Genomic DNA, 141915 nt, shown 5'->3' with positions numbered 1-141915 from the left:
GTGGACAGCCCAAAGCCGTGTCCGGAGACGAGGAGGATGAGGAAGAAGGGTCTCCCTGGAGCTCCTGGGCCTCCATCGCCATCGGGGCACAGCTGGGACCATGGCACTGCAAAGGCGGAGGGTATTCCTCGCTGCTCTTTGCCTTTGGGTGCCCCCATCCCTCTTCCAGGACTGCCTGGGCTCTTTTCACTGCATCCATTTAGGAATCAGACCAGCAAAACCACCAAAGCAACTGATTGCAGCGGGACTGGGGCACGTGCTAATCACGGCCCTTAGTGCAGAAACGCTTCCCAGCCCCTCTTTGCATGCAGCGCTCTCCTGGTGGTTCCTGAGCACCGGGGTGGGCTCGGGGCAAGGGGAAAGCTGGTTTCTGTGATGTTGCCAAGAGAAACCACTGATTTTCCCTAGCCCTAACCCTCCTCTGGGTCCAGGAGAGAGGTTATAGACAGAAGCGTGCTGTTCTTTAACTGAGCAAAGCCGATTCAGGTTACCGGCTGAAGGGACAAGCTGAAAGCAGAGCAGCGGAGCTGGCTGAGAGCAGCTGGAAGACAGCAGGTTGTGTTTTCCCCACATCTGCAATGAACCCTGCCCCTTCCTCCATCCATGGCCAACTCAAGGATCATTGTACAAGCAGAGCCAGGTTTCAGGTTCAAGCTAGCTTCTCTATGAAATCTCTCCAGTGAAGCTGCAGCAATTGGTGCCGGCTGGGGATTTAGCTCATGGCTTTGGGAAAAGCAAGTGGGGTGAAAGTGGTGGCAGGGATGGCATGGGGAGTGATCTCGGTTTTGGGACCCTAGGTGCCTCGGCGATGACAAATGCAGAGATACCTCACAAGTGCACAATGCAATGGGATTTCCTGCTATGGGAATGGTGTCTTTGAACTCGTGGCCCACCGAGCTGGCACCCTTCAGGCACAACAGCAAACCACAGCAGCCCCCACTGTGTACGCCTGGCTTGGACCCTAGTCCATGTAACCAGGTCCCTATTTGCACCTGGGCTGATGGCACGGCGGAGCCTGCAATAAGGCTCTGCTTCCCCAGTCACAGCCACTCTGCTACCGTCCCTCTCCAGGTCACCCTAGGCCCTAAATCCCTACTGGCAGCATCAGCGCTCGCTCAGCCTTGCCCATCCAAGGTGCAACCTGATGCACACCCAAGCGCAGCCAGTAGCTTCGCTCGTCACGTGGAAACCCTGTTGCACTTGACGCTGACTCATACCCTAAAGTGCGTGGCGTGCACATGCAAGACCTGCAATTATAAATACCAGTGCATCCTGAATGGGGATTTGTAATTACAGAGCTGTCAAAGGCAAGTGGACTGGCTGAATTTTTTGAACCTAGTAATTTGGGCTGAAGATGCTGGGGTGCCAAGTACTCTTTAGTTGCTGAACTGCTGGCTTTGAGAGGGCAAATCTCCCAGGATGCTATTTGTCATTCCTTTAGCACCTCCCTGTGATTGAGCCAGATGCAATGGACGTTTGTTTGGGGGTGGCCTGTGCTGCATAAACTGAAGCCATTTCTGAACGGGGGTACAACCTACGTGGAAGATACTTCCAAACACCAAATGACATGCACTTGCTTTCGTGGTAAGAAGGTTGGCACACTTACTTCCAGTACTGCTCACTGGGAAGCTGCACTTTATTGTAGATAACGCTGCCGTTGAGACATGTCAGATTGTGGTTGGTGAGGAAGGAGGAGTTGACGTGAACGGTGGTGTTGCCGAAGGTAGCATTGCACGAATTCACTGGAGAAAGGGAGAGATTGTTAATACAGAAGAGTGGGGAAAGGCTCTCAGCTTTTATGTTCACCTTGGGCATTTGTACACGCCACGTTTTCTGCCCTTTCTTGTTTTGTGGAGTTATGGCTTTAGTTTCTATTCCAGCTGCCATACTAGAAAGAGCCCCAGACTGCCACTCTGAGACCTCGGTTTGATTCAGTAATCAATAAAGTTTAAAAACTGCCTGTTTTATCTTAGAATGGCGCTCCCTTTGTCAAGAAGCCTAATGAAACCAGAGAGCAGTATTGTTGGTATTTACACACCAATTTAGAAACCTTTTCTTCTAGAGAAGAAGGACAGATGGGCAGAGAGGAGGGTTCACGCCAAGTTCCCAACACATCACTGGTTCACCATTCAAATTCAGGAAAGGTTTCCAGGTGGCCTTTTGGGCAACCCTCTGCTTACTGCTGTTTCTTCCCCAGGCTTTGGCTTTGCTGGGAAACTGCAGAGCATCGCCCACAATGACAAACCGGTACGTCGGCATCGGAGCAGTGTACCTGTGCGATTCCTGCCGCACCTCGCGTCCGCCCATTCAAAGCACTCCGACCAGGGGAGCACTTTTTGAAAAGAGGCAAATAAATAGTAGAGGGCATAGGCAATGATAACGTTGTAGTAGATGGTCACAAAGGTTGAGATGAGGACCATCGTGATTCCCACACCTAGGAAAGAGAGAGGGGAAGTTTTGTCACAAGAACCAAGTGCGGTGTAAAATAACATGGATCGTCAATGCCCCTAAAACATGACTTCACTTTCCACCCTGCCTGCTCACAATCCTACAACTGCCCTACGGCTGGCACAGCGTCGACGGGTTTGCGCTCCGTGCCCTGCAATTGCCCTCTAGCGCAGTGTGTCCGTCTGGGGACGTCCAGTGAGCACCGTTTGCCTCAATGCACTCATCCCAGGATTGAGCGGTGCCCACATGTGCAGGGAGATGTTGGGGGCATTAGAAAGCGACTGGGCGAGTTTGAGGGTATTCTGGATCCACGGGCCCCTACACACCTAACATTTGGTGCATCCACGTGCCTTTGGGTTAATCCCTCCTGCTCTTCCTATCATGACAAATGTGGACTTTGCTTGCATTTTTTCATGAGCGTGAAGCAGAAGCGGACAAGGAAGTTGGGTGTCCAGTAAATCATCTGTATAAAAATCCCTTTGCTCTCTTCTAGCAGCAGAATGAAGCTCTGCTGTGTTGAAAATACATTTTCTTGTTCCAGCCTTAATCCATCTGAAGCCTCCCAAGTACACGCAGGGTCAGTTATGCCTTCGGGTACGTCCCCCTGCACTGACGCAGGATGGATATAAACAAGGGCAGAATTTAGCCCACCTATCCCAATCCCCCCTGCATGGAAACCCTGCATCTGGGAAGCATAAAAGTGTGGCTCTTTCCCCTATTGCAGGGGGCACAAACCCCACAAAACAGAAACCTATCCCCTCTTACTGCTGCAACAGAAACCATCTGACCCAACGGCTCCGGTACGCAAAGCTCCTGCACAGGGTCACGCATCAACCGCAGGGTTGGCGCATCCTTTGCAGGTGATCGAGTTAATGCTGAGCATGCCAAGAAACAGCAGCTAGGTTTTAGAGGAGCTCTAGAAAATGGCTGCTCGGCACTATAGCATGTGGCACCACGTGTGTAACTAGGGTTTCGTTACGTGTAACACACACCGAGCCCCCACGAAAGAGCGCGAGACGCATTGTTTATGACACTAGCCCTTGCAAGGAAATCATTAATCCACTTTGGACCGTTAAGAGCAACCAAAGAAAATCTATATGTTAAAATAAAACACCGACCTTGGAACATGGGTAATATTCTCCACACGGACACCGGCCCCAAGCTGGCAAACTGCCCGAGGGAGCACTCCAGGAAAAATAAAGGCAAGCCAGCTAATGCCAGCATAAGCGTATAGGGGATTAGAAATGCACCTGGAAAAAAAAAGGGAAAGGGAAACCATTAGTATTCAGCACCATCCCACCGCTTTTCAGGTCTATGCACACACGCACTGGGCACCAGTGGAGCAGATGGGTCACAGGTGCCCTCTGCAAGAGCCGCGAGTGTTTGCAGGGGAAAAAGGGATTCCCAGTGGAGGTCTGACCCAACCCGCGTGAAATCAGTGTTAACAATACACAGCTCAGCCCTTGCACAGAAGAAAGCTGCCACCAATTTACCAGGTCACTTCTTCCTATGGGGGAGTCTCACAAACAACAAGCCCTTGCACCGTGTAGTTTAAATACCAGAGTGAAACAGCCAAGATTTAAGTGCCGGTCTCCTTCAAGGCTGAAAAACTGGGCCTTTGGTACTTTGATCCAAAAGGGGAACCGATAGCATTTGTACATTTATACAACAGTTTTCAAATGATCCAGTTTCCCCACATGATTTATGCTTTCCATAATTGCTTAAGGGGATACTATAAAGCAGCGCCGCTGCATTTTAAAATAACAGCTTCACAGTGTCAAATATGAATGCCATTTCCATTTTAATTTAAATAATTTAAGTAAAATAAAGCGTGGGCCTTATTGCACTCACAAATGAGGTATTTAACTTCCAGATTACATCCATTACATACATGAATAAATACAAGAGCACAACTGCATCCATAATTCTCGGCACGTTCAGTTTTCACACGTACAAAGAAAAGCTGAGTTATCAAAATCTAGCCTTAGCTCCTCTTTTCATTTCCATCAGTCCTATGCAAATGCACGGAGCCATAGAGATGGTAAGACCCAGTTTCTCCTTTGCCTACTGACTCATCAAAGGCAATGGGACAAAGTCTCTTTACTGGATAATAAGGATAAAAATCTGCCCAACACGTGTTGCTCTCAAGAAACAGAAAATACTTTCATTCTTCAAAATGTTTTCATTCTTCTGCAGTTTATGGCTTTTAATGCAACTGAAAAAAAATTAACTGTTCCTTCCTTGAACTTCACAGAGGTTTGAGCTGACAATGCTGGACCCACTGTACGCAAATGCATGTCGGTGAGATCAAGTTGCATTTAATATGATTTGCTTGCGTGTGTTCACACAGGTGTGAGGCCACATGACACTATCTGATAGGCACGTGTGCAACAGCTCCCCTAATTTTCCTCTTCACCTGCAATGCCGTTCAAAACCCAGTTCGACAGGATGCTTAGGCACACGCCTCACTTCGAACTCCCATTCATTCGGCTACACGGCTCGCCTATCTAAAGGCAGGCGTACATTGAACTGCCCTGCTGAATGGGAGCCAGTGGCCTTGCAGGTCCCAATGAAAGGTCTTGCACCAACGCCCCTTCTTGCCCCGGGAAAGCGGACCCACGCATGCCCAACAGGCCCAGCCTGCCTCCGCAGTCAGCCACGAGATTCACCTGGGAGTGCCACAGTGGTCGGGGCTGGAAGGGACCTGGGAGATCATTTCTCCGGGGCATGCCAAGTGCACGGCGCTGTGGAAGACCTGCCGTGACACCCACACAGTTGTAGCCCGGTGCTGAGTAAGACGCAACTCTTTGTTCTTATTCGCCATTCAGGACAAACTAGCTTTGCTCCCGATATGGGGGAGAAGGAGCGTTAAAAAGGCCCTTCAAAATGAACAAACACGGGCTGGACCGACTGGCACAAACCCCTTCGCTCAGCCTGTTGCACTCCCACGAAAAGCCTGGCGGGGTGCGAGTAGATGCGGGTGAACTTTTTTGCATCGGACAGCAAGCCAAAAAAAACATGCCACGAGGAGGTTATTTCCATACCAACCATCCCAGAAAGTCGTGTCACTCATCCTGTGCCACGCCACAGCTATGTCTCCCCTTGTTCTTTCAAGTCGCTCAGGACACCTGAGCTCACCTGCTCTCACATCACCGCTCTCCCGGCACGAAGGGCAAGAAGCCCTACCGCGCGCTTGCCAGGCCGAGGGACGCCACAAGTAACACGCTGTTTGCTGGGCGGCCGAGGACCGGCTGGGAAAGCCGGGCGCCGCGCTGGAAACCGGAAGATCCAGGTGCTGGTCCTGGCGCTGCCTCAGCTCACTGAGCCGCTTGCAGACATCACTCATTTTCCCCGGGATAATTACCGAGCTTAGCTTGTTCAGCTGAGCAAAACAAAGGTTGAGAGGGGATACCACCGCTCTGGATAAATACAGGATGGCAGCGAACGCCGGGGGGGAGAAGAGCTGTTGAAGGCGGTGGATGATTTTGGCACAGAATTGGCAAGGAAGGCGCCGGCTAAGGTACTTGGAGGTTTGTGAAACGGCCGCCTTAGGGGAGCAGCGGATCCTCAACGCGGTTTCGGGTGAGCTGGATAAACGCACGCGAGGGGCGGTATATCCACGCATGGGAGAGCGGGGACTGGACTGACCGAGCCGGTGCAAACCCGGGGCCCTCAGGCAGCACCAGCTCACGCTAGAGCGGCGACACTGTCCCAGGCACGCGCACCCCGTCCGCAGGGACGCCCTACCTCCTCCGTTCTGGTACGTCAGGTAGGGGAAGCGCCACACGTTGCCCAGCCCCACGGCGTAGCCCACCATGGACAGCAGGTAGTCCGTCTTGCTGGACCAGTTGCCCCGCTCCGAGTTCTCATCTCCCGTGGCGCCCTTCTCCGTCGCGCCGGACAGGGTGAAGTCCTTCGGGGGGGAGAAACCAGGAGGGTGGTGAGACATGCCTGGGATGCCAGGGGTAGCGGCTGCCCACCGCTCCGCCCCAGGAGCGCGCGCCCCCCGAGACGCCCCCGCCCCATCCGTCCCACACCTGCCCAGGCGCGCGCGCTGTCTGGGACCCACCTGCCCAGGCGCGCAGCCCCCTAGGGTGCACCTGCCCCAGCGCGCCCCGTCTCCCTGGGCCGCACCTCGCCCTGCCCCGCTGAGCATCCCCTGCCCCTACCTCCTTGGTGCCGCAGCCCAGGCAGCCGCGCAGGTGGAGCCGCCCCATGCTCTGGCTCTGCTGGCCCGGCTCCCTGCGCCGGCTCCCCGGGCCAGGCCTTTATCCTGCCGCCCCGCCCGCATCCGGGGCCGGGCCAGGTGGAGCCGAGAGCCCGGGCCCTCCCCGCCCCGCACCTGGGAACCCCCCGCCGAGCCCAGCCCGCCTGCCCGGCTTCTCCCCACCCCACCCCGCCCCGCCCCAGGCCTTTCCTCCCCCTTCTCAGAGGAGGGGCAACAGGCGCCTCTGGGGGTGTCAGGACGGTCCTCTGTGCACAGCCACCCACCCCTGCCCCGCATCCACCTGCTGCGATGCGCTGCAGACATCCCAGGGAGAGGCTGCAGAGGAAGGCAAAGGCCCCCAGTCTGTGCCCATCCTGGGGGAATCTTCCTGCCCAGATCCGGTGACCGGTTTGATCCTGAGCAAAGAGGCAAGACCCTCTAGCCTCCCACACCCAACGCCTCTCCCCCAAACTTGGCGAGCAGCAAGGGGATTCAAGCTCAAGGAGAGCTGATGCCAATAGTCCCTTTGCAAAGCCCGCAAGCCCCACCTGTGAAACCCCTCCGCCACAGCCCAAGCGGGCAGCAGGGATGGAGGCAGACCGGCCGAGGAAGCAAAAACAGCTCCAGGACAGGGACAAGCTCCTTGAAAAGAGCCTGATGAGAGTGGGTTGCACACACGTCTCTCCTACACGCAAGAGACTGGCAACTGGCCAAAGCTTTAAAAAAAATCAGCCAAGCTCTTTGCCATTTCCCCCTCGCAATTCGCAAGCCCCGAACCCTGAACTGAACTCCAAGCCGGGGCCTGGTTCACGGGCCAGCAATCGCGTATGCTCATTAATCAGCCCAAGTTTCCCCTGTACTCGGCCCCCCGCTTTGTTTGAACTGTGCCTGAACTTTATGAGATCTTCCGGCAAACCTGAGCTGAGCCTGTCGCTTTGAAATGACCCACGAGACAAGCTGAGGGTGCCTGGCTGCACAGCTCTGCTCACTCGCTCCCCGCCGCCGTCCCTCGCAATCGAGCTCGGTCGTCTTCGATCCGGGAGTGACTCCAGCCCAGCTGTGGGTTTCTTGGAATTACAACCAGGGCTAAACACCCTGCAACCTCTCCTTAATTAAGGGCTGCTGTCATGTTTTATGCAAGTTAAAGATACCTAAAGGCAGGGCTATATGTAATGCCCTGCACCTGGGAGGTATCCTGATAAGTTCCTTTTCAATGCACATTCAGCATTAAAGAAAAAAAAAAAGCAGGTCCTAATGAGAATAAAAGCCAGGCCTTATGCATGGAGAGACTCCAAAGAAAGCGAAGGAAGGAACCTAGCTAAGTACTAGGTGCCTGCAACCAGTGTAGGCAACTACCTTCCTAATATTTTCATCTGCAAAGAGCCTCCAAGAAAAAAAATGCATCACCATGCTCATAGCATCCCAATGCCTGCACCAGCACCCTTGTATCATACAAATTTCTGCACCACCACGCTCGTAGCATCCCAGTGCCTGCACCACCACACTCGTAGCATCCAAAGCCTGCACCACCATGCTCGTAGCATCCCAATGCCTGCACCACCACGCTCATAGCATCCCAGTGCCTGCACCACCACGCTCGTAGCATCCCAATGCCTGCACCACCATGCTCGTAGCATCCCAATGCCTGCACCACCACGCTCATAGCATCCCAGTGCCTGCACCACCACGCTCGTAGCATCCCAATGCCTGCACCACCATGCTCGTAGCATCCCAGTGCCTGCACCACCACGCTCGTAGCATCCAAATGCCTGCACCACCACGCTCGTAGCATCCCAGTGCCTGCACCACCACGCTCGTAGCATCCAAAGCCTGCACCACCATGCTCGTAGCATCCCAATGCCTGCACCACCACGCTCGTAGCATCCCAGTGCCTGCACCACCACGCTCGTAGCATCCCAGTGCCTGCACCAGCACCCTTGTATCATACAAATGCCTGCACCACCACGCTTGTAGCATCCCAGTGCCTGCACCACCACGCTCGTAGCATCCCAGTGCCTGCACCAGCACCCTTGTATCATACAAATGCCTGCACCACCACGCTTGTAGCATCCCAGTGCCTGCACCACCACGCTCGTAGCATCCAAATGCCTGCACTACCACGCTCATAGCATCCCAGTGCCTGCACCACCACGCTCGTAGCATCCCAATGCCTGCACCACCACGCTCGTAGCATCCCAATGCCTGCACCACCATGCTCGTAGCATCCCAGTGCCTGCACCACCACGCTCGTAGCATCCCAATGCCTGCACCACCACGCTCGTAGCATCCCAGTGCCTGCACCACCACGCTCGTAGCATCCAAAGCCTGCACCACCATGCTCGTAGCATCCCAATGCCTGCACCACCACGCTCATAGCATCCCAGTGCCTGCACCACCACGCTCGTAGCATCCCAATGCCTGCACCACCATGCTCGTAGCATCCCAATGCCTGCACCACCACGCTCATAGCATCCCAGTGCCTGCACCACCACGCTCGTAGCATCCCAATGCCTGCACCACCATGCTCGTAGCATCCCAGTGCCTGCACCACCACGCTCGTAGCATCCAAATGCCTGCACCACCACGCTCGTAGCATCCCAGTGCCTGCACCACCACGCTCGTAGCATCCAAAGCCTGCACCACCATGCTCGTAGCATCCCAATGCCTGCACCACCACGCTCGTAGCATCCCAGTGCCTGCACCACCACGCTCGTAGCATCCCAGTGCCTGCACCAGCACCCTTGTATCATACAAATGCCTGCACCACCACGCTTGTAGCATCCCAGTGCCTGCACCACCACGCTCGTAGCATCCCAGTGCCTGCACCAGCACCCTTGTATCATACAAATGCCTGCACCACCACGCTTGTAGCATCCCAGTGCCTGCACCACCACGCTCGTAGCATCCAAATGCCTGCACTACCACGCTCGTAGCATCCCAGTGCCTGCACCACCACGCTCGTAGCATCCCAATGCCTGCACCACCACGCTCGTAGCATCCCAGTGCCTGCACCACCACGCTCGTAGCATCCCAGTGCCTGCACCACCACACTCGTAGCATCCCAATGCCTGCACCACCATGCTCGTAGCATCCCAGTGCCTGCACCACCACGCTCGTAGCATCCAAATGCCTGCACCACCACGCTCGTAGCATCCCAGTGCCTGCACCACCACGCTCGTAGCATCCAAAGCCTGCACCACCATGCTCGTAGCATCCCAATGCCTGCACCACCACGCTCGTAGCATCCCAGTGCCTGCACCACCACGCTCGTAGCATCCCAATGCCTGCACCACCATGCTCGTAGCATCCCAGTGCCTGCACCACCACGCTCGTAGCATCCAAATGCCTGCACCACCACGCTCGTAGCATCCCAGTGCCTGCACCACCACGCTCGTAGCATCCCAATGCCTGCACCACCACGCTCGTAGCATCCCAGTGCCTGCACCACCACGCTCGTAGCATCCAAATGCCTGCACCAGCACCCTTGTATCATACAAATGCCTGCACCACCATGCTCGTAGCATCCCAATGCCTGCACGAGCACCCTTGTATCATCCCAATGCCTGCACCACCATGCTCGTAGCATCCCAATGCCTGCATCCTAGGTCAGGGATGTACATCGAGGACTGCCAGCCACCCAGGATATTGGTCTTTTTTATGATGCGAGTGAATGCTGTTGGTCTCCATCAGCTGGTTTAGGGAAGCTTCCCCTCTTGATTTAGATGCTCCAAGTAATACTGTTCACTAGTCCCCTTGGCAATCCCTTCTGATGGCTGCACATGGTTAAGACGTGCCTCTCTCGTGGTGCCCTAGCTGGTAAAGTCCCAGCCCCTCGTGAACAGCAACGACTAAAACCACAGTAAATATTCATCTCTTCCATTCACAGATGGGAACATAAAGCACACATGAAGGAGCAGGTTTTAAGGGTACTTTGGTGAGGACAGGCCCCTGCTGAGTTTTTCTAACTCAGTTGGAGCACTTCTGAAAACGCCTCTAGACCCCTGTTTGCATCTGCAATCTCCTAAAGACCTTTAAAAATCTAGCCCTAAGGCACTAGGGTTATTTAAGCTGAAAAAAACCCACTGATTTGAAAACCATCTGCATAAATCCCTGAAGCATGATGACAGAGAGGATGGAGATGGGCTTTTCTCTGTGGCCAAAAGGGACAGGACTAGGAGCAATGGCCCCAAGCTGCAGCAGGGGAGTTTTAGGCTGGAGATGAGGAACTTTCTGGCTACGAGGGCGGTCACGCTGCGGAGAAGCGGTGGGCTCTCCATCTCTGGGCGTGCTCGTAAATGGGATACTGCGCCCGGGGGGGAACGTATCTCTGGGCCCCAGCTGTGAGCACTTTGGGCAGAGCCGACTGGAGAGACCAGCTAACCCGGGGCGTCCCATGTAACGAGCACATGGAGAGAGCCATAGGGCCGGCCGGGGCACGGCCCAGGATCGTTGCACAACTCCAAACTCGTCTGTCATGAAAACAATGAGCTGTCGCAGCAGGGCCAAATCCTGGTAAAGCAGCAGCTCAAAATAAAGAGCCGTGACAGTGAGAAGCGGGTATAAGAAACCATCTCGACCCATTTCGGGTCTGCTGAGGTGAAGCAGGAAAGCGAGATCGGGAATGGACCCGGGCTTCCGTTGCAGTCTCCCCTCCAGGATCACCTGCTCGCAAGCCGGCGCCCAGGGCGGTCTGGAAGGTGCATAACCGCCCTCTCTTCCCCTCCCCTTCCAGCACGTCCGTGGCCTTCCTCCCCCATCGCCACGTCGATTCCTCGTGTTTCAGGGCCGCTCAGAAAAAGCTATTTCCACACCACAGAAAATTCCAAACTTCTGCAATTTGCTTTCATCCCAAGCAGGGAAAGAGTCGGCGTTTGCGAACGAGGTTGCAGTTGCACTGAAGCCTCGTTCAGAAACTTTGCAAAGAGCTTCCAGAAACCTAATCAGCCAATGTCAAAAAACGGTCGGTGTTGTCATGGCTCCGTTGAGCTGGGAGAGGATCTGGGCCCCCGGGCACGGCCGCTCTGTGGGTACGTAATTGCACATGGAGATTAACGAAGTGTTGCACGTCCAGAACCATTTCATTCTGAAGTCACAAAGCTTCCGGTGCAAAAATGCCCCCGCACCCAACACATGTCATTTTTAACCTGCTCTGCTGGACCCTATCTTATCATTTTTAGGGGTCGGACTTTACTTAACCTCTTTCACCTCCATCCTCATTGAGGTCTTTCCTCATTGTAGCACTCTGGGCCCATCTGCTACTGCAGTCTCAGAAATAAGAAACGGGATTAATTCAACCCACCCTCGAGTCTCTGCTATCACAACCGGGCTGGTTGGAGCATTGAAACCTCTCGTTCCCGGCAGGATGCTCGAGCTGCTGCGGGAGCTGCAGCGCAGACATCTGCTCTGAGTCAGACTCTCGGGGTAATTCCTGCTTGATCTCGGAGGGTGGCGACTAGAAACTAATGGGACAGACTTTTGCCTGTGGCGTCTTCAGAGATGCACTAGTCAGTTCACCTAATGCCTATTAATCTGGCTCCTGATGTAATCTGATGTTTTCCATTTGCACGCGGGAGTGAGAGAGAAGCATGGAGTGAAGCCTCCCAAACGAGCCGGAAAAAACTGAATGCACAGGCACGTGCGGGGTTGGTCCACCGAGTGAAAGAGGCTTGGAGACTCCATCCGTGCAGTGGAGCCAGGTGATCTGGAAACCAGCGCCTCTTCCACGCACTGCATTTGACCCACAGGTGAGCAGCGAGGCCCTCCGGAGACCTGCTCACCCGCGGGGAGGCGGCCTGGGGTCCCGACTGGTCGTGAATTCACAACAGCACAAGGGCCCAAGAGATTTCCCACCTGTCAGGAGCAAGGGCCGAGTCCAAAGCCCACGGGCAGTAGAGCAGGAATTAAGCAGCGTTTAGACAGCTACGACCACAATGAGAAGCCTGTACCCCCTCACCGGCGCCCGCTCAGCCCCTGCATCATTACACCAAGCATTTTCGCCTACTTTTTAAACAAGCTGAGTGTGCCGTGACCCAGAGGGACAACCTGGGGAACTGTCCATAGAGAATATAAACCACGCGCACCCAGATACCCAGTTTCTCTGGCAATGGCACTAGTTGCTCGGGTCACGGCTTGCCTGCCTTCTTCATCAGCGAGACCATTTTTTTGCTCTCTGATTTATAGCTTCATGTTAAACCCACTCCCTTGGTGACACCTGATCTCTGGCTCTGAGAAGAGCAGATGTTGCTTTATGCACTACAAGCTATTATTTAGCCCGATATCTTCCTTTGGCACTCGACACAGACACACTGGCCTCCGTTCTCACGGATGTACGTATATCACCATCGCTCCTGGACACAAACTGGTCTGTTATTTTTGGGTGCCAAGCGAAAGAGCTTTGGTCTGCCGACCATACAATTTCTGTGGCAGTGTGGCTGAAAATGTCCAATAAAGTAAAAAAATACCTATATCTCCAAGTCTCCTTTCTGACCTTCTACCTATTTAACCTGCTGGAGCACCTGAAATACTCTATGCTAATAAAAGGCTTGTAGGAGTATCAGTATCGCACTGTAACAACAGGTTAGACTAATAGAAAGGAGGAGTTAAAATGACATGGAAAATAAAAACTGGGAGTGTGCAGTTATCAAACCCTAAACACTGGAGGAGTGCCTGTAATTCAGGCTATAATGACTGGCTGGATGGGAGGGGGAATATCCAGATGTGTGACTAACCCGAGAGTCATTTTCTATAGAAATATAATTAGGAGCATGAAGTATCTATTAATATGGTACCTGGGATGCCCACTTTCAAGACAGCTAATGCAGGACCCTCCAGCCTGAGTTCCAGCAACAATCAAAATCATTACCATATTCCTCCCCAACAAGTAAGTGTCATATGCCAACTCATTTATTTTACACACACACACATTTATACAACCAGGAACATTGTATCTCATTTACTTTACACACACACACCACACACACACGCTCTTATGCAACCAATAAAGTTATATTTGATTTATTTTACACACACACACAACACACACCTATACAACCAGTAAAGTTATATTTGATTTACTTTACACACACACAACACACACACACTGATGCAACCAGTAGAGTTATATTTGATTTACTTTACACACACACATACAATCAGTAAAGTTAGATCTGATATATTTTACACACACACACACACGCAATCAGTAAAGTTATAGCTGATATATTTTACACACACAACACACACACACTGATGCAACCAGTAAAGTTATATCTGATTTATTTTACACACACACACGCGTGCACACTTATACAACCAGTAAAGTTATATCTTTATCATATTTAAGGCCTAACATTACAACTATACTGAGCTATTTGCATGGGTGTATACACATGCTGCTCTAAACATTTAGAAATTTATTTTAACATAAAACAGACCAAAAAACCCCAGCTCAGGATATCTATCAACCGGGAAGCTCATTAAACCCGGGGTCTGTTGTGGTGTTTACATCTCGCATTTCTCTAGCTGCCTGCAGACGGCTTTTAAAAGAAGGCAGATATGAACAAAAACTCGTGAAAGGAGTTTATTTCACTAACGTCGAAAGCCGGCACCATCCAGCCAGGCGAGAGAAGGGCTTCCCACCACCTCACAAGAACTGCTGCTCCTCTGGTCGCTCCGGCGGCCTTCTCTCAATAGAAGTTCAATGGCATACAGCATTTATGCTTGCAGAGCTGGGCTGCCGCCCGCGCTTTGCATGGCCTCTGCTCTTTTCTCTTGTCCACCTGCCATCAACTTCTAGAGGGAAAATGCCTCCTCTGCCGCTTCTGTTCCCTTTGAGCGGCTCCTGACCCGTGCCAGCCGAGTCCAAGAGATGTCACACACGAGCAGGCATTTCCTGGGGGGGAAGGACTGCCCCATGCCACTCTATAACTACCCAGAGCCCTGTGCTGAGGGGCAGGAAGCACATGGGCTTCGCTGCAACCTGGAGTATGTACCGTTCCCTTAGGCCCCTGGGCAAACAGCATCACTGGGCTTCTGCAACGCCTGCAGCCGGGTTAGCACCAACTCTTGGAAAATGCCGTCCATTAAAACATGCATGAGCTTGGAAACAATAACAGATCTAGTGCTTTTCGCACCCTGGTGCCATCCAATAATCCCATTTGCGCCCATTTTACAGACAGGGAAACTGAGGCCCAGCCTGGCTAGGCCTTTATTGCACTGCTCACTCCCTGTACAACACAATGGGCTGTGGAGGCAGGGACTGGCAGGATCCTCCCCACAGGTAAGTGCCCTCGCCGCAGCAACCGTCACGCTCCCTCTTGCGCCTGCTCCGAGGAGGGGAGAGGTTCATGCTTGAATCCTTTTTGGATCCAGCCAATGGCCCTCAATGCAAAGTCAAGGGCCTGAAACACACCTGATGTAACACTGGACAAACGTGCCAGATGGGTAATTAATTACCCGGTGCAAATTGGCAGCTGCATTGCACGCCCCCATTTAATTACAGCACATTTCAGCGTTGGCTTTCGGTCACCCCACCGAACGCAGAACGGCAGGAACGGACAAGCAGGCCTTTATCTCCCGTGCCAGGCAGAAAGGATTATAAGCAGCACACCAAGACATCCTAGCCCTATTTTTAATCTGGTTGCTGATAAAAATGAGATGAAGATAGGGCGTTCTGGTACAATTAGCAACCCCCCCCCGCATATTTCTATTGTTTCAAAATGTGGGGGCCTATTGCCCAGTGGTCTCTGCCCTGCTCCGTGGACACAAAGAAACTGAGGGTACATGGCTGGTTCACATGAGCTGCAGCTGCTTCACCTGGTTGATTGTCACCCTGAAGACTTCACTGCATGGGATGAGCTGGCAGACCCCAGCGCTCCCACCCCAGCATTCCTGAATTTTATCTTGCTTGCAATGCTGAAATGCTGCTAATCTTGTTTCCTCACAGAGCTGCTTGCCCCCATCCCCTGCCCCACGTTTCCTGGTTTTATTATTCAGTTCTTTCAGGAACAGGCCGAGCCCAGCACATTGCATGTGCTTTTATCTGGGGAGTCGATTTGCACAATCTCAGGCCGGCAATCCTGTACATTCCTCTAGCTCCACATGAATCCCCCTCCTTGGGCTGGCTGGCAAGGAAGGGAAGCTTGCCAGGCAATGCAATAGTGCAGGCTGAGGACAGAAGGCCGATCAGCTGGCAGGGCGAAGCAAAGCAACCCAAGAGGTTACACCCCCAGCCACACACACGAGGGACACACGAACTCGGCTACCCCCCCCGCGGCAAGCAGTGTATGGGCTGGCCAGCAGAAGCCAAGCTGCCCCATTACCAGGGACCGAGGGGGTTGAATAGCAGCCATCACCTCCCTGCCGGGCGGCTGCAAAGATGATGGAGCTGGGCTGGTCTCAGTGGGGGCAGATGCAGGACAAGGAGCAATGGGCTCAGGCTGCAGCAAGGGAAGTTGAGGTTGGATGTTAGGAAAAACATTTTCAGTGGGAAGGTGGTGAAGCACTGGGACAGGGAGGTGGTGGACTCTCCATGCATGGAGGCATTTAAGACCTGGGTAGACAAAGCCATATTTGGGGCTGGTCCTGTTTGGAGCAGGGGGTTAGACTAGATCTCCCTTCCAACCCTCATTTTCTATGAGTCTAAGTAGCAGCAACCTGATTAGTCCTCTTTGCTTTGGAGGGACAGCAGCAAGGAAGTGGTTGCAAAGATTGGGCTCAGTCACCCGTTCAGATCCACACCTTGAACCTACGACACTCCCAGCCCAGTGCAGGGCAGGTGGACACCTCCGCCATGCGGTAACTGTCCAAGGGCCACGCTCTGAGCCAGACATCCTGGAGCAAAGATGGTCCCGTGTCCAGTGCGCTCCTGGTAGCAGTGCAGTGCCGTAGCAGAAGCCAGGCCTGGGACTCCCCCCTGCTGCGAAGCATGCATGTGCTGGGAGGAGGCATACGGGCACTCCAGCAGCATTTTTTAAATAGTTTTTTGCAACTTGGGTACACTGCTAAGGACTGAATTGCTTACAGAACATGGTGTGCCCAGGGCCTTGGAGCGAGGGATGAGCACGGGACAGCCTTATCTAAAACGATACACGTACATACAGGAAGCCTGCCTGGCTGCAGCCCCTTCAGCTAGATCCGTGCCGTCTGGTGGGACAATTCATAAGCCTCCTTTGACCAGCCTGTAATAATTGCTTTTGATATTTCGTCTGCACTTGGACCTTGGAAACAGTTTGCATCCAAGGTTCTACGTTTATGGCCAGAATTAGCTTCATTAACCTCATCTCATTTGGCTCTGCTCATTTGGCTCCAAGAGACTTTGCGTTGCTTTCTTTAGATCACCATTACGGCAGGTGTCAACTGCATGGCGCTGTAGTCTTCCGAGTTATTTTTCTTTCCGTGTGTGCAAACGTCGTGCCTGGGGGAGGTATGGGACTGTTTGCTTCTCTTATTTGCGGTTCAGCACAGGGATTTGCAAGGATGCTCGTGGAGAACCGCACGTTGGCACTGGGCTGAGATTCTCAAGAAAAAGATTGGCCCTGCACACTGTTTGGCCACCTCGGTCCCAGGGCTGACGTATAGGTGGAAATAATACACGTCCATGGGGACATGGGGTTGCAAAGCCCTTGGGACCTCCTTGCCAGGGAGGTGACTCTAGTACCAGAGCTGGGCACCGGTGCTGGAAGAAGGGACAATGCTATGGCACGAGCTTTTCCAACAAGAGGTTAATATTAATTCACTGACATTTCTCTTTCATGCGCTAAGGTGCTTCCAAGTTTATTGGCAGCTGCACACAAAGACACTAGTATTTTTCCAGCTGAGCTGCAATTTTTGTGTCCACCCAAACTTGCCAAACGAGTATCATTCCCGGCAGAGCGAAGGTTGAGGAGTGGGGGGGGCCGGGGGGGGGCCGGGAGCCGTCGTCTCGGCAGAAAACAGAGTCTATAAGACAATCTGGACTTTATTCACTGACTGATTAACCAATGAAGAGACAGTGATGAGTTTGCCTTTGGATGTGAATGGCACGCTGCGCTCGGGGACTTGTTCAGGTCGTGCATCATTTACCAAGCGAAGTGGCCGGGACGCCGGACAAATAGGTTTTCGCATTTGTGATTCTCAGTCAGATTATGAGGAGGTTGATTTTGTTCCGAAACAAACGTTTTCCCGTCAGAGACCAGAGGAGTATTGATGGCATCAATTTCATCGGCGTGTTGCCCACATTTGTCTCTATTGTTTTTTAATAAACGAGGCCTCTCGAGGTTCGTGGGCTCTCTTGACAATTAGCATGCTTTCTGCATGGACATGCGCCCGTTTGCCAGGCCGAGGGAGATGTCTGCAAGGAGACTGAACTCCAGCGGGGCTCTGATCTGCAAAGCCTGCCTTACAGACCTAGCACTAAAATCATACAACCTCGGCCTCTCCTCGCCAGTCCTGTCCCCCAAGCCCTGAACCATTTTCATTGCCCTCCGCTGGACTCTCCAATGTGCCCACATCCTTTCTGCAGTGGGGGGCCACAGCTGGATGCAGGACTCCAGATGTGGCCTCCCCGGTGCTGAATAGAGGGGAAGGATCACTGCCCTCGATCTGCTGGCAGCGCTCCTCCCGATGCAGCCCGGGATGCCGGTCGCCTGCTTGGCACGCACCGCTGGCTCCTGTCCAGTTTATCGTACCCCAGGTCCTTTTCTGCAGAGCTGCTGCCCAGCCCATCACCCCCAGCAGCCTCCCCGGGGCAGGGGATCGCTCCCGCCCCAGTGCAGGACTTTGCACTTGCCCTTGTCGAACTTCAGGAGAGGTTTGCATCCAGACATCACTTCAATTCCTTCTCTATTCAGGACTTAGCTGACATGATGCCCACACAGGGACTCAGTGGCATAGCCAGTAGGTTGAATATATGAAGAGTATTGTTCCAACAACAGGTGACAGGACAAGGAGCAATGGGCTCAGGCTGCAGCAAGGGAAGTTGAGGTTGGATATTAGGAGAAAATTTCTCACGAGGAGGGTGGTGAAGCAGTGGGACAGGTTACCCAGAGCAGTGGTACAGTCCCCATCCTTGGACGTTTTTAAGGTCCAGGTGGACAAAGCCCTGGCTGGGATGATGTAGCTGGGGCTGGTCCTGCTTGGAGCAGGCGGTTGGACTGGGTGCGACTCCTGAGCTCTCTTCCAGCCTGAATTTTCTATGAGTCTAATAAGCACTGGTTAGTCCTCTTTGCTTGGAGGGACAACAGACTGCTAGCACAAAAATGCAGCTGCTGCATCATACACCGGGCAAGACAGACCAACAGGAAGCCACGCTGTGCACATGCATGGGACGGTGCCAGGACAGGTCAGTCGTGTTTAAACCCCACTGCTGTCCCATGATATTATGGAGACAAGCTAACTGGAGCCAAGCTCTACCTCGAGGAGGCAGGTAGAGTTCCTCGCCGAGGCCTCAGCAAGGTTAAAAGCACCTCCAGGAAGACGCAGAAGAAGCGACAAGGGCAGGAAAGTTTATTCAGGACAAGGAGCTCAGCGAGGAGGAGCCCCCGAGGAGACAAACTAGATGTGGGGGAGCAGGGGCTGGATCATGCTCATCTGCCCGAGCTGGGTCTTAACGAGATCGTTGCTCCCGCTATTCCTCTGCCCGGGAGGTTGCTCCAAATCTGCACTTTTCTGCTGGTCAGAGACTACCTCATGTCCTGCCTCCATGTGCAAATGTCCCTTCTGCCCCCTTTTGTGCTTATGCCATCAGCTTAATCAGCTCTTCTTCCTCCTCGGCAACCTGACATTAATGTGCTTTGGCCTTTTTTGTTTTTCAGAAAAAATCCCTGCATCAGTCTGACCTAAAACAAAGCCCTTCTGACTGGGCTTATTTGGTTTTTAAGAGCTCAAACATAATCTGTATTCTTCAGCTTCTGTGAGCTGGGATTTTGCGTTTCAACCCCTCCTGTAGACAGCAGATCTGCAGATACAGTGAGTCTCGCTATTTTATTCGCATGGGAGGAACAGAAGTAATACCTGTGGGAATGTAATTTTCCCATGAAATGTTACTTGGGCTCTTGGTTTTATTTTATTTCTTTTAAAGGCCACGGATGAAGGAAACGCAGTATTAATGGGAGGCACAAGAGATTAAGGCATTTCATGCCCCGGCTCCAGGTAAGAAGAAGCATGAATGGGAGCTCCCAAAGCCAGGATTAATCTCCATCCCAGAAACTGGACATTGTGCACGTGTGCTTTCCTCCTCAGAGTCAGATCCGCTCTCATGGCCACGCGCCCTTCGAGCCCTGCGAGGAGCACGAAGACGACCGCTGGGAAAGGCAGCTTCCTCCCGTGCTCACGCACGTCTGATGCACCACCAAAGCAGCCACGCTCAGTCCAGCTGACATCAGCCATACGGCTCACCACTAAACCTCGTTGCCTAGATCTCGGTGCTGAGGGATTAGTGACGGACTGGCCGAGATACAGTGCAGAAGCAAGGCCCCGCTGCAGTGGCTGCTGTTCTCCTGGGGACGGTCAACAGCAAACCCTCTAATTTCACTAAGTGGAATTGCTTAGCTGATTCAAACCGTTGCCCAGGAGAGGATGCTGCAGACGCAGGGTGCTCAGGAGAGCTCGCATCCTTCCTCCTGGAACAGGCACCAAAGGGGGAAAGGGGATAACTGCCCCCTCCTGTAGATGCTTGTGACATGGGGCCGGTTCTCTCTCCCCTGGGCCCCATCACTGGCAAGCATTTGCTGCAGGAAGGCTTCCACCCAATACAAAATACATGATACCATCCAAGTGCTGGGCGGTGTTTCTTTCCAGGGCTCTGTGGAGGCCACCCTCGCCCCAGTCCTAGCATGGTCCTGCCATGGGGGGCTGATGCCATGGCCTGGTCCCACCCACAACTCTTCTGGGCCCTCAGTGCCCATGTACACACATAATCAATAATCACAGACAAGGAGGGTTGGTGTGAGCTCAGGAGTCACATCCAGTCCAGCCCCCTGATCCAAGCAGGCCCAGCCCCACCTACATCATCCCAGCCACGGCTTTGTCTACCCGGGTCTTCAACACCTCCGAGGATGGAGACTGCACCACTGCTCTGGGGAGCCTGGTCTGGTGCTTTACTACCCTCCTTGGGAGAAAGTTTTCATAGATTTCATAGACATTAGGGCTGGAAGGGACCTCGGGAGATCATCGAGTCCAGCCCCCTGCCCGACGGGCAGGAAGTCAGCTGCGGTCATAGGATCCCAGCAAGATAAGCATCCAATTTACTCTTGAAGGTGTTCAATGTAGGTGCTTGAACCACCTCCGATGGCAGACTGTTCCAGACCTTGGGGGCTCGGACAGGAAAGAAATTCTTCCTTATGTCCAGCCTGAAACGGTCTTGCAGGAGTTTGTGACCGTTCGACCTCGTCATCCCTTGGGGCGCTCTGGTGAACAGACGATCCCCCAGATCCTGGTGGTCACCCCTGATAAACTTCTAGGTGGCCATCAGATCACCCCTGAGCCTGCACTTTTCCAGGCTACAGAGCCCCATGGCTCTCAGCCTGTCATCGTAAGGTCTGCTTTCCTGACCTCTGATCATGCGCGTGGCTCTCCTCCGGACTCTCTCAAGCTTCTCCACATCCTTTTTGAATTGTGGAGCCCAAAACTGGACGCAGTACTCCAGCTGCGGCCTCACCAAGGCCGAGTACAAGGGGAGAATGACGTCCCGGGATTTGCTCGAGAAGCATCTATGGATGCAAGCCAGTGTTTTGGCCACTTCACTAGCCACAGCATCGCATTGCAGGCTCATGTTCATCTTGTGGTCAATGATGACCCCCAAGTCTCTTTCTTCTGTAGTGCTAACCAACGTAGCACTGCCGAGCCTATAAGGGTGCTGCAGGTTTTTCCTCCCAAGGTGGAGAACGTTGCATTTTTCGGTGTTAAACACCATCAGGTTCTCGTCTGCCCATTTGCTGAGCTTGTCCAGGTCAGCCTGGATCACCCGCCTGTCTTCTGGCGTGGATGCTTTGCCCCAAAGTTTGGTGTCATCGGCGAACTTGGCCAGTCCGCTCCTGACTCCAATGTCCACATCGTTAATGAAGATGTTGAACAGGATGGGTCCCAGGACAGAGCCTTGAGGGACCCCACTGGTCACAGGGCACCACGATGAGTGACTGCCATCAATCACAACCCTCTGGGTCCGACCACGGAGCCAGTTTCCCAGCCAGCGGATCGTGGTGGAGCCAAGGCCACAACCGGGCAGTTTGGCCAAGAGGTGATCGTGGGATACCAGATCAAAAGCTTTTTTGAAGTCAAGATATATGACATCAATCTCTTCTCCCTCGTCCAGGTGACAGGTCACCTGGTCATAGAAGGAAATGAGATTGGTCAAACAAGACCTACCCGCAACAAACCCGTGCTGGCTGTCCCTTAGGATGTTAGCCTGGGCCAGTCCCTCAAGGATGGCCTCCTTAATAAACTTTTCTAAGATCTTCCCCAGGATAGAAGTCAGGCTGATGGGCCTGTAGTTAGCCGGATCCACCCTCCTCCCTTTCTTGAAGATTGGCACCACATTGGCCTTCTTCCAGTCTTCGGGCACTTCACCAGAGCGCCAGGAGCTCTCGAAGACCCGTGCCAGGGGCTGGGCTATGACGCTCGCCAGCTCCTTGAGTGCCCTGGGGTGCAGGTTGTCAGGGCCGGCTGACTTGAAGGTATCCAGCTTCTCAAGGTGTTCCTTCACGAGGTCAGCATTGATGGAGGGTAGGGGATCCCCCTCACCCAGATTTCCTAATCTCCAACCTCAACTTCAGCTGCTGCAGCCTGAGCCCATTGCTCCTTGTCCTGCATCTGCCCCCACTGAGACCAGCCCAGCTCCAGCCTCTGTGCAGCCCCCGGCAGGGAGGTGACGGCTGCTATCAAATCCCCCTCTTCTCCAGGCTAAATCAGCCCTGTTCCCTCCGCCTCGCCTCGTAAGAGGAGCCCAGGAAACGTGCAGCGTAGATGGGTGCACTTGGCCACCTTCACGGCGCCAGGCCTTAGCCCAAAAGCGAGCGAACATCCAGCCCAAACGACATCCTCCAATCTGTGACAGGACACGCAACCTCTTCCCATCGCTCCTTGCAATCGCCGCGGCCGGCACAGCGCAGCAAAGCCGCCCAACAATGCGCGGCTCAGGATCGGCCGGCAGCGGGCCGGGAGCTGTGATGACACAATGACGGCCTCACAACAGGAAAGGGGCGTGGCTTCTGATGTCACCCGAACCCCGGGCCTTCCTCCCCGTTCTGTCGTGCGTGAGTAGAGAGTTTTCCACTTTCCCCTCCTTGTTTTAAATAGCCAAAGGAGATTACAAAAGACGACGATATAAAACACTCACCTGCCTTCTGTGAAACATCTGCGCCCAGACGTTCTTTTAGTTTGAAAAACATCATCTCTACAAAATGTGTATATTCGTGGACTCGCGTGTACGCGTGTGCGTGGCGGGCGGGCGGATGGAGGGAAGTGGGAGGGGGGTATATGTATGCTAGAAAGCAAAATAGGTTTTTTCATTTTCCATTCAGCCCTTATACATCTTCTCCGGCCTCCTAAAAAGCAGCCCGGCTGCCACGCAGATGGTCATTGAATTAATATTGCCAACGCACGGACACGACGGCGTTGTGGCTGCAAGGGATGATTCGCTGCTGAACGGAAAGTGCGCGAGCAAACCAGGAAACCCCGCTTGAGAAAGGACGATAACAAGCGCTGCCTGTCGGCTTGGCGAAGGAGATTCCCAGTTTCCCCCCTTCAATGATACGCCAACCCTAGCCGATGGCCCTGCCCCGCGAAGGTCGGCATCTGCCCAGCTGCGGGCTGGGGACGTGTCAGCCACGCAGCTCCCGGACGCGGCCTTTCAAAGGCAACACACAAACACCTACTGTTTCCTTTTCCCGATGCGTTGCTCCTTGCTTTTTCAGGTGCCACCAGCCGCGCGTTCCTCCTTCTCCGCATGCTTTCTGGCCCTGGCCCGATGGCGCGAACCAGCCGCGCAGGATGCCCATGTCCCTGGAGGTGCAGCCTGAGCTGGTGAGCACCCGTCTGACACGGCTGAAATGGGGAGAGGCGCCGCATGCAAATGACTCATTGTAACCCCATACAACCCCAACATCACCACTGCTTATGCAGGGCCCCCAAGGCAGTCTCGTCTCCCTGCACCGCGCCGGCGGCTCCCCAGACCTCCCCTGCCCTTGGCATCCGGGACGGCAACGTCCTGACCCGCGCCCACATCTCTCACTCGAGATTGTTGCCCACGTGCTTATTTGTCTACGGGAGATTTTGCATTTGAGCTTGAAAGCCGCTTCGGGGTACAATCGCAGGGATTATACAGGCTTCACACGTCTCCCTCCCTGGCGGTGCGTTGCGGCCCTACGGCATCGTTCCTCCGTTCTCTACGTAGCCTCTTCTCCTGGCAGGTATCCTGGCAGCAAGCAAAGCCTCCAGCTCACGATGCTATTTGCTGAACGACTCACCGCTAAACAACCGAACGGAGAAAGCAACCGGTTGTCTGCGAAGATCAGGCGTTATTTGTCCAGTTCTTGGCCGTCGCTAAGAGGTAGATAATAAGCCTCGCATCTTCACACCGCAGCTCCGTACCATCGGAGGACCACGGCCGCGTCTGCAAGCGTCAAGGAAATACGTGGACATTCATTTTAATACGACCCCATCGTGAAACCCGGTCAAGGTTTTCAAATGTGACTAGTGCTCTGGGGACCCTCCAGCTCGGGGCGCTGAACTCGAGGCACCTTCACAGGGAAGGTGAGGACGCCTCATGGGCTGCAACAGGCATCGTACGCTGGGCACCCTGAACCCATCCTCATCACCCGCCACGATGGCTCGTGGTCGCAACGACTGCTTCTGCGGCCGGAGGATAGCAGCTCGGGTGCCGTGTGAACCAGCCGGCTCATTTCCCTCCGCTAAAACTGCATTAAGTGTACCCAGCGTTCCTTATTCGAGGAATAAAGTGTCGTATCGACCCGAGCCCCCCTGTACCTTTCTGCTCTATGAATCGGCACCAGCCCGTATCGAGGTGCACGGCCAACTAGTTCTAGTCCCCCCGGTTTCATAGCTATTAAAAACAATCCAGAAACTTCATCTTTGATATAATTTGTCCCTGGGTCCTATCAGGGCTTTTTAAGGTAGAGCAGCAGGAGTCCTACAGAGCGAGAGTGAACGAAACACAGATCCCGCTATATGTCTCAAGCAGGGAAGTGGATTTAGGCACCTCTGCTCCACCCTGCTCAACTCTCGGAAAGATAATTATTGCAAGACGTGGAGCCTTTTGCAGGGGAATAATCATAATTTCATAGTTTCTAGGGTCGGAAGGGACCTGAACAGATCATCAAGTCCGACCCCCTGCCATGGGCAGGAACGAGTGCTGGGATCATAATACCCCAGCCAGATATCTAGCCATCCTCCTCTCGAAGACCCCCAAAATAGGGGAGAGCCCCACCTCCCTCGGCAGCCCCTTCCAGAGCCTGGCAGCCCCAACCATAAAGTAAAGTAATGCCTCCTGAGAGCAAGCCTGAATCATCCAACTCAATGCACCTGTGCATACATATCCCTCCTGCTTGCTGCTTTTTGCGGCTAAGAGTTACAGAAGGAGGCATGCTGACATATTTTCAGGGACTTGAGTGGGGTGGAGCAATGCACTTTGGTACCTAAAAGGTGGAATAGGAGCTGATCTCTTTTGCTTTAGGCAAGAAAACCTTTTTTTTCCTGTTTGTGGGGCCGAAATGCTGTGACCGATTGGGATGGAAATCGCACAATGAGAGATGGCAAGATCGCTGAGTAGTTGTCAGGGGATGTCTGCAGACCTGGATGCGGCTAGAAAACACGTCTGCGGAGACGGAGCTCTTTGTTCCCAATCAGCAGATAAAACAGGGCCCCGTATACAGATCCTGCCTTCATGCATTACTATTAGGGTTGCTTTCTGTATTGCATTTACCCACCAGTGGCCGCGCAGTCTGGGGCACACGCTGATCTCCTTTCAAGAAGAAAACCCGTGGCCTCATTTATTTTTCTCTACCCAGTCTGTCTTCTGTGGCTCGTTACTAGTCATCTTTGGAAGGAGGTGCCAGAGCTTTGGGGCTTCTTGCTGAGAATTGCTCTCCCTTTCTGGGGGAGAAGCCAGCCTCCCCCTTTCCCCGCGGATCAAAGGACTCCCCGTGCCGAGCGCGGAGGGCACGGCGCTCCAAGGGCCCGTGGGCAGTGCCACCTGTTTCCCTACCGCGGCGCAGCCAGGCTCCCCAGCGAGCTCTCCAGGGCCAGCCACACCTGAGCTTTAGTTAATATTTATCCACAGAGTTCAGCAGAGCTTGTGTAGGGCTGCTAAGAGCGCTGGAGGAGCCAGGTCTCCCTGTCAAGTTCAACCCCCTGGGAGGCCGCGACCGGGAGTCTGTGCGCTCTCCCCGCGCTGTTTGCAGTGCTCCCTGCTTGCTGGCAGGTGCCCGAGCACGTGAGAAACATCAGTCCCTGCCCTCACTCCTCCGCCGTGTTTTTGCCTTACGTATTGCGGTGCCACGCAGTGCCATGCTCATGCACCCTGTTTTCTAATGGTGCTTTGTTTGCTCTGGCAGCGAGCGTAGATCGATGCTTCGGGACGCTTGCAGAGACCCTGACCCTGCTAGCGCCCTACGGGCTGCTTTGTGCCGGGGGAACTGAGCAAAGCGGGCTTCACGTGCCACGGCCAAAACGGGGAGGAAGGAGGGCCCGGGAACTACAGGCCAGTCAGTCTTGCCTCGGTCCTGGGCAAGCTTTCTGAGAGAGTTATCCTGGCGCATGTCCACGAGGGGCCGGGGGGAGATGATGCTCAGGGGCAACCAACATGGGTTCGTTAGTGGCAGGTCCTGTCAGACCAACCGGTGGCCTCTACGACCAGGTCACCAAATCCCTGGATGCAGGGGTAGCAGTGCACATTGTCTTCCTGGACTTTCGGAGGCCTTCGACACCGTCTCTCACCCCGTTCCCATTAAGAAACTGGGGGCTGTGGTGTCGACACCCACAGTGAGACGTGTCACCAACTGGCTGGTGGGCCGCACCCAGAGGGTGGTAGTGGACGGGTCATTTTTGACCCGGAGGGATGTGGGCAGTGGGGTCCCCCAGGGCTCGGTCCTCAGGCCCGCACTGTTCAACATCTTCACCAGTGACTTGGACGAGGGGGTAAAAAGCACCTGTTCAAATTTGCTGCTGACACTAAGATGTGGGGGGGCGTGGGCACACTGGAGGGAGGAATAGGCTGCAACTGGACCTAGACAGGTTACAGGGGTGGGCGGATGAGAACAGGATGGGATTCAACACAGACAAGTGCAAGGTGCTGCACCTGGGGAGGAACAACCAGCACCATACCTACAGGCTGGGGAGCTCCCTTCTCGGCAGGGCAGAGGCAGAAAAGGATCCTGGAGTCATCGTTGATGCCAAGGTGAACATGGGCCGGCAGTGTGGGGCCGCGGTCAGGAAGGCCAACCGCACCTTGTCCTGCATCCACAGATGCATCTCGAGCAGGTCCAGGGAGGTGATCCTCCCCCTCTGTGCGGCACTGGTCAGGCCGCGGCTGGAGGACTGCGTCCAGGTCTGGGCGCCGCACTGCAGGAGGGATGTGGACAGCACGGAGAGGGTCCAGAGGAGGCCACTCGCATGGTCGGGGGCAGCGGGGCAGGCCCTACGAGGAGAGGCGACGGGACCTGAACCTGTTCAGCCTCCACAAGAGAAGGCTGAGGGGGGATCTCATGGCCTGTTACAAAGTAGTCGGAGGGGACCAGCAGGCATTGGGGGAGTCCCTGTTCCCCCGAGCACCGCCAGGAGTGACCAGGAACAATGGTCACAAGCTGGCAGGGGGTAGATTTAGGTTAGATATCAGGAGGCGACTTCACGGTCAGGGCGCCTAGGGCCTGGGACCAGCTTCCAAGAGAAGTGGTGCTGGCCCCTACCCTGGGGGGCTTTAAGAGGAGGCTGGATGAACACCTTGCTGGGGTTGTTTGACCCCAATGGCAGGGGTTGGACTAGATGATCTGTTCAGGTCCCTTCTGACCCGACCAACTATGAAACTATGAAACGGCCAGCCCGTCTGCGGCTCTCACCTGGCACTCCTTCCACGCGCCGTCCCACATCCACGCGCTGCCCTCTCCCCAAGGCAGGCCGGGCGCAGGGCACCGCTCCTGGAGGCCTGGCTGCAGGGTTGGTCCCGTGAGGTGCATCCCCCAGCTCCGTGCATTGCCTGGCACCAGAGGGATGCTACAGAAACGAGTCCCAGTGCACTGCTCTTCTGGTTTCTTTCCTGCCCCCGTCACCCATTTTACTTTCCTTCCAGACACTTTAGCCACCCAGGCCCTCCCTTCACCCTTTGATTTCCTTGGAGGTCCCTGATGCGTCCTGGATCCCTGTTCTGCTGCCTGAGGTTTTCCTCCTTTTCTCCACACCCTCTCTTTTCCCCTGGGGCGTCCATTCAGGGAAATCCAAGCAATGCCTCCCATCGCAGAAACCCTAGCTAAAACAGGTCTGCGCAGGTGAGGCAACACCTAGGCACTCCTAACCCTGGTGCTGTTTTCTTTTGTTCATTGGTTTTAACCAAGCAGCACGCATCTTTCAGACCAGAGGAAGCACGACGGGCACACAGGTGAGGAAGATGCCGTGCTTGCACACAGAGGACTCCTAGTCAGTGATGCAGATGGTCTCACCAAGCCATGTTCACTTTGGAGCATAGGGACCACAGGCGTGCAGCTCAGCATCTCCGTGCAAAGCCAAGGCAAAAGGTCAAGCAAGGAGAAGTGCAAGGTGGCAGGTGGTGTCACCATTCAGGGTTAGCTTTCTGTCAAAGAAGTTGTAAACACAGCGCTTGGCACGGTGGCTGGGCAAGGTTTCCTCTGCAGAGGGCAATGCCAAGGAGCTGCTCGAGGACACGCGCTGGCTTTTCAGGGTGCAAACCGCTGCTGGGCATCTCAGTGCTGATGGGGCGACCAGACCAGACCAGTCAGGAGGCCATGGGTCCAGCCCTAGTCCCAGCCCCACAGCCACCTCCCCTCCCAGGTCCTCACGTTCCCATTGCCCACCCACCTTTGTGGGATGAACTGAGATCCTTGCGGAGCGGCAGGCCCAGGGGAGAGCAAGGGGACAGGGCACTGGGGACACTGCTGTGAATGAAGCTCTGCATAACAGGCTGGAGTATTTGACTAGTCAAGCATCAGTCCAAAATGGTCAAAAATTGCCAAATACATGATTTGTATCTACGTGTTCATTACTGCATTTTTGCTAATGCACATTAAATTTCGTACCTCCATTGTGAAGTACTAGAAAAAGGCATATTAGCCTATTTTAATGCCCATTAGCAAAAGTGCATGGGTTTTTCACGATGCTTTAATGCGCATTAAAATATGCTAATGTGCATTGAAGCGCATGTGTAGACGCATCTACAGTTCAATTATCTATATATTTTTTATTTATTGGTCTTTAAAAAGCAGTTGTTTCTTGCATAATGTTTTAAGAAATGTATTTCACAGTTATATCTTTCGCAAAAAAACTAAACACAGAAAAAGCACAAATTTTCCATTAAGGAAAAGGGAATTAATGCTGCACTGCCTGCCCACCCACCAGGCATCTGGCTGCGAGATGCCAAGCCCTGGGCACCATTCACACCAGCACAGGGAGATGCCTCATAACAGGGAGCCCCAGAGGCCTCTGCAGTGCACCCCCAGCCCTCCATAGTAAGTACAGGTTATCAGTTAACCAATATAATTGGACGAGTTTAAGTGGATTATTTTTTTAATGATATTTATATCCTTAGTTGCTATGATCACAGTAAGTTTTCCTATAATATTTGACCAATCTTTGACCCGTCAAAAACTATGCAGTGAATTGACAATATTGGCCAGCTTGGCCTACCCTACTGCATTCCTCCCACGACTGACTCCTGCTAGGTGCGATACGGTTTAATATCACCCCGAATTTGCCAAGCTGGATGCTTTCATCCAGAGGTTTGTGTTTTTAACTCGCTGTTGTTTTGCCGTAATAGGGAGAATGCAAACCTTGCTTCCTGCAGCCAGCACGGCGAGCAAAGAGGGGCCGAGGCATCCAGGCCAGACACGCAGTGCAAGAGGACAAGGTCCCTGCTGACATCTGCAGAGCTAGAGTAGAGCAGAAACTGCCATTTTTCACCCCTTGGTGGCAAAATTCCCATCGATGTTATCAGAAGCCAGGAGGGGACATCATTCACCGTCGCTGCTGCTCTGTGCTCGGTGTCACCACGAATAACTGCCCCTTGCAGAGCGGCTCGAGCGCTCTCCTACACTAATTAGATCATATTCGTTGTGATTGCCACTCTGCCGCTGCGAAAGATGGGCCCTGTTTGATTCAAAGCTGCGAAAACCAGGGGAGAACCAAGACCAGTGTTTAAAACCTGTCACTTCACTCCTGCTTATAATGAATGTTTTTGGGCGTGAAAAGTAATTGGAACATCGGGGGGCGGCAGGGGAGGGGGGATAGATTGTTTTTAAGAGCTCTTTTCTTTTTTTTATTTGCACTGGACATTTCAATTATAGCTTGCAAACAAATGACTCAGCAGAGGTTGAAAATATTTTCCTACCTGCACTTTTTTTTAAGCATTTGCACTAGGAAAACATGTAAACAAGCTCAAGTCCCCGCCAGGCTCCCCGCCACGAAAACAGCTCTCAGTTTTGCTTCGGTGGCAGGCTGACATACACCCTGCTGCCAGAGGCCAGTATCTGAGCCTCGAGTACAGCTCTAACAGCTCACGTGGGCAAGATTTCTCAGAGTACTCAGATGACCCCAAACTTTTCGGTTCCCTTAGCGTCCAATCTCATCAGATCAATGGTTTGATTCCCACTAGTGCCTATGAACTACAGGGCTACCTCCTGCAACGGTGGGACGTGCGCTCAGCGCTAGGGGCAAGACAGAGGTGACGTGCCAGTCCATTTTGGGGGACAAGGCTGCTTGATAACCAGATGAGTAGATCACAACCTGTCCCCTCCAGCCCAGCCATGCACCGCCTAGATTTTGACCCTGGAAAGCAGTCAAAAAGCCATTGAATGCTGCACTTGCAGAGCCGGTCAGGGATTTTCACCCACAAGGTGTTTCAGCATCTCAGAATTTGCTTCCACTCCAAATGCAAAAAGAAAGGGGCAAAATATTGGAAACTGAGGCAGAATGTAAAATACTGAAAAAGTTTGGACTCGAAAAGGCTGCAGCTTCGGCCTGGAGCATTTCAGAACGAAAAGGTTCAACCTGTCAGAACAAAAACAAAGACGTTTTGTTTCAAGGACTTGACGTAAAGTGATTGGCTTTTTAAAAACAGTACTAAAATCCAACACTCGTAACTGAAATCCACATTTGCCTACTGATTTTATTAATCTTGAGAAAAAGAATGTTATCCAGCAGAAAACCATTTCATGCAAAAAGTTTTGGCCAGCTGTACTGGATAGCATCTGAATAGGCTGCTATTGTTGGTCACGTATGCTATTTAATCTGTTCACATTTTACCATGAATTAAAAAAATTATAGCAGTGAATTTCATTTAATTAGATTCAGAGACTGCTTTTATTGGTGTTAAACACTTGAGCATCTCCAGGACCAAAACTGGGCCACTGTCTTTAATTTATAGTATGTCGTGAATGGCTATATAAAATTTATTTTGCTATTATTTAATCTGAACATGAATTGATTGATTAATATTTTCATTAATCTAAAACTATTAATGTATTCAAGTTAATTTGTGCCTTGTTTGAGTTGATTGTCCTCTTGGCTTTTATTTCATTCTTTGGTGTTCAAAAATACAACTACACGCATCCCATTCACAAGATGCAAAAGGCATATTTTAGCTCTTGCAGCTCATAATTTAGGACTGAAGGATTGTTCCTTGCAGCAAACTCCCTACCGCTACGTCCAGCTGAGTTTCCAAGCATTCGTGCAACGGGAGAGCCACCAAACCCCTTCTGTTTAAAGATGACTCCCTGCCCTTGAGATATGAGCTCTTGTTTCCAATGAAGACAGCAGAGTGGTTGACCTGGACTTGGTTGGAAAAGGCAGGGCTAGATTAACATAGATGCTAATTGTGCTGTCGCTTAGTTTCCCGACCCCATGGTTTCAGCACCTGCATCCTTGATGCCCCCTTGTTTTGTGAAGCAAGGGGAAGAGGTGCCAGGGTAGGAAACTCCTGAGACCCCACAGATGAGTGGGTATACAGGGGCCCTGCAGCTAGTTTGGGGTACAACTGCCACATCCTTCAATTCAGCTGTAGGTAAAGAAATCAGATCAGGCCTTTGCTGTCTCCCTTTTTAGTTATTTTTCCTGAGATGACTTTCCTTCAGTAACTCTTAGTCATGCCCCTGTTCAGCTTCCCAAGAAACATCATGCTGTTGCTCCGTGATGCTCTCTGGTGTCCTGGGGTAAATGAGATCTCTTCCCCCCATTGCATAAGCAGGGCAGTGTCCTAACCACAGCAATTACTGCAGGCAGTCATTGTTTTGTCCTGCAAAGAGACATGATCTCACCAGGGCTCGGCTGCCACTGGAGTTCATGGAGGTGAACGAGGCTGCTTCTCTCCTAGCTCGCATTGGCATTATAGCTCAGATCCATTTAATCCATTCCTTGCAGCCTAACAGTTGTTCCTGGTATTTGCATGTTTTCTGCTTGAGAAATAAGTAGCACACATCTCATCTGCAACCAGCTCAGTGACAGAGTCCAGTACTGAGAGTTCGGTCTGATTAAACCTGGATGGCAGAATGACAGACCCTTTCTATGCTATGAGCCTGACTCAAACCTAGACGATACTGAGTTTTAGATTGAAGGAAAAGCAAATAGAAGTTCATTGGCATGAGTTAAAAATGACCTGCAGGGCTGTGAAATAGGAGCTCCGTGACCAGGAGCAGCCAGCAGACGACAGCATAGCAGAACAAGGCTAGTTTGACTGGTAGAACATCAAAACTATTTTAAAAAGGAGAGAGGGTCATTAATACCCAAGGAACAAAGAGTTCAGAAGGGATCAGGTAGATGACAATGAACCATGAAGTCAATGGGCTCCCCCGGGCAGTTGGTTTTAAACTTGGGGCAGAGCAGGAATCAAGTGCAGCCCCCTGGATCCACTCTGCCTAGAGAATCCCAGACCCAGCCAGAGATCTTGAGGGGAAAAGGACACCAACTTTTCTGTTGGCCTGGATGAGCAGGTATTTGGGACTATGGAAGACCCCTTTAAGGAGATAGCAGAAAGCAGTGATTTTTCCATGGCTTCCTCAAACTACCCTGGAGGGTTAAATGGAAAAAAAGCCATGGAAAAAAATCTCTCCCTTTCTCTTTCTAGTCAGGCCTATGGGGCTGTGGGTCAACCTCTTGCTCCTACCAGCTCTACCTGTATTGGATTTTGCTGTAGAAACACAGAGCTGAAGCTGACCCCAAGATGTGATCCCTGCTTTAGGCTTATTAGTTGTGTTTAGCTGTTATTCAGGGTATGTTTGGTGCTGTAATAATGCCCCAGTGATCAGGAGCTAAGTCCCCTGGGGCTTCAAGCCACACAAACATATGGGAAGAGCTTACCCTTGAGAAAGATGAAAGCCAGGTGGGCTGGAGATAAGGGACCCTGCGCAGAGCAGAGCACCTGACTGCAGGGCCAGCTCTCAGCAGTGTTGGCCCTTCCTACATATGTGCTGTTTAAGGCTGCAGCTGGTGGAGGGGGTTGCGGGGAGAGGAAACTGGTTAAAAGCATAGAGAAATAGCAGCAGAAAGAAATGGAAAAGGGAGCGAGAAGAGGGGAAAGCGATGGGCTGCATGCTCACATCTGGCACAAACGCAGAGCTAGTGCATGCAAACACTGATATAACGCTCCAAAATGAACAAGTGTAAATTTTATAAATCTATTGACTTTAATGAGGATTAAATCCCATGGTGTGTACAGGCTCCCACTGACATGTTCCTGGAGGCCCAGCAGCAAGACTCGCTGCAGTTAAGGCACTGACCCTGAACTTAGGAGGGACAAGCCAATGCAGCAAGAGGAGCAAGCCAATTCATCATCCACCCCTCCACCCTCCTCTTCTGGGAAAGCAAGAGAGCAAGGTTCACTGCTCTCTTTAAATCATCCTATTCCCTTGCTTGGGTGGCCCAGCTCACTGATCCTGGGTCAGAGAGGCCGAATCTCCTGATTTCTGATGCATCTGCTCTCCGGACTCAGTGCAGGGCCTCCCTGGCCTAGCTGCTCTGCCTCCAAAAGCAGCAGCCCTGTTTCATTCTTGTTCAATTAGCTGCTGAACCCAAAGCTCCTGCCCCAAAGACACCTGCTGGAAATGCTGCACCTACTCACGGCTGGCAGCGACTTGCATTTCCCTTTGTTCAAATCAGAGCCGCTCTGCTGGCTTAGATGGAGCGGTGCTGGATTTCTAGCAGCGTGTTCCTCAGAGCAACCCCTGGCCTAGTGCTTGCAGGGGCCTTTGACAGGGCAAAGTGTTGTACAGCTGCTACTGCAGCCGTCCTCAGCTCTGGTACCCTTAGAAAGAACGTTTCGGTGAGCGTCCTGTCCCCTGAAAGGTACCAAGAGGCCTTGGACCTCTTGGAGGGAAGGCTGCTTTCACAAGACCTGCAGCCCAGTTCTGGATGCGAGGTCATTTCAATGACATAAATGAGCATCCAAACTTTTGGGGGCTAATAGCAACCATCGCCCCTCCTCGCCCCTACCAAGCCCCAGCTGGCAAGCATCACCATGGAAGCAATGAGAACATCCTAAGTAAAACCTGTTGCAATGCCAGAAAAACAATGCAAGAGGCTTTTTTTTTTTTTTATCAACTGCCATCAGCCAAGAGAATAGGGAAATACAGACAGTTCTGCAGCCTTGAATTAATATTACGACATAAGCCAACACCTGTTTAAAAAGGTTAATCTTTTGCTTTCTAAGTCATTCTTCTGTTTCACATCTTGGATTTTCGTCTGCGCCGTTGGCAGGTAGGCATGACAAATGGGCAAATAAATTTAGTCGAGCCGTCAATGCAAAGAACAATAAGAAATGGTTTGTTTAAGGGGCTATAAAATCAAGTGGGAATGCACACACATTATGCAGGAGATTGATAACAGCACACATAAAATCAACGAGCCAAAGCCCTTTCTCTAAGGCAGCCAGCGCTCCCCTTCATCAGGAAGATTTAGCTGTAGTCCCTACACCCGTCCCTTTACCTTGGCTTCCCTGATCTGCGTGCTCGGTGGTTTTCAGACCGTCGCGTGCAGCCCCGCACGTGCGCCTCGCTGGCCTGCCCGCTGTAACAGGAGGGGTGCTCTCTTGGTCAGAAAACTCATTGCAGTTGGAAGTCCGCTCAGCCCTATTCCTGGCAATACTTCTGTCATCCCAAATTACACTTTTTGCATTTTTTATGTAGTTTTTGGCAGTGGGAAAAGACGCTTACACTTTTACAGGGTTTTCTTTTTTAAAATATGCTGCTTACAAACATAAGTCACTCAGAAATGCTCTGGACCAGAACGCAGGGAGATTGTTCAAGGCACTAGATGGCATGTTATGAAGCTATTTCATTTTATGTTGCTGTTATTGCTTCCAGGGGGATTTCATTCTTTCAAAGCCGTGATGATCTCAGGACTCTTGGAAATAATTTGGAAAAGATACGGGAGGGGAATGAGAGAGTTTCTGAAACCTCGGTGCTGTGAGCTCTGTATTTAGGGCGTTGAGAGCAGCGGCCCGGCTGCGCCGCTACTCGAACTCGGCCCTCACCACCCGCTGTTTGCACTGCATGTGTGGTTCTGGGTTCAGATCAGGTTTCTGCCCACATGCCTGGAGGTCCGTGATATAATACTCACCTTTCCAAAGCAGCTACCAGGCCAGGCCTATTCCACTTAGAAAAGGGATACTTGAAGAGGGGGAGATGAGACGGATTTACAACATGTTGAATGGTGAGGGGAAAGTAAACCAGGATTTAGTATTTACTCTCTCTCTGAATACAAGAACTAGGGGTGATGATTAGGTAATAAGTTCAAAACGAGACAACGTCAAGTTTTCAGGGGTCTCCATGGAGAACCATTTGCCCCTTTAACAATGGGAATTCCTGTGTGCAGTAACACTTGGCGTGTATATCGATGGACACGAGCCAAGGGCTGGGCAAGCGCAAGCAGAACAGACCGATGAGAACAGTTCGAGCTGGCATGGCTTGTTTTAGGATTAGGATTTCTTCACACCTGGGAGAACTTTTTTTTTTCCCATGGTGAATTTGCAAATGATGAAACGGCTGTCGCTGCTCATGTGACCGAGCCAGGGGTGTCACAAGAGGGCATGTCCCAAAAAGGAGGGCCTGTTTCTATCATGGAAAAGCCTCTCTCCCTGGAAACACCCACAATGTTCTTACAGATCAACGTGGAGGCTACACTCATCACATGTGGCAACCTCAGCCGCCGACTGAGCGCTCTTCGTGTGACTCATCCTCCTTTGGGAGAAAGGTTACTTATTCCATCTTATTCTCCTGCATTGATATATGCCTTAGCTCCCTGCATTATTTCAACATGCAAATACCATTGTAAACTGGAGCCTACTCCACAATAAAAGTGACTTGCCAAGAATGGCATGAGATGCTGAAACAAGTCATGAGTGGTTCAAGAGAACCAGGTTTCTGTGTGCAATCTGTTCTAATTCCACAAATTCCTCCTGTTTTGTGACACGCATGTGGGTTTTGGGGCTGGCCGTGCTTGGAGCAGGGGGTTGGACTAGATGTGACCTCCTGAGCGCCCTTCCAACCCTCGTTGTCCATGATTTTCTCTAAATTTCCTGTGAGGAGTTACTGAAAATATTTATTTCTATCAGATGAAAGTATTTGGGTTGGATTGGGTTAAAACCCATTGTTTCAACTTTATCAAAGCTGAACCAGGATGTTGTTCCCACGCAGTACAATGAGACGCAACCTGACGAGAACGGTCGCGTTAGGGAGCGCGAACGGACGCTGCTCCCGACTCAGGACTGAACGGGTCGTTCCTACAAGGGTGGATCAATGTTCCCAAAACAGTTTCGAAAATTCTTTTTGCCTTGAGTTTAGAAATGTCAAATTCTTGTTCGGAAGGTAAAGGAATTTGGAAAAGTTCCTGCAAAGAGAAATTCTCTGTTGCAACCAGCTCTGTCACCAAGAGGCAGGAATAAGCAGAAGAAGGAGCTGGAATTAGGTGCATTCTTGGTACCACTTCCCTTGCTTTCCGCCGGTTCTCAGGACTACAGGACAGGCCTTACAGCACAAAGCACCTTCCTTTTCCTTCTGGCTCTGGCACTGACCTCAGTGTGGCTGATTCCTGCTGTCCTTTTGCATCCAGATTTCCATAAAGCCAGTGGGAGTTTAGGGTGCGTCTGGAATGTGGGAGAGTGGCCTTGGGCAAGTCATTTAAACTTTCTGCATCTCAGTTTCCTCCTGTGTAAGACAGGGATAATGCTCTTTCGTTGCATACCTCAGCAGGGTGTAGGGAGGATTATCCACCCCCCTGCTTGCACATTTTGGCAGGTGTGAGAGAGAATTGCACATTGTTTGCTAACGCGCCCTGCTGCAGGACCTTGGTTGTACAGCCTTGAACGTTGAAGCCCAGGTGTTTATGAGCAGAGTCAGTCCTAGACAGGAGATGTGGGTGCGCCCCTGAACAGTACATTTAGGTGTGCACAGTCCCCCACCCTGCTTGGCCAGGGCATGCAAGCACTGCTGTGTAGTGATGTCCCTGGTGGATTCCCATCCCTGTGCCTCTTCAACTCATCCGAGACCATCCATTTTCATGCCATAAACCACGCTTTAGCCATCAGCTCATGTGGGAGTCTTGCTCAACGGACACACTGGGCACGTCTACACTGCGCAGTAACCAAAATTGCTGTGCAGAACAGGTGCATGTCTACACACGCACACCCATACAGCACAGAAAATATGGTGACTTACACTGGCTTGAGCTAAATTTGATCCATGCATCATGCAGGTATCAGATTTACTCCTGATTAGTTACTGCTCAGCAACGCACATGTAGATGCCTTACTGCGCAGTAACACTGTGTGTACGGACTGACTCGGGACTAGCTTTAGTCCTGAGTCAGTCCACGCACAGCATAAATGCACTTCAGTGCCTGCATGTGTAGACTCTGGCTTATTCCCATTTAGCACACAGTAAATTTAGTTACTGCGCAGTAAATTTAAGCCGGTGTAAATGCACGTGTAGACATGCCCACTGAGCTGCAGGTGGCTGCATCAGCTCTTGGGGCGGCACTGGGCTCTGTGCCTCCTTGGGGGCAAAGGGAAGAGCCCCAACCACAGTGGTCTGACTGCCTCCCGAGCGTGGAGCCGGCTAGACAAGACGGAGGAGATCCTCATGAGAAGAGCTCCGGCCACATTCCTTCGCTACAGCTCCTGCGCTGGGGCTGTTGTCCTCGGACCGCCCGGCTCTAGCCCCAGGGAGACACTTGCCAAGCACTCTGCAAACAAATGACCTCTTCTTTTATTCAAAGGCAGCCCAGAGCACACCGTACCAGTAACAACTATTTCAGCACTGGAATGTTATTGGCTCACATAAATCCCTGACAAAATCTCCTAGTTTTACTACATTAGCTAGTGACTTGGGGAAAAGAAAAAGAAAATAAAAGCAAAACAGAAAAGGTACATCCAGCTGTCAAAATATAATACAGCAAAGTATTTATGGGGAACACTAATAAATTAAAGAGGAGAGAAACAGAGAGTTTCCTGCTGGGAAGCACCTCTTTGAGTAGAGAACCTGGAATATAAAATCAGGCCTGCATATATTTAGTTGTTAGCTGATGCCCGCCAGATTTGGCACTTTTCTTGTCATGCTTCCTCTCTGCAATTTAAAGGTAAAAAAAAGAAATTTTCATTTTTTTTCCTTCCAGGAAATGAAATTCATACTTCAAATTTAACTGAGCTGAACCTCACACTGGGAAAATTTTCAATATAGGAACATTTTGTCTGAAGGATGGGAACATTTGTAAGGCTGGTTGGACAGTGGAGGAGAAAAGGATGTTGCCAAAGCAAGAAAGCTCAGAAGGAATTAATCCCCACCCTGCCTACCCAAAGAAACCAGTCTTTATCCCTACTATCAAATATTCCCTGATAATCAGAAATTATCAGCCATCCCAAGCGCAGGGACCCCGGCGCCTGCTTGGCCTGGACCAAGTTTGTTTTCTCAGTCCTTATCGCGCCCCATCGACATTTTTGTTGCTTCATTTCAGAAATGCAGCTGTTGTACCAGAGTTACTCTCTTACGGGTGCTTTAACCTCTGCTGCATTTCAACAAAGTGTATAGGGACGTGGCTCTGACAGGTAAGGGAGATGCAGCTGTGACCTTACAGGGATGTGTTTCTTAAAGGTGTGTGCAGGTTTGACCTGGGGTCCAAAAGGGGCAAGGAAGGCAGAGACATGCTTTGCCTGTGTATCAACTGACCTTGCAAATCCATCAGGGAGCTGCACTGAATCAACGCATCTTCTTGCAGCTCCTTTGCTGACACCTGATACGGTACCCAGAAGCAGACACGTTTCATGACAGCGCATGGGACACGGCAACTAACTGAAGCAGTTTCTGCAGTAACGGGATAGTGCATGTCCTAAACTTCCTATGAGCTAGGACACGTTAGCAGGATTTGCTTTGCACAGGGCTGAAGTGAGGGAAGTCTGGTACTGTCGGTGCCCTGCTGGAGTTCAACTCCTCCATGCCTGGTATTCACACTGGGAAATATTATCACTTGGAAAAACAGGTTTTCATCATCAGTGACACTGAAAGAAGCAACATCTCACTCTGAAATGAAATACAGCCGTGGCGACGGGAACCGGAGTTGACAACAAGGGCAGCGCAGAGGACGAACACGTTTCTGGTGCAACCCTGGGGTAGGGTACTGGCCCTGCTGCAATGCTATGGAGCTCTCTGAAACCCTTCACACTTGATGGACGAGGTCCAGAGAGGTGTCAAAGGAGAAACACGAGAAGGAATAAGGGGCTGGAAAGCCCGTTTGCATCTGGAGAACCTCAGGAAGCTCAATCTCTGCAGCTTGTCAAAGAAAGGATTAAAAGATGATTTGCTCGCAAAATAATTAACCTCATGAAGAGCATGAGTGTAAAAACCCGGGGCTTTCCGCCTAGCAGAGAAAAGACCACCACGATCCAATGGCTGTAAGTCATAGCTAAGCAAAACCAAGTGTCAGATTTGTCATGGTGGTGATAACAATTTGCTGCTGGAGAAACTACATGCAATTTGGATGTGCTTAGCTCTTGGGCTTGGAGCAGGAGCTGGCTTGGGACAGCCCTACAGCCTGCGTGAGGCCAAAAATTGGACCAGATCATTGTAAGGTTTTATTCTGACCTGGAAATCTATGAATTGTAAGTGTTGGAGATGAGGAAAGAAATCTATATATCAATAAAGCCCCCTGGCTAGCATTGGCTAACCCCCAACACACATTCCTCTTAGGAAGCAAGGGTTTTTGGTGGTATTTTTATTGGACCAACTTGCTTCTCCCATGTCTCTTAGACCATCACAGCTACACCAGCCCTCCAGCCTTACCTCATTCACCTCTAGCTTCCACAGTCCTGGTCCACAGAGATGATAGCGACCATATTTACTCAAACAGAAGATGGCCCCAATTGTAAGATGACCCCCAGTAATGAGATTCTATATATGGAAAATATATTGTTATAATTTTCCAGGTATAGAGTCTAATTATTGGAGTTTTGCCTTGAAGTTGTCCCCTTCCCAATCAATGTGGGGGATCAGGTAGCCCTTTGCTCTCTTCTTCCCCCATTCCCCCCCCCCAGCTGCCCCTCTCCCCCTACCACCTTACTGTCAGACCCTGCTCCCCCTGAGCACATGGAAGTGAGGAGCAAATACGGAACCAATAACCTTGAAGTGGAACGTGTCTGTTGCAATTTGCATATCGTACTCATGCACTTACGGTAGCCTATCCAAAATCGATGCTGTCGGGACGGTGCTCGGCATGGCATTTCAAGCTGTGTGTAGGGCTCCCGGCCAGCCGGTGCAGAGTCCCTCCAAGCTGCCACCTGCCAGCATGTGCCAATTTGCTGGGCACCCTCTGCTGACTGTTGAATGGGGGGAAACTCATTTTATATGTGAGTAAATACGGTAATCCAGACTCCAGCATGTGAGCAAGCACAGTTCTACTCTGCCGTAAGTTCAGCGCACACATAAAGGTGCCAAACTGAATTAGAGCTTCTACTGAAACATTTAAGAGGGACAGAAACTCACCGTGAAACTGCCGTGAGTTTTCCTGAGCACAGTTAATATTTCATTTATGTCTGAAGCAATATTCAGGCTCATGGAATTTGTCATGTTCAATCTCTAAAATAACTTCTGCTCCAAAAAATACACGACTGCTTTATATATATATATATATATATATATGCTTCCAATTTCTATCTGATTTAGAAAGAAAGAAAGAAACCCCAGGAATTTATGCCCGCAGTAAAAGCACTTCAAACACAGAACAAAGTTAATCTCAACATTGTACGGTTTTAAGATGCAATCATGTCTGGTTTCAAGTTTTACCTTATCCCTATATATCAAATTTAGCTTAGCAATAATATAACACCAGAACTGCGCTAGCATTCATAGCCTTGTGAAAGCAGCCTTAACAGCACTGATATTCTGGGGTCAGCAAAGCACGTGCTGCCCTGCTGTCACACGTGCTCACTCACCATTGCTCCAGTTATCTCCCTTTGTAGACACTGGGTGTGTCTACACAGGACACTAACTGCACCTAATAACACTGTGCAGGGCAAAACCCATGCTAATATGCTACTGCACAGTAGCGTTAGGCTATTGTGCACTTAGCGGTGCTAAACAGCCGTGCTCCAGCGCTACTGTGCAGTAGCACCAGCTAGCGCACATTTAGTACTTGGTTATGCAAGTACTAAACTTAATGTGCAGTAACTATGGTGCATTAATGAACGTGCAGATGCACCCACTTTGGCCGTGTCTATATGGACTCCCTACCTGCCATAGAGAAAAGAAGCCCTGTCCACCCCATCCTGCTGGGGTCCACCAGAGATGAGTGATTAGACAGAGGAGGCCATTTGGGAACAGCCCCAAGCAGCTCAGAGGAAACCGGAGCTCAGAGAAGCTGTGTACAGACCCGGGACACGCTCTTGGGGTCACTTCTCTGCTACCTGTAGGTCTCTAGGACCCCCACGCTGGAGCAAGGGTTTGCTGCTGATTTTGGCTGTAGAGCCCCCAGGCCCTGCAAAGATGCTCTCATAGGATGAATCGTTATTCCTGCTTGGGTGCTGCCAGGTTTCACGCTGCCTTGAGAAAGCCAAAACCCGAGCAGGCAGCACAGACAGGCAGTCAATGCACAGCCAGAGCTACTGCCAACCCGCCCCCTCGAATGCATTGCTCTTCAGGCCGCCCTGACCTCTCCCCCCACACACACGATTTAATGGGACGGCACAGCTCTCACACAGATCAGCAAAGTCACTAAGTCTAGGAATTGGGCCATTTCCAGCTGCTACTACAAATCCTTGGTAGTTTAAACCATGCCAGCTCTACCCTTGAGCGTGAAGGATGGTGGATCTTTCTCCAGCACAGACCGCTTGAATTTCCTGAAGCCCAGCCAGAACTGATTTAACTTTTGCTTTCAGACTACTGTTCATTTCTGTAAATAATATCATTATTCTAATCAGGGTCCATTTACATACCTTTCAGGCAGCCGTGGCTGTGCTGCACCAGCTGGTAACCTGTAATTAGGCAATGCAGTATAATATGGCCTTTTATTTCTTCTTCTATTACAGCATGACAGCAGAAAAGGCCTCCGATTCTGTATAGCACATTTAGCATTTAATAGGCAAGGTAATTGGTAGCTAAAGCTGGCGGGCATTGTTCGGCAGTGTCTCAATATTAATACAGCAGCAATGGCAATAATGCCCCATTGCTTAACTGCATTAGACATATTGCATATGGGCATGTAGCTATGGGCATGGACTTCCCAAACCCGAAGCCCAGTTGGCTGGCTGGCTGGTACTGCATGCATGCACCCATTTCCAACTGGTGCCTCATCACGATATCCACAATAATAACCCCCCATGGGATTCTGTGCATTTAACGGTCATTAATTGAAGTGGGTGGGTTGGAAAAAGAGGTGAAGACGACGTGGTTATCTGTTTCCCAGGAATCTAACTGATGCTTCCCAAAGTGACAGCTGAAAAGGGAAGAGAGCCTGGGCACCCCAATATCAGCAGTGAGAAAGTGTGCTGGCTGGGAGACATTCCCAGTCCATGTACAACTGAGACCAGAAATCATAGACATCTTAGAAAACTTAGGTGTGAAGGGAGGTCTCATCTAGTCCAAGCCCTGCTCCAAGCAGGACCAGCCCCAACTGCCTCATCCCAGACAAGGATTTGTCTACCTGGGGCTTAAACCCCTGCAAGGATGGAGACTGCACCACCTCTCTGGGGAGCCTGGTCCAGTGCTTCACCACCCTCCTAGGGAGAGAGTTTTTCCTAATATCCAACCTCAACTTCCCTTGCTGCAGCCTGAGCCCATTGCTCCTTGTCCTGTCACCTGTCCCCACTCCCGTAGAATTAATCTTTCCGAAATGGAGAAGAGCGGACAACAGCAGAAGAGACCCCAGGGCTTCCTGGGCAAGGATCATAGGGAGAACAGACACGGTCAAAGTGGGTGGGCAGGGAGGAAAAGGATGGTCCTAAAAAATGATGGGATGAGGTGTTTCCCCTTTTGAGTTTCCCACGTTTCTCAAGTGCAGGAAAAGCCCAGGGACAGCCTTGCAAAATAAACACGCCTGTTAATCCATGTGCAAACTAAGTGAACATAAGAGCAATCAAAAAGGATGACAAGGTGCTCTTCTGACCCTGGTTCAATCAGTGAGTAATAAATATTCTTTGGCCACTTCCTGGGTGAACAGCTGCTTGTCCCAACACTAGAAACTGGGTTAATTTTTTTGCAGGGTGGGCAGGATAGCTCGTGCCTGGAGGAGAAGCCAAGGCCTAGCAATGCACGCGGCCGTCGACTGAAGAGCCCGTTTGCAAACGACAACTGCGCTTAGAGGAGCGGAGGGGAAGGGAGAAGCACATCTCCAAAGAGGCTGGGCAACAGAAATCTTTTGCCTGCTTTGCTGAGCCACAGCCAGCCTGGGATTGCTCCTCTCCAGCCTAGAGCTCTTTCAAACAACGCTGTGAGGTTTTGCAGACCCTCAAGCTGAAAGCAAACAGGAAGCAACATTTCACGTCCCTGTGGCATGAAAGGTTTGCTTCCAAGATGATGTCATTAGGCTGTAAGACAAGGCATGAAGGACACTGCACTTCCTTTAAGGGGAAATCCTAACTTGCTTCCCCTTGGCTACGAATGTGCCTTTCCCTTTCGGTGCACGACCTCAGTCGCTTCACCTGTTTTGCAACCAAAGAGCCATTGACAATTCTTGAGAAATGATTCAAAGGGCTTTGAGACCATATCCCCTGTGTTCAAATGACCAGACATTCCCCAAGGCACAAACTGGTGATATTTGTGAAAGTCCCACAGATTTCAGCAGCATGTCTGGAAAGCACCCAGCTGACTGGGGGCACTGCCATTCACAAATAATTACTGCAATAATGTGATTTACTGCAAAACTTGGCTCTGAATAAAGTTTACCTTTGCTGTCAGCGTGAAGCTTTGTGGGAATAGTCCTGCTACGGAGCTGGCTATAGCTTCCCACGGCACATTCAAAGTCAGGGACTTTCCCATCAGCGTCCATTCGCGGAGTCCAATATTTTAGGCTTCTGGACTGGCACAGGGAGAGTCTCCTGCAGAGCATCAAAACCTGGCCGTGTCAGAAGATCGTCATCCTTCGGGCTCAGTGCTGCAAAGAGCGCTGCTGACACCTTCAGGGTGGAAAGGAGGATATTTCCCAAAACTGAGTCTAATTAAGGTTAGGAAAAGGGGAGCGAGACCCCACCCAGCACCCACTGATACCCAGCTGGGGGGCTGCAAAGAGGATGGAGCTGGGCTGCTCTCAGTGGGGGCAGACGACAGGACAAGGAGCAATGGGCTCCAGCTGCAGCAAGGGAAGTTGAGGTTGGATATTAGGAAAAACTTTTTCACAAGAAGGGTAGTAAAAGACTGGGACAGGCTCCCCAGAGAGGTGGTGGATTTTCCATCCTTGGAGGTGCTGAAGACCCGGGCAGACAAAGCCTCGTCCGGGACGATGCAGTTGGGGCTGGTCCTGCTACTTGTGCTAGCACAGGGGTGCGTGACTATAAATACAGGAGCGAGTCTGAGAAATTGCACCCCTGCATTTTGGCCATGAATGCCGGTTAGAAAGGACCATGTGCTGCTGTCCTCACTCTGCCGGCAGTTTGCTCGTGCTCAAGGAAATCACTTGCAGAGGACGGTATCGTTCAGTCCGGTCACAGCATCTAGCTCAAGACACATGCTACGTGAACTTCTTTATGAATAAATCCCTTCACTAAAGCCACCAGCCACCCTAATTTACCGAGCCAGCCCGGTGTTCAGCGGCAGACCTGGGTTGTGCTGTAAACACGTGGGTTTTGTCCTAGTATCAGCAACTTGCCCCATTTCAAACACAAACACCCGTGTTTAGCATGGTATGGCCACGTATCGGGCTAGCACCGGTGAAGACATGCCAACGCCGATAGCCTGAATGACCAGTGCCCACTTACAGCCGGATCACCCTGGGGCAGCCTTCATCGTGAATGCAGAGCAAGACTTGAACTCAAGGCCTCGTGCTATGGCTTTGGAGGGATACGTGCTCTGCCCCCACACCTCGCAGTGCTGAGCTACAGCTGGAAGCTGCACGATGCCACTCCGGCGGAGCAAGGTAAATATTAGTCGAGGCCAGTGCTACGGCAATGCCAGGCAATGGCACTGCACGTCATCCCCCCGCGGGCGTTGGCTGGGCTGCTGTAGTACCCAGCAGGAGCCCGCGGCAGACAACCCCTGACCACAACTATGAACTAAACCGAGGTCAGGAAGAGTTTCTGATCTCCATGAGAAAACACTCAGAGCTGTGGGCAGAACAGGAAGACTAGTCTTCACGAAGAGCTGCATTGGGCACAACAAACAAACCCACCCCCATCGTCACCGGGCATTGCTTGCGACATCGTGGTGGGTCTGATAATGCACCCGCTCCCTCCGTCTCTTCCTGCCGTCCCGCCGACTTTTCTCCCAGGAACCCTCTCTTCCAATGACGTCCTTTCATACCTCAAACGTCACTCGTTTTTGTAGTCTTCCCCTCAGTCTGCGCCTTCCCTGGACCTGCCTTGTGTCTTCCAACTGAGCATGAAGGAAATCTCCTGAAACGACATTTGCTGCAGCTGAGTTTGTATTCATCTCCACCTGGAACCAGGGTGACACGAGATGCTCTTATCTCAGGTCAACTGACCGTTGGGCAGAAAAAATGACAAGTCTCAAAGCATCCCCCTTTAAAGCAATGCAGAAGCTCAAAGTGAATTTTGAAGGCTCATCTTGACTTTTTTGATGGTCTCCCAAACCCCCCCCCCCAAATATCCTTCATAAAACACAGGCTTCTGGAAAACAACATTTTTACAGCGCTTAACCGTCTACAGCTGAGCCACCCAAACCATCCCCATTTCAGTATCATCCACTTAAATACTGGTTGCTTAGGTTGTAAATTCATTTGCTCTCGGGTTTACACTGTTTGTCTTTTTGGATGTGTGAGGGGCCTTGGAACAGTTTGAGGGAGGAGGGAGGTTTGGGGGGTTTATTGGATGGTGCATTTATGAGCTGAAATTTTCCATGCTGTTTCCAAAAACACATGTAGCAGTTCTGTCAAAATGCAGTTTTCTTAAAAAAAAAAAAAAAAGTATTAAACCCCATCACATGATTTCCCATCGACGAAGTAGCCTGTATTTAGGGTCCTGAAAATTGGCTGCTTTACCCATAACCCACTTCGAAAAAGCAGTGCACTGTAGCCCCAACTCAAGTCATAATAAGCAATAGAGGCAGCTTGTCTTGAATGGGACAATACTCCTAATAGCTACATATCAAATGGGACAATGCTTATAACAGCGATGTGCTACATATTGCACATATTTCCATCACAATGACCTTAAATAAAAGGATACGCATACAGCGTCATACCTCCTTGAGCTTCTGAAAGGGGCCGAGACATTGGATACACTTCTGGGTACTTTCAGCCTTTCAAACCTTTGCAAAAATCCCAATTCTTAGAGAAATTAAGCTCAATTGCCTTGAGGAACAAGAAGGCTTACTACATGTTTCCTAAGCTCGTCTCACCCAGCCCAAGCTCTGACCGCTACCCGGGGTCCGTGTACATTCAGATTCACCACTCCGGTGAGGACTTGCATTACCGGATGCAATTGTTTCTACACAAAACCTTTGCTGTTCCCATTCTCTGTGATGAATTGGTGCGACCAAAAGCTGCTGAGGTCCTGGCCATCACTGTCTGAATCACACGACTAGGAAATTTAGGGGGAAAAAATTGTTTCCAATCAATCAGGTCGGACTGCGGAGGTGAGATGGTAACTACTTGCCTGCCATCTCGTGGCAAAACTTTGCACGCTACCAAATATTGCAAAGCCTCTGGCATAGGAGAGAGACATCACCGTTATGTACTGACAACCCCAGCTTTCCTTAGGGCCGATAGAAAGGACAGACTTTGTGCACAACATAAAGCCATATCACGAGCTGATAGAAGGGAGGTTTTTCTGGGTAATCATCCGGCAAAAGAACCAGGGATAAGATTTAAGTAGCTATAATGTTATATTGATCATTTCCTCATTTTTATGAATGGTGTGGATCTCTGCCTTCTGTTGTACCCACTCTGTGCATTTACTGCCCACCAAATCCAGCTGTGAATGTACTGTATGTCCTCAAAGGGCCTGCATCTGCATGCTCTGTGAAATCCTACAAAATATGAACTTTCGTTTCTACCCAGGAGAACTTTTACAGTCTGTTCTCTGATGCATGATGAAGGGTGTTTGTGCCCGAAAGTTTGCAATTAAATAATTTTTTTTGCAAAAATCTTGTTGGTCTAATAAAAGATATCGTCTCTACTACGAGTCCTGATTGCATCTGTACACATATTTTTAATGCTCCTCAGTCACAGCAGGGATGCTCCTTACATGCTGGCGCTCGTGGATCTGTATTGTCTGATTTATCCTCAGGAGCAATTCTCTCCCTGCACCTTTGGTTTCTCTATCTCTTTCATGTTGGTTTGAAATCTGTGTTTGATGTTTAGCATTTGAACTACACAAGTTCACTGGGGGTTTTTTGTTGCTTTTCTTGCATTTGTCATAAAGCTAATAAAACACTTCAACTTGTCGTGCTTAACCAGAAAAAAAACAACCCAGCATGAATCTCGGCGTCTCCTAGACACACATGGCAGCCCTGCGTGCCTCTGTTTGCTTAAACTTCCAAACTGCTGGGGAAAGAGAGCAAGCTTTGCAAACCCGGCTCTGACTCCCAGCGTAAGACTGAAGCGCCCTGCTTTTGTGACCCGAGTCGTATGACATGATGGAAAGAGTTGATCCACTACGTTGTATCTTTAAATATTAGTTGGCAGATATAAATTGTGCATCAGGTTATGGAGATCTACCCTATCCAGCCAACTGTGAACATGCCCCCGTACAATATTGTATGGTATTTAACAGGGATTAAGTGAATAGGGGCTACAGAAAGTCCTCTGCAAGCTAAAACATTTAGCAACTACCTAGGCTTTCTCCAGAATTGTTAACCCCTCTCCTGCAGGACTCCACATAGACTGATCCCTTGCTATATTATTCTAAGTACTTATTAAAACAAGCCATCGGGCATATATGGTCTATTAGCTTTATCGGGCAGGAACCCGGCAGTATTGAAAACCGGCGACCCAGCTAGGAGAAAACTTGAGCTCTGTCCTCCCCAGTCCTGGCTCCAGGCCCTGGGCCCAGAAGTGTCTCGTTGCAGCCCAAGGGCTAACTCCTGCCCTGCTAGCACGGGGCCGGATTGCCAAGTGCATCCTTGCTGGATTTATCAGCTCTCCTCTTTCACCAACAACAGACAGAAGCCAAGTCTGTAAAAGTTGCTCGTAAAAACGTCCTGCCTGCAGACATGGCTTTGGGCAGACGCGCCGACGGAGGGCAGACGCAGGCAGGGCTGTAGTCTGAGCGGAGAAGTAGATGGGTTGTGTAATGGGACGGTGACCCGGCGCGCGGTCCCAGGCGGTGCTGAGCACTGCTGGAAGGAGCCGTGCATCCCATTCGTCTGGTGCTGCCCTGGCTGGTGCAGGGGCTGGCTGCAGTCTCCCCGCTCCATGGCCAAATACCCAAGGCGACCTGGAAAATCAAATCTTCCAGTGTCCGCGGGAAGCTGAGAGGAACTGCACCTTAAATCAAGGGGAAATGACTATGCCACTTTGTTTCAAAAAGCTGATAAGAGACAAAAATGTGTTTCATTTTTCCCGATTTAAAATTTAAAAACAAAAAAACAAAACAACCACTGTGAAAATTTGCATTTTCCAGAAAACGGTGTACACTTTGATGACCTGGCATGTTCAACCAGCAGACAGCTTTGCAGGTAAATTCGTTCAGCTAGCTCCAGCGTCCTTCTGTCAGAACCAGGACTCGTGGTGGGGGCGATCTCCCGTATTAGACCAACTAGATTGTTGCGAAAAAAATTCTTTAATTGCAAGCTTTCGGCCACAAGCACCCTTCTTCAGGCATTGCAGAAAAGACTGCAATAAGTTCTCTTAGATAGAAATGAAAGTTCACGTCTCACAGGAGAGTTGAAGGTGTGGTAAAATTTCCTGTTTGGAGCAGCTCGTTTTATTCAGGTTAGGCTCGGAGGAAAGCTGGAAATCTGCATAAAATAAACTGTATTTTACCACACCTTTAACTCTCCTATGAGACATGAACTTTCATTTCTATCTAAGAGAACTTATTACAGTCTTTCCCCCTATGCCTGCAGAAGGGGGTTTATGCCCCCAAACATTGCAATTAAGGAATTTTTTTTTGCAAAAATCTAGTTGGTGTAATCAAAGAGATCGCCTCCACCACGAGCCCCGATTGCTTTTTCCTCTAGACCAATCTGGCTCCGAGCTGGATGCTTTGCACAGGAACAGCACGAGACCTGCTTCTGTCAGGGAGTCTTGGGGGTCACTGGAAGGGGAAGGACAGCGTGACCCGGCCGAGCAGGGCAGGATGCTGAGTGACCGTTCGTCTCTGGCCCGCAGGCCTTCGCGCCAAGAAAACATCCACTCTCCACGGCGCCTGTCCCTGGATGGCTTTTCATGGCGAAAACCCACAGAAACACAGGGGCTGACAGAGCGTGCAGATGTGTGCTCTCAGCAACAGCTGAGCTGGCGTGCAATGCACTAATCCCGACTGGCGACGGCCACGGCTTTAGCTAGCACAGCACGGCGGGCCCAAGACGCGTGTCTGGTAACTCCCGGCCTTGCACAGCAATAGAAAGGCCCGTGCGATGCTCGCCGCACGAAGCAGCTCGTTCCTAATGGGACCGCGGCCCTGGACACGTTTTATCTGAAACACTTTCCAACTGCTGTGCAAGAGCCTACTAGAGACCTACGCCAATTCTGGCCATGTTTACCCTCATCATCACTGAGGATAATGATCCACTGGGAGAATTGGAATTAAAATGCTCCCGTTTGATACCCATTTCACAGAGCTGGCAGGGGCCTCGTTGTGTCCAGCCCCTGGCTCGAGGCAGGATCAGCGCTGCCTCGAGCCCCATCACGGCGCTTGTTTACGAGGCAGCGGTTTCTGTTTCAGCATTTCTGAATCAACACTTCCCAGAACATCTTGTTTCACGGATACGTGGGATCTTTGGACGTTTTGTCCCGATGGGGAGTGGAAAGCAATTCCAAAATGCTCCCAACAAAAAGGAAATCCTGGCTGCAGAATAGGATCGTCCGGCTTTCCTAGAAGGCGGGCGAGTATCTGAACTGGCCAGAGCCAGGTGCGAGCGCACCAGCGTGCACCAGACTGAGGGTGCTTAGCAAATACGTGCAACACAGCAGCCCGATTGCCCTCCCCATCTCCCACAGCTGGCAGCTGAGTAGGACTGACAGAAGCAGAAAAAATTCTGTGTTACTCTTCACGGGAGACGTCCCAGCGGCGGAGCCGGCCTGGGAGCACGAGCAGGCACATCCTGCGGTCCTCGGCGTACCGGCCACCGAGGAGTCTGAAGGCAGAGCCTGGAGAACTCATCCGCGTGCCTTGCCAAAAGGCTACCAGCGACCCGAGAGACTAGTAGCACCTCTGGGACACGCGCACCGCTCTACGGCCAGCTGGACACCAGCCGAAGAAATTCGAGGGCTCTTCTGGCAGACCTGCCCGACAAGAAAATGTCTCGCGGTCCCATAGCAGGGTGGTTCACACGCGTGGTGCGAGGTGCTTCCGGAGCATCCTCCGTGCATCCTTTCCAGGGTGTGTGCAGACCTTGGCAGTGAGCATAAAGTCCCCAGTGCCAGGGCACACCTATCCCCAGGCTCCAGGATACTGGGTTTCGTGCACGCCCATGGGGAATGCTTAGCTCGTGTGAAAAAGCAGTCGTTTCTACAGGGAAAGAGGTTTCCCTTCGTTGTCCCTTCCTTGTCTGCAGGGCCCAAGCAGCAGCGAGGGGTGTGCAATATTGCTGGCCAGGACGGCGGGGCCTTCTGCACTCAATAAATCAAGCCGAGCCGGTGCCAGCACAGGCTGGAGCGGTGTTGACTTCTCCAGGAGAACAGGCTGTTCCACACAGCCCTTATTGTGTACATTATGCAAACAAGTCCCTTAACGAACCACCCAGCGCCTGCTGTCATTAACAAACGCCGCCGTCCCGCTTGGCTTGACATTCAGCTCGGTGGCGCTGGCGGACGTAACCGCTCCCTGCAGTTCATTAATGCTGCGGGGAGGGAAGTGGAGCTGAGAGCTGGGCTCTGGGGGATGGAGGGTGGATAGAGCAGGGCTGTGGGGTGGGATGGGGGCGCTGTCCTAGCCGGGGGGTTACCCGCCCCGCACCGCCACCCCCAGAGCCACCCAGAAGTGCGGACGCTGTGTGACGTGCCACACGGTCACCGGCGTCTTGCTGCAGCTCCGCAAACCCGCGCTGCAGGCAGGAGAGCAACGACCGCGCTGACGGCAGCATCCCCTCTGCAGAGGCGTGACATCCGCTGGCCATCCCATCCGCTTCCAAGGGCAATGCAAATATAACCAAGGCCTGAATCCAGCTGTGAGAACCTATGGGCCAACCCCACCACATCTGTATCGCTGACAAGACCCTACGTGATCAATCACACGTGCTCCAGCTCTTCCCTGCCAGGTCCCAGCAACGAGGAAGGAAGCCGCAGGTCCCTGGGGCCTCCCCAAGGAGCAGCGGTAGGGTCCAGCAGAGAGACTTCAAGGAGGAAACGGTGGAGGGCGAGGCTGGGGTAGGTGGAGGGGATGTGGGTTACGGCTGTACTACTCGTGGGTCAACCCTCTGGCCACCTGCAAGCCCAGACACCCCCGAGCATCTCCACGGAAAAGCCTAACACTCAACCCCAAGACCTGGTTGGACCTTCAGAGCCAGAGGTCGAAGAGCGGCTTCTCCCCTTGCAATATGGGGACTCTCCTTGCAATATGGCTTGCCGATATGCAGAGCCCACGAATACGAGCAGCCCACCAGCACCAACCCCACCATTCCCTGTTTTGGGCTTCTGTAGTCTGTAAGCACAGAAGCAGAGACAAGCCGCCCCTAGGCTACCAGGGCCCAACGCACGGTACGAGAAGCATGTTGCGGATGACCAGCGTGGGCCACAAAGTAAAGGTGCAGACAGCAAGGGGCAGCTCACATCTCGCAATGGCTGCGGTGACCCCGAACTACCAGTGCGGACGTACGGCAGAGCCCTTGGATGGGAAGAGGAGCTGCGCCCCGCTAATAACTAGAATCGGTCCCAAGACAAACTGCCAAAAAGGGTTTTATTTTTCCCCAGTGAAAATCGGCCTGGAGGTTTGCAAGGAAAAAGCTTCCCATTCTCATCTCCAAGCAAGAAAAATCTGAACCATGAAGTGTTTGACTTCTCGGGTTGTTTTCTGGTCTTTGAAACAATTCTGCGAGAAACCCGAGGAACGAATTGAGCTCTGTTTACGCAGCTGTCACCACAACAAAACCCAGCGATGCTCGGCCCTAGCACCCGTCTTCTCGTGCCACCCCAGTGCTTTACCAGATGCTCCGTTTTGGACGATGCTTGACACCCAACTTTGAAAGCCACTGACTTTACCCATTGATAGGGGCCAAATTGATCCCTACAAATGACAGTCAATTGAAGAGAGTCAGTCGACATGTCGTCGGCACGGAGCCTGCCCCTCCATTGTCAGCTTCCTTTGAAAATGAAAATGTATTTCCCAATTGATTTTGGTCTGTAATTAAGACACATTTTCTCCCCCTCCTTCCTCCATCCTGCAAGGCAATGTGGTAGAACCAGCAAGAAATAAGTAAGTAAGTAAATCAGTCAATCACAGGAGCACTGGATGTGTGCAGCTGCCTGCCGCGGCTTGCTAAGGGCGGTTCTTGGACTGCTCTTCTACTGTATTTCCTTGCGTACCACACACACCTTTCACCCCAAAACCAGCTGCTGGAAACTGTACTGTCATTATATGTGAGAAATACGGTAAGGAAAGTTTCTGCCAGCAATAGGGACAGTAAAATCTGCCCATGACGCACAGGGAACAGAGCAAGGAGCAGACTTTGCTACTCGGTTACTTGCTACAAGGTCTTTTTCCCCTCCATTCTGCCTTTCGAAGACAAGGTGCATATTGTACCCTAGGGCGTGTCGTATGCCAGAAAATATGGCATATAAAGCTGGCTGGCACTTAATCGCTGTCGTGGGTCAACAGATTTCAATTCTGTTGGACTGAAATGTAGGATTCTCCGTTCAGACAGCTCCCAGGTTGGGACCTCAGCAAGCCAAGGACAACTCTAGAAAAATGAATGTAGTTTGCGTGAATGGTGCCAGGCCGACAACGGGAAAGACGCACGGCTTATTTAAGCACGGAGCAGATGTAGCCGTGGCGAAGGGGTCGGGATCAAATGCTGAGTGTGTAAGACAATGCTCCCTCCAACCTCAGCTTCTTAACGATGCCAATTAGTGCTACTCGCTCTGTGCTCACTTCCTGACCTAACCCAAGCGAGCTGCAGGCAAAATGTTTAGTAACCCACTGCCAGTCCTCCGATCACGCCACTGAAACACTGGGTGATTATCCTAATAGGATTGCTTGTTTTGCTGGAGGAACGCAATGTGTTTCTTTAATTGCAAAGCCATTAATTGCTTATTCTTCCAGAAATATCCAGGGCTGGATCATTATGGGTGCTGGTGGGAATGGGTTTTCAACAGCAGGGCATATCACAGGGGCAAAGACATTTCTTGGGGGGGCGCGTTGCTTCTGTTAGCTTTCCCTGGTGGGTGCGTCCCATGCCAGCTCCATGAGCACTTCCAAGGGGGTTATATCTCCATGCCCGTGCAGGATGACACCCAAAGCCAACCAAGAGCAGGCGCTTTCGATAGCTCAGGCGCGGCACCACCGGGGACAGGTGGGAAGGGAAACCCTTAGCAAAGCAGGGACCGCGTTCCCTGAAAACAGAGACCGCCGCCCCCACCAAAGGGCACAGGAAACACCGAGGGGACACAACACGACGTGTGCCTTGTGACAACTCAGGCGTGAGTCCAGGTCTGGTCCCAGCACCAACTAAACAGGAAGCCAGCCTCATCCCCTCTGTGTAGGGTTGTTTTAAAAAGAAAAATGCACTCTTAATCACAGGTTTCCAGCAAATCAAATAGGGACGGGCATATTTTCTTACAAACAGGCACAGTCATATCTGCATTGCTTTATTAACTCCTTGGATCGCGTGACGGACAGCTTGCGAACACGCCGGGCCATTTCCTGTAGGAAGGCAGCTTTATAACATTTAGTATATTATGCACGTGCATCTATTTCACAATCTTTCATTAGCATCAATTCGCCATCCTTGTATTAAACAACAGTCGTGTGGACCTCCCCCCCAGCCGCGTTTCATTTTACAGTTGCAGTGTCATTTACGTATTTACTTATATGTTTGCTCTGAGCGGTCTGCGCTCAGACGTACGGGAACAGGTTTAGAGCAAGCGCACGATGCAGGCTCCAGCTCAGCAGCCGGTCCCCGGTCCCCTTCCTCTCTCACAGTTCCCGTAGGTCTCCGCATCTTTAAGGTAACTCCCTTTCGTTGACAAGGAGCTCTCTCTGTTGCTAAACTGGTAGACTCGCAGCTTAAACAAGTGGTGGAGCCTCTCTTGGAACTGGTTTCCAATGAAGCCGTACAACAGGGGGTTGATGCAGCTGTTGGCAAAGCCCAGGCAGACGCCGAAGGGCAACGCGGTGTCAATGACTCGGATCACGTCGCAGTTGTCAACGACGCCCATGTGGACCAGGGCGTCCAGGAAGGTCAGGATGTGGAAGGGCAGCCAGCAGAGCATGAAGGCCACCACGACGGCAGCCACCAGTTTCAGGACCCGGTCTCTCTTCTGCTTGTTTTTCTCAAAGCCCTGCGCTTTCAGCAGGTGCATCCTGATCCGGATGTAGCACGTGGCGATGACGACGAGGGGGACGAGGAAGCCGAGGGTGTTCTTCATCCAGGCCATGCCGGCAGACCAGTTCTCGGTGGGGAAAGCCATGATGCACGCGCTCACCCCCAAGCTCTCGATATAGTAGGTGTCACGGAAATAAAAGGTCGGCAGGGAGGACAAACAGGCCAGGCCCCAAACCACCAGCGCGATGACAGACGCTTGCTGCAGAGTCCTGCGCTGAGAGCGGATGGGGTGCACGATGGCCCGGTACCGGTCCATGCTCATGCAGGTGATGAAGAAAATACTCGCGAACATGTTGAGGGACAGAACAGAGCTCGACACTTTGCACATCACGGACCCGAAGAGCCAGTTGTATCCGTAGGCGTAATAGGCGGCCCAAAAGGGCAGGGTGGCCAGACACAGCAAGTCTGCCGTGGCCAGGTTGAACAAGTAAATGCTAGCGACGGTTTTCGAGCCCCTGTGGCGGCAGAGAACCGCCACCACCACGCTGTTGCCTACAATCCCCAGGATGAAGATAACGCAGTACAGCACGGGAATCAGCGCGAACTGATAGTCGGAAACGGTGAGCGAGCAGGACGACGAGGAGCTCTGCCCGGCGGACGCGTTGGCCGGCGACGAGTTCGGCTCCCGGAGAGGGTCCTCGGCCAGGAGGAGAGGCTCAGAGCCGTTGCCGTACATCCTGGGGGCTGGGGCAGAGACGGCGTCCGCTGGCTCGCTGGCGGCACGGACGCCGCTACCTCACATCGCTCACCTGCGCAGCATCACAAAACACGGGTTAGAGCAGCGCCCCGCGCGCCTTGCTCTGCAAAGACGGGGTTATTCCAGAATAAAACCCTGAGCGCCAGAATATGAGACTATGTGCACTGAGATGAGGAGGACCGGCACAAGAGAGGTCACGGCGTATAGTACTTAGGACAGGCAAAGCGCAAAGCAGCGATTACGAGCGGGTGTCCGAGACAGGCACCGGGGAAGGGGGATGGACCGGGGGGCAGAGTCGCAGCCTGTATCCAGGCTTCTTGTGCTCATCGCCCAGCGTCCCGATTCCAGTGAAACCACCCTGCTCCCGCGGCGGCGAGTCCGCCGTAGGTATTCGAGGTGGGCAAGCATTGCTATCCCTGTAACAGCACCTGCAACTCCCTGCAGGGTGGGTCCAACAAGGATGGAGCCAGAGGGGGCAGAGGGCAGGACAAGGAGCAATGGGCTCAAGCTGCAGCAAGGGAAGCTGAGGTTGGATATTAGGAAAAACTCTCTCACTTCGAGAGTGGTGAAGCCAGGAAGAGAGAGGTGGAGGACTCTCCGGCCTTGAGGTATTTAACGCCTGGCTAGACAAAGCCCTGGCTGGGATGATGGAGTTGGGGCTGGTCCTGCTTGGAGCAGGGGGTCGGACTGGGTCCCTTTCCACCCTCATTTTCTAGGCTTTTGCTGAGTTTGAAACAGAGGCAGGGAGGGGCTTGCACAACGTCACCCAGTGGCAAGAGCAAATCTGGCCTCGGCCCCGCAGCCCCAGATCTGCCCCTGGAAACACGAGAAGGCACCGGAGGCTCGAGAGCCCGATCCTGATCCCCGGGAAGCCAGTGGGACTCGTGCCTTCGGGGGCCAGGGGCTGCAGGACGGTGCTTTGTTTGAAAGATGCGGCATGGGAACAGCGGCCACGCGCCGCGGAAAGGGACGTGCGCGCGCCATGCACGACACCCTCGGGAAGCTGCTGCCTGAGACGTTTCTGTGAAAGAGCTGAGCAAAGCAAAGCGGTGCACAAGCTTTGGGAGTCGAGTCAATAGCAGGGCTACAACAGCTGCCTTCAATCATGTCTCATTAGCTGCAGCAAAGAGGCCACGGCTGCTAGTTTAATCCTCATGGAGTCGTTCACATGGATGCTGCAAAAAATCCTTGCAGCTCCTAAAAAAGCAGCATTCAGGGCACAGCCAGGGAAATCCTGGGGCAATCTCCCTGAGCCAGGACTCGAGGACGTATCTCGGGGCAGTCCAGTACAGCTGTTCAACAGCCAGAAGCTGAGCCGTGAGGTCTGATCTGTTTGCTTTACTCTCAGCGACAGGATCGTTTCACGTTTGACGTGACACGCAAGGTCACATTGAAGCCTCCAATGTTTCTGCAGCAGTTTAGCAAAAAGTCTCCAAAAGTCCTGGTATTCTCCGTTGTTCTAATGATTTCTAACGAACCACCTCACAATCAGAAATAATATCCACCAAGTACAATGTGCTGCCTAGAAAGACCTAGTGAGACTCATGCTTAAATACATTACTGCCTTAATGGACTAAGAATTAAATCTGGAAGAAGATGAAGCACCTTGATACATTCAGTGCCTCCATACTTGGAGTCGTAAATACTAGATCTTCAAATGACATTACCGTAATTAAAAATGGTAGCTTTTTCCCAGAGGGGAGGGGGATTCACTAAATAAATTACTTTGTTGTGTGTCTCAAATCTCTGAAGTTAATACACAGGTATTCAAGAGCCAGAACTTGAGTCATGAGGTCTTATTTGTTGGACTGACGCTCTGTAAAAGGACCGTTTCATGTTTAATTTTAAATACGGTGTTGTAGATAAGCCTTAGATGCTTCTACATGCACCGCTGTCTTCACATCAAAAAAGGATACGGGGAGGATTTGCAAAAGATGCTTCCTTTTACCATGCTGCTATTTCAAGCCCAATGAGGTTTTAAATAACGCGACTGATTTTTAAGAAAATTCACGCTCATCTTACCTTAAAAATGACAGATTTCAAGCGGAAGGCGGCTCTCGGTCGAACGTGCCCCCTTACTCCACTGTCCTTCCAGCAGGCAACATCTCCAGCTCTCTGGTTTCTTTCTTATATGTTCTGTTTTCTCCACTGGGAGACTTCAACCTAAACATGCAACTCCAGGGCTGAAATGGGAAGGCTTGCCAGTTCGCTCTGCCCCCTCCCCCACTTTTTTGGCAGCAAAACACTTTGAGAATCCCCCTCCCGAGGCCACGTGAACGTAGGCAATAAATCAGATGGGAGGAACAAGAAACCCAAAAAACTGCGGTTTGCACAAACAGACCAAGCTGGCTTTCGGGGCAGTGGTGCTCGTGGAGCTACGCCCAGCCACAGCCCCTTCCTCCTACACAGACGCACGTACGGCAGCAACGTGTTTTCGGGGGGAAGGGAAGAATAAAAAAAGTCTTGCATGCCTGAAATGATCCTCATTCTTGCAAAACAGATAGGACACTCATGGGGGCCAACGTGGAGCGGGTAGCAGGATGTGGGGAGAGCTCAGCCTAGGAAAACGTTCGTTTGTCGGTGACTCGAGCGGCTGCCTCTGGATGCCCAGGAAGGTGCCTAGTAAGAGCGGGCACATTGCTTGCCAGAGGATGCACAAGACCCATTGCCAGCAAAGCCAACCCCTGTGGCAGGGAGACCTGATGCACACAAAGCAGGGAGGGGAAAGCTGAGCAAGGCCCTGGCAGGTCCGGGTCGCCTCTGCCCCCGGAGAAGCGGGCGTGCTAATGCAGGCGGATCAGTGCAGAGGAAACATCCAGCGCTGGAAACAGTCTGTCCTGTTCTCCCTCTGCTGTGCCCTCGGCGCCAGACACAGGGGAGCTGGGCTCCCAGTGGGACAGCGTCCTTGGCACGAGAAGGATGCCCTTCGGAGAGCCTCAGGCTGCCCTTGCCGATGCCCGTTTCGGGCAGAAAGGCTCGGCTCTGCCTCTTACTTCAAGTCACTTCACCCCTGTACCTCCTCCCTACCAAGCCCAGAAACACGCCCCTCTCCCAGCTCCAGCTCCCATCACCAACTCGTGGGCAGCTGGTGGAGCACACATGGCACGGGCCTGGCTTGTGAGGCTACATGACTTGCCCAAGGTCACCCGGGACAGCACCCTGACACTGCCCCTTGCTGTCACCACAGCGGAGCACTCCTGCCGGGGGGATTTTGGGGACAAAGTGAAATTGCACCCAAGCACGCAGTTTGGTGGGCTGAATTGTTTCCGGAGCCCAAAAAGGCAGGCACATGAAGATACAAAGACCTAGTTGCTCACCCAGTCCTGTTACCCCAGCACGGGTGGATCTAGGACTTGGAAAAAGGGCTGTAGCGTGTGATGAGGGGCATCATCACCTATAAAACAATGCTGATTTTTCTCCAGTTTAAGAAGCTTGACTAGTATGCTAGGCACCCAGGGTTGGATGATTCAGTTTAGGGTCAAAGCAAAAAAAAAAAAAAAAAAAAAAAAAAAAAAAAAAAAAAAAAAAAAACTTCATTGGAAGGAGTTAAAAACAACCGGCAGGGCTGTGAAATAGGAGCTCTGTGACCAGGAGCAGCCAGCATCCTGGCAGAAGAAAGGTGAGCTTGATTGTGCAACATCAAGACCATTAAAAGAAGAGAGGGGCATTAACACCCATGTCAAGAAGAGTTTAGAAGGGTTCAGGCAGATGATAATGAGCCACAACATCAATGGACTGCTGCCAGCCTCGAAATGCTGCTGCCACGGCCAGGCAGCTCGTTTCAAACTTTGGGTGCAGAAAGGATTAAAGGTGGGTACAAGTGCATCTGTGCACCCCCCTGGATCTGCCCCTGTCCTCTGGTGCGTTCAATTTGGCATCTCAGGGACAAACAAACGGTCAAAGCTGACAAGCTACCGTGACTAATCTGATGCCCATTCACAGGACAAATGTTTTCCATGACAAAGCAAAGTATCACAGCACGTATATGTGCACCACGCACGCCAGCAAGACCCTGGGCCCTGAAGGGCTCACCCAACTTGCAAGATGCATGATGCACAGCTAGGGACCTGCCTGCTTCCCACTGGAGCAGCAAGCTTCCCAGGACTTCTGGACTGTGCATCACGGTCACAGCAGCCAAAAATAAACACAGCTGGGACAATGTTCTGGAGGACTTGTGTTTCTTGCCTGTTCCATGAAAAAGTCCAAGTTTTTCCAAATATTGGTGAAAATTGAAAGCTGAAAAAAAATCAGCATCAAAACCAAACATTTTTTTCTCCTTTCAGTTCGCTTTGCAGGTTCCTACCTGCCCCCCTCTTTTCCCTCTGCTTCTTGGAAAAGACTGGAGGGAAAACAGTCATAGAAAACTGATAGGCCTGAGGTTTTTCCTTTTTTGCATTGAAAACCTAGGAAGTCCTAAAGAAAGAATTCCCACATTTTTTTCTTATTTTTTGAGAAAAAATTTTCCAGTGAAAATACAACTGATAGCAAGTGTTCCCACCATCTCTTACGGCAGCAGTTTATGAGAAACAAAGAGAAATTTAATATTTGCAAAATGCTCACTGGGTTTTACCTCTTCACTTGGGCTTTTTCAAATGAGCTTCCAGTGTCACGCCAAACCCCTGTGGAGAGAGCAAATATTACGTGTGCAAGTTCACACCCCCGAAATTGCAGCACCTCACATGAAGGAGAGAATTGGGACTTTTGCAAACCCCCTGTTCCTGACTTGAGAGGTGCTTTCAAAGCAATTCAGGTGCATGATTCAGACTTACAGTCACACATAGACTGACACGCTGCTCATCCGGTCCCCGAACGCCATGGCACATGAAAGCACGTGCTGCTGGCTGCCGTCTGAATGGGCCATCAATAGTCTCCACCGACTCCTTCTCCCTCACGGTTCCAACTTTCAGCGTAACCCAGAAAAGCTCGGTAGCATGTGAATGTTTATTTTGCATGCTACCAGACCAAGTTGCTGTTTAGATTGGGATAGAAACATTGCTTTTCTCCTCTGGATGCTTTCTAGCTGCTCACAGACACCGGCTGGTGTCTAGCCTCTTCTACCAATACGGATGCTTACAGCTCTGCCCTCCATCCATCCATCACTCTTCAGAGGAGAGGAATTGGCTCAGCATGGGGCATTATCCAATTGCTGGACATAGGTAGAGCCCAGAAATCAGGACTTGGGCCTCTGTGTGCAAAGCGCTGGCCCAGAACACACTGGAAGCACGCACCTTCCCCGCAGTCAAGGATACTTGTATTAGCCCGTTCGGGATCCTCCTTTTGCTGCTCTGCTAGCAGGCCAAGAGCACCTTCTCCACCCAGCCCCAAGGACAAAGGACGAGTAGGAAACCCATGAAGCACCATCCTCCTGTGGAAACAGTCAAGTGTGCATGGGACACGCAAGCATGCATTTCAGTGGAAGGAAGTGCCCTCCAGTCTCACCCAAGTGCTGTGCTCACCTGATTGCAAGTGCAAATTTGCATGCCCAAGCCTCCTATCTGCATGTGCAATTGCATGTTAGCCTGGAAAGCCAAGTGTGGCCTTTTTTTGACACCGCGCCCAAACGCTTAGTGACGTGCCTGGCAGATTGCACCGATGCCAAAGGGACGGGATGGGAAGGAGATAACGGGAACCCGCAATTCCATTATTCATTTGGGTAAATTAAGTCAGTTCTCATGGCTTGGTGTTGGTGGGGGAGTTGATAAATGCTGCTTATCCTTGCCTGGATTATTCCAAGCAAAGCCATATTTCAAAATGTTCTAGCAGATTGTCAGCTTGTTCTCGGGAGGCTGAGACCTCCCTTCCCTGCCTGCCAGATTCGTCCATGTGGGATCCAGATGCAAAAGGTATTTGTAGCTTTAATTTGTTTCTGTTGGGAAGAGCTGTGGAAATGGGCTGCCCAAGAAACGGCATCAAATGTAGGTCAGTAAGGCACAGCGGAGTCCAGCTCCATGTTGACAGGGGACAAGATGCCCAGCACGGAGAGACAGGCCAGCCTGGGCGGCATAGCAGGGGCCCCAGGGATTTGTTTCATACGCTTGCGCCTTCAGAATAAAATGTGTCCCTGGACTGCAGCCATTTCCCTCCTTTGCCTTGCAAACGTCCTGCCCAAAAGCTGCTTTCTCCCAGGGCTGCATAAAACCCCGTCCTTGGAGTTTCTCCTCCTTGGTTTTTCTTTTCCTTGCTTGCAAGGGACTAAGCTTTCAGTGGGAAGTTTCTGATGAGGGTCTACCCCCTCCACACCCACAGCACTTCCAGCTGAAATGAGCACTGACACGGCTTGTCCAGACTCTTTAGGAGGCTAGGTTGGATGGCCGATGATTTCTGCATGAAAGATGGCATTCAGGATGCCTGCTGGAGGTGGAGATTGAGGGCAGGGATTGAATGCAATATCTCCTACCTGGCTGCTGCATATCTTCCTAACCACCATGCCGGAGGGAGGGTGTTTTCAAGCTGGTCTCCTGCAGTCCTTCCTCTTGCAGCTCTTCCAATAGGGATAAAATACTTCAGCCATCTTTGGTGCACAGCTCTCTAACCTGGTGGGAAGGATGCTCAGCCCAGAGATGGGACCCCAAGGCTGCAGTCCCTGCTCTGCCAATGGCTTATTTGTAAGGAGAGCAACAGTGTTAAGGACAGAGCCCAAGAGCACCGGAGACAAGTGCTGAGGTCTCCCTGGGGGAAGGTGTCAGTGTGGCAGCTGAAAAGTATGTCTGTGTGATAAAAGTGCTTGCTGAAGGCTCTATGAAGATTAGACCAAGTGTTTTTCTGTATTTGTTTAGATATTAAGCCATAAGTTGTTGCTAAAAGCCTAATTATAGTTTAAGATGTAGTGAGGCCTTGTATAAAGTAAGGCCTAGTAAATTTAGCCAAGCCTAGAAGTAGTAAGGCCCTGTGGCGCAGTTAAAATTACCTTATCAAAGGAATGCAAGGCTTGTATTGCTATTGGTCAGTCTAAGGACAGTTGAAGAAAAAGGAATCTAAGTAGTTGTACGTTATCAGTGTCCTTCAGAAGCTATAAATTAGCTGAAATATCTGGAAACCATCAGAAGGAAGATGCAGCTCTGTGAAAAGAATTCGTTAGCTGTTGCCTGGATCAGTGGGCCCGTGGATCTTGAGGAGCCCAAGAACTGCAATCCAGGGTCCTTCCCGGCACCCCTCAGACAGCATTGCTCGGGGACGCCTGACTTCGCTGAATTTTGTGGAAAGAGAAGCTTGCTATGTATCAGGCATCAGAGGGACTGCCGATAAGTTGCCGACGCGAATTGCTTTTGTCTGTCATCGTTTGTCTTGTTATTATGCGTAGTTGTGGGTTTTTTAAGTCAATAAATCTTTCTGACCTTTCTACCCCTGACCACACTCGCAATCTAAACCCTCCACAGGTGGCTGGGACAGTCAGACCAAGCGGAAAACTCAACTCAGGTCCCTCACACTTCAATGAGTACCCAAATCCCCACGCTGTCAGGGAACATGCCTGCTGGGGAGGGGTCTGTTCTCACTTTCCTTGGGACAACACACACGCATGCCTACCCAGAAGGAAGCCTGCCATGGCAAGGGGATCCAGGAAGACTGAGGTCCTTCACCTCCCATCAATAGAAACTGAGCTGTGGCCCTTCAGGATTGGGCTCTTGGGTCCTGAGGATCCATGGGGCTCTGTTCCCATCGAGACGCCCGAACAAAGTGGCCTGAGCCTCAGAAGAGCTCAGTACCCCGGTGCTCAGCTCCAGGGAGGGCAATGCAGGACACACGGCACCCTGTTCTGTCCGTGCTGGGGGAAGGATGGATTTCCATCCACACAAATTTATTCTGGAGCACGTTTTGGGACAGCTGCATCAGTGTCAAGCCACAGCAGCTCCCCCAGCTGCCAAAACCATCCAAGTACTGCATGGTTCGGACAAAAATGTGGCCTTAAATATTTCAAAAGTTACTAAAATCTGTAAAGAAAATAAGCACCCGACAGCTCTGGAAAGGCACTGACTCTGTTACTATTAAAGGCAGCCACTTGGAGCCCTCTCTGCAAGTCCCTCCCTCCCACCCTGCTCCCCCAGCTCCCAGCCCTGGAGCAAACGTCCGGCTGCACTGACCCTAGGAGAGGTCTGTCACTTCCTCTGCAGTATAGCGCGGAGGCTTCCAGGAGCTTAAAGGCTATAGGAGCATAAGTCCCATTGCCTGCCCTAAGAGGATCCCGAGGCACGTGACCAGCATGGATGACAGACCCCATCTGGCAGAAAGAGAGAGCACGGCGGGGTAAAGAAGTCCGGGCTCCAAGAGACCTGGGGAAACCTTGAGGAAACCCTTTGCCCTACTGTACTCTGAGCTGTCTCTACATTGCTCACCCTTTTTATCATCAGGAGTTGCTTCTTCAAATCCACACAAATAGGCCTCCCCCGCCAGCCCCCAAAACAGAGGTCGTTTTATCAGCTCCCTTAAAGCTCAGATATCCCCACGCTCACTTCCCTCACTTGAGTTCACCCTTCCTGCAGTTCACGAGAGAAGACACCAAATGCTGCTGCTAACTCTGCCCTTCCTCATTTAGAGGCAAGACAACAAGGTCTGCTGTATTTATAGCTCATCTAAGCACCCCGGTCCAGCTGCTGGACTAAGGGCTGCGAGCCATAGCCGACACTGATAACACCAGACGGAGAAGCTGGCACGGGGCTAAGAGAGCTGCCCAGACAGCCCCATTTAGGTAAAGCAAAGGGATAAAGGGGTTCTCCCACCTACCACCACTGGAAAGGAAGAACGAAACCCAATATTGGGAAATGCATCCAGCTTCCTGGACTCTACGGTAGCAAGCAGGACTCGACACCCCGCTGCTAGCAGACTCTACTATAATATAACCCCTCCTGTCCGAAGAGAAGACCAAGCACATGGACGGCAGCTGGTGTAGCAGACTGGATCCATCCTAATAAGAACTGAAGGACTCGGTCTTTCCAATCATGCTGGAAGTGTAAGCCAGCTTGGCCAGACTGCTTGGCATCCTCCAGAAAGTACAGCCAAAGGAAGCACCCAAGGATCAAATAAAACCAGCCCATATGGAAGGCAGATACAGGGCTCAGGTCTTGCAAATGTGACCAGGAAACTCAGGGCACACAACATGACAGGCAGCAGGGCTGGGAGGGCAGACCCTTCCCCTGGGAATTCTTCAGTGGCACAGACCTGGCCTTTGGCTTGTCCATCCCATACCACAGGTGCTGGGAAACCGTATAAATAATGGTAACGCTGAGCTGAGATTAGTTTCCAGAGCCTTTACCCAGATACACACACAATCTTTCTAGACAAACTACTTGAGCATCTACTACTTGCAAAGTAGAGAGGGAGTTTGAGGGAACTGGCTCGAAGGACAACTGCCATAGGGGCAACTGTGACCATTTCCACACGTGGTACAGTGTGCATCTGGTTCCCATGTCCTGACACCATTGAAAACACACTTGCAATCATGAAACACTGTTTTTGCACCAACTTTTTACCAGCTATAGAGTCACCTTCCCTGCAACACAAAATCATGACGGAGACAAGGGAAGGAACCAGGGTTTGAATTACATTTTGACTCTTGGTGGGGTCTGCAGTGGTGGCAGCTGGAAGGAGCTGCCACCACCACCACTGCTGCCGCCACCTGGGCGGCTTAGAAGGACATGGGGAGGGTTGGGAGTTGACTGGCCCATGGAAGGGTTTGTCTCTTGGGGGCGTCTTTCATCTCCTATGGGGGGGCTCAGCCCCTCCAAGCTCCCCCATAATTTATATTTTCCCATCAAGTGTTAGTCCCAGTAGGACACGTCTGGCAGGAATGAATTCAAAGAACAGCCCAACATGTTCTGAAAAATCCTGATATGAAATCAATTGCAAAACAGTCAGCATGAAAGGGAGGAAAGAGCTGGATTTCAAAAAAAAGGGGTGGGGGGAGGGCTGAAATTGGATAAACAAGATCTGTGTGGTGAAGAAACACACCCTGTTCCTGCTGGCTGTGCTGCCGCAACTGCAAAAATAAAAATGCTGTATGAAGAAGAAATCAGAAGAAAAGCAATGGAACTGATCCACCTTGTTCAGCCTGAGCTACATAGCTTCAGCCAGAGGAGAAACAAGCCTTTCCTGGCTGGAAGGACAATGCCAGGCATTCAGGCCGCTTAGCAAAGGGGAAAACCCTGGCCTCCCTGCAGAGAGGAACCAGACAGCTGCTGTCCTGCTGAACTGGGGCAGAGGGACAGTGGGGCATGTCTACACGTTCAATTAATGCACTTTAGGTAATGTGCATTAAATCTAATACCTCCACTGTGAGCTGCTAAAAAAACAAACAGCAACCTATTTTAATGTGCATTAGCTAAAGAGCACAGGGGTGTCTTGTGATGCTTTAATGTACATTAAAATAGGCTAATGCGCATTGCAGCGCACATGTAGACGTGCCCAGGGAGGTATACCCCTGCGCACTCCTCCGACACACATCCTGCCGTGGGTGCAGCTCCGGTGGGGTGGGGATAATGGGTGTGTTTGTCACCGCAGGCAGGGTCCCCTGCACACGGTCACAGGTGCCAACAGGCACAGCGCCTACGCGACAGCCCGGGAGATGTGCCAGGGACCCGCGCGGGCATGGGAAGCCACCTCCCATCGCAACAGCAACGTGACTGCATCTTCTGCACCACGCGTCAGTGTTTGGCCTCCAGTAACTTCAGCTGCAGAGCTGACACAAGGTTTGGCTTTGGGGTTTTTTCTCCCTTTGCAGCGGGGAAGTTGTTTACAGCTGGGAGGTGGACACCATTACACAATGCTGTGGTCCTGGCTAGACTTGCAGGGAGAAGTTGTTCTTTCAGGGTTTACTGCTGTTTCTTTTCCTTTTTTTGTTCTTTTAAGAATTTTAAAAGGAAAAAAGTTGATGCAAACAAAGTGCTACAAGGGGCCCGTTGTTAAGGGCACTTCGAAGGGGAAAAAGAGCAGGGAACCCAAACCCTGGAGAACAACTGAGGCAAGAAGGAAGCAAACAAATACAAAAGGAAACCAAAAGCAGAGGTGAAAACGCATAAAGAAAGGTGGACATTTGAGCAGAACGGAGAGGTATTTTTAAAAAAGGCATGATTGAAAACTAGAGGATTCCTATACGGAGACTAAGGAAAATAACTGAAATTATTAAAAAGTTGGATAAAAATAAACAAATAAACAAAGACAAGGGATTGTGTCACCAGTTACTCAGTTAATAAGACGCTGAGCAGCAGTCTAGTCACCGTGGAGTCTTAAGCAAAATAATCAGATCTCCCGTTGCCAATCACTGGTTGCCAAAGATATGGTAATCAGCCCCTGGAGGTCCAGCCAGCTTTCACCGGGTCCCGGATAGCAGAGGATTAATGACCGCGCGGGAATCTGAACATGGATCCGCACTGAAGCACGCGCCCCCGCCTCCTCCAGCACCAGCAGGCATGTTAGTCAGCGAGGGTTATTCGTGTCCCCGGGGGTCTGCACAAGGCACGCCAGCTATATGCAATCTGGTTTCTCCACCAAATGCAGGGAGGATGGGGAGCAGAGAGATTCCCTGGGCAGAGGAGACAGCTCGGTTGAAAATCCTGCCCATGAACATCTCCCTGCAAAGCACAGACGTGCCCGTATGGAGAGGGAGCAAGCAGCGGTGCTGGGCTGCAGGGTGGGCTGGACCCAGGTTTCGAAGGTGCATCAACAGCATTCCCCATTCAGTCCTCACGAGTGAGAACAGCTGAATCCCAGACCGGAGCCTGGGTCTTGGTTACAGCTGGGCTGAGTTAGGCTGCAGAAGAGAAGACTGAGGGGGTTTGATAGCAACCTTCAGCTCCCTGCAGGGGGGCTGCAAAGGGGACGGAGCTGGGCTGTTCCCAGTGGGGGCAGACAGCAGGACAAGGAGCAATGGGCTCAGGCTGCAGCAAGGGAAGTTGAGGTTGGATATTAGGAAAAACTTTCTTCCTAAGAAGGCAGTAAAGCGCTGGACCAGGTTACCCAGAGAGGTGGTGCAACCTCCATCCTTGGAGGTTTTTAAAGCCCACCTAGACAGCCGTGGCTGGGATGATGTAGTTGGGGCTGGTCCTGCTTGGAGCTCAGATGCGACCTCCTGAGGTCCCTTTAACCCTCGTTTTCTCTGATTCCAGGATGCCTGGAGTGGGGGTTAGCCTGAAAGGTCCCTATAAAGCAGAAGATAAACCCATCACACCACCACTGGAGTGCTCATCTCCTCCAGGGAAGATGTCCTGTGCTGGCTCGGCCTTGCTCTCACACCAAAGAGGACTCACACCCAGGGTGCTAAAAAAAATTTGGTTCATCACACCACATATTTATGAAGCCTCCGAGCTCCCCGCGGGATGTACTAGCTGCCTTTTATATGCATGGGAGGACACAGCCTCTTTGCACGAAAGAACTGAGACCTGCCAGCGACAGCAACCGCCTGTTGACGAGTCCCATGGAAGAGGACGCCTGCGGCCACTGCCGCCCCCGGCCTGGAGCGCTGGGCAAGGCCGAGCCGGGCCTCGGAGCGCCGGGGCGGCAGGCACCGCGTCTGTTTTTCCTCAAGTGAGAAGCAGATCGCACAGGCCTTATCTCCAGGCACGAGGCTGTCAGGAGCGTTGCGCTGCAGCATGCCTTCCATGCGGCCGAGAGCATCCATCATCCTGGCGGTGCTGGCGCGCTCCCCGAATCCGGTTCAGGCTGTACAGCATGCCTGCAGATGGCATGCCAACAGGACCCTCTGTGCCGCGGAGGCGCGGGGGCCCGAGGGACCGAGCCAGATGCACGCACCAGTGCAAAGCAGGTGTCGGGAAGTCTCCAGCATGGGCCTATTCTGCATGAGCTTCCCAGTGGTTCGCCATCAGCACAGGCACCACGGTCCCTCCCGAAGAGGGATCTGTACTGTGCGCCGCCCTGCCCTTGCTGGTGGGCTGGGAGATTCAGGTTGTAGCTAGCAAAAGATTGCTATTTAAGCAAGGTCTGCTCAGCACAAAGGTGTCCTGGCTATTGCTGCTTTCCGGGCTCGGGCAGCGATGCAGAAAATGCAGCGCGCTACAGCACTCTCGATAGCTTGGCTGCGCCGTTGCTGGAGGCAGGCGCCAGCGGGTGAACAACGGTTGCCTCGCGTGTGTTCAGGGTTGGTGAATGAGACCCATCCTGCGTCAAGTCTCCCTGCTCGTTTGTGCCGCCACCGTGCACGCGCTGGGTCCGCTGCGATGTTTGCAAGCGACCGCGTGGATGCACTAGCATCCTCTCAGCACTGCACGACCCGCTGCCCTGCCCAGGGGCTTGCCTTTCCCTGCACTTGCTCACTGCAACGCCGGTGGAGAAGGGAAATGGGTGGCGTGGTCACAGCTTTGCAGGCAGCCTCCCACCTCATTTGCACTAGCCTTCCAGGAACACTTCAGGCCTGTCCTCTGACTCTCCCCTCATGCCCCTGCCCTGCTCGGCGGGCCCCAAAACTGCCCCCGTGCACCGGGTTGAGGGCTGCAACTGGGAAGTGGCGGGTGAGCAGGGGGCCTGCCTGAAACAACCAGCTGCCCCCCTCTGAGCCCGCCCTTGGCTGAGCATGCACTCATAAGGACATCAGCAGCACCAGGCTGGGTCAGCCCAGTCCCATCCCCAGCAGTGGCAGGAGTGGGTGCTATAGGGAGGGCACTGGACTAGAGATGTGCCCTATTCACGACCCTCCCCGCACCTGCCATCATTCATTCGGAGATGCCAGAGGAAACATCTCCAACTGTTCCCCTCAGCAGCTCTTAATGAATCTATCGTCCACAAATTTGTCCCATCCCATCTTGCCCCTGGCAATGCTGTCGGCCTCCCCCACCTCCTGTGGCAATGAGTTCCACAAGTTAACAACGTGCCGAGTAAAAATAGCCCCTTCCCGTTTTAGTTTCAAACCTATCGCCCGCTCATTACAGCAGCTGCCCCCCGGTTCTAGCGTTGCGGGACTTGGTGAACAACGGCTCCCTGGTCGCTTGGTCCGCACCCTTCATGATTTCGTGGACCTCTGTGCTGTCCCTCCTTCTCTCCAAACTGACAAGTCCGGGTCTCCTTAGTCTCCTGATCTGGCCTGCGCGCTCGGGATGCCCTCCCCCGCACCTTCCTAACCCTACTTCCGTTCCGAGACGCGGGGGCCAGAGCTGCGCAGCGCTGACTCCCCTTCCCGCTCCCCGTCCGCGTCCCTCCCGCTCCCGCACGGCTTAAGCAGCTTGTGCCAGCCTAAGACCTTTATCCACGTTGGTCTGCAGTGGACGTCAGCAGCTCAAATTAACCCCGCTTGCATTAAAAGCCCAGGCTGATGACCCTGGCGGTGTCGGCGGTGCCCAGGAGGGTCACAGCGCTTCCTTCCCCGCCAACGGCAGAACATCATTCGACGCGGTGTTTGGTTTACGCCGGGCCATGCTCCTCCTTACGGTTTCCATGCTCACTTACGCGGCCGATGTCATGCCGGCGTGGAACGGCTCTGCTGCGTGCCCTCGCGTCTGCCGGTGCTCAGCCCGGGACACCGTACGCTGCGACAGAGCTGGCCTGAGAGCTCTCCCGGGAGAAATAGCAACCTCCACCCGTGCTTTAAGCCTTTCCAGTAACTTTTTAAGGGTGCTCACCGCCAGTATGTTCAGAAACCTGACTGCCCTTCGCAGCCTCTGGCTAGACGGCAATAACCTGACCTTCCTGCACCCAGGGACCTTCAGCACGCTGAGCAGCTTGCGGGAGCTGGGCCTCCGCAGGAACGCAAGGCTGACGTCCCTGCACGCTAACGCTTTCAGAGGACTCTTGAACCTCGCCAGCTTGGATTTATCCTTCTGCAACATCTTTGAAATCCACCCGCTGGTGTTTTCACACCTGCCCTCCTTGGAAGCGCTGGACCTCGGCTCCAATAACATGCGTTACATCCCAGAAGCCTTCAGGAGCTTATCCAGCATCGCAAGCCTCAGCCTGGCAAGCAACCACATCGAAGCCATAGGCCGAGACTCCCTGAAGGACCTGAAAACCCTCTACGAATTGAACCTCCGCAAGAACCCCATATGGATCATCCAAAGGGACGCGTTTACGGCGCTGAGCGGGCTGGGCGTGCTAAATTTAGGACACAACCGTCTCTCTGATTTGCCTAATCAGCTTTTCAAAGGTTTGATCCAGCTCAAGACGTTGCACCTGGAAGCCAACAGAATCACCAGGGTCGGCTGCTCCTTCAGCAGCCTGCGGAGCCTGCGGGCGCTGTACCTGAACAACAACCGCATCGCCCACGTCACGGGCTCGGCTTTCTCCCACCTCAAGCAGCTGCATTTCCTCCACTTGAGCAAGAACAACCTGAGTTACCTTCCCAGTCCCGTGTTCTCCGGGCCGGCGAAGCTGAGATACGTCTTCCTGTCTCACAACCCCTGGAACTGCGACTGCAAGATGCTCTGGTTCCCGCAGTGGAGCGCGACGTACAAAGGGCGGGTGGAGGGGCTCCCCTGCGCCTTTCCAGCCCTCCACAACAGGACCCTGCTGCACTTCGCTGGCCACGAGAAATTAACTGGCTGCCCGTCATCACCGGGGCCGGCAGACGAGAGCGCGTGCACGGACAGCGACGCCAGCGCTGCTTCGCGCCTGCCGGCCGTGTCCGACGCCCTGCTGCCGGCCGTGCTCGCCTGGTGCCTGGGCAGGGATGTAGGACACGTTCACCTGCCTTGATGCTGCCTTTCACCTGCAAGATATGAAGAAAACAACTTCAAAGCGTGATTTTTGTGCTGCTGCTTGTTCTGCAATAACCTGTCCCTGTGGCTACAGTTGCAGGGGGTATTTTTAGATGGATATGCCGTTTTTATTGATGAGCACCGTTTAGTTTTATAATGCCCTAATGGGATGGCTGAAATCCTGACTGCGGTGCCTGCGTTATAAGGATGTTTGACAGCAGCCTTCCTGCTCGGGCCGGGCTGTGTTAGTGAGGAGGAAGCCCGCCCTTGAGATCTCTCGCCTTTTCGCCCATTTCTTTTTGGCATCCCAGTGGAAGTTGAACTCTGGGGGCTGCTGCCTATACTTAGAAAGGCTTTAGTGTCTGCATGAGCTGCTGTGAGATGCAGACCTACAACGTGAGAACGGCTTTTATGTTAACCTGCACAGGTATTTCCCCAGCTGTCGCCCTTCGATGGCTTTTTTGAGGTGTCCTGACGATAGGAGCTGCTGCCTCTGTTCTCTAGAGCTGTGGTTCTCAACCTTGTTTGGCTCTGGAAAATACCAGCTCTTAGTTTTTCACTCCTTTTTGCACAACAGAAAGACACTAGAGCAATTCTTCCCTTGCAAAAGACTCAGACCACAACAGGCCAGGATGTTTTTAATGCTATGGATTCCTGTTTGAAATCTCCCTGCTTTTACCTTATGAATCATGTTCGTGCACCTAACATGGGGCATGGTGCGTTGAAAGGATCTCGCAGCAGCCTGGTTGAGAGTCGCCACCCTGCAGTTCAGATCACATAAGTTCATGCGAGTTTCCAATGGGTAGGGCGCATATCCCCGCCTGCTGAGGTGATGCTTAATATTTTTGGGCATGCAAATAAATCATAAATCATCCCCACCCATCTGAAAGCCTTGCAGGAGCAGTTCCAGTCAGGTAGCCGCTACTTCAATGGCCAAGCGGGCAAGCGTCGCCCTTCGCTGGTCCTCGCTGGACAGGACGCAGCAAAACATAGGTCTGCAAAGAGAATTTGAAAAAGAAACCGCAGGACTAACGGGGAGCGCGTGCGGCTGTCACGGATCTCATAGCCCAGCAGACTCCAGCTCGCGGCTATTTCTCACGATGCCTGACAGATTTTATTGACGCGCGGCCTCTATTTTAATGCTTGCGAATAGCCCCTTTTGCCCAGGGGGCATGCACTATAAGCCATATTTGTCTCGCTATCTTTTTTTTTCAATAAATATTATGTTCGGTGTCGCTTCAGCTCCCTTCTTCTCCAGCCTCTGGGAGTTTCCGCAAGTTGTAGAGGATGCCTCGAGGCTCCTCCAGCAGCTTTTTCTGCTCGCTCTTCCCTCCCCTGCCCACAAATTGGCCTCATCCATCTTCCCCCAAAAGAATTTCTGGTAGACGTGGGTGTAGAAAAACAACAGAGCCCAAATCCCATCGCTGGCTCGTTGGCGCCGTGTTTCAGAGCCCCGATGTCCTCAAAAAACCACTGCTAAACACAAGAGTAAGTGCAGGGCGAGGAAATAAATGTGATTAAGGAACAAAAAACAAGTTGTAGCCGACCTGGTGATTGGAAGTGGGCTTGTTTTTAATCTTTATCTGTGCCTGTCCTCCTCTGAGCTCTGTGCACGACTGGCTGCTTTGATTTACTGCCTTTCTACTTGGAATTGCCCCCTGCAAAGCGGCTTCAAACATCCCACTGATGTTTCTTTACCATTGGCAAGCTCCCACCGTCCGACAGGAGGCTGCTTTCCGCGGAGAAACGAGCAGGACCTTGGAAAACAACGCTGGAGGACGAAGCGGGTCCTGGCTGGAAGGCAGGCCCTCCCTGCAGCTGGAGCGAAGTAGCTGACAATAACAGGCGTCCCCCTCCCTTGGGACCCTGCTTCCAAGCTGCTGCGGGGCAAAAACATACCGTCCCCGGGACTGTCCACAGATGTAGCGCTAGCATCCGCGCCAGAGCCCCGCTGCTCAGCGCAGCTTCTCAGCAGGGATGCAGCACAGAGACTCGGGTTAGGAGGGTCTTCGCCTCCGTCCCCTTGCACAGGTGCAAGCTACAGCTCCTGCAGTGCTGCAGAGGGATGTGGATGCGGCCTCCACTGCCGGCACAACCTGGGAGGTCACCCAGCCCAGCAGAAGGCACCTTGTAAGTGCCCCGGGCGAGAAGCAGATGTTTTCCCAACGGGCTTGTTTGAGCAGCGCTTCATTGGTGTTGTACCGGGCAGAGAACCGAGGGGTTTCCTGCTTCCCAAAGCATTCCCAGGGGGCTGCAAGTGGAGCAGGACGCCTTAATCCACGTGCTTTGTACCCTTACCCTTGGCCTCGGTACTGGGGCAGGATGAAGGCAGACGTCACTCACCTCATTTCAGCTGGAGCTGGCCGAGGCACAGTTTTCCTGTCTCTGGAGTTTGAGATAGTCAAATTTTGCTGCTGATCGGAGCAAAGAGTCAACAGCTCAGAAACGGGCATGGGGCAATGCTCTGGCCACCCCATGGGGAGGGAAGGAGTCGATGGGGACATGCTGTTTAGCTAGCTGTAAGGTGCGCTGCTCCCATGCCGAGCGTTTCAGGTGCCGGCTTCTTCCGTAGCAACTGAGATTTCAGCACAGCAGCTGCTTTCGATGGGGAAAAAGTGAAACTTTCCAAAACACCTCTGGATCAGGAGAGTGGTCAAAGCTGCCCCATCACGAACCGGAGCTTTCCCAGCAGCAGAAACCTCGCGGAGGGATTCCCAACCAACTTTGACTTAACAAAGTTCTCTCGTTTATCCACCTCTTACACCCGGGCTTATGCTCCGAGACCCTGCGAGCTGACAGACTCTTGGTTTTTTTCACCTTGAGGTTTCTGGCTTTTTGAGGTGGGTTATTTCACAGGGAATTATTCTGCCCCTAGACCAGGCCTCTCTGGCCCCCCAGTCCCCACCAAACAGGTTCGTAGAACCCAGGCTTTCCTCACGGATAGAAACGCAGCCTTTAGATGCAAAGATCAGACGGTTCAGCGTCCCGAGAGACAGCACAAGGCTGGTGTCTGCGTTGAGATAACAGCAGTGTGCCCGTGTTGGCAGGCAGGCTAAGGGCATCCTGGGCTGCATTGGCAGGAGCATTGCCAGCAGATCGAGGGAGGTGATTTTTCCCTCTATTCAGGACTGGGGAGGCCACATCTGGAGTGCGGTGTCCAGCTGTGAGCCCCCACTAGAGAAAGGATTGAAGGGAGAGTCCAGTGCAGGGCAATGAAGATGGTTCAAAAACTGGGGCATATGGGTTGTGAGGAGAGGCCGAGGGAACTGGGCTGATCGAGTCTGCAGAAGAGAGACCGAGGGGGATTGACTAGCAGCCTTGACCTCCCTGCCGGGGGCTGCAAAGAGGCTGGAGCTGGGCTGGTCTCAGTGGGGGCAGATGGCAGGACAAGGAGCAATGGGCTCAAGCTGCAGCAAGGGAAGTTGAGGTCGGATATTAGGAAAAACTCTCTCATTAGGAGGGTAGCAAAGAACAGGTTACGCAGAGCGGTGGTGGAAATCTCCATCCTCGGAGGTGTTGAAGCCCCGGGTAGACAAAGCCTTGGCTGGGATGATGGAGTTGGGGCTGGTCCTGCTGGGAGCAGGGCTTGGACTAGACGCGACTCCTGAGCTCCCTTCAACACTGCAACAGTCTGGAAAACAACACCTCCCCTCTCCAGCTTGCAGAGGAGTCGGTGCAGCAGCTGAAGCCCTACCCAGACTCAGCACATTCCTGGCCCTTTCTACACACGCGATAACGCCGCCAGCTTCCCTGCCCCGAAATATGTGCCGCGTGAGGGGGCTTCGACAGCAGCCCTGGTGAAGGGCAGAGAACCAAAGCCCCGGGGTGGGGGAGAAGATCTGTGGGCAGGCTGAGGGATTTCTGCCAGCACCCCCCCTCCCCCCCCAAAATATTCACCCTCATTATCTCACTTCCCACATATTTCTCGGCCTCCTCGATAAGGCAAAGGCTGCAAGCTTAGCTGTGAAAGCGAGAGAGAAATGTGCTGAGCGTGCACGGGGGAGTGACCGGGGAGGCCTCAGCCCGGGGTCAGGGGCACACTTGCAACCAGGGCTCGCGCAGGCACACGGTCCTGGAGGTCACCAGCTCCAAACAATTGACCAAAAATACATCATTGGAAATGAATAAAGCATAGTTTAGTTAAAATCAATGCAAACAAAAGAACCCTCAAGAAAATTGTCAGCTTTTATAGTCATGATTTTAATACTTTATAAAATTTAAAATCTATTTTATATTAATTTTATATTTTGATTCTTTATACATGCATGCAGGCATGCATACACACATATACACACACATATATACATGTATGTATATATGCATGTATGTTATTTCGCATCCCATATATTTTATTTATATATGTGTATGCATGTGCATGCGGGTGCGTATATATACTACCAAAAGCAGCCTTCCAAAAAAAAGTTAGGATTTTCTAACACAAATTTAGAAAATATATTACAAAAAACTAAAATTTTTTTTGAAGCTTTTAGGGTTGTTTTTTTGGGGGTGGGGGCGGGTTTGAAGGCTGGTTTGGGTAGAATATTTTTCCACCCAAGCCTTTCCTGCAGAAACTCCGCTTTGAGAAATGTTTCCTCTGTTCACTGGAGAACAACGGGACTGCTCTTCGGGCCGCGGGACTGATTGTGCCTCCCTTGCTGCTCCCGTATCCTGCAAGCAGGAGCGCTGGGCGCCCCGGCAAGGTCCATGCAGCTTGGATGGCAGCTCAGGGCTGGTCGACTCGGAGCTCGGGGGCATCTGTACCGACCGCCCTGCCTGGCCTGTAGCCCACGGGCCGCTGAAGCTCACACGGGCATTTGGCATCAAGTCTGTAACTTCGGCCCGAGGCTGAGCATCCTTTAGACATGGTTGTTTCCCATGGGAGAGAAACATGTTTCTCCATGGAGCATTTGATGCTTAAAGAAAGGTTTCCCCATTGCGTTTGTGAATGGACCCGAGAGGGGAGGGAAGCACAGAGACCCATGCTCCTCGGGCAGGCTAGTTTCATTTACCAGTGGGAACCCCCATGTCCAGACATCTTGACGGTGCCTTTGAGACCTTGCCTAGGAAGCTGCCTTTCTGCACCTCGCCCCAGAGCTGCATCGCTTGTGCTAGCATGCAGACGCAGCCCCCGAGCTCGGTGGCCCCCCTTGAAGAATGAGCGAGGAGCTCCCTCTGGCGCCCTAACGAGCCCGTGTCCGATGCTGGCTGGGGCCTGCCATGCAGCTGCCTCCCCTTTGCTCAGGGAAAGCAAGAATACAATCCGGAAAGGAAAGGCCAAATCCCGCACCCTTTTGCAGGGCTCACGTCATCATCTGAACAAGTCAAGCTGGTGGGGTCCCCAGGAGATCACAGCTGGTCCAGGCCCTGCGTGGAGCAGGATCATGCCTGGATACACCATCCTAGACAAGCATCTGCCAACGTGCCAAGGACAGAGATCGCCCAGCTTGTCTGAGCAATGCTGAGCCATCTTTATAGCAAGACAGTTCTTCCTAATATCAACCCCTGCTGCAATTTAAGACTGCTCCTCATCCTCTCCACGATAACACGCCCGGTATTTGCAGCTGTATCCTTTTCCCCTAGATGGCACCAGGAACAAGGATAGCGGAGAGGGATTTGCTCCGAACAGGCTGTCGCAGACCAAGATGCACTGGGCCACCAGCAGCAAACACCCCCAAGGCCAAAGCTGAGGCTCCAGCGCACGCTCACCTGGTCTCCCAGGCTGAGCAAGGACCGCCTGCGACTCCTGCCGAGGGGCCCTGTTTGCACTCGTCTCTGGGGCTGGAGGGCCGTGGGATGCACGCGTACGGGCACACGCAGACCAACGATCCTGCTAATTGTGCAAAGCCAAAGCAGCATCTATGGGAACTGCCCCCCTGGCAGGAGCAAAACTCAATCAGCTTCCCGCAGAGCAGCCCACGACGTCTGACTGAAGCCCCCTTCCCAAGGGGGTGGATGAGGGTGAGCTGCGCAGCGGCGTGAAAAGCAAGATGCTACGGACAGGTTTTAAATGGTTCTCTTGTGCCTGGCATGGGTTGGACTGACTCACCCATCAAACGACCATCCGGATGAACTGCCCTGCTTTCCCCCTGCCCGTTGCTCAGCTCCAGCATGCAGCTGCATTAAGAGCAAGAAAGGGCAAGCCACAGGCCCTGCATTTCCCCATGCACTTACCCTACTTTCTTCGAGAGAAGAGGCCAGCTCCAAACCAGCCACGGCAAAGACCCTCTCCTCTCGCTGCCTCCCCGCATCTCGCAGCTGTACAGACCAGCGAGAAGGCTGCCTTGACGGGGGGCCACGGCGGGCCACTGACGAGGGTCCTAGGAGGGGGTGTTTGCTCCGGGGACGTGCCCAGCTGCACGCAGCTGCCCGTACTGTCCCACCTGCCTGGCTGCGTTTTAAGCTCAGCTCCCCAAGACGCTTCCAAGGCAGAGACAGGAGACAAGGCACGTCTGACTGGGACAGCAGGGCTAATAAAACAATATCGCCTGGCTACTCGCTGCATTTTTTAAACTTGATATATATCAATTTTGCAAATGAGTGCACATCCCAATAAAGTTGCGTTCATTTTTGCTTCCATCTTAAACTGAATAATACAGCCCCGGGGCTAGTAGTAAAGCTGCCACTTTCTTTTGACCTGGGGAAAAAGGTGTGTTGCATTGTAGGCCAAGTTGCACCACACTACTTGCACCCCACTTTTCACCATCCTCCATCCACCCGATGCAGATGAGAGCAGGCTCCACGGGACCCCCAGGCCCTGCCCCACATAGCTAAACCCTGGCCCTCCCACTCCCCAGTGACCTACCTGCTGTTTCCCGTCCCGGGTTGACTCAGCGTGGCCGCTTTCCCCTTCCCTTGCTCTCGCACTGCCTCCCACAGCCCCCCCATCCCCCATCCACAAAGCCACAATCGCAGCCCCTAATCGGATGATCCCCGTGGAGAATCAGCTGCATATTTCAGCCAAACAGCCACAAACCCCAGCAACAGGGCATAGGCACCCTCAGAGAAACAGGCTTGCTTAGTTATCTGAGCCTGCGCCGTGACAATTGATCTGATTGAAGAGGAACCGCAGCACAGATTTGCTGCTCTCAGGGAGGTAAAATCTGAGCAGGTAGGGAAAGCAATTGCAATCAGTAATTGAGAGGCGGTTTTAATCATTCAAGCCAGTGCAACCAAAGACAGAGGTCATGCCTAAATCATGGCCAGGCCAGGCCTGTCTGTGGCTTTCATGTGAAAAAGGACCTGAGCAGCTCCTAGCTGGATTTATTGCTGCCGGTGATGAAACTTTATCTCGGCCTTTGAAGCTTCCAGGATTTTTTCCCTTATACAGTCTCCCCTTCCCCAGGGTGTCTTTGGGACACTCATCCTCTAACCACAGGTCTTGCAGCCCTGGTCTGTGGCCTGAACCTCAGCAGCCAGGAGTCACAGGCCATTTCCCCCCCAAAGCATTCGAGTCACGTACTACCCACTTCCCCACGACACCCAGTTCACTGCAATTTGGTCTGGACATCATTCAGATTTCATGCCAGGCGACAATGAAACCAGCCTCAAACTCTTTGCCCAGCTCTCACCTCTACAAGTGCTTGGTGGGAGCATTTATAGCAGACGGGAGTTGCTGCAGTTAAGTCTTGGCATCTATATGTGCGGCCCCCTTAAGTCGAGGGAAACTAATTAACTCCGTTATACGTTAGTACTTGCAGCAGCATTATTTAGTGCACCGCAAGCATGTGTAGACACTGATGGGGCCGGCTGGGGCATGATGGTGCGTCAGTGCGGGGGCTGCCTGCCGGCTAGCCCTGCACCGAAGCACTGTTGTGCACCAGTCAGCCCCGCTGCAGCTGGTTGGGCTGGGTTGCAGGAGCCCTGGGCTGGCAGGATGACCCTGGGCCCCCTGCTAGCCAGAGCTGCTCTGACCTGGCTCAACATGCCATTTGCACGTGCACCCAGGAGCAATAAACTCTAGCACAAACCACTGGAGTTGATTGCATCGCACTAATTGCACATGTAGATGCACCCTGTGACACGCCAGCCGGTTTCAGCCTGCAGTGCTATAGACAGTTTCCACCCAGGCCCCTTCTAAGACGTTGTTGGGTACGAGTGCGCTTGACTCACGGGTCCGACCCACTTGATCTCAATGACCATTGACCAGATACTTGATCTCAGTGACGGCGCTTCTCGGACCAGGAGCAGCCCCTCTCGAGGCTGCCGGTTCCTTTCGTTTGCTGCTGCCTCCACTGCAGACACCAGACAAGGAGGGAATGCGGGTGAGGTCCACTCCTCTCTGAGGGCTCATCAACCCATTCGTGAACCCTCTCCCTGAGGATGAGCCCTCTGCTTATGTGGAAACCAGCACACTATGGAGGAGTTAGAATAAAATGAGCTGGGACAATACCCATGTCACAGGAACACACTGGAGAGGCAAGCCTGCTTGCTCAATGAAGAGGTCCGAAGAGGCAACCCATTGACTCGCTAATACTGTATTTAGAAAGTGCATTGGCTGAAGTGTGCAAACCATCTCTGTGCCATGCACTTAACAGAAACACACTGGCAAGCCAGCCCAAAAAGGTGCAGCAATAACTTGGGCTCTCCTAGATCCATGCATAAGGAAACCTGACCCCACCACCTAGCTTTCCTAAATTAATCTCCGATTCCTTCCCCATACCCCATTGCAAATCCCATTAACAGCAAGGCTGTTTAGTACAACAGAGTCATCCAAACAGAACTGATTGCACCTACTGCCGGGATTCATCTGAACAGCCTGCTTGGCAGGGGCACAAAGACACGCGTGTTTGCATAATGTGACAACAGCATGGCAAGAGCAGAACAGCACCGCCAGCCCCCGGATTTCCAGCAAGACGATCCCCCCGCTGCAGACTCCCAGATTAAACCAGGAATACGTGAAGTTACATCGATGCCCACAAATTCTGGCTACAAGTGATAGATGCTAGAAAGAAAGTGTTTGAAGGTATGTGTAAACCAGACAGCGTGGCAGCGGGGTGTGCATCAAAGATATTCAAATACAGCTATGAATGATTGTTAAAAAAAAAAGTTTTGCACCAAAAGTTTAGTCTCACTTGCCCTCTGAATGACTTCACAGATACGCACTGTGGATGTCCGGTTCAAGGTTAGTTGGGGTTCCCTGCATTTGTTCTTAGAGCAGATTTCCCTGATCTCACAGGCGATGCTTGCAACAAGTCTGCATGAAAACACAGGACAGTAACTTCGCAGACGATCCAGGCTCCATCCATCCAGAGGTTCGTTCTATGAAGAACGTTCTCCTCAGAAAGGTCCCACAACATCTGGCCCCATGGTGTGCAATTCCTGGTGTGCACCACATCACAGCTATGACAAGGCCCCGCGAGAAGTTCCTAAAATTCCTCTTTCATTTCCAACAGACAAACCTGCAAGCTCTTACACCAGTCATGCACCCCAGCCCCCGAACCATTTTCGTTACCTTCCACTGGACTCTCTCCAATGTGCCCACATCCTTTCTGTAGTGGGGGACCCACAGCTGGACACCGGACTCCAGATGTGGCCTCCCCGGTGCTGAATAGAGGGGAAGAATCACTGCCCTTGACCTGCTGGCAGCGCTCCTCCCGATGCAGCCCGGGATGCCGGTCGCCTTCTTGGCATGAGGGCGCACCGCTGGCCCCTGTTCAGCTCCTTGTTCACTGTCACCCCCAGGTCCTTTTCTGCAGAGCTGCTGCCCAGCCTGTCACCCCCAGCTTGCCCTGGTGCAGGGGATCGCTCCCTCCTCAGTGCAGGACTTTGCTCTTGTCTTCACTGAACCTTCACTGAACCTCAATTTGAGTGAAAGAAAAGTGAAACGGGACCAGGAAAGGCTACAAGCTTAGATCAGACTGAACAAGCCAACACTGAGGTGTATTTAAATGTTTTTATTTCAACTAATGCTTTGCCACCATATTACATCACTTTGAATAGCTCAGAATAGCAATATGATCTCAAAATATAGCAAACAGCTTGCCAAAGCAAGAGTATATTAACTCCTATGAATACAGCTCCTTCCTTCTTTGGTGACAACACTTTCCAGTATTTTTCTGCAAAAATAGTTTTCTGTTTCGGCACGGTTGCTGTTCAGTTTATTGAACCCTGTTGTTTGTAACATTTGCTTCTTCTCCTCGCAAAACTTGACCACAATGTTCTGTAGTTTTATATCCAACAGCATTTTAAATAAAAAAGTATAGTTTTCATGCAGACTTTGTAAAAATTATTTTCTAGGTGCACACGACTGAATCAAGATGCGTACAAAAAGGCATTCATTTCCATTCCCAGATGTCACGACACCAGCAAAATGACAACAGCTATTATTGTGAAAGGCTGAGTTTCATGGTAGTCTCCAATATATTTAAATGTGAAACCCTTTAAAAAAAAATAACCGGAGAAAAATCTCTAGGCTTTATTTGTAACATAATCAAAATATTGTTAGATGTATAAAAAAAGCACCGTGTAAAGAGAATACTGCAGGAAGATTCAGATATATGTTTCAATTAACCTTTTAAGCCATGCTACTGGTTTGCAGCTAGTCCTGTAACTTTATAGTTACAAACGCAAGCGGAAGCTGAAACCCAGAACACACTTTGACCGCAATACAAATTAAACTGGCTGTCAGATAGAAAGCAAGATCTGTGTCTCTTAAGCTTCATGCCAACCCACCTTAGCAACCCTCAGAAGAAAAAACATGGAATATCTGAGAAACAGCACATCTGAAAACCCCAGAGCAGCATGCTAGGATGCTGGGCTGATATGAATGCATTTCTGTAAGCACTTGACAAGTCAAACTTTCACCCTGGGAAAAGAGCAAGTCTGTTCAGCTAAACTCCTCTCCCTGAGATTTTTGATAGCGTTCCCGTCTTGCAAAGCAAAACTGAAAGTCCTTTAAACTTCAACAGGTCTTAGGCCAACTGCATTTCAAGCTGGACACAGCGGATCTGCTAGTCTCGCACCTGGGATGGCAGGCTGGGCTTTTCTGCACGTGTCAATGATTTTATACCCTCTTCATTCCCCTGCCCATCAAGCACGCAAACACGGTCATGACCATCTTCGGTTTCACCTCCACCAGGTCCTCTGGGAGAGCGTACACTCGGGCACCAATTCTCCTTGCCATTGACACCGCATACCTGTTTGTCATTCAAGAAAACAGAGTCCAGGTGAGCGTTTACAGTCCTTTCCCCTTGAATACGACTAGCCTCACATCTCTCTGCCAGAGCAACTCCAATCACCACTAACAAATAGACTTAATTTAGGCTTTAACATAGCTAAAACAAATGTATTTCCCCTACCTGAGCAAGGTTTCAAGACACTGCACTGCTTTTTAAATAACTTTAGTTCAGGAAAATGTTGTATTTCTACGTACGACACTTAACACTTCGATTACAGGTCTTTCTACAGCTGATGAGAAAAATATAATAGATGAGCTGCATTGTCTATTACATATTTTAAAATCTGGTGAGATGGTAAACATTATTCAATGCCCTCTGGAATTAATGTTTCCGAGTAGGTTTGCTCCCTGTCTGCTTTCTATGAATATTCAAGCAAACCTTAGCACTAGCAAGAAAGTTGCCTGAAAACTTCCTGTGAGTTACTATGGTAGAGTCACCCCGGAGAGGAAGTTTCCAACATCCACTCTGTGCATTGCGCGACAAGCTTGCTTTGAAGCACCATGCTGAGGACGCTGCTAAAGGACCCCGGGCCCAGTCTTGAGTTCAGATTTCAAAACACCTGCTCCTGGCCAAGGATTGCAGAGGTCAGAGATGAAGATAAAGAGGATCACATTGCTAAGCGCTATCTGAGCATTCCTGCTTTCCTCTCACAAGCCTGGGAGGACCACAAGCAAGCAACTGTTGTGAAGCTGGAGGGTGGTTAGATTTGGGAGAGCAGACTGGCCTGGGAGCAGTGGAGATGCACAAAATAGGAACAGCAATGCTCCAGCCTCAGGCTGGACAGACTTACTTTGCATTATTTTGTTTGTCATCTTCCGACAGGTTGCCAGTCTTTACCAGATCGTAGCTGATACAACCGGGCTGTATAGCATCAATTAAATCCACCACCGCCAAGCTTGTGCTGATAGTCTTGTCCTGGTAGGAGACATGGTGACACGCATTAAGGAACGGACGGATTTGCTCTCTGTTTCACATTCAATCCAGAGGCAGTGGAAGGTGCAATGAAAACCAGACCCTCCAAAAACACTGGTTTCGACCTTTCTAAGATGTACTGAATTATTATAAAGTTTTTGCCCCTTACATTAGGGTGGGGGAAGGCTATTCCCTGAGCTACCATGCTGTGGCAAGGCTATGCAAGAACTGGGTTCAGGAAACAAGAGCCCCACTCCCACCCCTCCAACGTTGTTAAATGAAGTTGTCTGGGAAGAATGTGGGACGAGATGGTGAGTCTGGCTTCAAGTTATAACATAATACAATTACATTCATATGATATCATCAGCACACAATCCCATCCAATAACCACTCACGCCTTCTCCGCCTGGGAGCTAGTTAGGACTTTCCCCACCTGGGACTTCAAGGCTATTCCAGAACCTCACTCAGATGGTTGAGAACCCAATTTCCAGGTTAGTGTTTATTCATGCATGATTTATAACCCTCTGGCCCTGTGTCAACACTGTCCTTTAGTTTACACAGTGGTTCATGGAGTACAGATGTATGCAGCTGGAGTGCAGATGTTTGCTTGCAGTGCCAGGCAAAGGAAATGCCTATCGCCCCACTCCCATTGCAGAAAGGAGTCTCGTACCTTAAAGCTCTGGATGGAAGTCGACTTGCCAGCTTCCTTTAAGGTCCTGTTCACCCAGTTTACAATGATGTCGTCATTCGCTTTTTGACCGTCGCCGAGATCCTCAAGCACATTCAAAGTGTATCTGGGACCCAGCGAGAGACTGTTACTTACAAGCGAGGAGCAGACAGGGCCCTCGCAAGGTCCTGGTTACAACCGAGTCCAGACTTCAGCACTTGGGTAGGATAAAAGGGACCCTACCAGGAGATGAGGGCGTCTCTGGCAGCCTCCGCTCCAAAATATCCTAACCAGGCAGCAAATGAATGTCTAACGAGAGACACGTCACTAGGAAGTTACGGAAGTTGGTACAACCAATACTCAGCAAATCCCCTAACCTACACAGTACAAAATTGCATTAGTTCAGTCCCTTGTTAAACTGCGCACTTGCCATCAGCTCTGATGACCGTGGCTCATGAGTGATTTCAGACGGATAATGCATCTAAAGCTTTGCATGATTTAAAAGACAAATAAACATAAAGCTTAATGTTATTTTAAAAAGTAGTCACTTCCTTTTGTCTCTACAGTTCAACCTCAGCTTATTGTTTAGAGAGAGTTAAAAGGCACTGGTTAGAAGAACTGTTGCCCTTACAAAATATTTTTTTATAAATTATAAAAAATGTTTTATTATGGCAACAGTTCTTCTGACCAATGTCTTTTAACTCACTGTTAAAAGACTTATAAAATATAAAAATCTTTCCTATTTTCATAAATTCACTAAAATTGGGATCCCCCCATTAACATGAAAGTTTCTTTCCTTCTACCCACAACAGTATAAAGAGGCAAAAAGGAATTTCCAAAGGTGCAATAATCCAGTAAGCCCTTCATTTAGATTTGTTTCTAAAACACAAGAAACTCTTTTAAATACGCCTAGTTTTTGGCTCTCCATACATGGACTAGCCACTACAGAGGGACAGAAAAGCCACGTGGTAGCACGGGATTCACCAAGCCACACTTGTGACGTTAGCAGTGCAGAGTTGTTTCAGATCCGCTTTACCTTCTCATCAGCTGCCAGACAAGTGCAAGGGTCAGCGTTGGGTTCCCGTCATTCAGGTCCTGTCCACCAATGCCGACCAGAGAAAATTTGGCTGGATGCTTCCCCAAGTCTACTGCATAGTTACAGTTTTCTAGCTACACCCAGAGGGAGAGAAGTTGAACAAAAATCATGCACCAGAACAACAACAAGACCCCCAATATACAGAGAAGTTTCCCCATTTTGCATTAACTGTATTTCTAGCTAATGGCTTTTTTTTCTTACCTTCTTCATGTTTGCCCCGAGCTTGGGGTACGGAGGCTTGTTCACTTTATTCCAGTCAACAGGCACTTTAATCTTCTCATATAACTGCAATATTACCAATGCATCTTGGAGGTCGCTAAAAAAGGGATAGTGCCTGTTAGCCCTGGTGTTCCTTGGCGCACCTTCCCCCTGAGTAGGTTTCCAAAGCACAAGCCAGCAATACAACTACCATGAATGGAGAAAGACTACACACTTTCTCCCCTGCTTCAAAAGGGGAAAGTTGTGCCATTAAGTTAAATGCAGATTTCAGAGTACCCCAAGGATAACCAACACCCGGTCAGTGATTTGGCAATCTTGCTGGAGTGCTCCTAATTTATTTGTCCATTGCTAGAAAAGGATTAATGAAAATTAACCAAGCTTTCTGGTCTCCAAACACACCAACAAGAAGAAGCCTAGGTGGAGATACCCCTTGCTAAATCAATGGCAGCATCTAAAAACTGAGGTTGTGCTTTATTAAAAGCCAACTGCTCCTTCAAGAGCCCACCGGCCTGACACCTACCCATAGAGGTGATTTACGTGGGGGTTCACGCCGAGAGAGTTCATCCAGTTACGGAAGGTCCTTTCCTCGCGCGTCTCTCCTGAAAGGACAGAAAGAGACAATGGATTTAGATGCACAGGTAACCCCATATAAAAGTAGAGGTTTGGGGCCATTTTTAAGGCTAGCTACATAATATCCTATACTGGCTAAAACCAGCCGGCGATTACGTACACACTTCTTTGCTTTAAGAACAAAGTTTGTCCTGATGCCTCCCACCAGACTCGACAGGACAGGGGACAGGCAGCTTATTTTTAGGGTGAAAAACAGGTTTTATTTTTTTCCTTCCATGACTTTTAACAAGGAACTTGCAGAGCTACCCATATGCGGTGTTTGAATGTGCGTGGAAAGGATCCATGTTGCATTATGGAAGTAGTTCAGTCTCCAGCTGGCTGTGATTTAGGCACCGGATGCAAAAGACACAGCACAGGGAGCAAGCAGCAATAAGGAAGCCAGTCACTAAGTTTCTCATCTCAAGGGGCTGTCCCTGACTCACTGCTGCGCCCCTGGGCAAGCATCTCGGTGCCCACATGAAACCTTGTGTACAAGAAACGCTGCGGCTCCAACTCAGTGCTGCGGTAGGGGTTGATTCATAGAGGGGCTGCAAAGAGGATGGAGCTGGGCTATTCTCAGTGGGGGCAGATGGCAGAACAAGAAGCAATGGGTTCAAGCTGCAGCAAGGGAAGTTGAGGTTGGATATTAGGAAAGCCTCTCTCACAAGGATGGTGGTGAAGCAATGGAACAAGCTCCCCAGAGAGGTGGTGGCATCTCCATCCTTGGAGATTTTGAAGACCCGGGTGGACAAAATCTTGGCTGGGAAGTTGTAGCTGTGGCTGGTCCTGCTTGGAGCAGGGGGCTGGATAGATGCGACTCCTGAGCTCCCTTCAACCCTCACGTTCCATGATTCTGTGGTGCAAATGTTGTCATACGACATCCCCACCTTTAACACTGCCGCAGAAGAGAAGGTCTCGTTACCTTCCAGGAGAGTCCAGTCGATGTCCTGGTTCTCGGGCTTGGTGAGCGCTGGGTACTTGTTAAACAAGTTTGCCACGAAGGCCAAGTTCAGTTTGGGATTCCCACTGACCACGTCAGCAGGAGTCACGAACTGTCTGCAGCCCAGCCTGTCGGCCTGCTGAAGCATGTACTCTGCCCTCTTCAAGTCGTCCTTCTCCTATGGGAATCAACACGCCTGGATCAGAGCCGGCCTTTGGGAGCAGTCGTGGGTACCACTCAACTATGCCCAAAGACACAACTCCACTGGACTGCATGGGGCAGTTAGAAAGCAGAGCAGATATGCAGAAAGCAATGGAGAAATGCCATGTTAATTCAGGTCACCGTAGGGACTATGTTGGTTGCAATGTGCTTTCTCTAATTTCCGTCTTGTGCAAAGCCCCAAGTGGTGCTTTTTAAATAGGGTCATTAAAATGCATAATTCAGCATGCTGACAAAGAGCTGGAAGCATGAATTTATTTGCGCATGTTTGCTTTGTTCATGTTGAAACATGCTGGCATTTAACTGCAGGTCCAAAGCATGGGTTCCCACCAACATGTTCTCAGACACGGATCCCCCAGGCATCTTGACAGTCAGGGGCTGACAGCAGACTGTCCACGCCCGGCCGGTTTCCAGAATAAGGGTATAAAAGGCTGAATACTTACACTGAAACCTGACATGTTGATATCGATCTGTGGCTCTCCTTCTTTCTGCCCTTTTGGTGCAATTTGGTTGAGAAGGTGGAAATAAGCTCTGGAGTCCTGAAATCCATGAAACAGAGCGTCAGCTTCATCTCAGACAGGGGCAAAGCCACAGCAGCTGCACTTTGCAGCCTCCTCTTAATCAAGTCACCAGGCATAGCTACTGTATGTACCTTGACTGAATTACTGAAGTCAATGAGCTGGACAGATAAGAAAAAGAGCAATAGAAAAGCACCACAGCAGAAATCCAGGAGGCATGAGGGGAAAGAGAAAGAAAGTTAGCAACATTCGAGTCAGATTTAACAGCATTTAATCTGCAAAAGAATGGGCACAGTTTTAATTCTTCGCACCCCACAGATTGCTACAAGGAAAACAGCAAGTATAAAAAGGCCCTGATCTTTAACTGCCAGCAGAAACCTAAGGTGCTATAATCACACCAGCCTCCGGAGCAGCTTCTTACCCATGGCAGCTACTGTGCTGTCAATATTTTGATTATATAGGGTTTTCTCACTGCTTCGTGTTAATACAATGCAAATATTTTTCCTTAAAGCTGATAAAATCGAGCATTTTAAACTACTGTGGAGAATTTGGAGACACAGAAGAAGAGCTCATAGCCCTGCATCCAGTGGTAATTGTGAAGGAAATGCAACATCTGGGCTTGTTTTTTCCTGTAAATGCTGAAGTCCATCCCTTTGTGTGGCTGTGAAGAGCCCCACAATACTCTGCACCATCGTGAAGACTGGACTTTATTGAAGACCTGCATTTCCCCAGTTCCAACACACTACATTTTGGGTAAATATTAGCCGCCAACACAATTTCCATTCAGTTGGAGTGCTCTCCCATACAGATGTGACCAAAACATTTCCAAAGACAATGTCCCCCTTTTTTGGATGAGCTCTGGTCCACCGCCTCCTTTACAAGCTCTTGCAAATAGCTTCTGAAAGAAAACTGTCTTGAGCCTGTGCGTGCTTGCCATGTGAAAGCAAGCAAGACGCATACAGCAGTAAAAAAAACCCAAGGGCTTTTGAACTAGTCAGTCTGTCTTGCAAAGACTGAAGTGTCCAAAACAGACACCTGAGGTTTATCACTGGACAACTGGGTGCAAGCAGGCATTATATGAGTGCAAAGCCCCCATGTATATGGACGTCACATCACTGCTGTACAGAACTGGATCATCTCATGCTGAAGCACTAGATCTCTGATCTTGCAAGCATGTGCGTGCATGCTTCACCTCGCTATTTGTGTGTCCCCATTGAAAAAAACCAATGGCTCTGCTTTAGGCAGTGAAGCAGCACATGCCTGTTTGCAGACCCAGGTCCTAACTCATTAACAAAGCAGCAAATGTTTCTGAGGGAATTAAACACCACCTTGTCCATTCACAACCACGTCACGCTGGCGCGTAGCTCAGACATCCCAGCGACTCCTGAGAGAAGCAGGCAGCTCTCACATACCTTGATGTCTGAACTGAAGTTATTGATTTTGTGCCACCCGGCATTTTCCAAATGGAAGTTGGCCCATCTCAAGAGCAGCTCTTCTGGTGACAGCTTCATAAGATCCTCCAGAGTTTCACCGTCACGAAGCAAGGCAGCCAAAGCTGGAAGAAGAAACACAAGGATACTCATAGATAAAGGACAGGATTCTTTAAGAGATGACATCTTCCACATTATAATTAAAATTGGTAGGAAGTAGTTTCAACATTTTTGGAAGACTAAGACTTTGATCACATCAAAAAAAAAAGTTTTCTGCCATTTCCAACTCAGACAAAAACCACCTTAGTTTGTCCCAGTAAAAGTAACAAATGTTTAGGTGGAAAAAGTTCTGTAAAAAAGTTTTGGTCAGGGGTGTGAGTGGAGTTATTCCATGGCTGGGAGGCTGTAATTATTTAGTGCATGCATTTCAATTGGAGGGGGAAAAAAAGGATATAAGTAATTTCACATATCTTTGGCTGAAGTAAATGACCACGGCACAAAACAAGCGTTGTCTGGAAGGCCACTGCTAATGCTTATCAGGTTGTGAACGGGCCAGGTCTAGCTCCAACACCGCCGTGTTGGTAGCAGTGGGGAAAGGGAAAATGCAACATCAGAAATGTTTCCAACACAGCTCTTTTGATGACCATTATCAATCCGTTGATGCTGCAGCTTTCTACCAAAATGCACTGGTTTTAGCTCAATGGTCATCAGGAAGATGCATTGACTCCAGGACACTGTTAAACAGCCATGGCAGGCAAGCCAAGGCCCAATCATCAGGGAACTCACCCGGGATATGAGAGACCCAGGCACCAAACCCTGCCCTGCTGTGAAATGGTGGGGACAGGCACCAACCCAGGGCTCCCCAACCCAGACAAGTGCCCAGGCAACCCTGCTGCTCACTCAGAGAGGCCTCTCTTTTTCAGTGAGTTTTCCAGAAAGTCTAGTTTGTTACAGTGAAGGAACAAGTGAAAAAATAAAAAAATAAACAAACAGGTTTTTCAGAAGGTCATGTCCCTGCTTTACTCGAGCTCTGAATGGGGCTGGCAGGATGCATCTTTTTCTCTGAAACTCTGACCAAACAGCTCTGATTAAATGCATCCAAGAAAAGTCAAGTTCAGTACTGTACAGTGCGTCTGTTTTGGGTGGGTTTCTCAAAAACCAAAAATACCTGAAAACATCAGTTATCAACAGGAACCTGAAAGATGCATTGTAAATATGTATATAATTTAATTTAAATACATACATTTAAAATGCATCTTTCAGATTCCAGTCGAAAACTGAGTTTTCCAGGTTTTTTGGTTTGTAATAGATTAGATTTAGATAGATAGATAGATGCACACACATCTTGCTGATCAGGTTTTTTTTTATATATACACACACACACACACGCAAACATATACATATATGCACGTGTATATGTATGTATGTATGTACATACATACACACGCACGCACACACATACAAACACACACACATATATAGATATCTAGATATCTCTCTATATCTACATCTCTATAGGCCTATAGATCTATATCTACAGAGAGCTATTTTTAGAGCTGCTACAGGCCCAGACCTATCTATCTGTCTGTCTATCTATGGGGGGTGGGAGGTTTACAAAAGGACGGATTCTGACCAGCCCCAGCATCACATGTTGGTTCAGTGCAGGTTTTGAACACATCTACTTACATTCGGGAAAGCATCTACTGATTTCTGACTATTAGGGGTTTCCTCAGTTGAGAAATCATCTGTTTGCACCTGGAAGCTTGCTTTGGCATCAGTTTATTTGCAGAAGTCGAGGAGACGCCCACCCAGGACAGGAAACCCTTTTTGTTACTGCAAGCATCAAATGCACGCCCGGGCTGTTCACAATGATGATGGCACCATTAGGGAAGAGCGCGGGGAACTTGGCCCAATGGACAGAGGCAGTTTCCAGGCCAGACCGATCAGTGAGGTGAGGAGGAAGAAAAGGGCTCGGAGAATATAGCATGGACCATCCATTCAGGCCAAGGTGTGCGGCTTTCATACGTCTCACTCATTCTCCTCTCCTCCCCTGCCCTGCCCTCCCAACAGGACAGGAGCGAAGGTAAATCATCCTTTGCAGTCAGGGTTACCTTCATTTCTGCTGAGCTCGATGTCAGCGAACAAGCCAATCTTTATGATCTGCCAGAGAAGTCCCAGAACCAGATGCGGTTTCCCTTCCCTCAAATCCTCTGCTCCAATATTGACAACGTGACACCCGATGGCGGAGGCAGAATTCAACGCCAAGTTCAAGTTTTCCTGTAAACAATACGGCTCCGTGAAACAGGCTTTGCATTTCATTCGGGGCAGGCAGCTGCGGGACTTGCCTCCCCTGTTAAGGAATGAAAACTTTGTCTTATGGCAAAATTCTGATGCATTAAACTCCAGCTTGATTTCTTTTAAAACGAGCTGTCTCTGAAACAGGACTAAATTAATATGAACAGAATAAGACCCATGGGTTTCATTTCAGCCTCTAGTATTTGGTTTCAGCCTGAGTCATATCTAGTGGCATTAACAAAATTAAAACAGAAAATAAAATGGAAATGTTTGTTTATAAGCATATACAGAATATTGCTCAAATACATGGCAGCTGCATACAGTACACATATGTGTAATATTAGCAATTTAAAGACAGCATTTTCCAATACATGATTATTTTCATGCATGCTCTCAGACCTCCTTTCGATATGAGAATTAACCTGAAGATGGATTTGTTACAGTATTTCAGTTTTAATATAGCCTGCCAAAGAGACCTTTAGCAGAATTGAGAAATTCCTTTCATCCTTATGAATATTTATAGAACATTACCCTCTACTAAGATTTCCATCTACTACGCACTACAACATTGCCTTTAATTATTAAAAATAATAATAATTTAAACTCATCTCTGCTCTAAAGCAAGGTTTTGAATTAATCAGCAGAGTGCGCCCAGGAATTATTTTTTCACAAGTCTTGCATGAGCTAAACTTTATTTAGATGTAATGAAAATCTTATACCTGGATGATGAATGGCGTGAGTTTTTTCTTGTTGATTGTTCGTTCATCGATTGTGTCCGGAACAGAAAGGTTGATCATTTTGCTGATAAAGAAAAGAAATATTCAAAACACCTTTAAAGCATTTTCTCTTAACGCAAATCCTGGCAGGTATCTGCCACAGCAAAGTGCCCTTTTACAAAAAAAAAGTGCTATTCAAAGTGGTTTAAAATATGAGGTTTAATATTTGTGCCATCAAGGATGTATTTGTAACCAAGCGTTCGGTCTGATGAATCTTTAAACACGTTTGCAGCCACCGCTGGTCTCTTGGTCGCTAGAGTAAAAACTCATGACTTATTCATACAGCACCAGCAACTAGCAACGACTTATTGTCCTGCTTGCGGCTGCTGTAAATTCCAGGGAAAAGACCTGTTTGCTTCCAGTTGTTTGCATTTTCACAGACTTATCGACTGTGACTTTAGCTTCTTTTCTACTTTGGAGAACTCATAAAAGCAGCAGAGTCTCCCAATGCCTAAAGAAGGGCGTCTGTGCCCGAAAGCTTGCAAAGAACTTTTTTCCAACTTTTTAGACAGTCTAATAAAAGTTATCACATCTACCCAAAGAACGTGCAACTCAGACCCCTGGCACACAGTCATGTAACAGCATGATGGGACTGGATCCAACCCCAACAATCATGCACCACACACGGCAAGGCACATGTTTTGGGATCGGGAATCAGATGCAAATGGCACCATTGCTACTTTAGCTTCATCAAGGGCACAGGTTCAATCACCGGTTGGACAAGATGACTTCTTGGGGTCCCTTCCAGCCCTACTTCTCTATGACCCTACGAGGAGGGATTTGATAGCAGCTTTCACCTCTCTGCAGGGGGGGGCTGCAAAGAGGATGGAGCTGGGCTGGTCTCAGTGGGGGCAGACGACAGGACAAGGAGCAATGGGCTCAGGCTGCAGCAAGGGAAGTTGAGGCTGGATATTAAGACAAACTTTCTCCTTAGGAGGGTGGTGAAGCACTGGAGCAGGTTACCCAGAGAGGTGGGGGAGTCTCCGTCCTTGGAGGTTTTGAAGCCCCAGGCAGACAAAACCTTGGCTGGGATGATGTAGTTGGGGCTGGTCCTGCTTGGAGCAGGGGTTGGTCTAGATGTGACCTCCTGAGCTCCCCTTCAACCCTCAATGTCTGTGATTCTTTGACTTGCCAGCGCAGGGGAGTCTGAGCTCTCCCCTGCAACAGCAAGTTGAAAGCCAGGCACCCAGAGCCCAGCTGAAGCTAAGAGGTCCCAGGGCTGGGACCCAAAACCAGCGGATAGCTAGTCCCAGCCCCGCGGCTGCACGGGAGTCTTGAGCTGACTCTGGTTACCAAGCCACACGTTCAAAATCAGACACAATGAAATTTACCCACTTCTTTGCCTCTATTTTCCTGAGCAGGGACCAGGTCACCCCCCGCACCAACCCCCCTCAGGCCCCCGGGGAGGCGCAGCCAGGCCAAGGGTCAGGGCGGATCCAGTCAGGGAACATCTGGAGGGACTGGACGTATTCAAACCAGCTGGTCCGGACGATCTCCACCACCGAGTGCTGAGGGAATTAGCTGAGGTGATTATGGGACCCCTGGCACGGCTGTACGAGCACTCGTGGTGCTCTGGTGTGGTGCAGGAGGACTGGAAGAGGCCAATGTGGTTCCCATCTTCAAAAAAGGGGAGGAAAGAGGACCCGGGAACTATAGGCCAGTCAGTCTTGCCTCGGTCCTGGGCAAGCTTTCTGAGAGAGTTATCCTGGCGCATGTCCACGAGGGGCTGGGGGGGAGATTATGCTTAGGAGCAACCAACACAGGTTCACTGGCAGCAGGTCCTGTCAGACCAACCTGGTGACCTCTACGACCAGGTCACCAAATCGCTGGATGCAGGGCTAGCAGTGGACATCATCTTCCTGGACTTTCGGAGGCCTTTGACACCGTCTCTCACCCCGTTCTCATTAAGAAACTGGGGGCTGTGGTGTCGACACCCACAGTGAGATGTGTCGCCAACAGGCCGGAGAGCCGCATCCCAAGAGCTGTGGTGGATGGGTCATTTTCGACATGGAGGGATGTGGGCAGTGGGGTCCCCCAGGGCTCGGGCCTCAGGCCCGCACTGTTCAACATCTTCACCAGTGACTTGGACGAGGGGGTAAAAAGCACCCTGTTCAAATTTGCTGATGACACTAAGATGTGGGGGGACGTGGGCACACTGGAAGGATGCAACAGGCTGCAATCAGACCTAGACAGGTTACAGGGGTGGGCGGATGAGAACAGGATGGGATTCAACACCGACACGTGCAAGGTGCTGCACCTCGGGAGGAACACCCGGCACCATACCTACAGGTTGGGGAACTCCCCTCTTGTCAGGGCAGAGGCAGAAAAGGATCTTGGAGTCATCATTGATGCCAAGGTGAACATGGGCCGGCAGTGTGGGGCTGCGGTCAGGAAGGCCGACCGCACCTTGTCCTGCATCCACAGATGCATCTCGAGCAGGTCCAGGGAGGTGATCCTCCCCCTCTATGCGGCTTGACAACCTCAGTACTCTTTCCTGCCACGGCAGGGGGGTCGGACTTGATGATCTGCTCAGGTCCCTTCTGACCCTACAACTACGAAACTATGAAATCCAGCCACAAAAACATTATGCGTCTTTCGTGGGATGTTTTTCTGGCTAGTTTTCCAGTTGGTCGCACCATTGATTCCTTGAACGTGTGGCACAGTTGCCATTTACGGTGCAATTAGCAGGTTAATGGTGTCCTAATAGTAATGTCTGCCAGCGGCCTGAGGCTAGAGCAGTTGGAAAGGAGAGACCCCGCTGCTCTAAAACATCCCTTCCAAAATAAACAAAGCGTTGCAAACCTTTGGAGAAGACTGCGTGTGAATGCAATGCAAAGCCAGACTAGGAACTGGTTTTCGTCCTGCTCAACATGCAGAGCAACATTTTATACCATGCCCCAAAAAAAGAGCCAGAGCCAGGTCCTTGCTTTGCACTGACAATGATTTCCCCACTACTCAAACCACACCAAGGTAGTGAAGACATCATGAAAACAGGAAGATCTTCCCCATGTTAATACTGGGCTTTTGGTTGTAGCTGTGTCGGTCTAAGGACAGAGGCAGGCAAGGTTCATTGATTGGATGTGATATTTTTTATTTGACCTACTGAGTAGTTGGAAAAATGCCGATATGGCACAACTGAAACTCCAGCTGTTTCCATTGCTTCCTCCCTGGGGTGCAACTGGAAAAGCCTTTACAAAAAGGGGAATTTAGGATGCTTGACAGCACTGGAGACATCAAAAGCAAACCAAGTTCCTAGTGGGCTTCAGCCAAGACAGAGCCTGACCTAGCCATGACTGAAGTCAGTGGGAGGTTGGACAGATACCCAAGATCTTATTTCTAGGTCCATCTTCTTTATCCTCTGTTGAAACTTCCAACAAAGGGGAAAATACTTTGAGATATGAGAATCCAAGATGACTGAAACCTGTGTAGGCTGCTGCCTCCTTTCTTTCTGAATTCATCCAGTTGGCTGGGTTTGTAAAAGGAGGTAACATAACACAACGCGCATCTATGCCAGGTTAAAAACTTTTACTAATCCAATAGCCCTCACCTTCTTATGATGCACTTTGAGTAAAGTCAACCCACAACCCAAACAGAGAAGCAATTAAACCAAAAGAAATCTGAGGCCAAGACAACACACTGAACTAGTTCCCAAGGCAGTTGATACAAAAGCATCGCTCTGTTCCACCGAAAGTCTAGTTTAAAAAAAACACCTCGTTATAGAAATTCTTTGAACATGCTGGCACACAAAAGCAGCTGGATTGGGGAAATAACAAGTTATGCCAGGAGGAGTTTTGTATGAAACGAGCCATCATGACTTACCACAGAACAATCCCATCTCCAACCGCTTTGAACAAGTCATCTGTATTTGGGTTCATCGGAATAACATGCCTACAGTCAGGATCGTTTTCCAAGGCTTTGTTTATCCAGTTTACAAAGGCATATTTTTCTTCCTCTAAAAACAGTGCAATTGTAAAGTTAACCCAGGCCTTTTAAAGCACAGCAAATATTTGTCCCAGGAAAACAATGCAGAATAACCTAAGAGTTGTATGCCGCAATTACCATGTTGCATTTAAGTTTTATGGGTTATACAAGTCAAATTCAGGTTTGGCTCATCTCTGTCGTTAGCATCAGAGGAATATGTACAGTTGGAGTTATTACTCGGGAAGCGATCTATCCTTCAATGCAACCCAAGGACCACTACCAGGATTAATTCAAATAAGAATGAGCACACGGCTGATTTAAAAACAGAGCTAAGATGCTGTCACTTAAGTCCTGTCCTCACGCCAATGTCTGACCTTCAGAGAAAATAATAATAATACTGCTACTACTACTACTAATAATAACAATTGTAGCTGGTCTCCTGCCAGCTGCTCAGACTTCCCATCTATTCACATTTGTAAGTCCAAGTCATACCTGAATACGAGTGCTGTGTCCCTTCGCTGGAGAGCTCCGACGTCCCACCAAGAGCACATATTCCCTCCTTTCTGTTGATGGCTTTTCTGAAAGTTTTGGCAATATCGCTGCTTTTCACCTCTTGGAAAATCTAGAGGTCAAAGAGTTTTGTTAGACAAATGGGCATGAATGCAAAAGCAACATTAGCATTCGTTTCTTCCCGTCTTTAAAGCAAACTGTGGAGTGTAATCAGCAAACATGAGAACGGTCTAGCAAAAAAAACAACAGCGGTGTTTAAATTTGCCATGGGAAAAAAAAGAAAAATAGAAGAAACCAACCCAAAACCTGTGGTCCCACTTTATTTATCAAGTTGGGTAAGGCAAACATGTACTGAAACAGAAGCAGGAAGCAGCAGGTAATTGCACCTTGTAGTTAGGTTTCAAGAGGCCACCAAAAAAGCTCAAAACTCTTAATAATATGAAAGCAAGTACACATGCAGTTATCTCCAGGTGAGCAAAATGATTCAGAAAGCTGTTGCACAATTTTAACCCGTGTGTAAGGTGAAGGTGGCTTTAGTTCAGAGAGGACTTGGTCCATGTCTTGCAGAACACAAAAGTGGGTTGCTTTAATACACGAGGACATGTACAAGAATCAAGTCTCCAAGACGATCTGCAGACCCAACGACCTACCACGTGACACCGTTTGTGCAGCAGACAGGCCTGCCACGCTGCCCTGGCATTTGCAGAAAGGTTAGCCTGAAAGGTCATGCTGGACTTTCTTTGCAGGTAAGGGTGCATTATGAGTGGATTAAAGATTCCTAGAGAGCTCAACAGCCTGTTAGGAATGAACGCGGCAAACTGTTCAGACTTCAGAAATAAAGACACTGCAGCCGAGAGGCTCTCTCCGCACCCCCCACCAGCCCTGCCCATTCTGCCCTCCTCTTGCTAATTGCCCCCGATCGTCCTATTTTCTCGTCCCGTGGAAGAACAGCAAATGTCTGCATCGAGTCTCAGACCCTCCAGGAGAGGTTTGCATGGGAAAAAGACCCCCGAGGTGCTCCGAACATTCAACAGCTTCATCATCCCCGCAAATGCACCCAAAGAGCCGTCCACTCCAGCGACAGCCCCACGGAGGACTACGGAGAGCAGGGACAGCCTTTCCCTGCTTCTTTGCCTTATTTTCCCCCACATCTCCTCCTGCTGCTCGCTCCTCTCTGAACATGTGCAAGACTTTCCACACCTCCCACCACCGTGTGTATGCAAATCCAACTCTGGGTTTCTGCCATTGTGGGACCAGAAGTCCCAGCTGAAGCAGCTGCGTTAGCTGTACGTGTCTAGCCAGCTTGTCTTTTACTGCCTAACTCTGAAATATCACCTGCCAGGGCTACTTCTTACTGCCTCGAGATAGACACAACAGATTAATCAGGTGGGCAAGGGGCCAGTCGGTCTCTTGTCTGCAATTCCAACTGCCCACGGTTTAAGCTTCGATTTAACTTCTGTTGCTCTGTGCTGCCGTTCTCACTGTTTGAGCCGTGACAGCTGCATTTGTGGGCGAGTTGAATGAGGCAAAGAGTTTGACAAACACGGGAATCTGAGAAGAGCCCTGGGCACAGAGCATCTTTGCAGAAGCCATCAGGACTGGACCTTATGCAAACAAACTCCTCTCACTCCAGGATGTGTCCCTCACCTTCCCTGGCTGGCAGCCTCCAGACCCAGGGGATGGACACATGCACCTTTTAGCCACTTGAAAAAGAAAGGCAGCTGCTGCCGTCACATCTGCATGCTCCCAGACACAAGCCACATCCCCTTAACTTGGATCCCAGATGAAGCAGCTGCTACAGGCCCACGGACATGCGACGGTCCCATCACAGCATCCTGTATTAGTGTCCTTTGATATCGATGGGGTGGTAAAGTCAGGCTGTGCTGCTGCTTACATACATCCTGCTATACACACCCAGAGTTACTAGATTTAACATGCATTAACTAAAGCATGTTAGTGCATGTGTAGATCTGGCCTCCTGCCTTCCTCCTGGGGTATCCACGTCCTCCTCTGACCAGTTCTTCCACCATGAGGAAACGTCGAGGCAACAGCCAGCAGCTAGCTCTACATCCCTGTCCTCCACTCCTTCCCTGGGCTGTTTAGCAGAGGAGACCTGGCCAGCCAGCAGGATGAAGCAGCCACAAGGTGAGGGGAATTGAACCAGCTCCACATAACACACCGCAGCATTGCTCCTGTCCCAACACCCTTCCAGATAGTCCTACCTCACATACAACTGGACCGAAGAAAATGGGCTCCAGAGTTTCCAGCGATTCATAGCAGCAGCTTGTACCATGAGTATTTCTATGATGCATTTGGAAGCACGAATTGTGTTTCCTGTTGGCTGGACTAGTCAAGTGGCCTCTTGTCACAACTCTCTAAAACACGCTTATATGAGGGCCCAATTTTGATCAACTTTTAAGCCTTTGTTCCCCCCTCTAGTCCCAGGATAATCAACCTAGGGAAGGTCAATGCTGCTGTCTACACTTCAGTTACAAAAAGTTTAAGCTGCGTTATTGCTGAATTCAATCACTGCCCCATGGACTTTGTCTACAGAAGAAGCATCTGCTTATTTAATGAATTGACAATCCTAACATCTTGCTAGCCTGTTAATTGCCGATGTGACTCTCAGACTATGACCTGGTGCGAGTTAGAACGAAGAACCGGTTCTGACGGAGCTGAAACATGCACCCAACATGCAAGTGCTCACAAACTGCAAACGAACTCCAACTTACTATTCAGCTCCGAACTCAAGAGTTCAGAGAGGCTGAAAATAACTGAGGAACAAAAAAGGTGAAGCTAAGTTAAGAGAAAAAAAAGATATATCAAGAAAAGCTGCACATGAAAACACCTTCCTCATCACAGCACGTATTACTTTACGACATGCTCGGACAATGTCCGTACGTTGGAGCAGACGGAGGGTGAAGGGCAGCATCTCACCAGTCTTGTAGGGACGGCGCTAAGACTCTGCTGGATGTACCAGACTTTTTGCCCTTTTGTCAAAGGCTTCATCTTCCATGTCTGCTCCTATTTGAGCAGGAGGATCTGCTGATCTGAACATCCCAGACTCACATCTGTGCAATTTAAAATCCCTCTCAGGTCCTTATGGGCAACAACTGGAGAGGATGAGCCTCCAATAATCACATGTGCTATCCAGGCAAGAAATTTTCTCTGGCTGTTTTGCCATCCTGGAGAAGCAAACATCACCTCGACTCAGCCCAAGAGTTGGCTCGGGACTTTGCTAGCTACAAAGCTAGCACCTGGACCCAATACCATCAGCAGCCATTTGGGGATCCAACATGCTTGGTGGGATCTAATGGATGTCCAGCAACTGCCTGCATGGTTTGGCAGCTGAAAACGAGCTTCCCTCCCACACCAAAAATGATAAGCATCATCTTAGAAAGGACTAAAACAAGGAGAGAGGGTTTCCAGGCAAGGCATGCTTTGCAGCCTTTCTTTTATGCAAAACCCTGCAGCCTTCCATACTTACATAAACGAACTCTTCAAAGCTAATCTTCCCATCTTTGTTCTTGTCGCTGTCAATCATGAGCTTCTGGATGATCTCTCTCACTTTGTACCCCGGGAGGGGCAGGTTGGCCTCCCTAAAGAGCTCGTGAAGCTCGTAGTCGCAAATGAATCCATTGCTGTTGAGATCTGCACAATGAAAGGAGAAGAAAGCACATGAAATGGGTCACCTTACCTCAAAGCACTCCCCACAACCTGCATCCAAACAGATTTAGCCTGAGGCAATGGTGTCAACCCCCACCCCCCCGGGTGGATCCGGACCACAGGGCTGGATCCATGGGGTTGCATTCGGGCAGCAGCAGTGGCAAAATAAAAATATGTCACCATGCATTTGGTAGCATCTGTGCATCTTGCAGGATCTCGGAGGAACAGAGGATACCCTGCTCCAGCTCACTGCGTTGCACGCACACAGCTCATGCCTGGCCAAACCCCACATTCAGAAAGACCCATCAGGAGCGTGCGTCAAACTGAGGGAGCTGTGAAATGACGTGCTTGCTGAACAGGGGCAGGCAGCACCAGTTCACCATTTGTGTCACATCTTCTTGATGTGAAGGACAAGACAAGACAAAGGGTGACACAGTGGGCTCAGAGGCTTGAACTTAAAGTAAGTAACTTAGTGAAGATCTAGCGTACATCAGGCAAGCACAGGTACCAATGCTCCAGTCCTCCAGAGAAGCACAAACACGGCTGACTTTCCACAGTGCAACTTCAAACTGGGCACGTTTACACATACACTTTAATGGGCATTACCCATTTCAATGCATATTAAAACATCACTTGAAAACCACACTCTTGATTTAATATGCATTAAGACAAGTGAATATGCATTTTTTTAGTACCTTGCAATGGAGTTGGGTGTGTACATAGGTACTTAGGCAACCTAAAATAAGCCACATTGGAGCATACATACCTACACCTCCTCGACATAGTGGCAGTTACCTTGTGAGCTAAGTTGACTAAACAAATGCAGGGAGGTGATCCTCCCCTCTATGCGGCACTGGTCAGGGCACAGCTGGAGTACCGCGTCCAGGTCTGGGCGCCACACTTCAGGAGGGATGTGGACAATGTGGAGAGGGTCCAGAGGAGACCACTCGCATGGTCGGGGGCAGCAGGGCAGGCCCTATGAGGAGAGGCGACGGGACCTGAGCCTGTTCAGCCTCCACAAGAGAAGGCTGAGGGGGATCTAGTGGCCTGTTACAAACTAGTCAGGGGGGATCAGCAGGCATTGGGGGAGTCCCTGTTCCCCCGAGCATGACCAGGGGTGACCAGGAATAGCGGTCACAAGCTGGCAGAGGGGAGATTCAGATTAGACATCAGGAGGGGACTTCACGGTCAGGGCGGCTAGGGTCTGGAATCAACTTCCAAGAGAAGTGGTGCTGTCTCCTACCCTGGGGGGCTTTAAGACAAGGCTAGACAATCACCTTGCCGGGGTCGTTTGACCCCAGTACTCTTTCCTGCTATGGCAGGGGGTCGGACTTCATGATCTGCTCAGGTCCCTTCCAACCCAATCTACTATGAAACTCAGCTAGCACACCTTGGAGGTGTATTATCTTGTGCTGCATTTAAGCCAACTCTGCTCAACTGTCAGAGCATAGACATGCAAGCGAAGTCAATTTTAAAAAGTTAAGTCAGCTTAATTGTCAGAAATTTAGTATGTGTTTACACACCCAGAGTTACTAGCTTTCATGTGCATTAACTAAAGCATGTTAATGCACGTGTAGACATGCCCAGTGGGAGCTGAATGGGATTGCTCTTAACACCCACGGGCAAGCTCCATGTAAAACTTTGGAGCAGAAATCCCTGTGGTTTTATGGAAGGTTTATCTAACAGGCTCCTCACATCTAATTTCCCTGCTGTAACATATCCGGCATGTTAAAAACAGAAGGCAGCAACACAACAGACTTTACACGTGTGAATCTAGGGATGTTTCAATCAGTCCTGCATGCCACATTTTTATCAAATCAATGTTTCCAGCTATTACGGACAGTAAATAACTCCATTATTTTAAACATTATCCACAAGTGACACTCAGCTAACTAGGGGCAGCAACACTGCATACCTAATGTTGGGCTGAAATACAGAGTCTTGGGCAAGGTTTTCTGCTTACCACAGGCCAGCCTTGCAACCAGATCTGCACTTTATCGGCGCAGAATACCAGCCGCATCCCCTGGCGCCGAGACACACGTGTATCCTGGACCCAAACCCACAACCCCTAACACCTGGCAGACCAGCTCAGGCCAGGGCTGCTCAGGTTAGCAGATGAGCTGCTGTTTCAAATTCAGCCAAGACACTTGCTGTAATGTGCCTGTACCAGGCAGGAGCCAGGTTTTGCTAAATCTGGAAAATGCCTCCTCCATTAGACTACCAGACCATGCTTCTGTAAGGAGGCATTTCTGCACCACCAGCACAAAGAAGGATGCCACTTGCAGGCTGCCCCTCTCGGTGTGTGGTATCTCTTCAGAGAGCTCCCACGGGTGCTAACAAAACATGGCTACGAGATGCTGCAGTTTGGGAAGAACAAGGCTCCGGCTGGGAAAGCTATCCCACGCTATACGAGGCTACGGTCACCAGCTACTCAACGTGAAGCGACTTTGCCCAAGAGCAGGAATAGAGGGGTCTCCTCCTCTTCCTTGGATGCACACACCTGGCACCCTGCATACCACGTGATTCACTTGCCGTGCTCACGTGAGGGTTGAAACCCAGGGGCGGGCAGGGGATTGGAGCCGAGTAACTGGTGCCGACACGGAGGCTGTTGGTAGGATGGGCTTCGGGCTATGGCGGGGTGCCTGGTGCACAGGATCGGGACTGCGGACCAACCCCAACCCACTCCTCCAGTCTGCGAGGCCAGAAAGTTAAACACCACTGGTCTCCAGTGCTCTCAGTCAGCCTCCTTGCACCTAGAGAGGCACTTGGACATGGCCTCTGAAATAATTAAAGGGCCCTTCTATTTAGGATAGAAAAAACATCTGCCAAATCCTACAGGTCTCTAATGCAGAGACTGCTTTCATTAGGGGGTGAGAAGGGGAGAGGCTGGCCAGGTCCCCCTCCCTGCAGCCTGTACAGATGTGCCCATGCTGGGCCACTGGATTCGTGGCCCCCGCACCTTGTTGCAGGGCCCCGAGCTTCCTCCTGGGCTCAGCCAGACAGACCCCACCTGGGACAATGGAGATGCAAGCTCCTACCCTGGAAGAGGAACGCACACTGTCCTTGGCCTTTTCTTTTGAGACTCTTGCCTACCCTAGCTAGGAAGAGCAGACACGTGCTCCTCGCAAGGGCACACCCATGCTAGTCCCCACCAGCTGAATGCACACTCAGCTTTTATAAAACCAAGGCCAGCCTTCATGGACCGGGCAGACGTTGCTTTCAACCAGTGCATTCAAATCCTTCCCACTGCCCAGTCCTTTACGGAAAGGTAAGAGTTGATTTCCCAAAAAGCAAAACCACCGCACTGGAGGGTAGTTCGTTCTTCATGTATAATGCTTCGGCAGGGACCCCTCGCTTCCTTCTCACCCCCAAACCTGCTCGGCTACCCAGCTCCAGCTGGGATTTCTAAGATATTTTCGTAAGTTTGCAAGAAAGGGAAAAGCAGCAATTTGTGGCAGGAGTCCAAGGCACCTTCAAACAAACCTCCCAAGTTCTGCCTTGAGTGTTAGACTATAAAAAGTATCATGTCACAGTGAATTACTAGGACACTGAAATCCCATCTCAAACTGCAGTAATTACAGTAATGCTGATGAAATATCATGTGGCTCAGCCAATGGGTTATTTGGTGAAAAACGGCTGTCTGGCCTTCACTTTTAGAGGTCCTTTCCAAAAATATAAGCTTACAAAGCAGGCTTTATGAAACACTCCAGCCCAAGATGTCATCAGCAAGCTATTTCCCTTGCAGATAAATCTCACTTTCTTTCATTATGGGTTTCTCATTGCCTAGACTAGCTCCTTCACACTTAGCCCTTCACGGCCTGAATCTAAAGAAAATGCAAGCGAAGGGTGGGAGGGCTTAGGCAGAGTTCGAGTTTCACCCCAAATGTCTGCAAGCCGGTGGCCAGTCTCGAGTCTGGGTGCATGTAACCCCCTCGTCTCCTCTGCCCTACTGCCAAGTCTAGCAGGCTCAGGAACGCCGATGTCTGCAAGTCCGAATTGTGACTCCGTGCTATTTCCAAAAACACCAAAAGCTGGCTGCTTGCAGTTCTGCGCATGCCCGTTATCTAGGGGAGACATACAAGGCTGATTTTTCTTTCCATTCCTCCAGCATTTCTGCTCCTCCCAACATCTTTCATGTGAATATTTTTTTTTTAAAGTTTCCAGAGAAGGATTTGCTCTATAGCACATCTGTGTTTATTCGGCAGCATCAGGGGAGAGGCCAAGGATGGGATTTCATATGACGGGAAGCCAGTTGGAAAGTGCCAAGGAAGTTTTAGTGCCAAAGTCCCCAATTCCGGACTCTTTTCCGAGCCATCGAGCCTTCCCGGCTGGCCAGCTGCTCTGCCTTTCCATCCCATGGCACACAGGAGAACGTGCCCGCTGGCCACCCAACCCCAGCCCAGCCCAACGCAGGATGCCCAGCAACTCCTCCCAAAAGGGGATGCAGCACCCAGGTAGCTTCCGCAGCCTTCGCTTCGCGCTTGGAGATGCAAAGTCTGACCCCAAGACGTTTTGGCGAGTGTATTCCCATGCTCGCTTGACGCCCTGTCTAATCTGCACAAGCTACTTCCCACACTGTTGCACGTGCTCTCAAAAGGAAGAGATGGACCTTGCATGGGCAGGGAATAGTTCTGGACTCTATTTTATGCACTGATCTGTGTACATCCTTTCACAGCATCGGATGAAGTGAGCTTTAGCTCACAAAAGCTTGGGCTAGATGTCTAACTTAATCTGCCTCTAAGGTGCAAATCTACCCTGCCTTCTGCAAGAATTTGTTTCTACCAGACTCATCCGCTGCACTCCTCTTCCCCTCTGCAAAAGCTTGTTACACTGGGAGGCATCATTCGCTTTCATCTCACATGAGAACATGGGGAGATTTGGGACCTTCTTTTATTTCAGAACCATGGGAGCACCAAAAAAATATGTATATAAATATACATATCTATAAATATATATAATCACCACGAGACCTTGAAAGTCACTTTTAGCACCTCAATGCAGCAAAAGGAGCTTGGGGCAACCTGTAGCAAGTTGGGACGGGCTGCAGAGCTGTCTGGGTTACTAGAAGCAGTGACTCACCTCTGAGGATCAGTTAACACTGAACCTGGCAGATACCCCACAAACCAGCCCAGGCACCAGCTCACAGACCAAGTATGCATGGCACAAGGCAACGCCCAGCAGATAACCAGACTGACCACAGCCGGATGCCTTGTACTGGATTATTTGTATAGTGCTTCCACCCAGGCTGCACAGATGTGACGGGGATTTGCATGGGAGAGCTCGCTCAGGTTCCCCACAACCGCCTCACCCACCTGTGCCTCTAGCCCAGCGAGCTGCTTGGGCTGGACCGCGGGCTCCGCTCGTCCCTGCCCACTCTGCAAGGACAGCGCAGACTACACCACCGGTGTCCCACCATCACCCAATCCCTGCCTTGGAGCCAGAGCAGTACGGCGGCACAGAAAGCTACCCAGGAAAGGCATTGCAACATGCAAGCGAGGACATTCATCACACGGGCTTTTGCAATGCCCAGCCATGGCACAGCTGCTCCAGCATTCAAGCTGAATCTGCAGACAAGGCACAAGCGCTGTTTAATCCCAAAGGTCAAGTCCTTTTGGACCTAAAGTCCCATCGTCCAAGGTCAGCAGGACATTTCAGAGCCCATGGTCCCATTGATTTTTAAGCAGCGTTTTGGTTTCCAAATCACTCAGGCACTTCTGGAAGTGGAATACGGTCTTGGTCCCACGCTCTCCAGCCTTCCATGTATGAAGTGTGCTGCAGGCCATGAGAAGCTGCTATTTTGCTTATGTCATATTGACTTAAATCTTATCCCAGCTTGGCTGCAGTTTGATTCTTGTTGTGCCACTTGGCAGCAACCGGCTGCCAACTCCTGCAAGCACGAGTTTACTCAGGAGATCAAAATCCTAGAGGAAAAGAAAAGAAAAGCTGCCCTGGGGTTGCCACTGGTCTTTAAAAGCAATACCATAGCTGCTTTGAAATCCAGGTGGACAAGCTGGATAGATCTGCCGTGAGACCCCGCAACTCGTTACACAAAGCAGCTTGCATTTCAAGTTTTAAAACTCCTTAGCAAGAATGGCAGATTTAAGTATTAAAGCCCAATGGATCTGCTGCTCCAGACTCTGCAGTTTTAAATGTGGGTCAGGCCGAGGCCTAAAAGCATCCTGATGCTATTTCAGTCGCTGCAAATGCTGCACAAATAGTGAGAAAACACCCCTGTGAGATGCGTCTGAAACACGGAAAAAGCCGGTTAGCAAGCAAGTGCATCTGTACAACACAGAGAAGCAGCACAGACGTCCAAAGCAACCCTTAATAAGCTGCATCAACTTCTCTTCTCAGGGAAAAGCCCTCACGCCTCATTTCTCCAGGTCCCGACTCTAGTGCTCACACACCCAGGTTGAAGTCTTGCAAAGTCTCTGAAGGGTATATTTACCTACGGCGACGTTCGTCTCGTCAGGGAGGACGAGGGAAGGGAACGGCAGAAGGGGGCAGCCAGCTGTGAAGGGAGACGCGACACAGGATGTGCAGCAGGTATACTGAATGGCACGGCTGGTCTCCAACTGCCTGGTTGGTGGGCAACCTGCACCTCCGCTGAGCCGGGGCTCGAACGCACCCAGTCTAACAGGGGCCAGAGACCTGAGTCTCCTTGAAAGTCCCAAAGATCCTTGCAGCATTAGCAACAACCCCCTGGCAGCCCCCAGGACAGTGCAAGCCTGTCGGCTAGCTAGCTGTGCTGCCAGCTAGCTGTGCTGTGTGGCCAAGGCAGGCTTGGCACAAGCTCATCCAGTAGGCAGCGCGTAGAGCATCCTTTACTGGCTCGATGCCGTTTCTAGACACCGGGCATTTGTCACGATGGCCGCACATAAGACTCTAGGACATTCATCTTGGTCCTTAGCTCAGGCTGGCAAACCCTATTCACTGTTGTTACCCACTGCCTCCCTGACTGAAATCAGGAGGTTATGCAACTAGGCTGCGGGTGAAGTGAAATAATGAAACGGCCAGTGATCGAACCCCTGCCGAAACAAATGCCTGAGCACAGGAAGAGCCAGAGCCGCTAATGGGCACAAGCATGAAACCGTTTTACCAGGCAAACAGCAGACTGCATAACTGGCAAAAAGATTCCTATTTGTCCCAAAAGATGTGCATGCGCCAGCCCACTGGACCTGCTGTAAGACACAGACAGCACCATCCTCTGCCCAGATGCAGGTCACGCAGCAAATCCACAGGGAGGAAAAAAGGAAGAAAAAAAAAAAATCAAAGCCACAGTAGGTCTGGAGGAAGCAGAGCCAGATAAGTACTTAAAATAGCTTAAATAACAGGATGCAAGGGTGGGGGAAGAGCCCACGCGTTTCCATTTAAGGATATGCACTCTTGGGGCAAAACTCCAGCAGCATCCCACTTTGCTGGGAGTTAACATTCAGGGCCGCTATTGTTTTGGCAAAGGAGTCAAATAAACACTGCGCTGAGCTCCAGTGGAAACAGCTAGCTGCCGAGGCCGAGGAAACAGGCCGAGCAGGTTCCCGGGTTTCGAAGGAGGAAGAGGTGGCTCTGAGCAAGGTTTCCAAGAAGCTCTGCCCATACCTGAGCCGGGCAGCCCGTGCCAAGACCCACCATGCACCACTCGTAAGCCTGTCAGGGCAGCCAGCAACCTTGAGAGTCCTCCTTCCCGGCTTGCACGGGTAGGGGCACAAGGGCCGTATGCACGGTTTGTGGGGGGCCACGGGAGGAGGCACGCATGCATCATTGAAGGGACTGGCGAGCAAAACCTGCTCCCTCCTTACCACCCGTGCCCTTCAGCACGCATCTGTCTGGAGAGGGGTGCCAGCTTCTTCTGCAGACACCTCTGGTTGGTTTGTACTCCAGACAAGCCCACACTTGCGATGTCTCTGCTGGTTCCTACTGCCTTTCCCGCGGGGCTCAGCGAGCAAAGCATGCCGACCGCCTCCGCAGAAGGCATCCAACTGTTTTGTCTGTCCACGGCCCAGGTTTGCTCCATGCACCGGGCCAGGCTGCAGGAACATCCCTTCCTCTCGTACCCACATCACCTACCCAGGTCTGGGAGAGCTCCGTGCAGGGGTTAGCTCCCTGCCCAGTGTCTCTACAGCAAGGATATCTACAGGTGGTGAATCTGGGGCCGGGGCGAACACGCCTGCCGTTTCTACCACGGGAGGGAGCAATGAAAGGCTGAGGCTTGCAAAGGGGAGATGCCTGCATGAAAGTCACACCTAGCTTTCACAGCACAGAAAGGCCGAAAAGGCCAGAAACGGTGCCTTCAGCACTGTATAGAGGAGTTAAGGACAAAGCATTGCAGAAATCCTTCTGCTTGATCCCCCCCCATCCCAGGATACGCTCTCCAGCACTGTCCACCGAACCGGAACAGCAATTTGCTGGATGCCATAGTTAAAGTAGCTCTTGGACATGCTCTAGTTTCAATGCACAGCCTGGACACTAATAAAAGCAGCACGGTTTGATGTCAATCATGGTAGGAAACACTCCCAGGCCATCTCCACACCAGCATCCTAAAAGCACAAGGGCCTGGATTATGCTTAATGACACTCCCTTTTCCACACCGCTGATCCTCCCAGGTAGGAAGGAGACCTCGTTAAAGGCCACTTTAAGCTTGATGGTCCTTTATGCTGGTTAAAAAAAAGGCAAAAAGGTTCCCAGAAGAACCACCAAGTCATGACCCATTAAAATCCTGCTATCAGGAAAGCAGTGTCTGATAGCTTCAGGGCTTTCCAGGGTTAGATGCTGTGGGCCATCAAGTAATATGAATGCCAGACAGCTAATACAATGAAAGCAGGGACTCTACTAATAAAGGCAGGTACCACTGTTGTTCACATTGCAATTATTTAAAGAAAGTGCATAGTGTTTGCAGTGGTGATCTCCGGAGCCATCAGTGAGCTGACATCTACTGGGTTTGGCTGAGATTTCCCAGTCGTAATGCAAGAGTAGCCGAAGAACTGAACTTCCCACCCGCTAGTCATGAAATTAAGTTAGGATTTCCATGTTAAGCTAGTGCTGCACCGGTGCGAGCCGCACAAGCGATCACCAAGGCACAACGTGCGAGGTCTGTTTGCAGTCGCCAGCCCGCCGGGCACAGATCTGGACAGGAGGTTTAATCCATCTAACAATGCAGCATCTTTCCACAGTCCAGGTAGCCATTTTGGTGGCTGCAGGCCAGAGCTCACGACATAAGGAAGGCCTCAAACAAAGAGTAGCAAGAGCACAGCAAAAGCCGTGAGACAGAGATACCCCTCCTGGTTGCCACCGTTTCCATGGGCCAGTGAGCAGACCTCTTAAGTCCTTCTCCCCATCTCTGTGGGATACCCCAACCCAAAAAGCGGGCAAGTCGTTGGGGCAAATGCATCCAGAAGACACCTGCACACAGGAACAGCAGCCGCATGGCCACAGGCTTTCTGCCAGACGCTGGCCAGGCCCTGCTACTGTCCCACCCTATAACACCATCAGCACCAGGCTGGCCCAGGAGGTCAGAATACTAACAACATTCATCACCTGCCAGCCCATTTGCTTACCAACTTTGGCAAAGGCTTCCTTGAGCTCCTCCAGCTCATCTTTGGAGATCTGCATGGTGTTGGCCATCTCATGTATTCAGCGAGTACCTGCAATCGGAAAAGGAGCACTGTGAAACCCCGTTTTAGTCACATGTGCTTGATTCGAACAGTGACCCTGTAAATAACAGCAGGCAGGACACTTCCAAGCTCCAAGCCCAAAAGATCACTGCGGCTCCTGCCATTATTTTTATCATTAAGAAACCAGATGCTGAACACAGCTGGGAAGGGATGCACATAGATTTCATAGACATCAGGGCTGGAAGGGACCTCGGGAGATCATCGAGTCCAGCCCCCTGCCCAAAGGGCAGGAACTCAGCTGGGGTCATAGGATCCCAGCAAGATAAGCATCCAATTTACTCTTGAAGGTGTTCAATGTAGGTGCTTGAACCACCTCCGGTGGCAGACTGTTCCAGACCTTGGGGGCTCGGACAGTAAAGAAAGTCTTCCTTATGTCCAGCCTGAAACGGTCTTGCAGGAGTTTGTGACCTCGTCATCCCTTGGGGCGCTCTGGTGAACAGACGTTCCCCCAGATCCTGGTGGTCACCCCTGATAAACTTATAGGTGGCCATCAGATCACCCGAGCCTGCACTTTTCCAGGCTAAAGAGTCCCATGGCTCTCAGCCTATCATCGTAAGATCTGTTTTCCTGACCTCTGATCATGCGCGTGGCTCTCCTCTGGACTCTCTCAAGCTTCTCCACATCCTTTTTGAATTGTGGAGCCCAAAACTGGATGCAGTACTCCAGCTGTGGCCTCACCAAGGCCGAGTACAAGGGGAGAATGACGTCCCGGGATTTGCTCGAGAAGCATCTATGGATGCACGCCAGCATTTTGGTCGCTTTACTAGCCGCAGCATCGCATTGCAGGCTCATGTTCATCTTGTGGTCAATGATGACCCCCAAGTCTCTTTCTTCTGTAGTGCTAACCAACGTAGCACTGCCGAGCCTATAAGGGTGCTGCAGGTTTTTCCTCCCAAGGTGGAGAACCTTGCATTTTTCGGTGTTAAACACCATCAGGTTCTCGCCCGCCCATTTGCTGAGCTTGTCCAGGTCAGCCTGGATCACCTGCCAGCATGTAGCATCGCGCTGCAAACCGGGCACTGCATGCGCCTTTTACTGCATGCAGATCCCTGCAACTGCTTTTCACATCTGTTGTGTTTGGAGATGTTGGAGGAGTGATAAATAGGCCTATTTGGGGATCCCCATGTTTTCTGGCAGGGTTATTTAGGAGTCTCCTTTTCCTACAACAAACTGATTTGGGGAAAACTAGATTCTGGGAAAAGCCCAACAAAAGATCACATCAGCAATGTCTGCGGTGGACAGAAAGGTGCATTCACAGGCAGGCTGAGTGGCTGACATGACCCCAAGCACCTCTAGCCGCTGTATCGCGGGGGAAACGTACCCCAGGGGACTTGTTTTCACCGAGCAACCTACACACTTCATTCACAAGCCCCAGAAAGGAGGAAGCCATCCTGCCTTGCTCACCCTGCCCAAGGGGCTTCTCCCCAGGGTGCATGACAGCTCACTCCCACTGTGCTGCAAAGATGATGGGAGCCCAGAGTCATTCGCAAAGATCCCACTGCATCTTTGGGGAGGAGCAGGTGTTTCTGGCATAATGCATGGGGACAGATGAAGGTTTAACTAGCAAGCCCAGCAACTTCACCCCTGGCAGGGCCTTTGGAGATGGGGTCCGGTTTACACGTTCAGGATCAGATGGCAGGAAACCTTCGCCCTCATCCAGCTGCGACTTCAGGCAGGGGCACTGGACTTCAACGAAACCAGGGCCAGAGCAGAGCTAGGGTTGCCGGATGGGACCAAAGAGCCCATCCAAGCTGCAGCAGGTTTGAATACCCCTCATTTGATGAACTGTCCAGGCCACGTGTCAAACCCAGACTGGGTTTCACCTCACAAGCCAGGTCCAGCCCAGGGCATTGGGCACGCCAGGGCCACACCACAAAGGCCTGGTCTCCAGAGCCCCCGTCTGCTCGCACACTTGTCCCCGGCTACACACACTCAGGCGTGCCCTCCTTCCCCAGATTACCACGCTGCCCTTACCTGCAGGGCTCACTTCTGCTGCTTTTGGTATCAGGCAGGCTGCGCAGCACAGAGCGGAGCAGGTCGTGGCCGGATCCGCTGGTGCTTCAGTGCTGTTTTAGGATCTGCGGGGAGAAACGAAAGACACCGTGAGCGAGGCTTCGTCTGCAACATGAAGCACGAGAGAGAGCGGTTTCTCCCCACACCGCAAACAGACCCGGAGCCCTGCTCCCCTCCCAGTGCCCCACGAGCAGCTGGAGGGCAAATGCATCCTCCGCCAAGATGCTGCCGTTTCCTACCGCAGAGGAGGCTGGCTTTAAGCGCCTTTCCTGTTTCTGCTCCACGCCGGTGCGCTCCCCTGGGTCAAAACCCTGTATAAACAAATCCTCCCCAGATGCCAGAGCCCGTCGCAGGCATTGGATCAGTTGCCGCGTCTGCCAGGCGGGCCCAGGACAGCGGGGTCGAGACAGAGGTGCCCTGGGTTTGGGACCAACAGCTGTGAGCCGTGCGGTGCCGCTCCAAAAGAGCTTTTAAAACACGCCACTGATTGCACGCTGCGACAGCCGGGCTTGTCTGCAATGGGGAGCCCTCCAGCGATGCCGCTTGCAAGAGGCGGGAGACAGACCCCCTCTGCCTGGTTTCACTCCGGACCACAGGGATCCTCTGACCCCAGGTCAAGTCGTCCTGGCATGTTTACATCGCGGCGGCCCCGTGGCCTCCGACCAGCCCAGCTTGCTCTCCGGCCCCTCCCCACTTTGCAAAAGGACCCGTTCTCTGCACTATTCATTCACAGGACAGCACTTTTCTTCCCAGCCGCAGAGCAGCAGGTCCCCACCAGCACGGTGGACAGGCAGGAGCCCTTGGTCCCTCTCAACTTCCTGACAGCTGGTCCTAAATGCTCCCAACAGAAACAGAGCTGGCATTCGCCTTTGGTCCAGGGGCAAATTGCCTCTGTAGAGGAGTCAAAAACCCCAGGCAACCCCAGCCCTCCCAACCCGGTCTCCTCTCCGCCTCTCGGAAACAGTGTCTCTCACACGGAGACAGGATTGGAGCACGTATACCAGTGGCAAGGTATTGATATGCCCTTTTTTCATCCCATTAAACCAGGCTCATCCGGGAACGGTGACTCACTCACAGCACATATTTCACTTCTGAGCAGACCTGTGGTTTTGTACTGTCTCCGCAGGCTCCAGAAGAAATGAGCCAGGGAAGTACGAAGCGAAGGGCGCTTCGGACCCAGCAGATGTTTCTCTGGCCGGACAGACAGCCACTTGCACAACCCTCTGGCCGAGCCAGTCGGCCAAAGGTCAGGCCTGGAAAGCCACCTGGCCGCTGCCGAGTGTCAACCTTCTCTCCCCTGGGAAGGTGGAGGAAAGGCTCCCTCGCTCCTGGCAGTGGATACCAGATGGTTAGTCTTGTCTAGCCCTGGCCCAGCTATGCAAGTGCAGCAGTGCCAGCCTGGCTGGCCAGCCAGGGGGGCTTCTCCAAGGAAATGCAATGCATCGCTGGGGGTCTCGCATCCCGGGCCCGGGTGCATTGCAGTGCCTCATCTCCAATGCATCTGATGGCAAATGTACCAGCCCAGTTCTGGCTGGAGGTCGAATGTGCCATTCAAACCCCCCCCGGGGCAAAGGGCAGCTGTGCACTTCAATTACTAGCAAAACTCCTGTCTTGATGCACTGCAGGAGGCTGTCGCGGGGTTTTCTCACCGTCATCTTCTGTCCTGCCCTCAGGGAAGAGGCTGCGCACGCCTGCAAGACTCTAACCGATGCTAAGATCACGACTGCAGGTAGAAAGCATCAGGAAGGGGAGTTCAGGGGAGTCCCTGCCAGCATTAAAAAGCCTATTAAGTGAGCGGTGCTCTCCCGCACGCCACGTGGATGCCAGAGAAGTCAGCGTTGTTTACCAAATTCCTCCCGCGCAGGGGGCACAGCTCCTCCGGTGCCAACCGGGCTGCGGGCAGGCAGACTTCCTGGGAAGGAAGGAAAAGCAACTCCCCGGCTTCCCCAGGGACAGCCACCAACTGGGGGGACAGGCCACCGCAGCGGAGAGTCCCACCTTCAGGCCAGATTTTAGCCACCGAAGCTGCCCTATGGAGGTGCGAGGATTGCTGGCAGATGCATACAATCCCAAAGTCCCAATCACAAGAGAAGTTGTGTCATTTGCTCCTAATTATGAAAACAACCAGACGCCCTGAAGTTGCTCGTGCTCTCAGACAGGCACAGCCATTCGCCAGGCTGGGGAAGCCTTATGCTTCCACGATGTTTTTTCCAAAACAGCACGAAAACCACGTGAAAGAGAGGGACAAGTGCCTGATGACCTGGCTGCCTTTGCCCCCAACCCTGCATCCAGTGCCCAGAGGGCAGCAAGTGCCCATGTGCTTCTACACTACCAGCCCCATGGGAGCCGGCTCTGCTCAGAGCATGGTCACGGGGAAGCAAGATCCTGCGAACACAAGTAATTTCACCACTTTGACATTGCTATGTTTTCAATCCAGGGCTCAGACCCTGCAGGGAAGAACTCCGATTTAAATCACAATGACAATTTTCAAGCTGCCCAACACACAACTTCTAGGAAAAAGCACCTTTTGTGCCTAACTGACCCCCCAGTTCTCCTGCTTCTTGCAATGTGGGTACATCTCAGATATAAAAGAGAAGTCCCACGTCTGTATGCAGATGCGCTCTGCAGATGTGGCACCCGGAGGCTGCCCAAAGAAACCAGTTCAAGGCAGAAGGGGAAGCATGCAAAGACTAATCACACCCCTAATGAGAGTCCCATCCAAACAGAGGGCATCGACACCAGCCATCACTAAGCACGCAAAGGTTTCCAGGGCTAGTGCAGGGCAAAGTTGCACCGAGAGAGGCAGGGGAAGTCCTTGAGGTCTTTGGCATAAAAACTCCCAATACTTTGGGGGGGAAATAGTCTGTCAAGCTCATTAGCCAAGATACCTTTTGGAGCTGGAGACATGTCAGCAGGGCAAAGTCTCCCGAGACCTTTGCCACCCGTGCTGGAGCTCACTTCATCCCCGGCAGCTTTCCAAGGGGGGTTTTGCAGCAGAACGACGGCTGCCTGCTCAGGCCCCTCCGAGAAGAAAGATGCTGCTTGGGGCTGTGACAAACCAAGAAGTCACAGGGGTGCGCGGAGGAAGAAACCTGGGTCTTCCACGGAAAACTAGGCCGCTTTGCAATCCTAACCCTGAAAGCGCCCGAGCAGCCGCTCGAATCCAGATCTCTCTCTGGCTCTGGGGCGGGAGGCAAATGTGCGTGAGTGCTTGCTGAAGGCAGGGATGGAGCAGCCTAAGCCATCTCTGCAGACAGAGCTCCCCACGGCCCGCTTCGCTCGTGCATTATGCCATCAGTGCACTCGGCTCCGGGCAGGGCACCGCCCCAGACCTGTCAGCCACAGACATTGCGCATGAGCAAGCTGGCAGGAAATCCCATCTGGAGAGGTGAAGCAGGTTAAAAGCACTAGGACTGCTGGGAACAGAGCCACGCACTTAGCTCCATCCTCGCTGGACTGCTCCCAAGTGGTCAGGGCAGCCGTGCTAACAGCCATCACGGTTGCTGCGGGGGTGATCGGGGTGCCCTGGCATCCATCCCTCTGCCAGGAAAGCAGAGGGAGGTCAGAGCACACGACAGATCGAACCCCAGCGTGCTGCTTGGAGCGTGAGAAAGGGGCTCCTGCCCTGCAAACGGCGGCGGCGGAGCCGTGCAGCTTCCCCAACATGCAGGAAGGAGAGGACAAGGGTGGAAAAGATGCTTGTAACAGCATGGCATCACTTCCTCCCACCCACCTCCCACCAGCTGTGGCCCCTGCCCATCTCTACCCCCACCCTAACGAGGGGCAGGACCCACCAACCACGCCGCACCAGGCAGTAACACTGTCTCCAGGTCTCAGCCCAGATCCATGAAGGTATGGAGGTCACTTAGGCACCAGGCCTTGGGCACCTAATCACCAGAGCCCGTGCACATTGGACATCATTCGCTGCTGGGAAACAGAGCCATCCCTCAGGGTGAAATGCAGCCGTGGAGGCTTTGACTCTTCCTCTTGGTCTCCATAAATGCATACAGTGCCAGTCCAGAGGCGCAGGGATGATTGTGTTGCCAGCCCCAGCTGTGCCATGTCATGAAGCATTCAGGAACGGGCCCCATTGCACCGCAAAAGATGCTTCAATTATTGCCAGAGATCCCCACGACTCCCTTGGAAGAGGCCTGCATGCCCAGTGGGGTACCACATCGCTCCGTATTTGAGCAGAGCAGCTCCTCAGGGATTCACGCTGCAGCTCTGCTGGTGGTGGAGGGGGACGGGACCAGCTAAAATCAGAGATCCTGGGTAGATTTCTGGGTCGCTCTTTACTTCGAAAAGTGACCTTCACCTTCAAAAGGTTGGAGACCATCGCTCTAGAGGGAAATCCATCTCCACGAAGGCACGAGGATGCTAGCATCTGAACACAGCCACCCTAGCACCCGCTTCTGGGGCTCCACATAATGACCCCGACACTGGGGACTGAACCGGCGATCGCCAGGGCAAAAGGTCCACATCCACTGAGATTAGGGCCAGACAAGTCCCAGCCCTCTCCTACCTGGTCCCCGTCCTCTCCTCCCACATGCCCGTCCCCGAAACTCTGTCAGCTTGGCACTACCTGGACGTCTCACAAGCGACCACATCCTCTGACCATCAGACGTGCCCGAGCGCGCCGGCTCTGAGCAAGAGGTGTTTTGCTGTGTGGGACATGCTGCAAAGTCTCAACTTCTGAGTCTTCAGCAGAGGGATGCAGAAGTGAGATCACTTGCACAAGCCCCAAAAACACGCTCATTCAAGTCCGAACCCATTGTCGCTGCATTCCTGAGCCGTAACCAAGATGAGACGTTTCTCCTCTTGTGTAACCTCTTTCTCCCTCTCTCTCTCTCCACACTTTTCGCAAACAGCCTCTTATCAGCCTGAGAAGAAACAGGAGGAGGCTTCAAAACAGAGCCGGGAATGAGAAGATCATATCAGTGGCTTGCACCCATTATCCAGATTACAAACAGGTTGGTACAGAAGAGGGACGCCAAACGCATTCCTGAGTGCCACGCGAGGCACTTGAAAGCGAAGGGGCCATTCGCATGACCAGCTTACTGTGTGGTTTCAAAAGTTTAAGCCAAGAAATTTCACATCACGGTCTGCCTGCTAGGAAGGAGTTAGAAATGAGAAGGAATTTGATGCGAGGGGGAGATGGGGAAAGACCACCTCCATACTGTTCAGTCTTCTCCCCATCCCGCGGGAGACAGAGAGCTGCTGCTTCAGAAAAAACAATGTGCTGAAAAGGAGACCAACTTCTTGAGCAGTATTTAAGTGCTGTGGCAAGCAGTCTTGTAAAAAGTCCAGTGCTCTGGAGTCCTCTCAATGGCATTTGGTGGAAAAAATAAATAATCACAAGCACATTGCTGTTATTTTATTGGAGGAGAGATTTAAGTAAGGAGATCGCATCTTCCCTGGAAGCAGATTGGAAAAGCCAACGGTGGAAAAGCTGCTGGCCTTTCCTTCCCCGAAGACCACAAATAACTTTTAAAGTTTGCAATAGGAAAATAACTTCTCTGCAGACAGCAAGGAGTTCCCACTGTCCTTCCTACAGCAAATCACTTACCAAGCGGGGGGAGGCACAGACCAAAAGGTAACACTGCCAACAGGGCTCTGCTGCCGTGCCCCAAACTGAAGACAGATATAAATGTGAACTCATGGGATTTGCGCTGTAAAAGAAGCATTAAAGTTCAAGGCCCAGAGGCACTGTTGCAATCAACCTGGTTGAAGCTGTTGCATTGCACGGTCCAGAGAAGTTCGCCCAACGCTCAGATCGCATCCCCCACTTCTGCCTGGAGCCCTGAAGATGTGTTTTAACTCCACTATTCATTTAGTGGTTTCTGCCGATGCAGAACCGCCTCGGCATGTAGAGTCGTTCATCACTTGCGCTGAAAAAGTATATCGTGTCTCATCTGAGTTTGCCTGGATTCAACTCCCAGTCGGCAGCATTTTTAGTTTTAAAGCAAAAAATGTGCGGACTCCAGACCGAAACCGGTTTCACTCTAAATGAGAGAACGGGGCACCCTGGTCAATAAGCGATTGCTTCCTATTAGGAGGGTGATTCTCAACCCGGGTGCTGCAGCAAAGCACCCCGGGCCCTTCAAGGGTGCCACACAACCTTAGCACGGGGTAAACCCAGAGCCTGCAAATAGGAATTCACGTGTTCAAAGCACTGCCCAGCTGTGGTGCGAGCTGGCACTTTGCGAGGGGTGCTGGAGGCCAAAAAAGGTTGCAAGCCTCCGTGTTAGGTATACCCACAGCTCATACATTCTAGTGAAAAAGCGCTTTCTAAGTGTCCAAGTTTCTGCTGTTCTGCATAAACATGAAGGCACTTCACTCAAGTGCTGAAAGTGCATTCATCAAAGGGAAGGCTCCTGTTTATGTAGTAATATTATAAGGTTTCCGCATTAGTCACAGGGATACCTTTCACCAGGAAAATTAAGGAAGATCAGCATACTTCAGCTCAGACATCAGTCCCAGTCTGTGAGGTTCGATGCTGGCTGTAGCACAGGGTGCCGGCAAGTCTTCACTATGATTGAGGAGGTGCAGTTTCTATTTTCTGCACCGAGTCGACAATACTCTCCTATAACTTTTCAGAGACATTTCCTCGCAGCGCGTGGTGCGACAGCTAGAAGCACTCACTGGTTAATGCGATCAGCCAGTCGTGCCAGTGAACGAGACTGAGCGGCGTGTGCATTCAACAGAGCCACGGAGGAAAACACTGCGCTCCGGAGAGTTTAAAGAGCTCAAAAATGCCTCTGTTTTCCCATTTCAACAGCCACATAAAAGCACTCCACACGAGAGGCACAGCCAGCATGCAGAGTTAATATTTGATTAATTCTAGCTCACAGAGACATTTATTAGAGGCTTTTCTTTGATTCAGCTGAACTACAGTTATTTTCTTTGCATATCAAAAAGCGTCAGAGAAAAACAAGTCAATAAAAAAAAAAAGACGGGTATTGACGGGGCATGCTCAAAATTTATACACTGCTACCGGTGTTTTCAAGCCAACATAGCAGGTCAGTTTAAAATCTGCTATCAGCTGAGACATCCTTACCTGGGGGTCTCCCGCTCGAGGACAGGAGCAGAGCAGTGTCCTTGCATCGTTCCCGAGGAAAGAAACCTTTGCCCACACCCCGAGTGAATCTGGAAATCCAGCATTCCTCCTACAACGGCAGTCAGGCAGCGACACACATGACTCCCGGCCGACAAATGGGAGCATGCCGATTGAACGCTGCTATTTAAATCCTGCCACAACCCCAGCATCACGCTGCAGGACACGTCAGAGCCTGCACGCAGGGGCACGGCAGCTTATTGCTAAAAAACAACCCTCCAAAAGTCCAGCCGACCTATCTCCAGAGGCAAAACTGCCCGTGTATTTGCCATACCACAGCAGTTACAGCAGCCATTAGCACCACTCCTCCAGACCCCCGCTAAAAATAGGAGCAGTTCAAAGGCAGGCGGACATCAAAAATGGTTTTAAATAAAAGATGTCTTGTGTGGAAAGCATGAAGCAGCAGAAAGCACGGGCTTCACATCTGCAGCTGGACGGAAAACGGAAGCTGCGGGACGCGGACAGGGTCACAGGCTCTTAGAGCATCAAGCTGATGCAAGAAGTTAGTTATTCATTTTATGGATTGAATCTGTCCCCCAGATTCAGAGACACCTTTCCCTTCCTCCTAGTCAGCAATACCTCTGCTCTTGGCTGAAGCATGGACAGAGCGAGAGGTCATTGCATTTTATTAGCAAAAATAAAAGTGAGGCCCCTCCTGGTCTCTACATGGGTTTTATCAGAGACACAAAACAGCCAGGTGATGTCTAACAGCTGGAAAAAACTGCCAGCTTGCTCAAGATGGTAAAAATCACGCCCTACTCTGGCATTCGGGCCCAGATCCCCAGGCGTGGCCATGAATGCCAACATCGCACTCTCTATCTGGGGCTGGCTGCGCACCAAGAACCAGTGCCGATTAGAGCAGGCTAAAGCAGGGGCGGGCAAAATACAGCCCATGGGCCGGATCCGGCCAGCCAGGCACTTTCACCTGGCCCGCGGCGCCCACCAACAAATCGCACCCCGCCCGTGACAAAAATCTTTTTTGTAATAAAATTAAAACACATTCTAGAAGGTGTTTGACTTTTAGGGTACGATTTTTTCTGGTTCCAACACTGCAACCCCTCCTCCCAAAAAGGAGTATTTCTTGAGCAAGGGGAAGGAGGAATGGTGCCAAAGGTCAGGGGCTAGGGGGCAGGACTTCTGACGCCAACGTGGCAATAAGGGGCGGAGCAACTGTCAAGGGCGGGGCTACCCATGCAGCCCTTGATAGCTCACCAAACCTCGTTAAGCTGCCCACCAGCTGCAATAATTGCCCACCCCTGGTCTAAGGGCTGCACTAAGTTGCACCAGCAGTTAATTATTCCCAGGCACCAAGGGAGGCTGGACAAGGGGGATATTGGGAAACCACAGCCCTGACCCCAACCCACCACAACCACGAAGAAGGAAAAGTTGGTTTTCCCCAATGCTAAGGAAACGCATTGCTTACCCTGCCCCTAAGCAGCAAGTGCTGGGAAGTGTGGTATATACAGCAGGATCTTTCCTACCAGGCCGAAAGAGCCAAAATAATAAGATCCTTCCTGCCCCAGCCCTCTGCCCTAGACTAACAGAAACATTTTGGGGGAATTATCCCGATTCACGCCACTACCACGCTACGGTATAATTATTGGCTGGGGTCTCTCTAACATAGTGTATCACCTGCTCCCTCGTTCTTACCCAGCAAATCGATGCCAGAGTACCTGATTTAATGTCAAGATGTGATTACAACTAGGCAATGAGAGCAAGGAAACTTTCGCCAGGTCACTCATCTCCTCCTGCGTTCTCTGCAAGGGTCACAGATGGCAGCAAGTCTCATCTCCCGCAAATTCATCACGGGACCGCTCAGGCATGGCGAGACTTTCTGATATTGTACCTAATGGCCTTTGCACAGGCTCTCCAAAGCTGCTAAAAACTGGAGAGAGCAAGTCTCCTTGCAAGACGAGTTGCAACCCTCTTGCATCTAAGGGTTAGCCAAGTCACCATCAACCAGCTTCTTCGCTGTGCCAGGCACACGAACCAACCCGCGCTGTGCCAGGCGACACGCTGCAATACACCCATTCACTCGAGTTCAAAAAAGAAGACACGTCTATTGTTTCTGTTCCCTCCCCGGCCGATCATCTCAGAGCAGCTTGGTCCTCAAATAGCTTGAAACCCAGCCTTGTGGGCACAACGTGTAATTATGCTCAGAAACCTAAAATAGCACTGGAGACGGTGCCAGCGTCATGATCTCGACCACTCCCAGGCCGGGGCGAGCCGGTGGATGCCAGCGGATTAAACAGTTTCAGGGGCACTCCCATCTCATTTCCTAGCGCCTGTCTGGGCGAATGCATTCCCCTCCGCTCTTCCAAAATAGGCATTTTAGAGCCCGGTCCAAATGCCGATTTGTTTTCCTTCTATTCTCTCTTTCCCTTGTAAAAAAAAAAAAAAAGGCTTGGAAAGGAAGCCATGGCTACAAAAGGGACTGAAGAGCCAGCTGTGCTCTCGTCAGCCGTCTGTTCCACAAGCACGTTATTCTGCGGTGCGTCAGCTACGCGGTTGGGAAACTACTTTTCCCGCCCTCCGCTTTTAACACGAGTCCATGCAAAATGAATTAAGTGTTGCCAGGCCCTTCCCTAAGGAAGTCAGTCTGTAGCGTTCCTTTTGCAGACATCTAGCAAAGCAGTGAAGCGATTTGCCCAAAGCCAAAAAACCAACGCCAGGACGCAGGATTAGAACCAGGACATTTGGGGCCCTGCAGCATGCGCTCAGCCCACCGAGCGGCCGACATTGCATCCCAGGCACTGGGAAAGGTGGTTTAAACTGGGGGTGGCGAGGCCCCTGGTTGGTGCAACTGGACTCGAAGCAAGGTCAGCGCAGAATTAAACCACCTGCTCCCAGAGCTGCACCATCCACCACTGCAGTCGTATGGGAAAGTGTTTGGAAATGCTGCAAAACATCCTTTCGATCTCACTCAGCTCTCCCAGGATCCCAGGAAAACCCCAGCTAGGCCTGAAGTTTGGATTGATTTGAAAACAGCTAAAGGCGTTCAGGACTCTACAGGGCCAGAGACAGAGGCCTGCGGCTTGCTGGAAGCCCGAAGAAGAGAAAATGAGGTAACCCGCTCCCCCACCGGTGCTATTTTTATATCCCATTCAAATCCCATGCATTTCCTGACCCTCCTCTTCAGCCACCGACACGATGCAGCACTGTATAGCTGCGAGACAAGTCTGACAACTCGGGGGTGAGGATCTGCATTTACGTGCTGTGAACTTCAGCAGCTTTTCCAGACCAGTCCTCTCCAGAGCCAGCCCTGCCACGAGGAAGACGTGGTTCCATCAGCTCTGCTTGATAAAGATTTGAGCCGATTAGTTTAAAAAGCTCAGATCCGAGAAGTTTGTATCTGCTTTAAGGACAGAGACCCGCAGGCAGGGCATGCAGAACGAGCGCAAGGCAACCTGGACGGCTCATGCATCCTTTGATGGCAGGATTTGGGGTCGTGGCTGGCGAGGGCAGGTGACGGCAGGCTTTGGCAGCCTGAGGTTATTTCCTGCTCGCGATGCTGAGGGTGACTCCCGTCTTGTCGTTTTCTATGCAGAGCCTCCCAGACTCCGGGTGCAGCTCAGGAAATGAGCTCAGCTGGATCCAGCAGGAAACCGCCTTTATATTCAGTACTGAGTCACTCCCGACTGCATGCTGAAACGTAAGGTGGGTGCGGAAAAGAACAAGTTGTCCGATGACCTCAGACATGGAGCCGTGTCTCAAGACTTTCTGCCAGGGGAAGACCCTATCTGCTTAGGCCACGACAAATCCAGGCAAACTGCTGATCCCTTGTTTGCTTTTGCTGTTTTTGCAGAGGCAGCTCCCAACCATGTTACACTCAGCAAGGCAAATGCTAGTGGAGGAGAGGTTGGGAAATGTCCTGCAACGCAAGCCAAAGAGCCCAGGAGCTGTCTCCTGGGTCTCATCTATGCCAACAATGCTGGGGGAGCTCCCGTCTCTGCTCCGCTGCCCACGGGACCCGCAAAGGCCGAGGTCAGGCAGTGGGAAGAAGCCAGGCAGAAGTAAAAGGCAACGATACTTTTAGCCGGTATACAGCTTGCGCTGGCAAGGCGAGCCTCGCGCTACATCAGTGAGTGCACGGCCAAGCAGCCTCCGAGAAAAGCCTTTTCGCTTTACTGCAATTGAGACCGAACCGGAGGTAGGAGGCGGGTTGCAGGGTGCAAAGGCAATGAAGATGCAAGTAGCATCTCCCGTCTCCCAAAGAGCTTCTTCTGTAGCAGGCTGTGCCTCTATCCCCAGGGGACTGTCCCTCCAGGCCAGCCCTTGTTCTAGTTAGGACATTTATGCTCATCTTCTCTGGGGAGGGTGAGCACGAGGACATAACAACATGGAAATGGAGCAGAATAGCTTTAGGCAAACAGCCCTCCATGCAGATGGAAATGTATCGTGCCATACGTGCTTGGGAATTAATTCCTCTTTAATAACAAGCGCTTAATTCCCAAGGGCCACCCCAAGCCCCACACACCCACCCCTACTTCCAAGCCACCAGCTCGTTTTTGACATGCAGGGTGGGTGGGGGGAATCAAAACCTACCTCTCTTTTATTCGTAAGACTTGCAAGATAAAGCTAACCATTATGGACGCGAGAAGAGTATAAACTGACGTGCAGGAACCTGAAGTCGTCTTTGTGCTGGTCTCGCACGTTAAAGGGAAAGGAGAAAGCAAAAAAGGGAGAGAGGGGGATTTTCTGTAATATGAACAGTGGCAGCTCAAGTCTGCACCGTTATCAGCTGTTCAGACTCTAATCTTTCACTGCCAAGTTTACTTCTGCAATAGACACCACAATACAAAACAGGTGCTTTTACCAGGGCTTTTAAAAACGGTTCCAGCCCATTTTGATTAAATCCCTCATGGATTTACTTGCTATTAGATTTTTTTCCCCCCTTGAGACACACTGAATGTCAGCAACTTGACTGCACAAGAACTAGATTAAATTACTAAGGGGAAAGTAAATTGCTGTAATCTTCGAAGCAAGACTGCTCCGGTGAAGGGGATGTGGCTCAAGATGAATCGGGACTGCAGCAGAACTGGCAATTACGGAAAACCGGAGGTCAGGAGATGCTTAATAATATCCTTCCCCAACATGCAACCCGTAGTGATAATGCCAATGGAGTTAGCGTAGGCCTTTAGGGAGCGATGCGGGGTTGGTCATCAGAGGTATTCTGTATCCTGAAAGAATTGGGGAGGCCAAAACCACAGATCATTTCACCTACTGGAGAAACTCGCCTACCAGTCATTTTACCTCCTGCCAAGGTAGAAATCGTGCTGCGACTATTCCTGCCGTGCACAGGTAGGCAAGTTCGAGCCCATCGGTGTCACGAGCCACCGTACTCTGCATGGCCACTCGTCCTTTGAGGCAGCAGTCAGATTCCTGTTCAATCGTCTTGGCCCATTCACTCATCCTAGCAAAAACTAGTTAATGCAGGGATCAGCCTTCAAGGCACTTTTGAGCCACTCCTGGATGTCTAGCTTCAAACCATGCACTCCGGTTTTTCCTGCAGGTATTGCAGCTGGTCTCCTCAACTCCTACTAGTCCATCAAGCTTTTGGATGTTGTGCTGGATACTTTCAGCGGCTCCGTGCAATGCAAATGATCCTACCTCACATGCCCAACCAAGCCATCATCCATCATGCTTCCCACCGGCAGAGCAGCACCCATCGCCCCAAGATTTCTTTGGGGGCAGACAGCACTGCAAAGACTTCAAGCCTTCCATGTAGCACCTGCAAAATCCCACAAAGCAGATCCTGAAGGATCTTGCATTGAAAAAAAAAAACAAAAAAAACCCAAAAACAACTTGTATTAAACCTGCATTATGCCCAAGCACATGGACAGTCCAGTCTGCTCAGAGACATGGTTTCCACCTCTATTCCCACCCCCATGAGAAGAGTCGTCTCAAACGCCTTGGGAATCGCTCTAGGGGCAGACGGCTCCGGGGCAGCATCCCAGCAGATGGCTTGAGCATCAGGCAGGGCCAGAAGCAGCGATGCATCGGGGTGCAGTCCATGGTCCAGCTCCTCATCAGGCATTGAGGGCTCCAGAGGGAAGTCCAGTGAACCCAATGGCTTTCCCCCACCTCTTGGTGGAAAATCTCCATAGGTTTCCCCCTGAACCTGAGGGCCACGTCCCAAACCAGACTCTCACTCGCATCTTCCCTTCCTTGGTGACTTCACTCCATTCAGAAGCTCGGTCTAAAAATACCAAGTTTCAAAAACGAGACTTGTTCGCAAAAATCTCCAATGTAAAAGGGGGGGGGGGTGTCCACTGCACACCTGAAAACAAACCCCGAGGTTCAGTCTATCTGGCAAAGGAAGTTATTTCTATGACCTGATGAAGAACACCCTGCATTCAAAAGCACGGCTAAAATTATCCCAGGCACAGAGGTCCAATAAAAGAGATCACCTAAAAAACACTTTGCCTGATGTAAGAATTAAACATCTGGAAGTCAAAATCTGTGAGCGGTATAACGGAGCGGGCTTAACCGGTAGCTGTTTTCAGAGTTGGGCAGGGTTAGGGTGCAAGCGTAGGGCCTGCCAAGACATCACCCCACAACTCTTCGGTGAAGGCCAAGACGCCCAGGCAGCAGGGCGATGCCGTCTGCTCCAAGAGGGTTGGATTGAGAGAGTGAGGCTCTAAAAACCTGCTGAGCAAGACAGCAGCCGAGTGTTTTGCAAGCTCCAGAGCGATTCGTCCAGCAGCCTAGCATTTCCTACAGCATTTGGTTTTAATTAAGCAGTCCCAGCAAAAAAATCTGGGCTTGATGTTAAATCAGCAAGAACCAGAGAGGGGCAACCAAAGGCCGGAAGCGCTGGAACCTCCTCTCTGCCCCGAAGGAAAGGGAAGCAGCGTCCTGCGCCAAAAACACTGCGGAGAGGCTGCAAGTGAAGCAAGCTGAGTTCGGGCTGCAGAGTCAGACCCTGCAAGTCACAAGACCCGACAGCAAACATGCCCCCGTCCCAGACCGCGCCCCCTGCATCCAGGCTGCACCCATGAGGCTTCGGCGCTCAGGGACCCCGTGGCACAGACAGGAAGCGCCAGCAACAGCTTGCTCATCGTCTTCCCGTCTCATGCCCCTTTTTTCTCTATTCATACTTCTCTATTTCTACCTGGGAGAACTCTTAACATCTTTGATTCCTCCTTTGCCTGATGAAGGGCGTCTGAGCCCGAAAGCTTGCAAAGAAGAAACTTTCCTTCTTTTGCAACTATTTAGCTGGTCTAATAAGATATCACCTCTGCCCCAAGAGTTTTGTCTGCCTATTTCTCTACTGCACACGCCCACAAAAAAACCCACCCTGATTACTTACCTCCGTGCGCGCCCACGCTGCTGGGATGCTTTGTTAGGCCCTCAAATGCATCCAGTTCATTTAACAGGACGTCAAAAGCAAAACATTTTTGTGCAAGATCCGGGGAGAAGCGACTTGGGATACAGCTGCCGTTAGCTCAGGCCCTGAAACCACCATGCGCAGATGGACACAAGCCCCTTGTTCTGCAGTGCTTTGAGGCACCGAGTTGCTTGCATGCAGCCGTTCGGGGCAGCAAGGCTGTGCTGCCCAGCAGTCACAGCAGAAGACAAACACTGCTTTCACCCAAGAAAAACAGTGACAGATTTTCCTGACCGTCACGCTTCTGTTCGAGCTCCAGCACACAGAAATATTTGAGCCTGCCCCTGGGACAACAACCAGGGTGCTGGAATCGCCGAGCCACCGCCCCGTTTAAAACACAAATATCCCACAAACCCTCAGCAGGAGATTAGCAGGGATGATAGCACAGTCAACACAGTGCCGGGAGTTGTGCTCTTGCTGCAGAACAAGACCCGGGTGAGTGGTCAGCATGCACAATATTCATTGCAGTGGGCTCGAGCCCAAATCCCAGCCAGTCGATCAGTGTGGTCCCGGAGCCAGGAGAATTTAGGACCCTCCTCCAGTGATTCTGGACACAGCAGCAGTCATTTCATTCCCTGCAGTCGAGTGAGCACCAGCAGGTGAGGAAAAGCAGGCTGAAGTGCAGCTCTGTGACATTAGCAAGTCGCGGACAAGGCACGTTAATCAATAATCCCTCTCAACGGCTGTTTATGCTGCGAGCTCAGGGGCTGGCGAGGAGGTGAGGTGACCAAGCCCGGCTCAAGCAGGCTCCTACACAACCAGGCAGCCGGGGCTGGAAGCAGCTTCCTCCACAGGTTGCAGCTGCTTCAGACTGCAACAAGTTCAAGACAGGCAGGACGGAGAAAGGCAGGCGCAACGGGCCCATGAATATGAAGGATGTGCAGCTCACCTGGCACTGCCTGGTCTCAAGCAAGCCATGAGGGTGGTTTGTGTAGGACAAGCCTACCTTTCCTCTAATTACCTAGCATGCACCCATTATCTTGACGACAAGATAGGTCTCAATTACAAACAAAACAAGTCATTCTCAAGACAGGAGCCTAAGAGCAAAGTCCCATATGTAGTAAAAGCCAAGTCTGTTTCGGGGTCCAGACGCGTCTCGGCATTGCAACAGGAATCTCCATTTAACGTCAAGGCTGGAGGAACAGAAACATGAGTCTCCTGGCTGGTCTGTTTAGATACCAACCCTTTGCTGTTTACCCTGCATGCTAAGAAAGCAGAGGAATATTAAGATTGGCGTTTTGCACCCGATCACAGTTATCTCCACACGTGTAACCCACCTGCGAAGCGTTAGAGCTCCACTCCGTACCCCCGGACGGAAGATCGGAGCGGTCGCAGTCGTACGTCTCCCGCTCGAAAGCCCCCGTTCCCCTGACCTGCAGTCCCCCAGCAGAGCGCCGACTACCTACGGGATCACGAGCCCCTTTATCTTCCATCTAAATATTTTTAATTCTTTAATATTTGGTCTCGTGTTACTGCCAGAGCACAAGCGGCGTTTTCTTCAACCTCGTTTCCCCAGAGACACTATTTGGGCTGGAAACAAACGTCGTCTTTAGACCGTGATCAGCGGATCTAGTTCCCCAACATCTACAGACGTCACTGGGGCTGTTGTCCTCCAGGGTTGGATGCCTGCCGCTCTGGGAATTCAGGGGTCCAATTCTGAGGGAAAAGGGCCCGGGGTGATGTGCACCCTGGGTCGGAGCAAGAGGGGAACAGCAAACTCCCCAGGGCATGGCAGGAAAAAAGCAGGCACTTTTTTCTTGTCGTCTCTTGGGTAATAAGGATGCACCCCACCAGTGTGGAGAGGGAGAACCCCTTCGCATTTGCACATGTGCACCCGCACATCCCAACACTGCCCAAACTGGGACACGTGTCTGCATGTAGGGGACACCCCACATGCAGATGTGCACCCCGGCACTGGGACTGCTGCCTTGCAGGATCAGGCCCCTGAAGCCCTGGGAGCTCCTGCTTGGGGGGCTGGAGAGAGAGGGCAGCCACACTCTCCGCTGCTGTAAGTGAACAGTTGTCCATCACAAGAAGGCATTGCAAATTAGAACTAGGCCCCTTGCTGATGTAAGAATTAAACAACTGGATACCTGGTACGGATACCGGGACCAGCAGTCACCCACCTGCATTTCTAACCAGCAACGTGATGCACCACAGTATATGCTCCAGCTCCCCTTCCCCAAGTCTTCTCCAAAGCACGGCAAGAACTCAAGGCCAGAACAGCAGCCAGCATTCAGCCATAACCCAGTTACTTTGCTTTTGCCGGCCTGCAGTCAGACGCTTAACGTTTACAAGCCTCCTCAAGGGCAATTACTATAGCAGCTGCTGCCGAATTAAAGACAAACAGACCTTCGGCAGCTCTCTGCAGATGGGGGGCTTCCCATAGCTGCCAATGGCCCAGAACCATCCAAGTCGTGAACATCCTGTACACAGCTTTTGGCTGGCTGGAAAGCATTGTTTTTATGCTGGGGGAGATGGGGTGTGGCCAAGCCAACCCGCCTTTCTGCCCCACAAGACCAACATCTGGTGGCCATGGCTTACTGGCTGTGATCTGTTCTCATTGAGGAATGTGAGCTCTTTGTATTTGCACACCATGTCCGTTTCTGGCCTCCATGCTTCGGGAAGGATGGCAGAGAGTGCAAGAGGGTTACAAGAAAAGCCAGGAGAACAATGCAAGGACTGGAAAACATGTCTGAGAGCAAAAGTCAAAACAGAGATGAAAGGGCAGCCTGAATGCAGCCCATACCTCCCTGCTTGGTGTATGGGTGAGACTGCAGGGTCCTTCCATCTGGTAGACATCGAGATCCAAGGGCTGGGAGCTAAGGCAAGGACAAATCCAGACGAGAAGGTAAGGGCAGTGAGAACAACTTCCCGAGGGCTGCGGTGGCATCCCCTTCATCGCATGTGTTAGACGTCGAGACCGGGCATTGAGTTAGGAGACACGGTCCAATCCAAGCGTGATGACTGCTACTGGAAATAACACGACTGTCTGCATTCACAGGCTGAGGCCCAAAGACTAGGGTGGCCATCACAGAGGACAGTCCAGTTGGCCTCTATTCATACAAAACACAATGCCTTTATGTCCTCTATTTTTCTCCTGAAGAGAAAAATAAGTTTCTCTCGAAGAGAAAAACAGAGGACATACAGGAGTTGGGTTTCGTATCAACAGAGAACAGAGTAGAAGAAAACCAGCATGTCCTCTATGATGGCCACCCTACCAGAGACCCCTTAGACCCTCTACCCTGAAGGGCACAAAGCTGCAAAGCAAGTTGTTGAGCTGATCATCATCCAGTTGGATTTGACTTCAAAAATGCCTTTGCCATTGTACCCTTGACTTCCCCCCGCAAAGTACTCACACAAGCGTTGCTTCCTTCAGTGCATTGACTCATCCCATTTATCCAGGCCCAAAGGCTGTGCACGCCACTGCTAGCTTGCTCAGGGTTAAGCGTCGTCGTAACACGTTCACAGCCGGAAGACTGTTTCTACAAGGCAGTCATGCATTCAGCCTCCGGAAGAGTGGTGCAAAACAGCAGGCACTTCTACTGCCTCCTTCTCCTAAATGATTTGTGCGTAGTTATTTCACTTCACTGCACATATGACCCAGCTCATCTGGACAACGGCATCGTTAAGAAAACAGAGTCGGTCCTTCTTTCGTACACAGGAGTAAAGCAAGCAGAGCAGAAACAAGGCTTAGGGCTAGAAATGGCACAGTATTACTCAGGGGTCATTCAGTGGAGGAAAAGCTTTAAACAACAAGTCCATGTTAAATCCAAATACACTGCTGGTACGCTCGATCCCACACCAAGCCTTTCTTACTAGACACACTGCAGTCTCGAAGGCCACTTGCGGTATCTTTGTTAACACAGACTATTCCCATAATAAGAAATGAAAGAACTGCCAGCGTGTCAGAGACGGGCACCCTCCGGCACCTCCACAGACAGTGACCGCTCTGTACACTCACGAGCTTCCTCCTACACCCATTTAGTGAGGACCAGGAGGGAGGGAAATGCTGGACAGATTGTGCCTGGCTGAGGAACAGGCTGAAAAATCAACTTAAATAGTCGGCCACATCCCTAGCCTCTCACTGGCATTAAAAGCATCAACTGCACTCCTTAGCGTTATGCCCACAAAAGCGCGACATCTGCAAAGATGCTGAAGCATCCTCTACTATCGCTGCAAAGCTGCAGGTTACTTGCATGGACCCACAAAAACTGTCTGTCATTTTATAGGAGCCAGGAAGTCTAGAGAGGAGGCAGGAGAGAAAGCACGTGGGCTGGACAGATACAAGAGGAGAGCAGTGTTCAGCTCTGATGAGCTAACACTTCCCTCTTTTCACCCCCCCCCCGGTAAAGATTGCCTTCACATGGGAATCAGCCACCATAAACTGATAAGCCCCTGGATTTCTCCCACATTGTTGTTTCCCAACTAATTAGCATGCTGTACTTTACCCCTTATTGCAAAATAAATTGCTATAGTATTTTGATGGTGAAAGCAGAAGCCAGGCAGGCGGTGGAGCAAAACCAGTGATTCTCAACCGACCACAGTGCCATGGCCCCCCAGGGTGCCTCGAGACCCTGCCAAGGGTGCACAGTTAGGTGTGCAAACATGACTTGCAAGGTATACCAGAGATTTCAAACAGGAATTCAGTGTTAAACGCATGCTGAACTGTTGTGGCCTCAGTTCTTTTGCAGGAGAAGAATTGCCCTAGTATTTTTCTGTTGTCTGGAAAAGGGGGAAAACAGGGCTGGCATTTTCCAAGGGGCGCCTTCAAGCTAACAATGGGTGCCTTGAGGCTAAAGAGTACCACTGAGTTAAGCAAGTAATTCCCTCCTCCAGGAAAGCTCCACACATTTAATAAGTGGGAGGGCTACATGCACAAAACAGCCGCCCTCCATGTTCCCATGCAGAAAGGATGGCGGGGGAGGCTGGATTCACCAACCAAGCAGTAAGCGAGCAGCAGATGTGAAACCTCCAGATACCCCAATATTAGCATCCTCAACAGGTTGTAGGTGGGGGCTCGAAACTGTTGTTCTAGCTCCCCATAAAATAATACTCTCTACACAGTTCAGGATTCAGGGCCAAAGATGCCTGGATTTATAGAAGGAGAAAAAGCAATGGCTAGGACAGGAAAAGGAGCTGACCCTCTAAAGCAAAATGCAACCTAACAACATAATGTCTTGACTCTCATCAACAAAAGACGGACTAGCAAGTCATTTTAAAAGCCTGCTCTACAATTTTTAGTCCTCTGGGTACACCTATCTACCCACTCACTGCTGGTTTTGAAACAACTCTCTGATCTGACTCCCAAAAGGCAAGAGCCACAGGTATCTGAAGCCCGGCAGATCACCAGGGCTGATATATAAGATACAGCACAGTCCAACATTTCAGACTTTACAGTCAAGTCACGTAACTGAACGCAACATTTCTCTATTTGATTGGAAAGGTGAGCTCGTACTTCTTATGGGCACTACAATGCTCTTTACTATACAGAGACTCCATCCTGTTGTAGGACATACGTAGTCTATCCATGTTGTCTGGCACACTGGGGTTGGAGGGCTGTGGCCTGGCCAGCCCAGGAAACATGACAGAAGCAAGGTTCTCTGGCATTAACTTATATCGGACCAACTGCATAGCCAGGAGAAATGTTGGACAAACTTTCGGACACCAAGTGTCTTTTTTCAGGCTGCTTTGTGCCCAAAGGCTATCTAACACCTCTCCTGCCTTTATAGTTGGTTTACTAATAAAATAAAATAAAAACCTTGCTTCTATATATATAAAAACCTGAAAACTGTGTATGATCAAAGATGTGTAATAAGTTAATTGGTAAGTGACATAGATAAGGGAAGGTCTGATAGTAGGGGTATGTGCTTTGAGGGGAAGGTCCAGGGTGTCAGCCTTTGCACTACACTAATTTAAATTTAAGCTACATCAAGCTTAAAATTTAAAGCTGCTCATTTAAAAACACCGAAGAGTTGCAGTCATGCTCTGGGGACTTCCACAGACCTCTCCTTAGGCGATGGAAGAGAGGTTTTGGTACACTTGAAAGGAGAGCCTTCAAGACATAAAGGTACAAAATAAATATTAACCCCTTCAACTGTGTACCATGACTTTGGGTAGCCTGCAAAATACCTAAGCTGGAGCTGACAACTGTGAGTAAATATTAACAGAACTAGATCAGTCTTTGCCCTCACATCATGAATGTCCTCCCTTTCTCTCCGGCATTCCGGGGATTTGCCTGTGAACAGCTGTTTCGGGTAGCAGAGGCCAGGTGCACGTGTGGAGGGGGAAGAAAGAAATTGCTCTTCCCCAGCTGAGCGATGGAACACAAACCACATTTACACCCTCATTAGTGCACAGTAGTTACTGCACGTTTAATTCAGTACTTGCTTAATGAAGTACTAAGTAAATGCGTAGTAGTTAGAGTGACTGTGCAGTAGCACCACAAACGCCTTTTTAGTGACGCTGCTGTACAGTAGCCTAATAATGCTGTGCAGCAGCATATTAGCACTGTCATATAGTGATTCGCTACTGCACATTAAGCATCTTGTGTAGACACGGCAGAAGAGCGACATATCAGGTCAGACCAAAGGTCTACTTTTCCCCATGTCCTGTCTCTGGCAAGATAAGAAATGAGGTGTGTGTACATGGGCCATCTTGCCAGACCCCTAAAAGCCAGTCACCAGTTAGTCCCATCAGGGACTACTCAACACAACAGTTGGGTCAGCAACAGGTAAACATAATGAATGTAACTCATCTTCTGTACATCCAGCTAACGACTTCTTGAGCTCACTGCCCCCAAAAACCTGCTGTGGTGCTCACTTATACATGGCTATCATGGTTTGGCACCCCAGCACAGCCATTGCTCCAAATTACTCTGTTCCCAGTATTTCCAGAGCAACGGTGTGCATCACATGAAGCAGCAATCAAGTTAGCTTTGCTTGCTGCCAGGTTCAGCAAAACTGCCTTGGGTCGCAAAACACCCACGGCCCAAGTGGGCCGCTTCCCCAGGTTGTCCCAGCTCAGGATCAAGTGAGTCTTGGGCCCCTAAGGGAACAAGCTGAGAAAAGCACAAGATGGCCAGGAAACGCTAGCCGCACTGAACTCTTCTCAGACGCAGAAACTCTCATTGGACCACAGTTTATTTCGAAAGGCCTAGGAGCATTGAGTCCTTTTATTGCCTGCCTGCCTATATTTAAAAGGAGTTTGCAATAGTTATACAGACCTCCATCCCTGCACCCCTCTCCATACTCGGCTCTGCTAGTGAAGACTTTGCCATCCACTCTTTAGCAGATGGCTGTCCGACCTGCTCTGAAGCCCATGCGCTCCTCCGGTTTGTCTCGAAGTTTGCTGTAATTGGTAGGGTCAGCCACCCGAATTCACGAGAGTCATTTGAGAGAGATGCTGAGACTGACCCCTTAAAAACACAACCAATGCATATATGTACACACGCATATGCACTTCCATGTATATGAATACGTACAGCACACGCACACATGTATATAAATACCTTATAGCTCACACACACACACACTTCCATGTATATGGATACCTACAGCTCAAGCCGCGGCTCCAGTCTCCACTCAGGCTCCTCTCCGATGTCCCATGGCACCCACTGCCCCTCTGGGAAAAGCTATTCCAGGTGAAGTGCAGCTCTCGAGCTCTGATGGAGCCTAAGGATGAGCTAAGGACAGAGAAATGTGCATGTGCAAGCTTCACACTTCACCTCCATCCTCTGGCCTGAGCAGACTTCCATCACAGCACCCAAGAGACTCGACAGGACAAGCTATGACCACTGCTCAGCAAGTTTGAGCCCCAGCCTTGGCAGACACTACAAACTATGTGCTGAGTACACACACGTGGCATTTCCTGCCTGTATGCTGCAACAGCTTCTTGTACAAATTTTGCCTTTATTTAAAGAAAAGGCCTTAAAAGGTTCCAAAACCCAGATGCAGACTCAGGGTTTTCCATTAGAAAAACCATCAGGGAAAGTAGCATTAAAATAGGAGGGCATAAGCAGCCCTGACACATGCTCCTCAACCATTTTCCTAGGTGATCAAAGGAAAGTGAGTCACTCAGTCACCAGGACAAGGGCTGAACTGGTACCTGCCCCAGATGTCAGCTCTCATCACATTTCCAGAATCCTACCACTGTCTGGATGCAAAGGCAGGAAATGCGGAGGGAGCCCAAAGCAACGCACGAGCCCAAGGAGCAGAGAAACGATGTAAGGTGGGGGAAAGGGTCCTGCCCTTTTGAGGAATCAAAACTCACGGGGGCTGCACACTCACTCAGAGTCCAGGGGACCCCACACCCTTGGCAAATGATCTCTTATATGAGGAAGGGTCCTCAGGTCACCTGATAAAGCCAGCCCCTGTGCACTGCGAAGTGCCTCCAGGTTCAGCTTTGCTCCTAGAAGAGGGAAGACCAAAGCAGGGAAATGCCAGCGGCTTCAGGTGTGTCCCCAAACCCCCATCAGCATCAAAGCTGCTGTTCAACACCAGCACATCCCTTCTTGGCTCATCTCCTTGCTTCTGGAGACCCAAGCGTAGCCAAGCCCGGCGCTTTGAACCAGCACAAAGTGCCATCCCCAGGTGACTCGACTCTGTGCGAGCGCACGAGCAGCGAATTTAGGGTAGTCTGATGTCGTGCCACTTGCACCACGCCACCCCACTCTGCCAGGTCTCTGGACTGGATTTTTCCATAGGCTGACAATGCCATCTTTTTATGCAAAGTTCAGCCACGAGCGGGTCAACACATGCAAACAAATGTTGATAACTTTGCTTATGAAGTAATCCTCTCCTCAAATGTGAACAGATGCCTGGCTAAATATTTGGAAAGTAGAAGGCAGAGAAACCCTGTTATTCATTGCTACAGCTAAGCACACAGGGAAATGAGAGGCTTTTGTATTACCCCAATGCACGGAAATCGCCAGTAACAAGAAGGTAAACCATTTGTATCGCCCACCGACTGGCAACAAAATCATTCAGGAAGTTGGCTCTCTAGCTGACCTAAAGCTCGGCGAATTTCGAACCTATTTCAACTTAGCTCTGGTCTCGTGTCAACTGGCTTGTAAACCTGGAGTCAGCCGGAGAAGTTTCCAAATACCTCCCAGTTTTCACTTAATTAAAAACGACTCTCTTTTCAAGCTAATCTTTACGGTGATAACAGAAAGATGCCTCAAACCCAGCTCCATGCATGCAATTGTGTAGCAGTGTTTGCAGTGCAAATGCTAACATCGCAGCTGTTCCCGACACTTGCTTGAGCAAAGAAAACTTCTTTGTTACTTAGGTTTAACTTTTCACTTATTGTAAATCCTGGGTTAGGACTTGTTAGTCAGATGTTTAAATAACTGACACTGATCCTGAATGCAACTCCCTAAGAAATGTCTTTGATTTTTTTGGTTGCCAATATAGCAAAGCCCTCAATATTTCCCTTTCAGGGAAATGTAAAGTTTAAAATCAAGAGGCAAAATACTAATTTAGACACACCAGCGCTTCTGTTGATTTGGGTGGAAAAGTGTGATAAAAAGGGAATAACTTGCAGCTAAAGGGAACCAGATCTGACAATAAGGGCTGGCTGGAGTGGGCAGGAAGGTAATAATCAATGCATTAGCACATACCCCCCAGGGAGTTTCTCTCACCCCCTCCCCACTGCTGTACCCAGCTCCTTGCGATGACATTTTTGAAAGCATTTGAAAACTTGCCTGACTTTATCCCAAGTGCACAGTTGGTCCAGGAACAGATATCGCCATAAGAAATCACATTACTGTTCCTTTTCACCACACATGCAAGACACTCGTGCCACAACACTGCGAACGTCGCCCAAACCCCGAGACAAAAGCACTTCACGTGCCGAGACCTTTGGATCTAGCAGCCTATGTTGCCGAGCTCCCCATCTTGGCACCGAAATGTGCCCGGGGACACACAAAGGGACTGGGATCTTCTAGAGCACAGCCGGAGCCTGGACCTGCTCCTGTCCCGCGGGCACGTCGTGTCTTGGAAAAGGGCCGCACCTCTCTCTGGAGACGCAGAGACTCCTCTTTGGGGAACCATCATTTATACGAGCGTGCTTCCGCTTTTAAAAGCCACAAAAGCCTGTTTACGCCAACAAGTCAGCCATCGCCCCTGATCAGCGCTCCGGCCTTGGCGCGCAGTTTTAGTTTCCACATTAGCCCATTTAAATTGGCGCAACAGTCTACACGGATCTATTTTAAGTCCCAACGTCTTTTTTTTTTAGCCTGGGCTGAAAATACCACCTCTGTCTTTTCTCAGCTCCATAACCTGTGCTTATGAAGCATTTAACGAAGCGCCAGGCTACATAAAACACTTGCCCGTGACTTGCAGAGACGGCGTGGCATTTTTTGAACAGCTTTACAACTCCACGCAGGAACCATCTCAATTGACGAGATCCCAGGGGGCGAGACAGACAATCGTATCACTCGTTAGAGACCCAAGTCTGATATAATCAATGGGAAATGCAATCAGGGACGCTTCAAGCCTGCCCTTTTGTGCCTCGATTTAAAAAAGAGACGTCAAACTTCCTCCTCTGCCTCGTGCTACAACCCACAGGTGGGGGGGGGGGCAGTGGCACACCTGTGCAGCTTTTCCTTGCACAAGTAACCGGAGAGGAGTAGTGACCGCGAACAGGTTTATCTCCGCAGCTGCCTGCAAGCGGCGGCACCATTTGCCGGGCCCTCCCGCAGCTGCGGCGGGCGACACGCGGCCCGGGCCGGGCGGCGATGGGCACCTGTGGGCGCAGGAGGCTCCCCGCGTCCGCTCCAGCCCAGCTGCCCGGCGGCGCCGGGCCCTCGCCCCGCCGCTCTCCCCGGGCCGGGCGCTCCTCGCAGGGCTGAGGGAGGCCCCGGGGCTGCTTCTCCATGAGGGGAAGGCGGGTTGTGGCCCGCGGACAAAGGACGCGACCGCCCCGCCCAAGGGCCCCGGCCACCGCAGCCGGCGGCGGCCGCCCCCCCACCCCCGGGGCCGGCCCCCGCCGCCCCGCGCCGCTCACCCGCCGCCGCCGCCGCCGCCGCCGCGCCGCTCGCCCCGCCCCGCCCCGCCACACCACACGAGCGCACACTCCCTGCCCCGAGCACACGCGCCGGGGCACGCGCCCTCCACGCTCGCTCTCTGCACGCGGACTTGCCCCAGTCCCTCCGAGGCCCCTTGTGCCGGCCGTGCGGAGCCCCCGGCCCGGCCCCTCCTCACGGCGGAGGCCTTCATCCGCCCCGCGGGCCCCTGGGCCCAGCCGGCTGTCCCGCGCGTTGATCCGCCCGGGCCTGGCCGCAGCCTTGGGAGCCGGGAAGGGCTTCGCGGCTCCTTGCTGCCACCGCCGGCCCTGTGCAACGGTCGCTGCTGAGGTACGAGGCGCTGAGCCCCCATGCAGCTAGCCCAGGCCCGGCCCCGGCCGCCACAGGCATCGGGCCTTCGCCGCGCCCCTGTGACGCCAGCATCGCGCCAGCCGGGGTTGGCGCTCCGTCTAAACCCGCGGCTAGCCTTCCTGCTGGGCGCCGGCTGCTCCTGGTCGTGGAGCTCCGGTCTCACAGCCCTGCCGGCTGTTTTGAGCTCGTTCCTGTGACGGCCGATCTGCCTTTGCTTCCGTCGGGAGCAGGATCCTCCAGCCCTCGGCTGTTAGCCAAACTTCCAGTTTCTTTTTCACTGGAGGAAAATAGGTGCTGTTTTGTAGGGGACGATGCCCCTCACCAGCTGCACCCTCCTTTGCAAAGTCCTGGATCCACCCATGATGCAGGCAGAACACAACACAATTTTTTTCCCCCAGGTAAAAAGAAACTGGAAGCTTTACTTGTCCCCCTGGGGCTGCAGGCTGGGTGATTCGGATGGAAGCAAAAGCAAAGGGAATGAGTTCAAAACAGCCTGCAGGGCTGTGAAATAGGAGGATCCCTGGAGAAAAGTGCTTATCCCGAGGTAAACTGGCCGTCTGTGTGTGATACACCGCGCTAAGGCTTTTCCCTGGGATAGCCCAGCCTCCTGGGAGCCCGTTTTGCAGGACAAGCTGTGCGTGCCAGGCCTGGCCCCTCTTCCCCTGTCCTGGGATTCGAGTCGCATCAGTGACGATGGCCTCAAACACCAGGAGAACTTTTACAATCGTTTCTCCTGGTGCTGGTGCCCAAAAGCTTGCAATTGAAGAGATTTTTTTGCAAAAATGTAGCTGGTCTAATGCGAGATATCACCTCCGTAGCGATGAAGCGCATGCCTGGACACAGCTCTGCACGGCTGCCGGGGAAGGAAAGGGGTGCCGTGGGAGTGTGCCCGCACAGGGGCCTTTGTGCAAACTGGGAATTCCCTGAGAGGGACAATGGATGCACGGCGGCGACTGGTTTTATGGAAGCGGGTCCAGGTTTAGGACACAGATGAGGGGCTACACAAGACCACTCCTTTCACCCATCCTCTTTGAGCGTTGCTCCGGTTCCCAGCACTCTTTAGCCAAGCTGCAGCTGAGTTTTGCAAAGCAACAGTGCACGTCCCATGGTTGTTAACCTTTTCATCACCATCCTTCGTAATTTAAGCTTAGGCAAAATATTACAGTCACTTTACAAACCTGAGAAAGAGGGAGGATGCGCTAACATTATAATAAAATTCCCTCGCTCTCCTTTAAACATCAAGTCGGTGTAGCAGCCTGTTTTGCTAGAGATGCTCGGTGATCTCCGCTACAATAAACAGGCGAGGGCCTCGTTCTCTAAGTGTCAGGGAGGCTGCACCTTTCTAAATATAAAATCCCTCATAGGCACGCCTGCTGACTCCAGAATGATGAGTCCTTGTATGAATTATTTACAGAAAAGACTGTCATTCTGATCATTATGGGATAAAGCAAAACTATTTTTACTGTCAAAATGTCAGGGAAAATATTTCATCGTGAGATTAATTTTCTAAGGCTGCGAATAAGAAGAGCTGATAGACTAGTCCCGGGCGAGGGGACTGATCCAGTTCACAATGGGAGCTGCTTCATCATGTTAATAGGAGCAGACTTCATGACAAGAATTAGATTCTCTTCTTCCAGCCTTTTTATTTTCATTATATGGTTGAATTTTTCATTACAAATCTGATCCTTTTGCATATTCATCACTTTATTAGATTAGTTCATATGGAGCTCAGGGTAATAAGGTTACACTGATTTAATGGATCAACTCAATTTTGCACTCTACAATGGTATTGCTATGTTCATACTAGGCAAAGGTTTTCCTTTCATAGTATATTTTATAGCATAATACTAACACGATAGAGCCCTGCACCTTATCAAGCTTGTTCAGTATCTTTTAGCAAAAAAAAAAAAAAAAATTTTAAATCTCAAGTCGCAATATGAAAGAGCCAAAGATGAAGTATCATTTTCATAGATATGGACCGTTCAGAGAATTGCAGAGAACAAGTTTCTATGTCATGCCTTTTGTGCAGCCTAGTGCAATTAAACAAGCACCCCTTTGTTCTCTAAATGAGAGGGCAAAGTTTATGACATATTTCACATTCACCAGTAGCCCCCTTTTTCTGGGCATTTCTCCTATGTCCTCAGGCGGCAAAGAAGTTAATCTGCAGGATGTGAATCCATTCATTCAGCTACAGCTGCTGATTAGCATCCCGATTGCAATGATGATATCCAGTCGAAGGTACTTTAAGATATATCCCATGGAATGACCATAATGAGGTGCGATGACAAAATATATCCTGAAGTGGGTCTTTAGATAGTCTTCCTCCAGCAAGTGCTAAGCTGAGCAGTCTTAGATGGTAATTTCTGTTCAAAGTATTAGATATTAGGAAAAACTTTCTCACTAGGAGGGTAGTAAAGTTTTGGATCAGGCTACTCAGGGAAGTTATGGGCTCTCCATCCTTGGAGGTTTTTAAGTCCTGGGTAGACAAAGCCTTGGCTGGGATGATGTAGTTGGGGCTGGTCCTGCTTGGAGCAGGGGGTTGGACTAGATATGACCTCCCGAGGTCCCTTCCAGCCCTCCTTGTCTATGAATCTATTAATTAAGCAAGAGGCAAGGATTTCTTAGCCTGATATCTTCTGTTGGACCAACTGCGTAGCTGGTTACAGCATCACTCTTACCTTACTGACGAATAAAGTATTTTAATGTATTTTCTTCTCTGCCTCTTGTAAAACACTTGACAGATCAATCTGATATACTGGGATAGAAAACAGGACAAGGAACAAACTTTTCCAAGATCATCTGACATCAGCTGGAGCAAATTCTAGGGTGTAAATTACATTTATAAAGCCAATGTACATGAATAAAGGGCATTTTGGCTAAAGTCATTGGGGAAAACCTTACAAAAAAGCACCATGGAAGTCTTACTGTCCATATGCAGGACAGACAGGGTGCGTCTCTTTAAAGAACTCGTTGGAGGGGTCACCAATTAGATAATTACCCAGAAGTTTGTTTAGGTTTTGAATTGGGACTTTCCACATAGCAAAGGCCTGTTCTGTGAGTAAAGGCTTTCAAACCTGATACTCGGTCCACCAGGCTACTGGTATTTCACTTGTTCCTTTTTATTACGTGATAAGGAAATGCTTGTTTAGAACAAAATATGCCTGTATAAACCCCTGATGCTGTAAACTGATAGTAGCAGGGGAATAGGCCATGTTTTACTTCTACGTGTTTAAACAGGGTTGTATTACTTTTCTTCTGCAGCGTGATGTGCAATGAGCAGAGGACAGAAGGCATGCTGGATCATCGGTTGGATTTTTGCATTGAACATTTTAGGATCGTGCATTTGCATATATCCACCGTGCACGCAGCCGGACAGACTAAGGGGGTCCATCTCTGCCATTGACTTCGGTGGCCCTTTAAGGCCCCTTCCCCTGTGCAGATTAGTGTGGCTGCATTTGAAATGATTTTTATGAATTCTAATTATGCCTTTTTAAGCATAAGCCTCTTAGCTGGCAGCTCGGTGATCTGCTATCCTGCGCTGCCCACTTATAAAAATCATGTCACCTTTACTCTTGCCTGCGTTACTGAATTATCCTCTAGTTGTGGCTAGTGGTGGTGTGACACGCTGTCTTCAGTAAGACACTACCAGTAATATGGTGAAATAAGATCAGGTAGTGAGGGTGAAGGAAAGAAGGGCCCTGTCTCTTTAATGGCAAATCAAACTGCTTTCAGGTTGACACTTCCAGCCAAGACGATTAACATGTAAAAGCATGCTGCTTAGGTTACAGAAAAGGAAAGCTGCCCTTCAGAGATATGCAAAGCCATCCTGGAGGCCCCGACTGGCACCCAGAGTTTTTACAATGTGCAAGAAAAACAAGAACAAAACTGACCTGAAACCAGTCAAATCCTGAGCG

The 141915-nt window shown here is 51.0% G+C and overlaps 4 protein-coding genes across 10 annotated transcripts in view; 1 reads left to right on the top strand and 3 right to left on the bottom strand.

Moving 5' to 3' along the window:
* SLC6A14 (solute carrier family 6 member 14) overlaps positions 1–6687 on the bottom strand; it is a 15258-nt gene extending 8571 nt beyond the window's left edge. Inside the window, exons 1-5 of the mRNA XM_090059282.1 lie at positions 6618–6687; positions 6196–6361; positions 3567–3698; positions 2273–2434; positions 1607–1742 (exon numbers count right to left, since the gene is read on the bottom strand). Of these exons, the coding sequence (XP_089915408.1) occupies positions 1607–1742; positions 2273–2434; positions 3567–3698; positions 6196–6361; positions 6618–6665 (644 nt within the window). The 5' untranslated portion in view covers positions 6666–6687. The remainder of the gene's footprint in view (positions 1–1606; positions 1743–2272; positions 2435–3566; positions 3699–6195; positions 6362–6617) is intronic.
* Positions 6688–29081: 22394 nt separating this feature from the next.
* On the bottom strand, positions 29082–59382 carry AGTR2 (angiotensin II receptor type 2). Of its 3 annotated transcripts, XR_016443748.1 has the most exons (5): positions 57878–59382; positions 45796–45887; positions 44227–44456; positions 40520–40664; positions 37014–39621 (listed from the first exon to the last, which is right to left on the bottom strand). XR_016443748.1 is itself a non-coding variant. In XM_090059283.1 (2 exons), exon 2 carries the CDS (start codon positions 55832–55834, stop codon positions 54719–54721), a length of 1116 nt encoding a protein of 371 aa, XP_089915409.1. In that variant the 5' UTR covers positions 55835–55907; positions 57878–58229; the 3' UTR covers positions 54385–54718. The 3 variants fall into 3 exon arrangements, 1 of the variants encoding a protein (XP_089915409.1); XR_016443747.1 differs by lacking the exons at positions 37014–39621; positions 40520–40664; positions 44227–44456 and adding an exon at positions 29082–30859 and having other exon boundaries at positions 57878–58254; XM_090059283.1 differs by lacking the exons at positions 37014–39621; positions 40520–40664; positions 44227–44456; positions 45796–45887 and adding an exon at positions 54385–55907 and having other exon boundaries at positions 57878–58229.
* Positions 59383–70252: 10870 nt separating this feature from the next.
* LOC149857981 (uncharacterized) lies at positions 70253–71640 on the top strand. The gene has a single exon (XM_090060301.1). The coding sequence runs from the start codon at positions 70253–70255 to the stop codon at positions 71480–71482; it is 1230 nt and encodes a 409-aa protein (XP_089916427.1). The 3' UTR covers positions 71483–71640.
* A 9722-nt stretch (positions 71641–81362) lies between these two features.
* On the bottom strand, positions 81363–137894 carry PLS3 (plastin 3). Of its 5 annotated transcripts, none has more exons than XM_090058919.1 (17): positions 137767–137894; positions 112082–112185; positions 109991–110077; positions 100261–100424; positions 96756–96885; positions 96162–96294; positions 92286–92367; positions 91383–91548; positions 89254–89396; positions 87767–87862; positions 87087–87282; positions 86076–86154; positions 85538–85652; positions 85277–85410; positions 84244–84367; positions 83452–83576; positions 81363–82619 (listed from the first exon to the last, which is right to left on the bottom strand). In XM_090058919.1, exons 3-17 carry the CDS (start codon positions 110055–110057, stop codon positions 82487–82489), a joined length of 1887 nt encoding a protein of 628 aa, XP_089915045.1. In that variant the 5' UTR covers positions 110058–110077; positions 112082–112185; positions 137767–137894; the 3' UTR covers positions 81363–82486. The 5 variants fall into 5 exon arrangements, with proteins under 5 accessions (XP_089915045.1, XP_089915044.1, XP_089915047.1 ...); XM_090058918.1 differs by lacking the exon at positions 137767–137894 and adding an exon at positions 137632–137658; XM_090058921.1 differs by lacking the exon at positions 137767–137894 and adding an exon at positions 126547–126570.
* Positions 137895–141915: the final 4021 nt, after the last annotated feature.

This window comes from Crocodylus siamensis, chromosome 8 (assembly GCF_052110815.1).
Source record: "Crocodylus siamensis isolate JL-2025a chromosome 8, ASM5211081v1, whole genome shotgun sequence".
NCBI lineage: Eukaryota > Metazoa > Chordata > Crocodylia > Crocodylidae > Crocodylus > Crocodylus siamensis.
This window is presented reverse-complemented; position numbering and strand designations above follow the sequence as displayed.

Excerpts from the sequence above, each read along its gene's own strand:
- AGTR2 (XM_090059283.1), bottom strand. The coding sequence starts at position 55,834 with ATGTACGGCAACGGCTCTGAGCCTCTCCTCCTGGCCGAGGACCCTCTC.
- LOC149857981 (XM_090060301.1), top strand. The coding sequence starts at position 70,253 with ATGCCGGCGTGGAACGGCTCTGCTGCGTGCCCTCGCGTCTGCCGGTGC.
- PLS3 (XM_090058919.1), bottom strand. The coding sequence starts at position 110,057 with ATGGCCAACACCATGCAGATCTCCAAAGATGAGCTGGAGGAGCTCAAG. Across the intron at positions 96,886-100,260 it reads GCTTTGAAGAGTTCGTTTAT|ATTTTCCAAGAGGTGAAAAG; the intron begins GTAAGTATGGAA and ends TTTGACCTCTAG. Across the intron at positions 82,620-83,451 it reads GACAAACAAAATAATGCAAA|GTATGCGGTGTCAATGGCAA; the intron begins GTAAGTCTGTCC and ends AATGACAAACAG.